The sequence below is a fragment of the Erpetoichthys calabaricus genome, chromosome 3 (assembly GCF_900747795.2).
Source record: "Erpetoichthys calabaricus chromosome 3, fErpCal1.3, whole genome shotgun sequence".
NCBI lineage: Eukaryota > Metazoa > Chordata > Cladistia > Polypteriformes > Polypteridae > Erpetoichthys > Erpetoichthys calabaricus.
This window is the reverse complement of record NC_041396.2, coordinates 27,589,298-27,733,476: the sequence shown is the minus strand read 5'-3', so window position 1 is coordinate 27,733,476 and position 144,179 is coordinate 27,589,298. Positions and strand designations below refer to the sequence as shown.

At 40.4% G+C, this 144,179-nt stretch overlaps 2 protein-coding genes across 4 annotated transcripts; one reads left to right on the top strand and one right to left on the bottom strand.

Annotated features, from left to right (window-relative positions):
• Positions 1-50,225: 50,225 nt before the first annotated feature.
• Positions 50,226-66,398, bottom strand: LOC114647851 (uncharacterized methyltransferase YdaC-like). Of its 2 annotated transcripts, none has more exons than XM_028796513.2 (3): positions 66,232-66,398; positions 53,917-54,354; positions 50,226-51,388 (listed from the first exon to the last, which is right to left on the bottom strand). In XM_028796513.2, exons 2-3 carry the CDS (start codon positions 54,350-54,352, stop codon positions 51,192-51,194), a joined length of 633 nt encoding a protein of 210 aa, XP_028652346.1. In that variant the 5' UTR covers positions 54,353-54,354; positions 66,232-66,398; the 3' UTR covers positions 50,226-51,191. The 2 variants fall into 2 exon arrangements, with proteins under 2 accessions (XP_028652346.1, XP_028652345.1); XM_028796512.2 differs by lacking the exon at positions 66,232-66,398 and adding an exon at positions 65,509-65,675.
• A 12,450-nt stretch (positions 66,399-78,848) lies between these two features.
• On the top strand, positions 78,849-119,415 carry LOC114647850 (uncharacterized methyltransferase YdaC-like). 2 transcript variants are annotated; one of them, XM_028796511.2, is made up of 3 exons: positions 78,849-79,002; positions 114,883-115,098; positions 118,968-119,415. In XM_028796511.2, the coding sequence occupies exons 1-3, from the start codon at positions 78,981-78,983 to the stop codon at positions 119,162-119,164; spliced, it is 435 nt and encodes a 144-aa protein (XP_028652344.2). In that variant the 5' UTR covers positions 78,849-78,980; the 3' UTR covers positions 119,165-119,415. The 2 variants fall into 2 exon arrangements, with proteins under 2 accessions (XP_028652344.2, XP_028652343.2); XM_028796510.2 differs by having other exon boundaries at positions 114,883-115,320.
• Positions 119,416-144,179: the final 24,764 nt, after the last annotated feature.

The window sequence follows — 144,179 nt, the reverse complement described above, 5'->3', positions numbered from 1 at the left end:
GACTACACTTCCTGAGGTGGCTGAATTGAGCAAGTCACCCCCTTCCGTCCTCACCATGTTCTATAGAGGCACGCACCATTGAGAGAGTGTTCTGACCAGCTGCATCACTGTCTGGTATGGCAACTGCAACATATCTGACCACAAGTGCCTGCAATGGATAGTGAAGACAGCAGAGAACATTATTGGGGCGCCTCTCCCTTCACTGCTGGACATATTTTACAAACGTAGAGTCCGCAAGGTCTCCAGGATTGTGCAGGACCCTTTACACCCCTCACATGGACTTTTCACACTTCTGCATTCCAAGAGAAGATACTGCAGCATCAAAGCCAGATCTGCCAGGCTGCAGGATAGTTTTTACCCCCAAGTTGTCAGACTCCTTAACACCAGGCGGCCTCCTGGGATCTTCCGCACGGCCTCAAACACCTCTATAAACAGAACTTTTATACATGCGAGCCACTGTCCTGCAAAGACGAGTGTGCAGGTAGAGAAGAACTGAAAATCTCATACTGACCTTTAAGTACTTTGACATTCTTTGATATCCTTCTGCTGTGAAACATTCTGACCTGTCACTGTTTATGAATGTCTCAAAAAACTATTATCATACACTTATAATTTCTGTATTATCTATATTATTTATTTATTATATTACATATCTATTGACTATATATATGTATCTAGATTGCAAATACCATACATTGCATCAATGTTCATATTGCTAACAACAAGTCAGTATTGCTGCTACTTCTTGGTCTTGTCTTTGCACAATGTCTCATCTTGTTTGTGTTTTAATTTTAATTCTATTTTTTATTTATTATTTGCACTTCATGTTGTTACACTGTGGACCCTGAGCTTCTCAATTTCGTCTGACTAGGGAAAGACGGGGCAAGTTGTCTCAAGTTTGACTTAGTCAACTGTGGATGGGTCAAATATAAAGTTATTGTCAAGCAAAGGCCTACATTGATTAGGTAAATTACCATTAAACAGATACAAAATAACAAGCATTATTAACAGAGATACTTAGTATGTAATAAACTAATTTAAACCGGGACACTTGAGATGGGGGTGTGTTGTACCAGGATGGGGTATGTTGTTTCACAAGCAGGGGCATGTTGTCATGAATAGTTAAAGCTGTCATCAAGTAGGCCTTTAGAACATACCAACTACTACAGACTAACTCATCTGCAACAGTGTCATGTTCCTGTAACAAAACACAATTTTACAGTCATAGGCTGCTCACTGTTACTGGTCAAGTCCAGGCCTATGTCAGCACCATAGTTGCACAGCAATCCATAACGAAACTTAAACTGCTTGCTGCTTTCTTTCAGTTCCACCATTGCGAATGGGGGCAGGAAACTTCATGATAATATCAGTGGCGTCATGCTCCCATATTTCATCCTTTTCCGGGAAGATGAAAATGAAGTCTTGTTTTGACGGAATTTGATGCATGTGACAACATGCCCCAATACAGGTCAGTACATTTCAGTTTTCAGCAGCACTTTTCACTTTACCTTTTTTTTTTTTTAAGCACTTTTCAGTTAACGTACACAACTAGCACATTGCACAATAAATTCAGGATTCAAAGATCTTCAAATCAGTGCTTGAAAAAGTTACCTGTGTTGAAATACTCTCCAGAAATGTGAAACTCTCTGATACATGAAGAGATGCTTTTTCATTGACAAAAATACGAGTTTTAATCCGTGATGTAACTAACAATCCTACTGCTTCCCCGACTGTCTGCTACTCTTCACTGTATTGCTTACACACCATCCAGTGACGTCAGCACACCATAGATATAATAACTTTTGCTAGATGACCCCTGAGACAACCTGCCCCATCTTCCCCTATACTTGTATATGGTTGAGATGACAATAAAGTTCACTTTGACTTTGACTCCTTTAAGAACCTTTTAATTCTGTTGAGGATTCTTTGTATATTGGGAAGTTTTTCAAAGCACCAAATTAATATGTAGAGCAAAAAAAAAAAAGTATAGTAGGCTACCTAGCTGGACACTTACAGATCAAGTATACCTAAACTTTGTCCATGTTATTGTATGCAGCAAGAGTCCTTTTAAAATAACGACCCATTGGTATTTCACAGATTTTTTACTTTTGTACCTGTACATGGATAATTACCATATGGATCCTAAAATGAAGGTTCTTTTGGAAACCTTCATGTGGAGGAGTCTTTTCGGAACCAAAAATGGTTCCCCTGTGGCATCTCTCTGAAGGACCGCTTTGGCACCTTTATTTTTAAGAGTGTACAGTGAATTTCACAGCATTGAACGTGATCCATCCGTGGAGCTCGTAAACATTTTGACAAGGCAAAGCATTACACTTACAGTAACTTCATAAATGTGTGTGAAATTCAACCATTTAAACACTTCCTGTTAATAGAATATAGTTCTTTAGAGGTGCAAATTAATAGACAGAGGGCCATGTAGGTGACCTGGTAGCCACTTTGCATTTGAATTGCATCATCAGCACTGGCAAGGAATCGAATCACCAGACTAATGATTACAATTTTGCAACTAAATCAATTTAGAGCCTTTGAAAAACGTTTATAGATAGTTTCAGCCCACTACATCAGGTAAAGAACAGACACAATGACTCTTGTGATCAGAAGTCTTGTGGTGCAGAACACGGTCCTGATTTTCTATCACCAACCTGTTGTCAGAAATAAAACAGTTAAGGTATGGATGAGTGGAGATACATGTCAGGGAAAAATCAAATCAAATGAACCAGGCATGTTGTCCTGATGTTCTTCAAAACTAAATATTCTGAGAGTTGATGCACTCAAAAGCCTAATGATAAAAACCACACACACATACACACAACTGAAAAAGCCAAAGCTCTGCAAGCACCTTAATGTGCAATGAGATACAGTAGATCCAATCTAGGGACTTTTGGCTTTCATTAGAGATAAAGGAGTTGCTGAGATCACGTCAATTTACTAGGCATAAAGTGAAATGATAGCTTCTTGGGTCTTGCCACAGATACATGACTAGGAATGCAACTCCTTCCAACCACTGCTGTCTAGCTTCTCAGCAAGCACAACCTTCTGTAAAAGTTGTGAGTCTGTGTGTGCGTCTTTGTGTGAAAATATAAAACATAAGCCATTTAAAAATTAATTAAAAAAAAACACTCTACAATCCATCTAAGTGATGTGAACAACAGACAAACAAAACTTATTTAATTACTGTGGTGATTAAAGTGTGAATGAGGCTTTAGGGAGATGTGTTCCTTTATACCCAAAAACTCCAAGCATTTCAGTTGTGAAATTGACTCCAAAATTAAATTTTACTACCCGTTTGGAGATACTGCATGAACACCACTAGAACCCATGCATATACAATAAAATGGGCTTTCGCTCATTCAAACATTGAACAGGAAAAAGGCAGCTTAGAAAAAAAATGAATGATAAAAGCACTGGCATGGCAGATGCACTTGATCATTGTCAAGAAAAGTTCAGACAGCGTACCTGGTTTCATCACTCTGTGTAGTTCAGCAGAACCTTTCTTGAGGTCTGGCCAGTAGTGAAAACAATTGCAATGAAACACTCTGTCCACAATGGAGTCTGGTAGTGGAATCTTCTCCACACTGCCCAGAAAAAGCTGTGCCTTTCCAGAGGTAATCTGCTCCTGAAGTCGCTTATTGGCCACCTTGTGCATGTATTCAGAACAGTCAATTCCATACAGCTTACCCTTAGAGTCTGTTAGGTACCGAACAGCTTCCTGGAGCCCCAAACCGGGTCCGAAGCCCACTTCCAAGACTGTGCTGTCTGGCTGGATCTGTGCTAATTTTGCTATATTTATCTCTTCAGTTTTATGTACATTCTCCAGAATTTTTTTTACCATCCAGCCAGTCAATGACAGTGTTGGGTGCCCAAACTTCTCAGTCACCTTGTCAAGCAGCATGGCTAAAAGGGAGAAGAAATGTTATTGTAATCAATGAAATTTAAAAGAAATCATACACTCATCCAGGTTTAGACACATTTACTTAGAACATCAATCACGCAGTGGCTGCAGGTTTTTATTTCAAATAGTTTCTTAATTAGAAAGCAGTCCTTGCCGATAATGAAACTTGGTATTGAACTTTTTGGCTTGTTAATGCTTGCATTCATCCAAGAGAAATTTTACTTGCACTGTAGAGTTTCCTTCTGCGAGAACATTATCTAAGTGTTTTGTGGACCAGAATAGATTTAAACTGAATGGTCCTATCAATTCCCCTCTCATTCATTTCTAAACATTTTTATCACAGATACTTCATGGTGAGCACATTAGCTGGAGAGCTGCTGGTTTATTGGTTATCTGCATCTCATTTTTAACTAGTGTCTGATTAACAAAACAGGCAACAATTAAAACTTAAATGCAGCTGCTAAAATCTAAAATAGGCAATTAAGTGTTCGGAATGGTAAGAGGCAAGAGAACTAAAATTAAGCCCAAAAAATGTATTGCTTTAGTAGTAAATAAAAGGGTTCTAATTAAGAAATTGGTTAAAGTGAAAACATGCACCCATAGCAGATATCCAGGACTGTAATTGAGGATCTCAACTAAAATTTGTATTTGACGAATGAAAGCACTAACAAGGCATAGAGTTAAACACCAGCTATCATTATCAGCAAGGACCGAGTTCTAATTAGGACACTGGCCAAAATGAAAACCCGTAGCCACTGCGGCCCTCCTGGACCATGATTGAGGCCCACTGACTTAGAAGATGTGTTCATCTAAAACAGTGGTTCCCAAACTTTAAGGTACAACCCACTTTTGGGTGAGAATTTTGTTTGCGGCCCCCCACTACCATACTGAACCATTTTGTAAACAAACAGCAGCTGGAGCAGCTGTAAAACAGTTAATAGAAATACTGGTGCCATCTATTACCCAATAGCGTAAAAAACAAAGACAAACAAACTGCATTACCTTGACTTTTCACCATATTTGAAAAAGCGTATGCTAATTATTTTTAATCATTGCATTGTCACTCAATGGCACTGGAGACTTCTGGAAATTTAAGTTCAGCATTATTTATAAAAGCAGCGAAGCACGATAATATATCATTACTGAGCTATGTTGTTAAGTGACAAGTACGATATCAAATATTCAACGATAAGTACGAGATATACCCCTTTTTATTTTAAAGATGTATACATTTTTTCAAAAGATAGATTCTGGCAATAACAAGAATAAAAAGCAAAACAGATTGTATAGCAATGAATATCTCAAATATGGTTTTACCATTAGTTCCAATTAACCCCAGTGTGTAGTTTGTCAAAAGAAAGTATGATGTTTTCAAAGAGACACATTAACATTTGAATACCAAAAATCCAGACAAAAAAAAAACAAAAAAAAAAAAAACACAATTACCACTACTAATGTAAAAGTATTACCAGCAAGTTATTGTGTTGCATTTCATTTAGCAAACCCCACAAGGCCACATACAATTGCTAAAAATGTGATTTTACCTTCATCTGTTGATATGGTGTAACTAATATCAAGTCAAGTCAGGTGAGATGATGTTGGGAACCCCCCCCCCCCCCCCCCCCCCCCCCTTCCCATATGACAAAACAACTCGGTATCCCGATTGTCAATCTAGGGGCAGACACACAGTCCTGTGTCATCCTCCAGAAATGACCATCTATCTGCTGCAGCCAGGTGTTACATAGGCATCCCCTTGGCCTGGTCCAGCCTGTGGGGTCCTCAGCAATGGGGATCCCATGAACCAGATCATGCACAGGATATCGTACCACATGGCCACAGTGCCATAACTGATGCACTCTCAAAATGCAGGTACTGTGCGTCATTCGGGACTCCGTAAGCAAATGCTCATTCGAAAAACAAAGTCAAACCAGTGGTACCCAAGGATTCTTTGAAGAGACACAGAACTGAAGGGGGTCCAGTCTTCATTTCAGGTCACTGGATAGCATCTATGTCTTGCATCCATACAGCAAAACGGGAAGCACCCACCCCCCTCTAATCCCAATCTATCTACTGACCTCATAGGAAGAGTCACGAGAGACATGAATCTTGCTGCTGAGGTAAGTAAACCTCTCAACATGGTCGACACTTTCTCCTCAAATAGTTCCACTGCTGATGGCAATTCCCAAGGTGTCGTAATAGGCCTGGATCTCTCTAACCACCCCCCACCCCCAGGACACTTGCATGCTTAGACACTCCGACTTCTCACTCAGTCTCTCGCAAAGATCACAGAATTGTTTGCAAAGTCAAGATCAGTGAATCTTCACCAACAGATGCTCCATCGCAGCTTGACCCCACAACCCTGCCCAACACCCAGTCTGTGCAAGCAATGAACAGGGTAGGAGTAAGAACACACCCCTGACGAACCCCAGAATGAACTGGGAAAAACGCAGAGGTTCTGCCTCCACTCTGCACAGCACTCACAGTACCAGTGTACAGGCTGGCCATGATATCCAGCAATTTCAGGGGGATCCGGCAAAGTCTGAGGATGTCCCACAGGGCAGCTCAATCAACTGAGTCAAACGCTTTATGAAAAAATCGACAAAAGCTGCAAAGAAATTCTGCCGATAGAAGCATTTGTGCTCCATGATAACTTTCAGTGCCAGGATGCAGTTGATGGTAGACTTCTCAGGCTAAAAACAAGAATGCTCCAGTCGCTAGTAGGTGAACAAGTGATCACGGATCCCATTGAGTAGTGCTATCCCCCTGTAGTTGCCATAATCCAGGCAATCACCCTTCCCTTTCCAGATAGGGATGGCATGTCCCGTTTTCCTGTCAGTTAGGAAGATGCCCGTCTCCCAAATGCAAGCAAAGATCTAAAGAAACTTACAACCCTCCATTCTTTGATATTTATACAACTGGTTAGGTGACTTTCTCATGTCACAAACAGAGTCAGTGATGAGAATGTTAGTCTTACAGTCCACCTACTTGGTTTCATTTACTGATAAAGTTTATCCACTGTGACTAACAAATCAAAACTGAATGGACTTTCATACAGAACATAAGAAATTTCATAAACGAGAAGAGACCATTCAGTCCATTGACCTCATTTGTTTAGCTAATAGCTAAGATGTCCCACTATCTCATCCAGATACAAACACCTCAAAGCTGTCAAAGTTTCTGCTTCAATTTTATGTCTCAGTAGATTATTCAAGAGTCCCATAACTCTTTGTGTAAACAGGCGCTTCCTGGCTTCAGTCTTAAATGCACTTCCCCCTAATTTCCACTGATGTTCTCAAGTACATGGTTTACCCTAAGTCAGTGTTTCCCAAACTCGGTCCAGGGGAACCCCTGTGGCTTCAGGTTTTTGTTCCAACCAGATTCCTAATCAGTGACAACACCTGATAGCACTGATCTCATTTAATTAGCTGATTTTTTTTTTCTTTTATTCGACATTCAGAAAAGCATTGCAGCAAGATTTTTTCATTTATAAGACATTTAGAAACATTTCTGCTTTTGCTATAGATTTAAATGCTTAACTCTCTTTTGTTGATTTCATTATACTTTGCCCTTTCTCTGTGCAGTTTTTCCCCTTCGTTGGATCTTATTAATGACAATTAAAAACGAGCAGAGCAGACACCCAGGCAAACAACACTGAAGAATCCATCCATCCATCCATTTTCCAACCCGCTGAATCCGAACATAGGGTCACGGGAGTCTGCTGGAGCCAATCCCAGCCAACACAGGGCACAAGGCAGGAACCAATCCCGGGCAGGGTGCCAACCCACCGCAGGACACACACAAACACACCCACACACCAAGCACACACCAAGGACAATTTAGAATCGCCAATCCACCTAACCAGCATGTCTTTGGACTGTGGGAGGAAACCGGAGTGCCCGGAGGAAACCCACGCAGACACGGGGAGAACATGCAAACTCCACGCAGGGAGGACCCGGGAAGCAAACCCGGGTCCCCAGGTCTCCCAACTGCGAGGCAGCAGCGCTACCCACTGCGCCACCGTGCCACCCAATGAAAATATACAAGTTCGAAATCTTTTTGAATGTCCCTTGTATAATTGTTGCTCCATTTTGTATCACTAAACATTTTTGCATTGAACTTTACTTTCCAAATGTTTGCACAATTCTGAAGCTTGTCAAAAACCTTCTTCAACTGAAATGTTTTGTTGCCTCCTTTGTGCCTGCCATTCCTCCAGTTTAGTATCATAATTTTGTAATGTTTTCACAAAATTACTGTTGTCAAGATGGAAACTTGGTGAGTCTAACCTAAATGATTATTTTTAAACTAAAAACTAATAGGGGATTGAGCTCAAATACAAACAACAGAAATTGAGAATTAAAGTCGAAAACAAAACGAAAAACTCAATATCCAAAAATGCAATCATTTCCCTCTCCATACTCGTAAATTCAATATTTTATTTAGCACATACAAAGCTTGGGCAGCAGTTTATGTCAGCTGCCATCTTTTATATTTTAGCCTTCATGGGTGCTTAAGTTATCATTTACTGTAAGTTAAGCTTATTACAATGCAGAATATTCGCACTTAAATTCAGAACACCATATTAAAAAAATGAAATAGTAGGGAATTGCATGAAACACACAATACCACAATGTTAACTACAGAAACAAGCAACATTAAAAAGAAAAAAAAAAAAGTATGTGAAGCAGTATTTCTTTTAAATTAGATTCTTGCTACACCTACATAATATACAGTAAGTGATATATTCAGCTTAGAAAGTTGGCAAAAGGGAAGAAAAAAGAAAATTCCAATCCAATGTTGGAGAATGCAGGTGAAAAATCTAAGGAGGAGGTCTATGAAAAATTGGAGACAAAAGGGGGACAGAGAGAGAATTATTTATTAATAGCAAAGGGAAGGATTTTAGTCAGATAAAGCAGATGAAAGATAAGTAAGATATGGTTTTGAGTCAGCATAATATGATGAAGAATAGATAGAAGAGGTACTTCAAAAGGCTGTTGAATGAACAAAATCCATGAATAGTGTTTGGGGATGGAGTCCTAAACCAGTGTTTCTCAACTTTTAAGTATTTGTGATGCACGTTTTCATAACAGTTTTAATCTCACCCCCCTAACGTTTTTTTGAAATCCTAATAAAATTTATTCCTATATTTTTTCCTACTGATACACTGCTACAAGTTTAAAATTTCCCTACGAATAGCGAAATTACACCACATATGGCAACATTCGCACCCCACAGTTTGAGAACTGCTGTCCTAAACGAAGGGCTAGTGCCAAGAATAAGAAGGGAGCTGTGCAGTTGCTTGTAGAACAATTTCATGCCAAGGGACCGTTTCATTTTAAGAAAAGATCTTTGCATATGAAATTGTTTTTGGTATGGCCACTGGTGTTTCACGAATCTGTTATCATATATTCATGGTGATTTATGGAGCCTATTATAGATCAAAAAAAAAAAATGAAAGAAAATAAAAGTTCCGCTGTGTGGATACCTCTTTTATACACAATTTACATAACATTTCTATTATTAAGTTATTAAGCAGTTCGCATACGTTTACAGCCCGAGATTTTTCTTCTTTTTTTGCATATAAGGACATGTGCTTTGCATTTGCCATTCCAACAGATTGCACATCACAAACATTAACACTGCTATCGTTTTTTTCGTGTCTGCCGTTTCTATAGGAGGGTGACAATGAGTTAAATTCCAATTGATGTTTTTCAAATGTTGACAAGCAATAAGCAAAAGGTATCACTGAAAACCACAGAAAACAAAAACAGCAAAAAAAAAAAAAAAAAAAAAAACAGTACGAGGAAAGTTCGAAGAAAGAATTTTTTTTTACAATGTTTCTGTTTGTGGATCGTTGTGCAAACGTGCACATCTGAGCTGTGACCACAGATCTAACTGCTCTGTGGATGATTCATTCAGGCATTTCCAGGTCACTTCGTTGTAATGAAAGCATCTGCTGAATGTACTTCGTAGTAACGCGATTTCTATAGACTCGTGTCATATTGGGAAACTGTCGTGACCATAAAAATACTTTGTTGTAATACTCTCTCCTCTCTCTGCGCCGCTGCAAAGCCCCGCCCGCCAAGCGTTCTGAAAAGTCTGAGTGAGTCTCCGTTGCCGGCAGTTCTCTCGCGGCCCGGCTGTCAGACGGCTGCGGCCCGGTAGTGGGTCGCGGACCGGTGGTTGGGGACCCCTGCGCTAGACCATCAATTATGTTGTCTGTTAGGCTTTTTCTCTGAATTTACCGTCTTAATCTTCTTTAATTTATTTATCTGGTTTGTACAATGCTTTATACTGTATACCCTGCCGTTCTGTCCTAAACTCTGTGAAGTGCCTTGAGCATGGGAAAGGCGCTATATAAATAAAATGTATTATTATTATTTGTCTTAGCGCCCATGTTCTTCAGTAGTCTTGTAAATCAAGGTGGTTCTTCAGAGCAATGCCATACGGGAATCATTTTTGTTCCTAGAAGACCTATCTACATGAAGGTACCACAAAGAACCTTTTTTGGATCCTTAACATGGCTCCATACAGTAAATAAATGGTAACATATTTGTGAATTACCACTAAAAGTCGTGATTTGAAACTCTCGTTGTATACAATAACACAGGCGAAGTCCAGGTTTCCTTAATTGATTAGTGTCCTGGTAGCTGGCCTACTATATACATTATAGATTTTTTCCTACATATACAAGTGTTTCAAAGCACAAAGAATCAACTTTATATGCAGAGAATCCATCCCAGAATGAAATGGTACATCGACGAGCAATAATTCTACGAAGAACCATAAAATGTCATAAAAAAAAATACCCCACACAGGATTTTCAAGAGCGTAATTAGGCTGGGAAGTATCTGTATCGTATTTTGTAATATACCAATTGCCGAACTTGGCTAAACTCAGCCGGTAATGAATTTAAAATTTCCTGAGAATTCGGATTTTTCAGAATACATTAGAATTTAAGAGAAAAGCGTGCAATAACAGCATTTTGTTTAGACACAATTAAAAGACACCAAAAATTATATACCTACTGAGGCAGTTATACTATTACAGCACCTATTCTTTTAACTAATACCACAGCGCTCAACCACCCTGTACAAAATAAATAAATCACATTACAAAACAAACCTTAAATTGAATGAGACATTTACAGCCCATGACAAGGCGGGTGACGGGTTGAGCCTTGTCCACAGCATCACTATTTTACCCAGCTAAAACAGAACCTCAAGTTTATTTAAGACAACCCAAATAAAAACTGTGAAATGAACTTGAATGTCTGTGCTTCAACCGCTAAACCAAAGAGAGCACGGATCTGAAACAATTACTTGCAAGAGCGACAGTCTTTCCAGCCCTCTGAGAAGCCAAAGTTACAACCACGTGCCACTTTGTCCAGCAGTGGACCATAGGCGCAATCAAGTGGCTCTTCAGGCACGGTTAAAACCGACAGCCCTAACTTAGTCCCTCGCCACATACAGTCGAAACCGAAGGCTCCTCGGGCACGGTTGAAGCCATAAGACCCAACCCAGTCCTTAGACATGCACTCCGCACTGGAAGCTCTTCAGTCGTTATTGAAACCGTAAACCTCGCCCCAGTCCTAGCTGCCCATAATCTGCTAAATTAACTGTCAAGAGCGCTTCACATACCGGCTCGCTCTTCACTCTTTTCTTCTGATCCAGCTTCGTGCTTTTTGAGTCCAACTGTCCTCTTATATCCCACTAATCAGACCCAATCACACGAGGCCAGTGGGGACACACCCCCTTCTAGTGCAGACAGTCGCCTCAAGCGTCGTTGAGTTAGTGGGAGTAATGCTGTGGGCTTACCAACTGCCATAAAAAGACAAAAGAAGAAAAGGTACTGTCTTCCAATTACTGATTCATAAACACCGTTCATTTCAGAAGCAAACGAGTTCAAGCTAATTAAACAAAGAAAATTATATAGTATATATTTTTTCCCAATCAGTAATGCTACTTTTACTGTAACATTTAAAATTCCGAGATCCTCTTAATCCGATTCAAAATCGCAGGTGGCTGAGCCCATCCCGACTTGATTCACATGTTTGGGATGTGTGTGTGTGTGTGTGTGTGTGTGTGTGTGTGGCGTGGTGGGTTGTAGATTAGTCTTTAAAGCGACGCGGGATAAAATCACCCACGTAAACAAAGAGAGAACGTGCAAACTCCTCGTCGACTAAGGAGTCAAGGAAGCTCTCCGAATACATTTTTTCTACCCATCTGATAATACTACATTTCTGTTCTTTCGTTTGATCGATGAGGAGAAGAGCTTCCGCACAACCGGTTTTTGTCTTTTATGTTTAGGATCATTTTCTGATAGTGGATTTAAAAAAAGAAAAAAAAGTTGCCTTGTGCAGTTAATTCCGCGGACCATCTACGACCAATAGCTACAGTACTGTAGTTCCTCTTAACAAATACCGTATTTGTTTTGCTACGCGAAAATACTAAGAATCAAATCCTATGAAGAAATACCGAGATTTAGGGCATCCACTAATACTAATCCCTCTGCCATGAAAATTTGAATAAGAAGTGTGACAAAACTGATGCAGAGAATGTGATGTGTACACTCTTAAAAATAAAGCTGCCAGAGTGGTTCTTCACAGCAATGCCATACAGGAACAATTTTTCGTTTCCAAAACACGCATCCAAATCAAGATTAAAGAAAGTGCCTTTATTTATTTAGATCTTTACAGTAAATAACCTTGAAAAAGTGGTAACAGATTTGCGTAATATCAGTGGGTCCTGATTTTAAAGGGGCCTTTGCATGCACACAATAACACAGGCTGTGTCCCGGTTTTCTTAATCTGTTAGTGTTCTTCTAGCCTAACCGTACATGAAAGATTTGTTTCCCCACATACTGGTAAGTTTTTCAAATCACAAAGAACCAACTTCACATGCAAAAAACCCTTCCTATAGATTTACATGGCGCTTCATCAAGCAATGTCTCTAATGAACCACACAACCCAGTACCATTAAAGCACTGTTATTTTTCAGACTGTTGAACAGGCTGAGTATGATTACACTGTTGCCTTTATCAGGATGGGGCTGTCCAGGTGAACATTTAGGTTAATAAAAGATACCCGAGCTGGTGAAAATAGAGGAAGCCAGAGAATGAAAAAGTCTCGAAAGAGAAAGAAGGGATACGATCGCTTTAAACAAAAAAGTCCAAATTAGCGTATAAGCCGATCAAAGGGTGTTCATAATAAATGAGATGATTTTCTTCATGTAGAAGAATTACATAATAAACAAGAATAGATGAATTAAGTAAAATGTGTGCTTCAATTTAAATGTTTAAAATGTAAACATTTTTGATTGTAATAGAAAAATAACCATTTTTACACAATGATAGAGGTACACTAGAGGTTTACTATAGATAGATCAATAGTAAAGGATCACAAAAATCAAAAATCCCCCTTAATAATAGGATAAGTGTTTGTGTTTCTGTCTGCATGTCCATCCGGTTTCTATATCTCTGTAATTAGAAAAGATGACATGCCACATACCTTCTCTGTAATAAAATGCACAGCATTTGTCATTCCAACAGATAACGCATCAAAACATTTGTAGTAATGTATTTTATTACTAGAAATGATTGTCATGCACCATCTGTTGGAATGACAAAATGCAATGTATTTTAGTACTACATGCATTACAAAATACATTCCAATAGATGGTACATGGAAAACATTTTCATGTTTGTGTTTCTGTCTGCATATCCATCCGGTTTCTATGTCTCTGTTATTAGAAAAGATGGGCACACCACATACCTTCTCTGTAATAAAATGCATTGCATTTGTCATTCCAACAGATGACGCATCAAAACATTTGTAGTACTGTATTTTATTACTAGAACCGATTGTGATGCACCATCTGTTGTAATGATAAAATGCAATGTATTTTAGTACTCTATGCATTACAAAATACATTCCAACAGATGGTGTATGGAAAACATTAACAATGAGGTGTACATTGATTACTTAAATTTCAAACCATCTTAGATGGGTAGCACAGCTAATAACATCATATTTATAGTCACTGACCTTGAAATAGTTTCAAATTATACCCCACATACTTGTTTTTTTAATTTTTCATTTGTAACCTTCTGTGAGTGAATGTTAGAGGGCTAGGACACTGAGTTGACCACATTTCAGTAAAACATTCAGAAAACCAATATGGACGTATCCAGGAAAACCTTTGTTCTTCTTGCTCCATTGGAATAAATGGCAGTTGATAACAATGCATTACACTGTATTTTGCACATCCAAACACTACAGCAACATACTCACGGACAGAAATTAGATGGTACTGTGTGTATGACTGATTTATTGAGACACAAATAGACTGAAGTCATAAAAAACAGTGTAATATTACAGTTTTCACTGAAGTTTGTGGTGTACACTGCAATTTTGGATTGATGTAATAATCAAGTAAAGTTAAATTAAACAGAAAGGACTTCTAGCAGTTTACAGAAAGAGAGTCAGGAGAGTTCCAATGAGAGGGTATACGTTTAGAAGATATGGTACCTAGACAGACTAAAGTCTGCTGAATAAAAGGCAAAGTAAGAGAAGAGAGGTCCAGGAAAATAAATATATATTAGGCGAAAGGGGAATGTTAACAGAGAAAGTATTCATTAGGCAAATGGAAACATTTGTCTAAAAAGAAAAAAGTGGAGGGCAGTACCAGAACATACAGAAAAAAGTGCTAGAGACATTTAAAGGACATAAGTGACAAGATAGGATCAGCAGCCCAATGCACAAAAGTTTATGAGGGGAGTAGTACTGCTGATGTACAAATGTATATTGTTCATGATGATAACTGGGGTTTTTGGAGGATGCACAGATATTGTTAAGAATAGCTTTTCATAAGATGGGAGAAAAGAAGAAGGTCATGCTGCCAGACTGAAAAGCGTAGAGATTGTGAGGGATTGCCGGCCATATATTCTGGCCAACACCTCCAGGCCGCCAGGTGGAGCTCTCCCAACAGCATGGAGGTTCCCCGAATTCCAGCAAGGCCTTATGGACCTTGTAGTTTGTAGGCGCAGCCCTGCTGGATACCATGGGGGCCACCGGGAGCTGCTGTGGGGAGGCTTTCAGACTGCTATGTGCCCTATAACCTGGAAGTATGTCCTGGCCACATGACCAGAAGGAACGACGTGCTTCTGGGTTGAAGAAAGGAGCTTTTTATCCGACCTAGAAGTGTTCACAGTCACATGGACAGAAGAGAGAAACACTTCCGGGTCATGGACTATATAAAGGACTCTGGGAGACCAGAACAATGAGCTGAGCTCGGTGGAAAGGTGGCAACACGTCTGGGAGAGGAGGATTGGTTATTGTATTGATTATTGATTATATGAGTAGTGTGGAGTGGAGGGTGCTTTGTGCATATTATTATTATAAAATAAATAATAATTGGAGTTTTACCTGGTGTTTGGAGTGGTATCTGAGGGTTCAAGGGAGCTCTAGCGCCCCCTACTGTTACAAGATCTATCAACTGCCTTACATAAACGTGCATATGGAGATGATACTGGCTTGAAGGTTGGATTTAGTAAGTAAGCAGTAAAATTTATAAAGGGGTGAGAAGCCAGTGCAGATGATATTGAGATCCCGATAGCCTGAAAGAGTGACCTGATTTGAATATAGAAAAAGAAGGAAGAAGGAGGAACAGAAAACCTGGACCTAAGTAATTGGAAATTCAAAGTCCAAAGTCATTATAAATATCACCAAGTGTCCTATGCCCCAAGCAGCATATGTCTGAAAAGAGATGGGCCTGTCATCACTACAAAGGGCTGGGCTCTGGGAGATGGGGGTATGGTTGTGCCAAACTGGAGTTGTACCAAGATTTTTCTCTATTTTTTGCCAAATCTGAAGAGCATATATATCTAAGGGACTTAAAATAGTGAGATGTGACTTCAATTTCAGAGCAGTAATGGGAAGAATAGAAAGAGATCTAGTGGTCACCATGCTGGTTTCAAGTCCAGATCAGATAGGGCATTACCAAGAAACAGCAAAAATAAGATTGGCATATCAAGAGATTTTTGGGTAAGAGCCATGAGCCGCAATAGGGGTGATCAACTCAAGACTGTAAGCAGCAACAGTAAAGGGCTCAAGTTAAGGAGATAATGAACAAGTCATCTTCATGAAGGAGTGATATGATGTCTTGATCAAACTGATGTAGCTCGTACTAAAATTCATTGTTTGTAGTACTTTCCACAGAAAACCCCTAGTCATGAAGTCAAAAGTCTTCTCCACATCGAGAGCCAGCGAAGCTATAGGTTGGAATAGTATGCAAGCTTCGTCTCGAATATGTAGAAGCAGATCTTATCTGCTGCCTGATAGGAGCAGATAAAGCCAATTGGAGCAGGGTGAATTAATTTCTGAAAAATGCCTTCCAAATTCAGTGTAAAGAGATTTGATAACAACTCCGAATTCATCAGGGAGATAGGGTGATAGTTACGGCCGTCCAATGGTTCAATACCCTGTTTTAAAATAAGTGTAATTAATGCTAAAATAATCGAGGGGTTCGGATTGGAGGAAGAGATGGCAAAGATCAGTTGCAGTAGGTGTGTTTTTGGGGGTGCTAGCTGATTCCAGAAAATGGAAAGAACCTCTGGAGGAAACCCATCAGGCACTGAACTCAAGGAATCCAGAAACTCCTTAAGTTCTAATAATATTAGAACGTTAGAACAATCTGCATCACAAGACTGTGTGTCTCCCCAGTTCTTGCAAATTTGTAGTAATATGGTTACTATTTTTATTTATTTTTCCTCAATACAGTCGTGCAAATACATCGTATAGTCAACTAGAACATTTGAATGTTGGTTCCCTTTTTAAAAACGCAGCACTGGGCAATATTCAACAACCACCGGAAATAGCCATAAGACCACCATCTAGCAAATCAGCTCTGCTGACAGCAAGAGCCAAGCAGTGTCGTCGAGAACATGAACAAAGGAAAGAGAAGTGTGGAGGTATTTGGGCTAGGCTACAGCTAACCCCCCACTATCTACGTTTGCCAAGTATTTTCATTGCCAATGTTTGATCTCTGGTGAACAAACTAGACAAATTATGGATTACTTCGTACACACGAATTACGAACTGCAACATTATGATTTTCGCAGAAATATGGTTAAATACAGTAACTGTATCCCAGACAATACTATTGAGCTAGAGGAGCTCACCGTCTTCAAGGCCAACATAACAATCACGAACACCAGTAAGACCAGAGGTGGAGGTGTGTACATTTATGTGAACAATGCTTGGTGTGCAGACACTGTTGTTACAGAAAGACATTACTCTGCTGATCTGGAATATCTGATAATAAAATGTAGACCTTTTAACTTACCCTGGGAAATAACGTCTATTATTATCACTGCTGTGTACGTACCACTAGATGCCAATGTTAAACTTGTAATGAAAGAACTGCATGCTGCTGTTAACAGACAACAAACAGCACATCCAGATGGGCCTTCCATTACTTTAGGGAATTTCAATCATTGCAGATTTAGATTTGCATTCCCCATATTTCATCAAAACATCTCTTGACCCCCCAAGGAAAAAGAATCTTGGATCACATGTATAGAAATATTGCTGAAGCCTACAGAGCCTTTCAGCTCCCCCAGCTTGGACAATCGGATCACCTCTCCCTGCTCCTCCTCCCCACATACACACCACTCATCAGATATGTTTGACCTTCAATGAGAAGGTCAGCTGAAGTTTCAGTATACAGACTGGAGCTTGTTTGCTACATATACCACTCGGTACTCGGAAATGGACATTGAAAAGTATACCACTTCTGTCCTAAATTACATCAATACAAGCATTAATAAAATCACTACACTCATACAGATTAAGACTTCCCTAACCAGAAGCCTTGGATGAACAGAGAGGTTAGACTCCTGCTGAAAGTACGTCAACGCCGCTTTCTGATCTGGCAATGCTGAGAGCTACAGCACATACAGGTCCATCTTGAAGAAGGTCATTAGCAGAGCCAAACAGAAATATAAGCAACAAATTGAGGATAATTTCAAAAACCTAGACCCCAGATGTATAGTATGTGGCAAGACATCCAGACCACCACAGAAAACAAGAAGGTGAATACAACCTTAACAACAAGTCGTGTCTCCCTTCCAGATGAACTAAACAACTGTTATGCTTGCTTTGATCGAGGCAATAAAACTCTTACAACTAAAACCAACCCTCCCCCAGATGAAAAGCCTTTCAGACTTACCACCTCCATTGTACAATCTAAACTGAGCAAAGTGAATGCACGCAGGAATTTTGGTCCATATTGACATGATAACATCATGCAGTTGCTGCATATTTGCCAGCTGCACATCCATGATGGAAATCTTCCACTCCACCACATCCTAAAGGTGCTCTGTTTGATTGAGATTTGGTGACTGTGGATGCAATTTGAGTACAGTGAATTCATTGCCATGTTCAAGAAACCAATCTGAGATGATTTGAGGTTTATGACATGACGCGTTACCATTCTGGAAATAGCCATCAGAAGATGGGCACACTGTGGTCATAAAGGAACAGACATGGTCAACAGCAATACTCATGTAGGCTGTGGCATTTAAGCAATGCTCAATTGGTACTTAAGGGCCCAAAGTGTGCCATGAAAATATCCCCTATACCATTACACCACCAGCAGCAGCCCGAACCGTTGATACAAGGCAAGATGGATCCGTGCTTCCATGTTATTGACACCAAATTCTGACCCTACCGTCTGAATGTTGCAGCAAAAATCAAGACTCATCAGACCAGGCAACGTTTTTCCAATCTTCTACTGTCCAATTTTGGCGAGCCTTTGTGAATGAATGGTAGGCTCAGTTGCATGTTCTTAGCTGACAGAAGTTGCACCCGGTGTGGTCTCCTGCTTGCTGTAGCCCATCTGCTTCAAGGTTTGATGTGTTGTGCATTCAGAGATGCTCTCCTTCTTACCTCGGTTGTAACAAGAGGTTATTTGAGTTGCTGTTGCCTTTCTATCAGTTCAAACCAGTCTGGTCATTCTCCTTCGACCTCTGGCATCAACAAGGCATTTTTGCCCAATAAACTGTTGCTCATTTGATATTTTCTCCTTGTGTGTGAAAATCTCAGTAAATCAGCAGTTTCTGAAATTCTAAGACCAGCCCATCTGGCACCAACAACCATGGGGCTCTGGATGATAAAAATGGGAGGTCAAATTCCTTCATCGAACAAACAGTGATCTTAGAGACTGACTGTTTCAAGAAATGCTTAAACAGAAAGAGAGCAAGTGATTTAGTCATAAAAAAAATTCATCTAGTCATGAGTAGGTATAGTGACTGGATAAAAAAAAATGTAAACATTTTAGCAGAGGGATTTAAGTGCCAAAAACAATCAGCTATGTTCATATCTGGGGGAAATGTGCACAGTGAGCAAGTTCTCAAAGGTAGGCATTGAGGGAGAGGTGCTGGCATTTTTTCTGCGAGAGGTCATCCACCTGAAGTTAAGCATGTTTGGGCCCAGCCAGTAATTGGATTGGAGACCAACCGGGAAAAGCTAGGGTTGCTGCTGGAATAGGTGTTGATGACGACAGATGGGGCGCCAACCCTGTGGTCCCCCAGTGCCCAGTGACAGGGACACTGTGTTGTAAAAATGGCACCGTCCTTCGGGTTGAGATGTAACATTGAGGCCCTGAATCTCCCTTGGAAACCTACAGTGCCCTCCACTATTATTGACACCCCTTGTAAAAGTTAATAAGAAGGGTTAGTAAAAAATCACTGTTTGCTGAAGAACCGTCATCTTGCACTGAAAAAAATGAGAAACATCTGACTTTTAATCGAAACAAGTTCATTCAAACAAAAATGAAGTCTTCATCAAGAAATAAATATGTGCCACAATTGTTGGTACCCCTGTATTTAATACATTTCCAGTATAACAGCAAGGAGTCTTCTCTTCTAACCTTTTATAAGGTTGGAGAATACAGAGGTTGGCATCTGAGACCATTTAGAGGAAAAACTGCCCCACAACATCACAGAACCTCCACTATATTTCACAGTTGGGACAAGGTTCTTTTCACTATAGCCATCCTTCTTTTTACACCAAACCCACTTTGCGTGTTTATTGACAAAAAGTTCAATTTTTGTTTCATCAGACCATAGAACACTGTTCCAGTCAAATTTGTAGTAACGTTTTGCATACTCCAGGTGCTTATGTTTGTGGATAACTGTCAGAAAAGGCTTCTTTCTGGCACACCTTTGCCAACCATCATCATGAGCAATGCACAGTCCTTGCGAAATAAACTGGACGAGCTGAAAGCATCTGCGCGATACCTCCACGAGTACCGTGAAAGCTGTCTGATGTGCTTTACGGAGACCTGGTTTAAGAATACAGACTCGGATACAGCAGATGGATTTGTTTGCATACGGCAAGACAGAAATCCAGCTTCTGGTAGCAGACGGGTGGTGGGGTCTGCCTTTACATTAACAAAAGGTAGTGCAGGAATATCACTGAAAAAGAGCGCATCTGCACGCCAAATATTGAATTACTCACCGTCGGACTTCGCCCATACTATCTACCACGGGAGTTTAATCAGTTATTTGTGACAGTCGTTTACATTCCACCGAATGCTGATGTGGGAGCTGCAGCTGAATCAATTCTTGAAACTGCTCATAAACTAGAAACCAAATCACCTGGTTCTTTTAAGCTTGTGATGGGTGATTTTAATTTAAGCAGTCTGGAGTCAGTATTACCAAATTATCATCAATATGTGAATATTAACACTAGAGGGGACAAAACTCTGGACAAGTGCTATGGAAATGTCCCTAATGCCTACATATCGCATCACAGAGCAGCCCTGGGTGCGTTTGACCATGTCGTTGTTCATCTTCTCCCGAAGTACAAACAGAAACTGAAACAAGAAAAACCAGCCATACGAACAACACAAAACTGGTGCAAGGAAAGTGTAGAGGAAGTGTAGAAATGCTTCTCCAGTACAAATTGAGATCTGCTGACATCCTCACGGTCACTGACTGAGGCCACCTATACTGTCAAGTCAACTTTATTTATAAAGCACTTTACATACAACAGCCGCTGACCAAAGTGCTGAACATAGGCTAAAATAAATTTTAAACAAAAACAAAATAATAAATAAGTAAAATAAAATACAATAAATGAAACTAATTAAAACATAGTAAACACAACTAAACAGAGTTAAAACAGAGTAAAATCAACTGCTCACACAGGATCAAACGCCAAACCAAAGAGGTAAGTCTTAAGAGCAGACTTAAAAATGGGCAGTGAGAAGGCCTGTCTAATGTGGATCGGCAGTGAATTCCAGAGCCTTGGAGCCACAACGGAAAAAGCCCTATCCCCCCTGAGCTTTCGCTGAGTCCTCGGCACATCCAGAAGCAGCTGACCAGCTGATCTGAGTGAGCGGGAAGGAGAGTGCATATGCAGCAGCTCAGCGAGGTAAGGCGGAGCAAGCCCATTTAAGGACTTAAAAACAAATAAAAGAATCTTAAAATGAACTCTAAACTGAACAGGCAGCCAGTGCAGTGAGGATAACACAGGTGTAATGTGCTCATTTTTTCGCGTGCCAGTTAAAAGGTGTGCAGCAGCATTTTGCACCAGCTGGAGCCGAGACAGGGTGGACTGGCTAACACCAACATACAATGAATTACAATAGTCCAACCGGGTTGTAATGAAAGCGTGGATTACTGTTGTAAATTGATCTTTGGAAAGAATGTTTTTTATCTTCGCCAAACGTCTCAGCTGAAAAAAACAAGATTTCACCACCGCGCTGATCTGACCGTCCAGTCTAAAATCCTCATCTATCCTAAAACCCAGATTTGTAATGACAGGTGTACCATATTGTGCAAGGGGACCCAAATCCACAGGAGCAGAAGTAGAAATAGACCCACTGGTGCCCCCAGGACCAAAAACTATAACCTCTGTCTTATTTTCATTAAAATTTAAGAAGTTTACTGCCATCCAAGCTTTCACCTCTTCTAGGCACATAACCAAAGTTTGTATGGAGTAAGCATCCTTGCGTTTGAGGGGTACATAAACCTGAGTATCGTCTGCATAACAATGGAAAGCAATTTTATGCTTTCTAAGAATAGAGCCAAGAGGCAGGAGATACAAAGAAAATAGCAGAGGACCAAGTATGGAGCCTTGCGGAACCCCACATGATAGTGAAGCAGAGGAGGATCTAAATTCATCTAGCCTCACTGAAAAAGTTCTTTGAGTCAAGTATGATTTAAACCACGCCAAGGCAGTACCACGAATGCCCACACAATGCTCCAGACGAGATAATAAAATACTATGATCTATAGTATCAAAAGCAGCTGTTAAATCAAGCAGAACTAAAATCACATAATCCCCTGAGTCTGTTGCCAAAAGGATGTCATTAAAAACCTTCAGTAATGCGGTTTTAGTACTGTGAAGCGGCTTAAAACCAGATTGAAACACTTCGAGCACATCACTTTTATCTAAAAAGGCTTTCAATTGAATATACACACTTCTCTCCAAAATTTTGGACAGAAATGGAAGCTTGGAAATCAGTCTAAAATTGGATAGAACAGTGGGATCTAGGCTTGGTTTTTTGATCAATGGTTGCACTATAGCATGTTTAAACAAATTAGTAACTACGCCTGAGGAAATGCTGCTATTGATAATAGCAAGAACAGATGGCCCTAAAACAGAAATAATCTCTTTAAAAAGAGAAGGTGGGACAACATCAAAAGGAGAACCTGAGGGCTTCGATTGACCAACAATCTCATGTAAACAAGATAGAGTCACCGGCTCAAACTGATAAAAAACAGCAGAGCAGGGGAGAACAGCTAAGGGGTCATAAACAGTGAGAGGTATATGAGCCCTAACATTGTTCACCTTATCTACAAAGAAGTGCAAAAATTTCTCACACGTCTCAAAAGAAGGTTCCGTGCAGGCATTCTGTGGAGCATTTAAAACCCTATCTATAATTTCAAATAACACACGAGGTTTGTGATAGTTTGACAGAATAATATTTGACATGTACGCTCTTTTGGCATCTTTCACAATAAACTGATAACGACGCCAGCAGTCTTTCAATACTTGAAACGATACATGCAACATTTGTGAGGGGCCAAACAGGCCATAAATCATATATTTCTGTGTGTAATCTATTGGTTTACGTATCAACACTATTGGTTTATGAATGTTTACTATCGGTTTGCGTGCATACTTAATTGGTTTGCGTGCGTATAATACTGGTTTCATTCATATGAACTATATTGGTTCGTGTCCGTATATTATCGGTTTGTGCGTGAACTATATCCGTTTGTATATGCATAGCACTGGTTTGCATATGAACTATATTGATTCGCGTGTGTATATCAGTGGTTCCAGTACGTTTGTTATTGGTTTTCGGTTGTATGTTATCGGTTTGCATATGAACTATATTGGCTTGCGTTCTGTGCCGGTCTAACGATGGATTTGTGTTTGCACTATATTGGTTTCATGCACGTCTTATACTGGTTTCATGTGGGTAACATATCGGTTTTGCGCTTGAACTCTATTGGTTGTATGTGTGTTCCATGTCGGTTTCTCGTACGAAACATACTGGTTTGCGAACGAACACTATTGCAACTCTGTGTATGAACTATATCGGTTCTGCGTACGAACTATATTGGTTGTTCACGTGATCTTCAGTGAAAATGGGCGGGACAAGAAATAGGAACTCAGGGGCCGGTAGTGTCATGGAGCGTGTAGAGAAGCTGACAGGAGACGGATCTGGGTTTACTTTAAACAGTGCAGTATTTTTTTCCACACAATAGGTTTGGGAAAGGAATTGGTGGTAATTATTACTATTTAATAGAATCTGCCATTGAGTGTGTAATGAACACAAAGCTGAAGTTAAGTACGTATTTGGTCGTCTTTTTATTCGCTTCCAGCTACATGCTCGCTTGCAACCCGCGACTGTACTTTTTCACACAGCTTTTGCAAGCTAGTTACTTATTCTAAAGGCAAAATATTCTACATTTACGACTGACGCCTTTATCCAGTATAACATTTAGTTACTACTGGTTACATTTCTTATGCCCAGCGATCCCGCACCGTGCCGCCTATTCAGGGGAAGTGACATGCTCATGGTCACACATCACTGGTGTCACTATCAGGACTTTAACCGAGAAATGTAGGATTTAGAGGGAAAAGCCCTTACCACAATGCCCTAATGCTTGCACATCTGCAATGTGTATATTATTTGACATAATATAATCTTGTCCAGGACAGATTCCTTTGTTAAACTTGAGTGTAACATTTTCAACCCGTTCAAGAGCTAAATCTGGGATATTTATTCTTTCAAATAATGTATCAGTTTGCAGATTAATGTACACGCTGTATAATATTTTACCATGCACTTAACATTGAAGAAGAAACTGGTTTGTGAATAAGTAGCTGACTACAAGCATATGTGTAGCTAGGAGTGAATAAAAAGCCACCTGAATGTGTACCTAACTTAAGTCCCGTGATCATTTCAGATGTTAAACGTTAATCATCACCAAGCCCTTTCACAAACATTAAGTGGCATACAAAAGTATTCAATCCCCTTGAAAGTCATAATTTTCTGCAAGACAAAAGATTTATACACATTTATTCATTCAGTATTTTTCTTATGCTGTGACAAAACATTTCCAAAGACAAAATAAACCATTTTCTGTAGACGTTTAACTGAAGAAGAAAAACTCCAAAGTTAATGTTTGCATAGGTATTTAAACCTCTGTGCTTTGGAAGCTCCATCATTACACCAATGACAAATTAATTACAAAGGTGACAGTCGTTTAACAGTCATAATTAAACATGATGAGGTGCTACTTGTGAGTCCTTTCTGTCTCTCTGGATATAAACAGCCCCCTTTGTAAGGGCCGTAATCTTTGGTGGACAGTCACTGCAAAAATGAAAACAAAGGAGCATTCTACTGATGTGAGAAACAAAGTTATTGAAATGCACAAGACTGGGAATGACTATAAAAATATCAAAAGAGTTTGAATGTCCCATTGCACGCTGTTGCATTCATCACCAGAAAGTGGAAGGTTCATCAAAGTACACAGACTCTGACTAGAACAGGCTGTCCCTCAAAACTCAACATCAGAGTGAGACATCAACTGATGGGAGAGGCGACTAGAAATCCAACTGTCACTCTCAGACGTCTGCAATGATCTTTAGCTGGAGTAAAGGTGCTGGGGTCCACAATTTCAAGAGTTCTCCATAAAACAGGCTTCTATGGGAGGGTAGCATGAAAGAAGCCATTCCTTAAGAAGGTCCACATAAAACAATGTATGGCGTTTGCCACAAAGCATGAGAAAGACCCAGTTAAAATGTGGGAGAAGGTTTTATGGTCATATGAGACCAAAATAGAAGTTTTTGGACAGACGTAAGAGGTATGTGAAGTGTAACACTAACATTGCCCAGGCCTCAAGAAACAACATTCCTACAGTGGAATATGGTGGTGGCAGTCTCATGCTATGGGGATGTTTTTCATGTGCTGGGTCTGAGAATCTTGTCAGAGTTGAAGGGACAATGGATGGACATATATACTGCACAATTTTGCAAGAGAACTTGTTCCAGTCTGCTATGAAAGCTCAGGAGAAGATTCATCTTTCAACATGATAATGACCTTAAGCATTAGGACAATGTGACACTGGGATAGCTCAAAAACAGAAAGGTGAATGTTTTGGAGTGGCCAAGTCAAAGCCCTAAGCTTAACCCTGTTGAGAATCTGTGGCACTGTTTGAAAACTGCTGTTCAGAGGTGCCATCTCACCGACATAGAGGGTCTCTAGAAATCCTGCCAAGAAGAAAGGGGCAGAATCACTCCTGAGCAGTGTGCAGAACTGGGGCCTACTTACAAAAGAACAAAGGCTGTTACGGCAGCAAAAGGGTTCTTGACCAAGTATGAATGTGCTGGGCTTGAATACTTAATGCAAACATCAACTTTGGAGTTTTTCTTCTTCAGTTAAATATCTACAGAAAATGGTTTATTTAGAAATGTATTGTTACAGCACAGGAGTTCACATTAAAAAGAATGAATAAATAAACGTGGAAAAATCTTTTGTCATACAGAAAATTAGGATGACTTTTAAAGTGATTGAATACTTTTGCATGTCACTGTTTGTTTCTGAAAGGGCTTGGTGGTTATTATTTTTAACAGTATTTTCCCGTAATTCTGAAATATTCACGGGGCTGACGTGAGATGCACATTCTGCTGGCTTTTTATTCAATCCTAGCTTCATCCAGTATGTGCTTGCAGTCAGCTACTTATTCATACAGCTTTTGCACACCAGCTTCTTATTCTAACAGCATGGCAAAATATTCTACAGCATGTACATTAATCAGAATCATTACAAACTGATCAATTATTTGAAAAAATAAATATTCCACATTTTGGTTCTGCACAGGTCAAAAATGTTAAACACAACTTTAATTTAACAAAGGAATCTGTCTTGTCAGAAAACTGTGAAAATTAAGGTGGCTGAACGTGATTTAACACTTTACAGTGCCCATGATAGCACAGTAAATCCTATTTATCAGATATTGGAGTGGAAATACGCAGGTACTCGTACCTGGCAGGGCAAAAATTGGCTGCATCTTAAAAAACGCATATGCCTTGTCACAAAACTGTGAAAGGTAAGGTGGCCCAATATGATGTAACTCACATATACTGGTCCTAAATATGGAACACTTAGCTTTTCAAAGAATGGACACGATCATATCATGTCAAATAATATGCACGTTGCAGATGTGCAAGCAGTGGGGCATTGTGGTTAGGGCTTTGTCCTCTAAACCCTACATTTGTCAGTTCAAGTCCTGATAGTGACACTGTGTGACCATGAGCATGTCACTTCACCTGTCTAGGCGGCACGGTGCGGGATCGCTGGGCATCAGAAATGTAACCAGTAGTAACTAAATGTTATACTGGATAAAGGCGTCTGTCGTAAATGTAGAATATTTTGCCTTTAGAATAAGTAACTAGTTTGCAAAAGCTGTGTGAAAAAGTACAGTCGCGGGTTGCAAGCGTGCATGTAGCTGGAAGTGAATAAAAAGACGACCAAATACGTACTTAACTTCAGCTTTTTGTTCATTACACACTCAATGGCTGATTCTATTAAATAGTAATAATTACCACCAAGTCCTTTCCCAAACCTATCGTGTGGAAAAAAATACGGCGCTGTTTAAAGTAAACCCAGATCCGTCTCCTGTCAGCTTCTCTACACGCTCCATGACACTACCGGCCCCTGAGTTCCTGTTTCTTGCCCCGCCAATTTCCACTGAAGATCACGTGAACAACCAATATAGTTCGCACGCAGAACCGATATAGTTCATACACAACATTCCAATAGTGTGCGTTCGCAAACCAGTATGTTTCATACGCAAAACCGATATAGTGCACACATAAATCCAGCATGTTACTTTCACAAAGCCGGCATAGTACGCACACATAAAACCGGTAGAAGACTGACAAGGACTCAATGTAGTGCATACACAAAACCAATAGCGTTCATATGCGAAACCGATATATTACCCACGTGAAACCAGTATAGTGCATATGAAAAACCAGTGCTATACGTAAGCAAACCAGTAGTATACGAACACAAACCAATATAGTTGATACGCAAACCGATTGCATACGCACGCAAACCAATGCCATTCCCTCACAAACCGATAGCAAACGCACGTGAACCAGTAATAAAGTTCAATTCAATATAGTTCATATGCAAACCAGTGCTATGCATATACAAACGGATATAGTTCACGCACAAACCGATAATATACGGACACGAACCAATATGGTTCATATGAATGAAACCAGTATTGTTCGCACGCAAACCAATTAAGTATGCACGCAAACCGATAGTAATCATCCATAAACCAATAATGTTCATGCGTAAACCAATACTTTACGTACAAAAATATATGATTTTTGGCCTGTTTGGCCCCTCATACTAATTGTCCTTTCTCCACTTGCGCTCGGCTTTCCGGCACTCGCGTCTGACAGCGCGAGTTGTGTCATTCAGCCAGGGCTCAGATTTCATTTTAGGCTGCCTGGTTTTTAATGGAGCCACAGCATCTAAAACAGTTTGGCAGGTGGAATAAAACCAGGAACAGAGCTCCTCCTTATCGGAGGACGCAGATTCAGGAAGATCACATTGACTAAACAAAGCAGAAAAATGTACAGCAGTGGATGGATTAATGACATGACAGCGCCGCACAGAAGCACGGGGTTTATCAGCTTTACAGGGCAAGGTGATGTCAAATATTACAGGCTTATGATCTGAAAACATTGCGTCCAAAATTGTCAAATTTGCCACAGAAAAGCCGAGCGATAGGACAAGATCCACCGTGTGCCCAAGATCATGCGTCGGTCCACACACCCACTGCATAAAACTAAAAGAGTCAATTAGACTTAGAAAGTCCTTCACCATCGGTTTATCAGGACAGCATACATGTATATTAAAATCTCCAAGAATAAGGACTCGATCATATTTAGGCACAATTTCAGCCAGTAAATCGGAGAAGTCACTGAGAAAGTCCTTATTATACTTAGGAGGCCGATAAATCACAGCAAACAACACTGGGAGCGAGCAACCTGGCACAAATAAGCTCAGTTCAAAGCTAGAAGGAAGAAATGATAAAGAAAGCTGAAATACTGTCAGCGAATATATTCAATTTTGTGAGTCTATGATCATTAACAAAAAATCTGTCAAGGTGTACCCAAACAGTAAGCCATGGATCACTAAAGAGGTTAAAGCATTACTATTGCAAAAGCAACATGCACATCAAGAAAATAAGTTAGAAGATAAGCGAATTTTACAGCAAAGGATTAACAGGTTAATTAAACAAAATAAAAAGATGTATGGGGAAAAAATCAAGAGGTGGTTCAATGATAACAATCCAAAGCAGGTCTGGAAGGGACTAAAAAGAATTACAGGACTGGGCCCTAAAATGAATGTGGATTTTCCAGCTGACAAAGACCACAAGCTTTTAGCTAATGAACTGAATAACTTTTATGCCAGATTTGAAACAAGTGATTTCAGCACCCAAAATACAGAAATAAAGGAGATGCTTTATAAAAACAGCAGGTATTCTGCTGTGATTGGGTTCAGTTTAACTGAAGTGGAAAAAGGCTTGCGGAAGGCCAAAACAAACAGTGCAGTGGGACCAGATGGCATATCAGGTCGGCTCTTAAAGTCTTGCTCTAAGCAGCTCTCCCCAGTTTTTCATTTGCTTTTTAACTGGTCTCTGACCTGTGGTATTGTACCAAATCTGTGGAAACAATCAATCATCACCCCTGTATCTAAGGTTTCTAGGCCAAGCTGTTTAAATGATTACAGACCAGTGGCACTTACATCTATTCCAATGAAATGCTTTGAACACTTGGTGAAAAACATTTTAATGACAGAGACAAAGTCTTTTCAAGACAACAATCAATTTGCTTATTGTGCAAACAGAAGTGTGGAAGATGCTCTGCTTGTTATCTTACATCAGATCTATACCTTTCTTGATCAGCCTGGTTCATATGTCAGAGCACTATTTTTGGATTTTTCTTCAGCGTTCAATACTATACAGCCTCATATACTGATTGGGAAATTAAACAGTATGAATGTAAACCCATTTATCACACTATGGATTCAGAACTTTCTTTTAAATCGTTCACAGACAGTTAAAGTTCAGGACACTTTTTCAAAAGCTCTTCATTCAAACACAGGAAGTCCACAGGGGTGTGTCTTATCACCATTACTGTTTACTCTGTACACCAGTGACCTGAGACAGAACAATGACCACTGCTCCATTATTAAGTATGCGGATGACACCATGATCATAGGATGCATATCTGGGGAGGATGAAAGCCACTATCTAAATCAAGTGGACTGTATGGTAAACTGGTGTAATAAAAACTCTCTCACTCTGAATGTAAAAAAGACCAAAGAAATGATATTTGATTTTAAGAGACAGAAATTTGTATGTTCACCTATTGTAGTTCTGGGAGAGGAGGTAGAAATAGTGAATGAATATAAATACTTAGGAACTTACCTAGATAACAATCTTAACTGGAATACAAATACAAAAAAATTATTTTCTAAATGCAACCAGCACTTATTTCTCCTCCATAAACTCAAATTATTTAAAGTAGACAAGGACCTCATGTTGTCCTTCTATCGTAGTATGATCCAGTCCGTGATCACTTTCAGTTTCATTGCCTGGTTTAATAGTCTGACAAACCAAAACTCAAAAAAGCTCCAGCAGATTACGAAGTATGCAGCTAAAGTTATTGGGGCTGATGTAGATGATTTGACTAGTGTGTGTCAGAGGGCAATGCTAAAGAAACTGGAAATCATCTCAACTGATGACAGACATCCATTACATGTAGAACTAAACTTCAGTAAATCAGGAAGGATAGTTGCTTTGAAAACCCACACAAATCGCTCCAGAAACTCCTTTCTTCCTAGTGCCATACGACTTTTCAATAAGAAATATCAGAGATAATGTTTAAGGTTTTGATATATATCCTGTTACCTTTTTTTTTTTTTGGTATAAATATGTTTTATCTAACTGCCTTACCTTAACCTTTCTTATTTCTATTTGTCTGTATTATTTCATTTTGTCTGTTACCTGTTATTAGATGCAACTGAGAAGGCAAATTTCATGTTTTCCTGTGTAAACATGACTAAATAAAGAAACCTAACCTAACCTAACCTAACCTACCTTCCAAATAATAATAATAGCATGGAGATGCCATCTGATGGTGGTTCTGGAGACTTGATAACCCCAGGATTTTACTTTTTCTCGGAATTCCCCAACAGTGACCCTTGAGGATATTATTGCCTCTCTTACCATCCTTCTCACTGTTTGTGGGGGTAAAATAAGCGTGGGCCCTTTCCCAGGTAAGTTTATCACAGTTCCAGTTTAATTTTTGCTTAGAAGTGGCCATTTTCAAGTGAGTAGCTATTTTTTTATAACCATTCCCTGAGTTATGAAGGGCAACACACTTCTTCCTCATTTGGATTGAGTGTTCTGTTTTCTTTGCCATGATGATGGTTGGCTAAGGAAATTTGGTTCTGTGTCTCCTCACATTTGTATCCCAGTTAATCAGAAAGTCATTGATTTCAGCTGGGCTGTTCCTATACACTTCAATCAACTTAATAATGTCCAATTTACGTGGGGCACATGCTTCAGTTACATTGTTTCACATTAATTTCCAATGGTGCCAACAATTGTGGCACATGTGTTTTTATTAAAATATGTATTTCTTGATGGAGGCTTTGGTTTTCTTTGAATGAACTTGTTTCAATTAAAAGTCAGATGTTTCTAATTTTTTCAGTGCAAGATGATGGTTCTTTAGCAAACAGTAATTTTTTCTAACCTTTCTTACTAATTATTATAAGGGCTGCCAATAATAGTGCAGGACACTGTATGTAAAGAGTAGGGTGCATCCCAATATCCTGGTTAAATTGTCCACCACGGCCTGATCATTCTGGCCCCCTAATCATCCACTGTCTCTGATTGGCTAACTATCTCTCACCCCTTCACCACCAAATAGCTAATGTGTGGTGCAAAATGGCTGCTGTTGCATCATCCTGGTTGATGCTGCACATTAGTAGTGGATGAAGTGGCTCCCCTCTCACTGTGTAAAGAGCTTTGAGTACCTTGAAATGCACTATACAAATATAATTAACTACTTAATCCACGGCATAGCATATACCGCATAATCACGCCGCTTTTTTAATGATTTTTAAGCACAGGGAAAAAAAATTAACATTTGAAAAATCCGTAATTTAATAAACCACCAAGAAAAGTAACATTGCAACAATGCACACTATGAACCAACATACAATCATCGTTCAGTATGCACTGCCTGCTCATGTGCCTGCCCCTAACTCCTCACCTGAGTCGCTTTCGTCTGTGTACAGTTCACATGCACCTTTGGGCCATGTTGTCTTTTCATTGTTCTTTGCGGTTCCGGCTGCTTTTCTATATATAATCCACCAAGTCACCCGACCATGGTAGTAGCAGGGTTGGGGGGGCGTGTACAAAGGGCAGGGACATAATCAGTGCGAGCGTATGACCCGCACTTACTGGGAATTCCTTGTTTGTGTGGAACAATTGCAAGCCCCAGTCTCCAGCACGAATGAGGTTCAACGGCTTACCCACGTCTCTCGGCGCCGCGTAGACACACGATGATCCATTCAGTGTAGCGCACATGCAGTACCGGACATCCAAGGGCATCACAGACCTGTTAATGCTCAATCTCACGTGGATGAAAGCCACTTGTCCCTCTAAGAAGTTGGACGCTGACCGCTGTTGGGTCACGTAACTATTTAGCAGGTGGGAGTCTCGTTCGTTTTCTGAATTAACCAGACAAATCGTGTTATTTTACCGCCTCAGGGCCTGGCCAGCCAACAGTCATTGAGTCAACTATGAATTCTGCATCATATCAAAGTCTGCTTGAAGAAAATGTGAGGCCATCTGTCTGAAAAGTAACATTGAATCAGTAATGTACCTTTCAACATGATAATGATTCGAAACACACTAGCAAACCCACCAGGGAAAGGCTCAAAAAGAAGAAATGCAGGGTGTGGCACGCAGCTTGCGTCCATGCCAAGTCGGGACTCCCCTGCACTGTATCATCGGGGGGAGCATCCCTGGATGATGCAATACCTCCTCCTGGACGCTAGATGGCTACCCCCCTTGGTTGGAGAGGTGCTTCGGGCTCCCGCAGGGCTCCATGGGAGTTGGAGTTGGATGCAGCCCTGTTGGGTCCCACAGGCACCGCCAGGGGTTGCTGTAGCTGGGACTCCTGCGCCCCTGTGTTCCACGTATGCACCACACCCGGAAGTGCAGCCGGAACAAGCCAATCAAGCACGTGGAGCACTTCCGGGTGAATTATAAAAGGGGCCAGCAGCCACCAGTCAGGGCCTGAGTCGGGATGTGGAGGACGAAGCTAGATGGGAGGAGTGGTGGTGCCAGAGGAGTGTTTGTCTTGTCTTGAGTGCTTTTGGGACTGTGTATTGCCTGTGGGGTTCACGGGGAAGACGTGCATGGGGTCCGTCTTGGGTTTACTCCTGTTTCCTCCCAAAGTTCAAAGACATGCTGGTTAGTTGAATTAGCAATACTAAATCATCTCCTGATGAAAACTAATAGTATTAGTCAGAAGCAAGGACTGCAGTTTTGGAATCATAGTAAAGTGATTTATTACCACAGACAACTGTACATACATTTCACCATATATTACTGAGAACACAATACAAATATTTTCAAATTGAAAAAAATAAAGTATTAGTACACTACTTGGAAGATCTGAGCCCATTGTGTGACTTTGCTGAGATCTTTATTGAAGGTCAAGAGGAGACACTTGTGAGAATGCTGTTTTGTTTCCTCAGGAGAAAAATCTGAGATGCAGGAGACAAAAAAAAATGTATCCATTTTTTTTTTCTGATCTCTAGTAGAAACCAAAAAGATATTAAGCAGATCTATTTTTTGAAATTTTATTTCTATGGAAAGACAACAGCCAATGCATCCAAGTACACCTCAGTTAAAAATGAGGCAGAGAGAGCAAGAAAGGGCATCCTGGGCACCACTGTGCCAGTATTCATTTAGATAGATAGATAGATAGATAGATAGATAGATAGATAGATAGATAGATAGATAGATAGATAGATAGATAGATAGATAGATAGATAGATAGATAGATAGATAGATAGATACTTTATTAATCCCAATGGGAAATTCACATTCTTCAGCAGCAGCATACTGATACAATAAATAATATTAAATTAAAGAATGATAATAATACAGGTGAAAAAACAGACAATAACTATGTATAATGTTAAATATTAATGTTTACCCCCCCTGGTGGAATTAAAGAGTCGCATAGTTTGGGGGAGGAACGATCTCCTCAATCTGTCTGTGGAGCAGGACAGTGACAGCAGTCTGTCGCTGAAGCTGCTCTTCTGTCTGGAGATGACATTATTTAGTGGATGCAGTGGATTCTCCATAATTGATAGGAGCCTGCTGAGCACCCTTCGCTCTGCCACAGATGTTAAACTGTCCAGCTCCATGCCAACAATTTGCTTCTCTCTGCAGAGTCTATTAAAGTCCTGAAGGGTTCTTAACGACAAGATAAATATAAAAATATTTTTTGTATGAAGATTTATTTGTCTTGTGTTTTTGAGGAGACACTTTAAGTAGATTGGCTTTTTTATCAGGCATTTCTCAGAATTTGTGGAGCTAATACAACCTACTGGAAATCACTGTCCACTCAGATTTTGATAAGTTAAAGTATTGTACATTACTGTAATTGCATATGCAGGTGTGAATTTCCATCTCTTTAATACTTTTTGCTTAGAACAAAATTTAAAAGCAGTTTACTGGGCTTTAGAGGTTCAAGTTAATAGACACTGATCCATGTTGTTGACATGGTGGCACTTTGTAAACTGACAGCAAGGTGAGCCGCAGCATGGACCCAGTTGTGCTTCTCATGTTTTACATAGAACAGCAGAAGATGCCAGAGATACATTTTCCAAGGAAGCCGTTAACACCGTAGTCAATCATTTCTATGCAGATGACTGCTTAAAGTCAGTGGCAACAGAAGAACAAGCAATAAAGCTGGCAAAGGACCTTCAAGCTTTATGCCTCAGAGTGGGATTCCATCTGACTAAGTGGGTGAGTAACAGCAGAGCAGTTTTATTGTCTATCCCTGAAGAAGACAGAGCTCTTGAACAAAAGGACTTAGACTTGAGCCACAGTCTGCTTCTAAAAGAAAGTGCCCTGGGCTTCCAGTGGTGCACAGAAACAGACAGTTTCAAATTTCAGAAAAAGTTACAAAACAAGCCCTCTACAAGGTGTGGTATTCTGTCTGTTGTTAGCTCAGTTTATGACCCCCTTGGATTTCTAGCACCTGCCTTACTGCCAGCAAAGCTTATTTTAAGAGACTTATGCAAAGATAAATGTGGGTGGGATGAAGAAGTGGAAGTCAAACGCATTCCAAATCACCAGACTAATGATTACAATTTTGCAAGGTCTCAGTGAACTAAATCAAAAAATGTCTTGGAGATTAGATAAAAAAATGGAACAATGGCTTTGCTGGTTAGAAGTCTCCTGGGGGCAGAACACAATCCCCATTTCAAAGGTTTTTCTATCACATACCTGTTGTTAGCAATAAAACAGTTAAAGGACAAATAAATGGAGTTGCATGTGGACAAAGTCAAATCCCTGGAACCAATCGTGTTACCCTGAAGTTCCTGGAAATGAAATATTCAGAAAGTTTATGTGCTCAAAAACCTAATGTATTTATTACACAAGATTTTGCAGAAAGAATATGTTTGTTGTATCACACATGCACATCGGAGAAACACCTTTGATACTTATCTATGTAAGCAATACGCAGCTGGGCTGAGAGGGGACACTACTGCTAATGGTATCATGCCTTTTCTTTCCCAAGGCATTGAGAAGATGCCCCTTGAGGGCAACTGGCTTTGCCTCTTCTGGTCATAGACCAATAAAACCCCAGATGGTGACATCTCGGTTGAATGCAGGTTTTACAGAGGATGGAGCTCTGCAATCCAGACCTGCTTTTATAATTCCATAACTTTGAAGCCAAGAAGGCTGTTGCTTTGATCTGTTTGTTTGTGCTTTGTGTCCTGGTGTGCTTGTTTTGTTTAACGCTGCCTAAGGATTTAAAGGGGTGACCTGGCTGGCAACCCAATACTTCTCTGAATTAGCTCTGCATTCCTTCTATCCATCCACAGTTGAAAACTATCAAAAGGAAGCATCACAATAAGCAGTATGATAGATCCAAGCCAGAGATCTTTAACAAAGACAATTTGCCATTCATTATTTTAGTATTGTAGGAACTGCTTAGATTACTTCACTTCTTTAGACAGAAACAGAAATGGAAGGCCCTGGTGTCTTGTTACAGATAACTGACTAGGAATGCTGCCTTTTTATACTCCCACATTCTGGCATGAGCACATGGGAGATGCTCAGTCTCTATAAATACCTTCTTCTACAATTTAACAGCAAATGTGATTTTTTAAAACTTGTTGAGTGTTGTTCTCTAATTGTTTAATTCTCTTCTACAGCAATAAAAATTGCAGAATGTGTCCAGAACAATCCTCTGCTCATGCAGTGGTGTAGCTAGGGGCGGGAGGAGGGGGCGGTCCGCCCCGGGCAGCACAATTTTGGGGGCGGCATTATTGGCCAAAAGGCTCAGAACACTTCACGTGTAAGCAGCAGGGTTTGGAAAAATGTCACTCATGAATGAAAAAAGTCAAATTCTCTGATTTTCATCAACAAATGCTTCAAAAATCATTTTCAGACGGTCCTTCTGTGATGGCATCAGACACGGCAGTTGATATTTATGAGGCAAAAATAAACAGAAACATCACACCGATAATAAGTTCTAGGAAGATAAACAACTAATTCACAATTTATAATTTTGTTTCATTAACAATCCGAATGCGTTCTTGCTCATCCCCACCTATCTCTTGTACACCACACCAGTTTTGGTTTTCGCAGCGTAATTATATTAAACTAATAATCAGAACACGGCTTATCAGTGCGTTTGTACTATATTCTTGTCTAGTTGATGCTTATAAATAATTATATGTGAAAAAAATATTGCTGTTTCTCTATATATAAATAAATCTATGCAAAACGTATCTTAATTTTTCTCTATACGTCATTTTAATTTTCTATTTAAATAGGTTAACATATTCAGATACGTTGGAGGGCGGCAAATTGAAACCCCGCCCCGCCCCGAGTGGCACGAACTCGAGCTACGCCACTGTGCTCATGCAGACCTCAGTACTGCAGTCGCTGTACCCCACTAGGACTCAAGCATATCAATTTGATGAGCTTTGGCTCGTTCCAACTTTGAACTGGAATAAGATAACTTATAAAAGAATGACAGAAACACTTTTCTAGCTGACCCAATTTTGATCATAGCTAACAAATGTAAAGATAGCGTACCTGGTTTAATCACTCTGTGAAGTTCAGCAGAACCCTTCTTGAGATCTGGCCAGTAGTAGTGACAGTTGGAAAGAAACACTTTGTCCACAACTGAGTCTGGCAATGGTATCCTCTCCACACTGCCCAGAAAAAGTTGTGCCTTCCCAGAGGGAATTTGCTCCTGCAGTCGCTCACTGGGCACCCTGTACATACTGTAGATAAACTAGCTGTCCCCCGCAGCTCCGCCCACCTACTAGTGAAACAGGACACACTTTAAAAATCAATTAAACAAGTGTAATTCTGGCCAAGTGGAAGGCAGATACACTCGAACATCAAATGTTGTGACTGTATCTGATCGTGTTCAACTCTGACGGGAGAGCGTACCCCGCTTGAGGAGAAAGGCACATGGCTCTGATCTTTCTCTCAAAAACCTCAAACGTTACTCCTTAACAATCTGTAAATGATAATGTCTCTTGAACAAACAAGTATCGCTAGCTAAGCGGAGACAAGGTATGCTCCAGCATGTGGTGAGAGGTAGACCGACTCGAATGGAGGCTGGCGTGTGAATGAGGAGGGCCCCACCCCCCACAGCAGCATCTGTCTCAGATTTGCGCGAACCACTCGGTGCCGCAACGGAACTATGATACTTAGCGTAATATGAGAAGTCGTACAATCAACTGGAATGTTCAAGCAAATTATAGAAAAAAAAAAATCCTAAATCTAAATCCGTTAAGTAGTTCTCTTGTGAAAAGCTGACAGACATACATACAGACAGACACTGGATATAGTCACACACATGTAATTAGGGTGTGATTAGGGGACAACTTTAGGGCTTGGCTGACTGTTATTGCACTGCAAATCAGGGGTTGGCGCAGCCACTTAATAATTCTTCTTTTGCTCCCTCTACAGAAAAGATGATTGATAGACCTAGCACTGATGACATAATGTCTGGTTTCTGACCACCGAACCCATCTCTTCCTTTTCCCAACACTTAAAACTGGCTCCTCCGCCATCTTGATTCAGTCAAATCTCAACCCATGTCTTTTACTTTGCTTTGAGATCTTGCAATTGCATCACTTTGGTACCTCAGAACTTCATGAGTTTGCTTATTTTAGTAATTAGATAAGCTGTTAGTTATTTAGTTATTATATATTGTCACACACGTGCGCATGGGAGGCAGCTAAAGGGCTTGAGTGAAGGCAGTTCTGAGGCATGCCGGGATGTGGCAGAGTGCATTGACTCTTTTTCTCCCTTTCCTGTAGACCATTCCCGGGAGATTCCATCTGGCTCTCTTGACGTCACTTCCGGGACCGAGCCAATGGAAGGAGACCTTACCGGCTCCGGCCCCTGTGATGTCACGTCTGGGCTCGAACCAATGGCTGAAGAACATGGGCCCGATCCTTATGACCTCACTTCCTGTCTTCCCTTTTAAAAGCCTGCCCCTTTTCCCTATTTCCTCAGTCTTGTTTTGGACTCTGTTGTAAGCACATCAGTGCTATATTTAAAAGTACGCAATTTTGCAGCCAGGAGAACAAATTATACGGGTGGCTGCCCCAAACCTATATCGGATTATGTTTCGTTTTTGTGACATTGGTGTAGTCGCAGGATCGAGAAGTCCTGGAAGAGAAGGAAACAGGACCTGCAACACATCCAGGTGGAAGCATACCGGGGCTGAGTTTCCAGGTGGGGAGGGTGTCCCGTGTTTCGGAGTGGCCCGGTACAGGCTCTGCCCCCGGCATGATCCACTAGGCAACCTAGGCAGGCCAGGGAGTGTGCGGGAGGGGCTCACAGAATTGGGCTGCTTCGGGAAGAGGGAGGCAAAGAGGGCTGTTTATGCTCTCTCGGAGGAGAGTGCCCACCTCTCTGTGAAGCCAGAGCCCCGATTTCCACCTAGGGGTGCCCCAGACTGGCAGGTGAGTAGCCTGAAAAACTGGAGGTTCGACCCAGAGTGGCCGACCCCTCAACAAGCCTGGTCCTTATGGGCAAAGGTAGGGCAGTGGCTACGGCCACAGGAAAACAAGCCCTCACATATAATAGAGCAGGTGGCTTGCTATCTGCTTCTGGACACACTACCCCGGGGCTTCACCCAGATGGTCTGGGGTAAACAATTCAGAAACATGGCAGAGCTCGTAGAAACACAAAGGATGGCCTCACAATCTGGGGGAGCTGAACCGTCCCTTGGTCAAAATCAACCGGAATGCGTCCCAAAACCTGGCCCTAACCCCCATACAACCCAGAGCTTGTGCCGACGTCCCCGAAGTCATGGGCGCGCAAACTGCTTGGGAATGAGGTGGAATGCAGGTGGAGGGGGAAGAGGGGTTGGTGTGCTCTGACAAACCCATTGTCGGTCCCACACACAGGCACGGTGATCGTTAACGGGTATAAAACTTCTACTCTGTTCGATTCCGGCAGCAACCTTTCCATTGTTGCCCGCCGATTTTTGCTACCGCAACAGTGGTTGAAATTTAAGACCGGTATAACCTGTGTCCACGGAGAAACCCGCTGGTACAGGACCGCTGCTTGCATCATCAGTTACGGAGGATCAGTTCAGAAATCAACCGTGGTGATCCTCCCTGATCCTCCACACCCGGTGATACTAGGGTGGGACTGGTCTAATATCAAAAGCGGTGAGACACATACCACTCCTGGGGTTAACTTGGGCCTAGTTATGGACAGGGATGAGCCGTCTCAAGCTGCCTCCACGCTGTGTAATCAGCCGGCAGAGAGAGACGAAGTGGCCGCCCTGAGTGACGTGGCAACTCCCGGGCCGTTGCGTGCCGACACGTCATCCACTAGAGCCACAGCGGAGCAGGAGGAAACCACGCCCCTTGAGGTCGGTCCAGACCCTCTCTCCCTTTTACCGTTCCAATTTAGAGAGACGCCGGCTTCCTTTAAAAGGGAGCAGTGGAGTGACGATTCCATGAAATTTGCAAAAAAATGCAGTGGTCCTAGTCAACGGCCAGCGCACTAACCAGTCAATGCCACAGGGTCCTGAATTTGTGTTAGACAACGATCTTCTCTATCGCGTAGCAATGCATGATGGGCAGGAGAGAAGGCTACTGCTAATTCCGTAAACCTTCCAGTGGCAGGTCTGTGAGTTAGCACACGCCCACCTACCTAGGTGGCCACTTGGGCACCGAAAAAACCCTGGAGCGGATCAAGCTCCGTTTCTACTGGCCGGGAATCAATGAGGAGGTTCGCCACTTTTATACTTCCTGCCTGGAGTGTCAATTGCGACAAATTCCAAGAAAGGACCGTGCTCCTCTCGTTCCTATTCCCCTGATTGACATTCCCTTCCATCGAATTGGAGTCGATATATATATTGTGAATTTTCCCTTGGGATTAATAAAGTATCTATCTATCTATCTATCTATCTATCTATCTATCTATCTATCTATCTATCTATCTATCTATCTATCTATCTATCTATCTATCTATCTATCTATCTATCTATCTATCTATCTATCTATCTATCTATCTATCTATCTATCTATCTATCTGATATAGTCGGACCTCTAGAGCCCTCAGCCCGAGGACACAAGTATATCCTAGTCCTCGTGGATTATGCTACCAAATACCCCAAAGCTGTTCCGTTGCGCTCAGCGACTTCTAAAGCCATCGCACGGGATATACTAGGGGTCTTTGTGCGCGTGGGTATCCCCAAGGAAGTCTTGACGGACCAGGGGACACCTTTCACCTTGGAGACGTTCAAGGAGACTGCCAGGTTACTGAAAATAAAGCATTTAAAGACCACGGTGTATCATCCTCAAACTGACAGTTTAGTGGAGAGGTTCAATCAGACTCTCAAACAAATGCTGCGTAAGGTGGTCCGCGAGGATGGAAGGAACTGGGATCAGCTCCTCCCCCTCATCCTTTTTGCCTATCGGGAAGTCCCACAAGCCTCCACGGGATTCTCCCCTTTTGAATTACTCTATGGGCGACAACCCCGGGACATATTAGATATCTTAAAAGCAGGATGGGAAGAAGAGGCTCTTCCCTCTACAAACATACTAGAGTATATTGTGCAATTCCGCAATAGATTTGGAAAGATTCGGCCCCTCCTTAAAAGTCACATGGAAGAGGCCCAAGCAGCACAGGTCCGTTATTACAACCGTGGCACGTCTCTCTGGGAGCTCCGCCCGGGAGATCATGTCATGGTCCTAGTGCCTACCTCCCACTCTAAGTTGCTTGCCCATTGGCAAGGGCCCTACGAAGTTAAGGAGAGGAAGGGGCTCGTCGACTATTTGGTGAGTCAACCCAATCGTCGGCCGAGGGAGCGGGTTTATCATGTGAACCTGCTGAAACCGTAGAATGACAGGGATCCCAATCCCTCCTCCGGCCAGCCCCAATCACTCTTCGCTCACACGGCTAGCCTTAACTTCGGTGCGGATTTAAGTTCCAGACAATGGCAGGAGCTGGAAATAGTCATCCGGTCCGTTTGGGAGGTAGTCAGTGAGAACCCTGGAAGGACCTCTCTGGTTGAGCACAACATTGTGACAGAGCCTGGGGTTATGCTGGAACTAGGTGTGATTGAGGAAAGTTATAGTCCCTGGTCCAGTCCCATTGTGCTGGTCGGTAAGCCTGACGGGAGTTGGAGGTTTTGCAATGACTTCCGTTGGCTTAATCAAGTCTCCCAATTTGATGCCTATCCTATGCCACGAGTGGACGACCTCCTCGAGAGGCTTGGGCAGGCTCGATATTTGACCACACTGGACATGACAAAAGGGTACTGGCAGGTTCCTTTAACTGACTCCGCAAAGGTTAAAGCTGCGTTTAGTACCCCTAGCGGACACTGGCAGTATTGTGTCCTTCCATTTGGGTTACACGGGGCTCCAGCAACCTTCCAGCATCTGGTGGACAAAGTGCTCCAGCCTCGTAACTCATACAGTGCTGCCTACCTGGATGACGTGGTCATCTATTCCAGCACATGGAGGGAACACCTACAGCATGTCCAAGCGGTATTGCGGATACTTGGTGAGGCCGGGCTCCGGATTAATCCCAAGAAATGCTTCTTTGGATTGAGCAAGGCCAAATATTTAGGCTACCTGGTGGGTCGGGGTACCATAAGGCCACAGTGCTCCAAAGTAGACACCATTTTGAAATGGCCCCGTCCGTGAACCAAGCGACAGGTCCAAGCCTTTCTTGGGTTAGCGAGGTACTACCGCCGGTTTGTACCCCGGTTCTCGGAGAGAGCGGTGCCCTTGACTGATTTAACAAAGAAGAGGGCCCCGAACATTGTGGTATGGACTGAGAAGACAGGCGCTGCATTTGGTGACTTGAAGCAGGCCCTTACGTCCGCACCTATTTTGATGGCACCTAACTTTTCTTTGCCTTTCATCCTCCAGATGGACACTTCGGACACAGGCCTGGGGGCTGTGCTGAGCCAAAGTGTTGATGGTGTGGAACACCCCATCATGTTCCTGAGCCGGAAACTGTTGGACCGGGAGACCAGGTATGCAGCGGTGGAAAGGGAGGCTTTGGCGATTAAATGGGCAATTACTCAGCTTAGGTACTACCTGTTGGGCCGTTAATTCATCCTTGTCACGGACCATGCACCTCTACAGTGGATGGCCCTGCGCAAGGAGTCACCCAGTGGTTTCTTGACCTACAGCCATATAAGTTTTCGCTCGTTCATCGCCGAGGCACTCTCCATGCCAATGCTGATGCTCTTTCTCGGGTTCACGACCTCTCGGCTAGGGTCGCCCGACCCGACGGGTCTGGGCTAAGGGTGGGCCTTGTCACACACATGCGCATGGAAGGCAGCTAAAGGGCTTGAGTGAAGGCAGTTCTGAGGCATGCCGGGATGTGGCAGAGTGCACTGACTCTTTTTCTTCCTTTCCTGTAGACCATTCCTGGGAGATTCCATCTGGCTCTCTTGACATCACTTCCGGGACTGAGCCAATGGAAGGAGACCTTACCGGCTCCGGCCCCTGTGTTGTCACGTCCAGGCTCGAACCAATGGCTGAAGAACATGGGCCCAATCCTTATGACCTCACTTCCTGTCTTCCCCTTTAAAAGCCTGCCCCTTTTACCTATTTCCTCAGTCTTGTTTTGGACTCTGTTGTAAGCACATCAGTGCTATATTTAAAAGTACGCAATTTTGCAGCCAGGAGAACAAATTATATGGGTGGCTCCCCCAAACCTTTATCGGATTATGTCTCTTTTTGTGACTATATATATATATATATATCATTACAAACTCCACACAGAGCTATCGCAAGGTGTTTGGGGCAGCCACCCGTATAATTGGTAATCCTGGCTGCAATGTTGTAAAAATGAATACAGCACTGATGTGCACAAAACCGAGTCCAAAACAGAACTGAGGGAATAGGGAAAAGGTGGAGGCTTTTAAAGGGGAAGACAGGAAGTGAGGTCAAAGGGGTCAGGCTCATAAGGGTCTTCAACCATGGGCTCGAGCCCGGATGTGACATCACAGGGGCTGGAGCCGGCAAGGTCTTCTTCCATAGGCTTAGTCCCGGAAGTGACGTCAAGAGGACCAGGTGGAATCTCCCGTGAATGGTCTGCAGGAAAGGGAGAAAAAGAATCAGTGCACTCTGTCACATCCCAGTCTGAATCGGAATTGCCCTTACTCAAGCCCTTTAGCTGCCTCCCATGCGCATGTGTGTGACAATATATATATATATATTATATTATATATATTGTAATAGACAGCTCAGCCACAGACAGACACGACACCAGAATGTCCAAACACACACGTTTATTACACTATTTACAATAACTATTTACAGTTTGCTCTCAGTCCTTGGTCCTTGGCCTCCACTCCTGTCTCACAAGCTCCGTCCTCTTCCACCCGACTCTGACTCCTAGAATGGAGTGAGGCGGCCCCTTTTATAACACCCCGGATGTGCTCCAGGTGCCTGATGACGAACTTCCGGCAGCACTCCCCAGTGTGGCGGAAGTGCTGCCCTTTCACCCAGAAGCCCTCCAGGCGTACACCATCCCTGGTCCGTCAGCACTTCCTGGTGTACCGGAAGTGCTGTCCTCCCGGTCCCTCCTTCCTCCGGGTGACCCGGCGGGGCCAGGGTTCCTGGCCGTCTATCTGACTGACATCCAAGGTTCAATCCCCGAGAGGGGGTGCAGTGAGTGTGTACGCCTGATGAGCCCAGAATTAGGGTGAAACACGTGTCGCGTACTCTTTGCATTATTTGACAGTAAACTATGCAACATATACAGTATATATGATACTGTATATAGATTTATAATGGTATTTTAAACAGGCTGGCCACCTTAAAAACTTCCTTTTCCTGCTGCGTCAGTTTTTATGATGGCAATTTGCATATACTCCAGAATGTATGAAGAATGATCAGATGAATACCAATTAACTGCAAAGTCCCTTTTTGCCATGAAATTGAACTTAATCCCAAAAATCCCATTTCCACTGCCTTTCAGCCCTGCCAGAAAAGGACCTGCTGATGTCATTTCAGTGATCCTTTCATTAACACAGGTGAGAGTGTTGACGAGGACAAGGCCGAAGATCACTCTGTCATGCTGATGAGTCAGAATAGAGAGGTTCAATTGTTGTGAAGAAGACTTCAGGGTGCCCAAGAAAGTCCACAAAGTGCCAGGACCGTCTCCTAAAGTTGATTCAGCTTGCTCAGGAGTGGCAGCAGGCAGGTGTGAGTGCATCTACATGCACAGTGAGGTGATGGCTTTTGCAGGATGGCCTGGTGTCAAGACAAACATCAGGGACAGACTGATATTCTGCAAAAGGTATAGGGATTGCACTGCTGAGGACTGCTGGGGTCAAGTCATTTTCTCTGATGAATCCCCTTTACGATTGATTGGGACATCCGGAAAAGCTGTAGTTTGGGAGCAAGTTCTTTGTTCCCTTAACTAATGGGAAAATAATGCAGTAATTTTAATATTTTTCTTGCATTTAACTTTTGGTTAGAGTTAATTTGTTTTTCCTGTTTGCTAAGTTGCCTTTTCAAAAGCATGTCTGTTTCTCCCTCATCACCCATCACTGTTGAAAGGTAAATTGTTTCTTATTAAGATCGTTTACAGAGAGTGGTGACATGTTTCTAAGAAATGGTATAGACTAAAATTAAGTTAATTAGTATAATTAACTATAAAGAAATCTAGAAAGTTATTAAACTTTAATATGCCAAGAATGTCAGTCCTGAAGAGCCGCAGTGCCTGCAGATTTTTGTTCCAACCCAATTTCTGAATGACAAAGCAATAATTGATGTTGAAGAGCATATTGCTCAAGTGACCTTTTGATGCTTCATTTTCATTGTCTCGCTTGTTAGCATTTCCAACCCTTTTTTCTTTTTTCATTCTTAAAAGAGTTGTTTTCAATGTTTAATTGACAGTTATTAGCAATAAGATCCAAATAGCAAAGGAACCAGCAGTTCTCCATATGACTTGTTTCCATGTACGCCTGTGTGTATTCATTGTGAACTATCTGGTTTAATAAAATATTTGGAAGGAAACTGAAGAGAAATAAGTGAAGGACTGAAAATTACTGATCTGCTTTAGGCTTAAAATGATTTGGATGATACTCTTACAAAGAAACAACATCTACAGTGTAAGAATAATCAGACATGGCAGAATAAATACAATAAAAAGCCATGAAAATCAATAAGATCTGTTATTGGTAAGGATTGGTTTCTAATTGAAACAAAACCTGCATTCAGTGTGGCTCTCCAGGATGATACTGGTCACCCCTGCTTTACAATACTAAAATAATTTTCTGGTCATGGCTTTGCTTCAACCAACAAAGCTTATTAGTTCCATTCATTTAATATTCATCTAAGGCAAAACCTCTGGATACCAGACATTCAAGCATTATTGTTAATAAGTTTAATTGTGATTAGATTCTTCATGTGCATAATAAGTCATTGCACTGATCAAAATCCTAACGTGAACATCATCAGCCCTGAGCCATCATAATACAATTAGTCATCCTTGTCAAAATTATCAACAGAATGCAGCAGGATAAATATTTTGCTGCTTGAAATGAGAAGAACACGTCACCTATCAAATGAATAAAGAACTCTGGCTCCTTGCATGACAATATATTATCTTCAAAAATGTAGTCCTTCTTGTTAAGAATGGGCTTGTTCTTCACCTTGCCCCCTGGCTCTTTCTCTAAATGTTTGTTATTGTACAGAAGTTTCATAATGCAGGGCCAGAGAAGATAATCTGGAGGTGCTGACACAGTGATAATTCTAAAAATGTCAGTCAGTCATTATCCAACCCACTATATCCTAACACAGGGTCGCGGGGGTCTGCTGGAGCCAATCCCAGCCATCACAGGGCGTAAGGCAGGAACAAATTCATGTGCGGGGCACCAACCCACCGCAGAATTCTAACAATGTATTCATAGAAATAGTGGAAAACAAGAAAGTTCCAGATGGCATTTTAGGAAGCAGATTAATGAGGACTGTCCAAGAACAGCCAAATTGTGTCTGATTCATTCAATAGACGGGAGAAAGAAGTTGGGATCTGCAGCCAGAATCATATCATAATGCTTGGCAGGATTAAGTTATAAACAATGCCCATGTTGAAATGAGTTATGTTTTTAGAAGATAAGAAGATGCTTTTTAACAGATAGTGGCACTGAACGAAGGTCACACTGTCAAACAGAAAATATTGGTAAAAGCCTATAAGATGTCTTACATAGATCCACGTAAGAAGGTGCCATTGTCTTCAGAGTTGGAGAAAGAGATCAAGACAAATTAATGAGAGGTCTGGTAAGAAGGTGGTCGGGATACTGGAGCACCACTTACCTTAAACAAATCTGATCTGAAGATAGAAGGGGGTAAAAAGTGGACCTCAGTGATGAGAACATTCTAAGCCTACTATCGGAGGAACGACTGTCACAAGGTGAAATCTGAAGGAGCTTTTGAACAGAAGAAAGTTTACCACAGTGCTGGGTTCAAGTGTACTGCAACTGTCTGCTGCAATAGGTTAGTAAATACAGTATAAGAATAGGCAACCTAAAGTAGTGACAGAGGTTTGACATCACACTGTGGGTCCACATTAAAAAATAATCGGCACAGCTAATAGACTGTATAGAGTATGTTTTGAGGAGAGGTGTCCCAAAAGCTTTTCCACAATAAAGCAATAAGTAAAACTTCAGAAATGATTAAGGTAATGTAATGTGTTAGTACTGTGCACCCAGCTCCATCACCCACTCAGTGCGAGCTTGGGCTAAGGCCATTACAAGTTTAGGGTTAATCTATTACTCTCCATTGAAGTGACAGTGTGGGGCAGGAGTGTGCAGATATCGGGAACACTGCTACAGTCTAATACCCATTAAAGTGCACATAATTCTAAAGTGGTGCACAAAGTAAAGGGGAAAATAATCTGAAACTCAAATGTGGTTTGTCCTTCACTAAAGCAATGAACAAAGATTAACATGAAACCACAGGCTTAAGTAAAGACACATGAAAAAATGGAGAAATCAACAAGGCATCACAAGCCAGTCATATAAAATAATACAAAAATATAATAATAATACACTTTAAGGTATTGATATTTCATGGAAAATCTTACCTTGGTCAAGTATGATAAGTAGGTGTCAATTTTCTTTTTTCCTCCAAAAAATGCCTTAAATGTATTCACTGCCTTTGAAGAAGAAAACCTCAGGCCAGGCCAAAAGGGGGCGAAAGAAAAACCAATAACTTTTGGGATTGTGGAAAATGAGGGGTTTAGATTTGGAGGAGAAGGTCTTAAAACATCAGTAAACCAGGTTCTCTGTGCAAACCTCGCCAGTCCCTGTGCCTTTGCCTGAAGCTTCATTCTTGTTTTCTGTTCAAATTCCTCAAGTTTGTTGCAGTACTGGATTTTTTTACAGTGCTCATTCTACCTGAAGTGGAGAAAGCAAGTTCACACCAAGATAACATATTTTTATTATTATTAATACTTCATAAAAATATGACTATTGCAGTGGTGTATTTATTTCTAATGAGTTTTTTTAATGGCTGATATGAGTGAGTGTGCTTGGTATGCAAGCGTCATTCTGGTCTGGTTGATGCCATAAAGTCAATGCTGCCTGTCACACAATGTGACAGAGGAGAAGCATAAAACAATACACTGACTCCACTATAGTGGCCCTATACATGCAACAAAACAGAAAAGGGGAGGGGAGGGGGGGGGTCACAAAACAAACAAACAAGGATGGTCAGTGGAGCACTGGACACTTCTAGCATAGTTTCATAATACTGGTTGGTGCAGCCTCAAATACTCTCCACCTAGTATTACTCTTGCATATGTGGGACCTACAAATAAGCAGATAAATTCTATCCCAGTAAAACAGGAACATTACAATTAAAGTGTCAAACCAGACATTAGTGAATTTCTATATAGTATCACACACGTGCGCATGGGAGGCAGCTAAAGGGCTTGAGTAAGGGCAGTTCCGAGTCATACCAGGATGTGGCGGAGTGCACTGACTCTTTTTCTCCCTTTCCTGCAGACCATTCATGGGAGATTCCACCTGGTCCTCTTGACGTCACTTCCGTAAATAGATAGATAGATAGATAGATAGATAGATAGATAGATAGATAGATAGATAGATAGATAGATAGATAGATAGATAGATAGATAGATAGATAGATAGAATGGTCTGAACACACAGCAGAATGATTAAAAGAGAAGAAAATATAAAAAAAGAAAAGAATTGGTGTAAAGGAACCCCCATAGCATTTCTTGACGCACTTCTGCTGAATAATTTGTTGGCTGAAACTCCTCAGTGTTGGTGTGTCAGAGAGAGGATGTGCAGCATTGTTCATAAAGGCAGTCAATTTTGTTTCAATCCTTCCTTTTGCTATGACCTGCGTGTGGTCCAAAGTGCATCCTATAACTGAGTTTTTCTTGTTAATTAGCTTGTTGATTCAGTGGGCCTTTCTTAAAGTGGTGTTACCAACCCAGCACACCATAAAGTAGAAAAATGCACTGGCTATCACAGAATTGTAGAAGATGTGAAAGATGTCACTTCCCACATGAAAGGAGCACAATCTCCTAAGGAGAAAGAGCCTGTTCTGCCCTTTCTTCTATAGTTCCTTTGTGTTATGGGATCAGTCAAACCTGTCATCGATATGGACCCTCAAAAACTTGTAGGATAGGACCACCTCTACATCCATTCCTTGAATAGTGACCAGACATAAAAACTCTTTGGTGTGCCAAAGGTCAGTAACCAGCTCCTTGGTTTTGTTGATGTTAAGCTGTAGACCGGACTCCTATACTCTGTCTCATTCTCTCTTGTCAAAACACCCCTTTAGGCAGAATCATCTGAGAATTTATGCAGGTGACATGACCTGCTGTTATATTTATAGTCTGAGGTACATCTGTGATATTTACCTTGACCATTCCAGTTATTACAAATATATCAAATAAAAACTGGCAATTTTAAAGTGTTAAATGTGAATAAGTATCTGTGCACCTTGGTACCCAATAAAACTGGCCAGCTGAGAGTGAGTAAGACCTATGATGGCCTTTGTCTTTTTCAGTACTGCTTCAGTACTGGCTCCTGCCTAGCATCTGATAGTCCTGGGACAGGTTGGAATGAAATAATAATGGAAAACTGTAATAATCCGAAATAAAATAGGCTTTGGCTTCGCTTACACCTGACCACATTAATAATATGTTAGTACTTAGCCATCAAAAACATGGACTCCTGAGTCTATAAGTTGATTCACCTATTATAGAAGTTTAAGTAGTTTTCATTTAATTCCCCGCATTACACAATTTAGAGAATGCAAGAGTACAGATTCTGATACCTGTCACTTGAGTATAAACTTCATGAATTCAAACAAAACAATAAAAGGTGAGCCCCACTGTAATGATAAAGATCAAACTGTCATGCATGCATGCCTGGGGACCACCTTACAGGCTGTGAGACGGTAAGCTATACTTCCCTGAGACGAGAGGGGACACTAACCACTGTTTCTCTTTCCACCGCAGTTCCAAAAGGATGCCAGAGGATGTACGATAGCTCCGCCCACAATGCCCCACCTTTTCCGCATGTGATGCTATGAAAATGAGCAGTCCCAGGAAGGAGGTGTTCATTACGAAGCACTACTGGAGACAGAGCTCCCTCTGGAGTAGCTTCACATAGACTAAGAAAAGCCTCCATTAGCACATGCCAAGTGAACAGCTCCTTTTTTGTTTTGGTTCAAATCATTCCAGAGGGTGGCCTTATTGGCACCCCAATTTTTCTTCTGGCTTGTCACTCAGTCACAAAGTAATCATATGACTCTTTTTTATATATATTCCGCATTGTTTGTTTATTATGTTAAAATTAACAATTTCTGAATAACATAGAACATTGTACATTCAAGATTTTCAAATCAACAAGAGAAACACAAAAAGAATTTTAAACGTCACAACCCTGTCTCTTTCAGAAGTATCTATCTGTGGTCAGGACAGTTTTAGGCATCTGACAGATCCAAGCACTACAAACATTATGAGGCCCAGAACTTCTTGATATTTATGTAAGAAACATTATGATGTTTATTTTTACCTCTTCTATAAATGTACAATTAAATAATTTAATAATTGGATTGTTTCAGGGCTGTGGTGGTAGCACTAGCATTAAACATAAAACAAGAGACAATCAAATGTAGAATTGCCAGCAAATGTGACCCTTAATCTGCTTTCCAAGATAACATTTAAAATGATACAGTTGCTCCAATAAAGATTTCCTAGTAATGGCTCATATATTTTAAGACTCACCTATGTTCCAATATTGCAAACCTACAAAGAAGTTTTGGTTATTATTTTTTTTTTTTGGCATGATCTTTCTGTTAATTTTTCATCTAACCATTATTAAACCCACATAGATAAAGTGACACGGCTTAGATTTGAACCGAGTATCGTGAATCTGTAAGGAATAAGAATGATGTACTGTATGTACAGTGTGCTTCCTAGAGTCAATCAGCATTTGCTTTCGCATAGTTAAAAAAGAAAAAAAAAAGAAACAAAACATGAAATTTTGCAGATCTTGATTTACAAAAAACTAAATATTTTCATGACTGGGGTTTCCATTTTCCCTGACCCTGACCTGGATAATGTGGGCTCAGTAATGATTAATAAATTAAAATTTTCTGTAGATTTTCTTTTAAATACTTGTGTTAATTATCTCTTTGCTTATAACATTAGAGTTATTGTAATAAATGTTTCAATTCCCATTCTCAAGCAATAAAGTACTTGGTTTTAGATTAGAGAGTTACACAGAGAATAAATAAAATCTAGCAGGAAATGATTTTGAATTTGCAAGATTATTCAAAAAAGCAAGAAAAAAAAAACAAATCCTGAAGCACTTATGTTGGGTTCAATTTGCAATATCCGCCTTGAACTCTTATTTGAATGCAGTAGCGAAAATGGCCTTATACTTGAAGTTTCTATGTTCCATGTCCTTTATGTGAACATCTTTGAAGCCAGTGGCCAGTAAAGCATCCATGTAGAGTTCAGGTTGCCACATTTTTCCTTGCAGCAATCCTCTGGAGACATTCTTTTTGATAGAATCCAAGTTGATGGTAGCAACCATAAGTCCTTCTGTTAGTAAATGGGAAAAATGTCAAAATAAATAAATAAATAAATAAATAAAGCCTTCATCTACTTTGCAAAAGTCACTTCTCCTAATAAAAAGTCACAATGCAGTTGCACCTATCCCATTGCGTAACCAGGTGTAAGGCAGGAACAAATCTTGAATAAGACATCAGAGTACATCCACTCAGATGGTTCCAGTTGGTTTGAAATTACACCGTACTCTGTACACATGACAATAATGAGCCCACTATTAAATAATTATCCTAATGTGCACACTGTTGAGATGTATGAGGACGGAGCAGAACCTACAGAACCAGAGGTTAATCTTCAAACTTAGTAAAAAATGACCTAGGACTGTCTTTGGATCTATTAAGCAAAAATGCAGCACTCACTTTGTCTAAAGGCTCTCTCCCATTGCGGGACCTTTGTTCAGGAACCAGTGGAATTTTTAGAAACTCAGAAACTTTTGCCAAAATTAAGGCCATTTGTAGTTCCTGAAAGGTTGTTCCTGGTGTTTTTTTAGCTCCTACTCCAGCATAGGTTGTGTACTTTTCCTTTACATGGGAACTATCCTGGGTGGGACTCGGGTGATGAATTGTGTGGCATGGTTGACCAAAACCACTGGTGCCATCTTAAAAATATATTAGTAGTTTGGACTTTGGAAAGTTACTGTTGAAAATGGATTGTCGCATTTAGCACCACATTACTCTTCACAGATGTCTTCTTGTTGCAGTGTGCATTGCACCACATCGAAGTAATAATCTCCCCCCCTGAAGTCACGATTGCTTGAAAATAATAAGGTGGACTCCTAACTGCACCACACTTTACACTGCATCAATGCAATAATCTCCCCCATGAAATCGTGACTGGTTTTAAGCAATAAATTGAGGATGTCTCCTGAACGTGCCTCACTTCACACTGCATGACTCTTCTTCGCATGTCAAATCTTTTTCATGAAGGCTACAGTACCTGTTGTGTAGTGGGAACACAAAACATTAAAAACATCCAGGGACTACAAGTGGCCAAGGGCCTACACTATACAGGACTTCACTGGTCCCTGAAAATAAAATTCCTGCAGTGGGAAAACGCATGAACACTTTTTCCCTGCCTAATGTGGTTCCTCTACTGTGAAAATACAATATACAATAGACAAACCTCTTGACATATTCCAGATAATAGGTTTTGTGCATCCACCAAATTAATTTTCTTTTAACTTTATTTTTTTAATTTATAGAAGATTATTACAGGCACTCATATTTTTGTTTTTCATTGCATTATTTTGCAAAAGTATTGCATTATTTTGCAATAATTGTCTTCTGATGTCAAAGAGTAACAGGGAGATTCAGTACATGTGTAACGTGTAACCCACTTGTACACACACATCCACACTCACTTGACATGCACATGGTGAAACATTCAAACTCCACAGACAATGCCCATATACAATATTCAAAGTGAGGTCATCGGACCTGTGACACACCAGGATGGCACCAGAGTGGTACACCTGTGTGGCAACAGAGAGAAATTAAATCTTTGATGTCTACTATAGCACTCATGTCACCAACAAACATCAATTTCAATGAATATTTTATTTTTGGTAGAACCCGCACTCACCATCACAGGACATTTTACAATGATTATGATTCAGTATCAGACTAAAATTAATGAAGAGATGAAAGGTTTAAAAAGAAATAACAGCATAATATTGACAGATAGGAGAAGCTAGAGAAAGAAGCATCAGCAACAATGGAGTGTCATGAACACACTGATGAAACAGAAATAACTTGAAACTGGAGTTACAATGTCAGACCACAAAAGTAATGAGCACCATGGTCCACTTCAGATATTCAATACATAAAGAAAGAAATGTTGGTTTAAGTGTTTAATATTTTTGGAACCTGTTGGGAGTAAATGATATCCCATAACATTCTAAAAGATTTCTGAAATATACAGAGTACATCAGAGGTTTTGTGGACTGCTTCATGTCTGGAGCTGAGTGGCCGAGAGAATCTACAATAATAATAAGACGACACATACAAGAAACACAGGAGTATGAAAGGCTGCAAGCTCATCATGAACGGTCCCAGGGAGCTGCTCCATGTGGAATCTGATGAAGCTGAATTTATCGAGAAAGTCCTAGTTGATCCAGGCTTTCATTACTTACAAAAGTGCAAGTCCAACTTTTTTCTGTAATAGTCTGTTTTCCACTATACAACTGTTGTTGGCCAAAAGATCTGGATTTGTGGGCTTTTGTAAATTGACTGCTAAGATACCTGTCTCTGCAGATCTCACCCCAGAACTATAGAAAATTACAGCATTTCTCAGGGGTGGGGGGTGGGGGGAATTCTCTATTCATGTGGACCTCATTATTAAAGTCTTCAGATTTTCACTGAGACCCCAACACATTCACTGTGAGCTGGGATTGGATCTGGCTCCCTTCAATGTGAAACTGGTAAAAACTTGCAAAATCAATGACTAATAAGGGAACATACTTCTAATTATGGCTTACATAAGTAAAAACTGGTACAGCTCACCTGGTTTCATCACTCTGTGCAGTTCTGCAGAACACTTCTTGAGGTCTGGCCAGAAGTAGTAACAATTGCAATGAAATACTCTGTCCACATTGGAGTCCGGGAGTGGGATGTCCTCCACGCTGCCCAGTATAAGCTGTACTTTTCCAGAAGTTATCTGCTCCTGGAGTCGCCTAGTGGCCGTTTTATGCATGTATTCAGAGTAGTCAAGTCCATACAGCTTACCATTAGAGTCAGTTAGGTAACGGAGAGCTTCCTGGAGCCCCAAACCGGGTCCAAAGCCCACTTCCAAGACTGTGTTATTGGGCTGGATCTGTGCCAGCTTCGCCGCATTCGCCTCTAAGACCCAATTTTTCTTCTCCAGAAATCTTTTTACCAGCCAGCCAATCAAAGACTGTGTGGGGTGTCCAAACTGCTGAGTCAGTTTATTGAGCAACATGGCTGAAGAAAAAAAAAAAAATTTTGGTGTTAATAAGATTAATTTACAGGAAAGCATATACTGTTCTAGGTTTAATTTAGTTCACTGAGGTATTCATCTAAAGAAATACATAAATGATACAATTTGGTAATGTGAGCTGCTTAGGGTTACACATTGAGTCAGTGATGGCAGATGGGACCAACATTTATTTTGCTTTACAGTCCATCGGCTTAACATTACTTATGACGTAATTATGAGTAGTAAATGTTTTTTTATTGTGGTTTCTGTTAGGGTTGCTTATTATTTTTTATCGTTGTACTGCATCTTTAAACATTCTGCCATTTCTTATAATTTGTGGGTTGAATCCCAGGACGTAAGGCCACCCTGAAGTAATTTTTTTGACGTTTTTGTGTCTTTTGTTCTACTTTTACTATTTTTTTACATTTTTTATCAATAAATTCCCTACTTATACAAATTCTTGGTTTGAATTGTCTCTGTAGAGGCTTGTGGTGAACCTCTTTCTTCTAAGGTATTTTGATATATTTTGTGATTTTCGTGACACTTTGAACTTTCAAGAGCAGCTTCTCATTTTGAGGCCTGGTTACACTGAGGCCTGTCATTAGTAGTTGGAGGCTTGTTGCTTGGTTTAGCTGTATCTGGGCACACTGGTGATGGTATTGACCTGATTTAGGACTCTTATTGGAGGCTTCATAAACTCCACCATGTTTGGGACTCCAATGTGCAACAGCAGCACCCAATCCACAAACTCGGGTCCATACCCCAAGGTGGACTGCAGAAAGCAACTGTCTTTGTGTTTGTGGGTTTTATTAATGTTCTCTTTTCAGCTATGCATCTTGCTGGTTTCTTCTTTAGTGTTTTGTATTAAAAGCCATTACGGAAGATTATTTTAAACAAAACTAAATAAATAAACAAATAAATTAAATCTTTTATGAAATGTGACAATACAAAAATTACACAACTATATATGTGATCATAAACAAATAAAAATGTTACACACTGTTTTTTTGCCTAATAATAATAATAATAATTCATTACATTTATATAGCGCTTTTCTCAGTACTCAAAGCGCTATCCACACAGGGAGGAACCGGTTTTACAAAAATAATTATTTCTTCATTTAAATTCCAAGTTCTAAAATTATTCTTTTTTTTTGCAGGTAATCGATGGGTACCTGCAGATACCAAACCCTATGGAGGACTAGCATTGAACCTGCCACAGAAGGTGCGTCATGCAATTCTGCTGTAGTTCCAGTATGTGCCACTAGGCTGCACCTTACTCTGTGCTGTCCATTGCAAGGACATTCAATGGTAAAGGAGATCAAAGTGCTTCATAAAGAAACTTAAAGATGCTGAGTACACATTAGTTCAGATGATGTTGTTTAGTGGGTTTCGTACATTAGCATGGACAAGAAAATAAAAAAGAACACCAAAAAGTGGTTTATTTGATGATCATGGGACCTTCAAGACACATTAACGAGTCGCTGGTATAGCGCAAAATTTGTGCATGTCCCTCCTCACCTTGCAATATCAGAAGTTGTGCCCCCATCCTGAAAAAAACATTTAGAGCAAAATCTCATTATAACATTTCCATATTTAGTGTTTTTCTACATTAAGAATGTTTTACTTCTGTTGTTGACATACATGTGAAAAGCTCTTTTTTCAACAAGTGTGAGTCCGTAAAGCTACATAAAGACCACAGCAACAGATTTTTTTCACACGTCTCGAAGCCACCATGGCAGATTTTCACCAGAGAATGATGATCGTGTGTATCGAGGTTGATAGACTAGTTCATAAAGAATTAGTTTTTCGTGGACAGACTATTAATCAGTAATATTACATTGAACTCCTGAGGCATCTTTGGGAAAGAAAATGGAGAAGTAGCGCACTGAAAACTCCATTTTGCACCATGATAATGCACCTGCACACACACAGTGTTGTCTGTTAAATAGTTTTTGACCAAAAACAATGTGGTTGTTGCTTCACATCCCCACATATTCATGAGATCTTACACTGTAGCTACTCCTGAAAGGTTTCTCCTGGTACAGATGAGACCACGGTCAGACTGATGTTTAAAGAGTATTTATTTGCTCTCTCTCTCTTTTTTACAGCTCTCAAATACAATGAAAAACTAAAATAAAATAAAGCTAGTAAATTAAACAATAAATGAGTTACACAGTTGTAGGGATAACAAAATTAAAACATACCGTGTGCGCCTTCTGTCTAGAAATTCAGGAGTCTTTATTACAGGCTCTCTGATACTGCACTCATGACTATCTTATTAAAACAAACACCTTTCTTTGGCTCAGCGTCCATTAAGTGTGTCACTATGTGCATTTCCACTCCACCAATGAACCTTATCACATGACCACAGCGCCTTTCCATTCAGACCAACTTTGCATACTTATGTACAAATGCATTGAGATCAAAAATAAATAAAATTACAATTAGAAAAGATTATCAACAATAAGATTGCACCACAACTGTTATGATATACAATATAATTTACAAAATATATTTTACAAAGTGATACATCAAATTTACATATATATATTGTAAGAAGACACTATATAGCGCCCGACCCGACACAGATTGGACACGGGAGACACGTGTAAAATAAAAGAAATACTTTTTTATTTTCTTCATCTGTGGGCTACTCCTTCCTCATACCCACAGACACAACACAGTTCCAAATAAAGCACACCAAGCACTCTTCTTCTTCTCTCTCACTGGCACCACCACTCCTCCCAGGCAACCTTGTCCTCCTCCACCTGACTCTGGCTACTGAGTGGTGGCTGCTGGCTCTTTTTATAGTTCACCCGGAAGTGCTCCAGGTGCTTGATCACCGAGTTCCGGGTGTGATGAATATGCTGCCCATACGGGCTCAGGAGTCCCAAACACAGCACCCCGTGGCGGTGCCAGCAGGACCCAATAGGGCTGCACCCAACTCCAATTCCCAGGGAGCCCTGCGGACCCCCGAGGCACTGCTCCACCCCAGGGGGGCGGCCATCTAGCATTCAAGGGGAGGTATTGCAGTGTCCAGGTCTGCTCCCCCTGAGTATAGAGTGCAGGGGCGTCCCGGCTGGGCTTGGACGCCGGCCACCTGCCACAATATATACACACATATTTTGTGACAGCTACATACACCTTATAACTTCTGTTCATTCCACAAATTCAAGTTGAGATTGAAGGGAAGATTTGCTACCATGGAAGAAATGCAGGAAAAAATCCAGGAAGCTGTAGACATTTTAACAAAAGATGAGTACAGGAAATGTTTCCAGGAATGGGAGAAACACAGAGATAAGTGTATTTGATCTTAGGGGAAGTGTTTTAATGGTGACTATAAGAGAATTGCTAGTTTTATAGTAAAGCTGTTTATAAACATTTTTGGGTCCCCCATCGTATACAAGATAACTTGTGCAGATTTCAAGTATTACTACAACTGCTTGTCTATTGCCTGTTACATCACATTTGTGGCCGGTTACAGAATGAGAGGAAAGGCAACTGTGAAAATTTGAGACACCAACTGGGTCATCCCGTTTAATTTGAATTGAATCAAAAAGGGAATTGATGCCAACAGGCAGAAGAGAAAAATAGCCTCTTGGGCAATACAAGAGATATAGGTGTTGGTTCTTAAGAAATTAGCGAGTTGTTCTTGAGGGAGCAGTTAGCTCTCATAAGTGAATGATGCCTCTGTCCATGAGGCTGGGATTCTTTGCAGCATGAGCACCAGAAAGGGCAAGGGATAAGAGGCCTCACTTGGCGGTCTCTTAGAACTGCAGGTGGAGAAGGAGACAACAAAGTTAGCAACAGCACCACCTCTTGCCCTGGTGGGTTATCACATACCTGGACTGAACCCGTGTGGAGTTCCTATAACTGCATGCACGAAACTTGTTTCAGTACACCAGTTCCTCACTGTTTTGTTTAGTCTAAAGATATACAAATATTCATTTTTGTTTTCTAAAACTAAATATATCTATACATTGCTTTGCCGTTGTTCGATGAAGGGGCCCTTTTGATTTAGAGGCCTTCCTGCCGGGCAGAAGGTTCAGAATTGTCCCCTATGTCAGAGATTATAGTGGTAACTTGATCGAGAATGGTCTGGAAAAGCTCAAAGCCCTCATCTCAGTGTGAAAGCTCTGTTGCAGTTATACAATAAAATGGTGATTTGCTCTCTTTTAAATTCTATTACCATTTCAAAATGTGGCAAATCTTCATCAAAATGTGGCATCTGGTAGCCCCAGCAAACAAAAATATGCTGACAACTGCTGAACTGATAAAAGTATAGAATGCATTTAGACTCTAAAGACACTTAAGAGAAATTGTGTAATTGTACCTAGTTGATCTGTCTTAAAAGATATAGTACTACTAGCATTTTTTTTTTATTTTAGGCAAAATATGACACTATAAACCTGTTGTAACAGCCAGTTGGCTACCTAAAGTGGTAGGCCGGTCCTGGGACAAGAATGACAGTTGTAAGCCAAGCAAGTAAAGCAAGCGCTCTTTGAAGAACCTTTGGGAAGACAAAGAAAAAGCAAAGCAAAGCAGAAGATAAGTGGGACCCAGCACGGGGAAGTAGTGGTCCCTTCTCAAGGTGTCTTGGTGTGAAGAAGTGCATGACTCAACAGTCACGACATTTGTTAAAGTGAATTAGTTAGGAATTTTCCTGTGGCGTAAACAACAGGAAGGTTAAGTAAGTATCTGAAGTCATTGTCTTGTCTATTTGAAATCAGGACACCATATTCAGGTTTAGGGCGGCACGGTGGCGCAGTGGGTAGCGCTGCTGCCTCGCAGTTGGGAGACCTGGGGACCTGGGTTCGCGTCCCAGGTCCTCCCTGTGTGGAGTTTGCATGTTCTCCCCGTGTCTGTGTGGGTTTCCTCCGGGTACTCCGGTTTCCTCCCACAGTCCAAAGACATGCAGGTTAGGTGGATTGGTTATTCTAAATTGTCCCTGGTGTGTGCTTGGTGTGAGGGTGTGTTTGTGTGTGTCCTGCGGTGGGTTGGCACCCTGCCCAGGATTGGTTCCTGCCTTGTGCCCTGTGTTGGCTGGGATTGGCTCCAGCAGACCCCCGTGACCCTGTGTTCGGATTCAGCGGGTTGGAAAATGGTTGGATGGATGGATGGGTTGGAAAATGGATGGATGGATATTCAGGTTTATCTAAGTTGGAATGTGTGTATTGTTACTGTCATGGGGTGGGAGACTGTATGGACAGATGACTGAAGACACAGAACTGGTATAAGTGAAGGTCAGGCATAAGGGCCTGTTAGCCAGTTGGCCAGACTCAAGGTAGAGACCACTGAATGAAATTTTATGTGGTCACACACTCCTGAGTCTTTCACTGGAGTTGCACACCACCGCATACTGGAATCCTGTGAGTGGTGGGGTTGTCAGCAGTAATGGATTCACGTGGCAATTATGTGATGACAGGGGAACCTAGTACACTACGGCATACCTTAACCTCGAGGAGAAGAGCTGAAGATGGGTTAAAGGTCCTGGAAGGTCTACTGAAAATGGTTCCAGGTAAATGCCTCGGCTAACAGGTGGGGACCAAGAGATCGGGCAATGCACTTAGTAGCAGTACTGGTTGGAGAGGTGTTTGTGGTGCATTGAAATTACTGTCTGCATTGGATGGTCTATAACACAGTCCTAAAAGAAGATCTCTTTATCTCATGCTTTCCAGTCGAAGCCACATGTCCTCACTAAGATTGGGCTCATCACCCAACTGAAGAAGTCCTGCAGTTACATGCTGTTTGACATAAACAAAAACCCCACCTCCTTTTCTGTTCTGTCTATCCTTCCTAAAAATGTATATCCCTCTATGTTACACTCATCTCCATCATTGCTATTCATCCAGGTTTCTGTTATTGCTATAATATCACAATTGTGCACTGCTACATACAACTCCAACTCACTTGCCTTATTTTTTGATACGTCTAGCATTAAGGCAAGCTATTTTAATGTGTTACTCCTTTTACATTTAACCGTTGGATTAGGATTTATATTATTACACATTTTTATTTTTACACAATTGTTTGTTCCTCTATGTATAGTTCTAAACCTGGCCTGTCCTAAATTTCCTGCCACACTAGTTTAAACAATCCTCAACTAACCTACTCATAGGCCTCCTCATTACATCGGTGCCCCTCAGTCTGAGATGGAACCCATCACAACAGATCAGGTCCCATCTGTTCCAAAAGGAGTTCCAATACCCCATAAACTTATACCCCTCTACTCTGCTCCAAGATTTGAGCCAAACGATAAGCTTTCTAATCTCTTCTATCTTACGTTTATATTATAGAAATTTAAAAAGATACAGATATTCAGGATGTCGAGTGCAACTTTAAGTATGTATGAATTTGATTGGAAAACAGTATGAAAATCCAACCCCTCCATGTCCCCGTCACTCAATCCTCGATTTCAAAAGTAGTTTCTGTTAGAAGGCAGCAATAATTAAGAGACACGACTCACATTGCAAGGTGCACTTCCCAGCTTGCACGAGAGCACATATTATGGGATGTTCAAAAAGCGAAAGAGATGCACGTGTACTACAGTGGTCATTTCCGAGTGACCAAGCGTCCTCTTTTGCCCGGACATGTCCACTTTTTACGTCCTGTCTGAGGCGTCCTGGCGGGTTTTATAAATTCACGAAAATGTCCGGTTTTTCATAGGACCATGAGCCGCAAGGCGAAGCTCTCAATTTACCAGTCGATCTATGTTCCTACCCTCACCTATGGTCATGAGCTGTGGGTAGTGACCGAAAGAACGAGATCGCGAATACAAGCGGCTGAAATGAGTTTCCTCCGCAGGGTGTCTGGGCTTTCCCTTAAAGATAGGGTGAGAAGCTCAGTCATCCGGGAGGGGCTCAGAGTAGAGTCGCTGCTCCTCCGCATCGAGAGGAGTCAGATGAGGTGGCTCGGGCATCTGATCAGGATGCCTCCTGGACGCCTCCCTGGTGAGGTGTTCCGGGCACGTCCAACCGGGAGGAGGCCCCGGGGAAGACCCAGGACACGCTGGAGGGACTATGTCTCTCGACTGGCCTGGGAACGCCTTGGGATTCTCCCGGAAGAGCTAGAAGAAGTGGCCGGGGAGAGGGAAGTCTGGGCATCTCTGCTCAAGCTGCTGCCCCCGCGACCCGACCTCGGATAAGCGGGAGACAATGGATGGATGGATGGATTACGCGTGTACGTAAATTGACTGGCGTTTTGCACACAATACTAGGGTACTACTTTTTTGCGCGACGTAATTACCGGGAAGCTGCCTTGTGGGCAGGTCTGCGCCGTGCGCGCAAACACACAGACACAGACAGGGATCAGAGCAGAGAGCGGAGCAGTATAGCAAGGAAAATGCCGAAGCGTAAGTGTAGCTTCACCGATGAACTGCAAAGAAAATTTCCCACATACCGTCCCGGTCGGGACAAGTGGGAGGCGGAGTGCACCGTGTGCAAAGCCGGTACATATGTCTCGGTATCCAATAAAGGTGCTGGGGATCTGAAAGCCCACATGGACACCGAGAAACATAAAAAAGCTGTGCGAGGTGAGACTAGTTCATCTGCAAAGTTGACAGTTTTTTGTCTGACCAGAAAAAAACAGAGGATGATGTAAATGCAGCAGAAGGTGCAATGGTTTTTCATACAGTGAAACATCACAACAGTTACAGGTCCATGGATTGCACCAGTACTGTGCTTAAAAAGGCATTTCCTGACTCTGACATTGCAAAAAAGTTTAGTAGTGCTCGCACCAAGACCGAAGCCATCGTCAATGGTGCTATAGCCCCCCACTCTGTTGAAATCACTCATGAAGCACTCAAAGAAATCCAGTACTGTGGTGTTTCCACAGACGGGAGTAACCACGGAGCAGTGAAAATATTCCCAGTCATAATCCAGTATTTTGACTGGTAGAAGGGTGGCGTGCAAACAAAATTGATTGAAGTTAAAGACACACCCAATGAGACAGCAGAAACCATTGCAAAATATCTCACAGAAACCCTGGCAAAAAACAATCTGTCGGAAAAATGCATTGCATTTACTGGAGACAATTGCAACACAAATTTTGGAGGAATCCGACGTGATGAAGCTGGAAAGAATGTGTTTGCAAATTTGAAGAGTTTGCTGAAAAACAAGACTCTGATCGGTGTGGGTTGCCCAGCACACATATTGAATAATTGTGCACACCATGGGGCATACACAATAGAAATTGAAATTGAGAATATCATATTCAAAATCTACCAGTACTTTCACATTTACACTGTGCGCACTGAGAGCCTGAAGGAGTATTGTGATTTTGTTGAGATTGATTACAGAAGGATGCTCTCTCACAGCACGACAAGGTGGCTGTCATTGTTCCCAAGCATTGAGAGGATGTTACAGATGTTTCCAGCTTTAAAGGCATATTTTCTGTCTCAGCAAAAGCCACCCATAGCACTCAAGAGTTTTTTTGAAAATGATTTTGCTGAAATCTACCTTGGGCGGCACGGTGGCGCAGTGGGTAGCGCTGCTGCCTCGCAGTTGGGAGACCTGGGGACCCGGGTTCACTTCCCGGGTCCTCCCTGTGTGGAGTTTGCATGTTCTCCCCGTGTCTGCGTGGGTTTCCTCCCACAGTCCAAAGACATGCAGGTTAGGTGGATTGGCGATTCTAAATTGGCCCTAGTGTGTGCTTGGTGTGTGGGTGTGTTTGTGTGTGTCCTGCGGTGGGTTGGCACCCTGCCCAGGATTGGTTCCCTGCCTTGTGCCCTGTGTTGGCTGGGATTGGCTCCAGCAGACCCCCGTGACCCTGTGTTTGGATTCAGCGGGATGGAAAATGGATGGATGGATGGATGAAATCTACCTTTGGCACATGCACACACTCATGTCTGTGTTCCACACCCACATTCAAGAAATGGAACAGGAGAACATGTGCATCATGGAAGTGAAGAAGATATTAAACAATATACATACCATTCTTCTTCAACGCAAGAGCAACAACTTCATGTCCCTTAAAGTTAAGGGACTACTGGCACAGAAGCGCAAAGATGGACTTGACAAAGGCTGTGACCAGTTCTGTGCAGATGTGCATGGCATGTACAGTGCATGTCTGGAGTATCTGGAGAAGTGGATGACTCCCATGGAAGAGTTCTCAACATTCATGTGGATGGATCTGATTGAGCCACCAAACTGGAATGATGTGGAGGCATGCATCAATTACCTTGGAGAGAAGGGGGTGGCAGTTGATGATGTTAAGTGTTTTGACCAGGTCACCAATCTGAGGAAATTCACAGAAACGTGCAACCATGATGAGGAGTTCAGTGGCCTGCAGGTACACCAGAAGTGGACCAAATATTTTGAAAAGGCAAAAAGCATTGCATGTTACTCAGAGCTACTGACAATTGCACAGTTTGTCTTTGCACTTCCCTCTCACAATGCAAATGTTGAGAGGGTTTTTTCACTAATGCAAAGCCAGTGGACCAAGGAGAGGAACCAGGTCTCCGTAGAGTCACTAAAGGGGATTCTACTAGTTCAGTACAACTTCAAAGACATGTCTTGCAAAGACTTTCATGCTTATTTGTTAAGCTATCGAAAACTGCTAGGAAAGATCAGCTCTACAGCAAAATATGGATGGGCTGACAAGGAGGATGAAGAAGAGAAGCAGGATGAAGAAGAAGAAAACTAAAGATGAAAAGTCTAGATTCTTTTTGTTTAAGTTTTTTTGTCTTTGTGAGACTCTTCTGTTATTTATTTTATTACATTTAAGAGATATATTGTTGAAGCTGGAACAGAATAGTTCATATTTAGAACAATATTTAATTATTTATTTGAAGAGTCTAAGAGAGCTATTATTTTGTTATAAGTTTTTACAGACTTCATTTTATTTTATTACAGAGGTTAATTCTGCACCATTGAAGTATAATAAATAATGTTCATCAACCACCAAGAAGCTTGTCTGAATTCGTCTGGAGGCCATGCCGATCGTCCTCTTTTTTGGAAATCAAAATATGGTCACCCTAGAGTAGAGAAACATTTGTTTATAATAATTAAGAGTCAGTAGTGTCCTGAATTAATAAGAAGTGTACGTTAATGACCAGGGGTGGGGTCATTTGCGTTTTACATGTATGTTTTTATACGTTAAGATGCAAAGCTGTTTAAAGTGTACTGTTTAGCGTTTATATGTTGAGAATGTGCCTTTGTGTTATTTACATGCAGTAATATTATTTATTAATAGTTTATGGTATTACATCAATGTACTTTACTATAAGTTTAATACTATTTACTGATGCTTTATTGATTTGGATTTCATAGTGCCGATAAGCTAGTGCCTAATTTGAGTAATACTGCCATCTAGTGGACTTTGTGGAATTTGCCAATAAGTTTTATGTATTCTTTTTACTGTACTGTAGACCACACACTCACACATATATAGACCTATTCAAATACAGGTGTATATCTTTAAATAAATCCATTCAATTCAATTCAAATCAATTTCATTTTGAGCTGCTGTGTGGAATTCCCTGCATCATTCACCAATGTCCTGACCGACACTATAAGTCCTGAACACACTACACATACAGTAGTCCTTTGCTACAGTTTCTCAATATCAGCACGCTTTCTGAGCTCCAGCGAGACTCCCGTGGCCCGTCCCCTCTGAAGCAGCTTCAATAGTCATTAGCCAAATACCACAGGGAATGGCGACGCTTTTTTTTTTTTTTTTAACTTTAAACACTGCTTCCGAGTGAGGGACGTTGGAGTTCGGTCAGGTTCGGGTGCCGTCCTATTACGGGATCTAAAAGCACCCAACGCTGTTCAAGTACTAGTTGATTTCGTTACTCTAGGCCCCCATGTCCCGTGAACCGCCCAACCTTAAATGTACTTTGATCCCCACATGGCGTGCTTCTGCCGTCCGCGTTCTTACATAATGTAAACTGCAGGGCTGATCTGTGACAGGGACTGCATGTCTCGAGTGACACCTTTCAGTGTCGCTACATGATTATACAATATTGCATTTAATCTTAGTAAATTTTCAATGTTAAGCCAATAGCATAGATGTAAAGGGTGCTCCTTATTACCACACGGTATTTTACACACTAAACTCGCCTCCCAAGTAGCAAACAACTTTAAAGCCCACATGCAACCATTCCACTGTAATTGCATTACCTTTACCAACATGTCATTAAAAATACCTAAGCATTACCTGCATGTAAGTGACAATCTCGGGCCACTCGTTTTGTCAAAGCTTCCTCGCGATAACAACTTCTTGTTAACTTGGATTCCCGCTGGTCCTAGCGCCCAAAATTCGAAGAAAAATTAGCCTGAAGCTCGACATTCGTTTAAGATTGAAAATGTCGACTGCAGCTTTAAGTGTGCGCAAATCTGACTGCGCAACCCCGTGATAAGCTGTCATCCTGTGCCAGTTGTACCACAGACTCCCCCTACAGTGCTGTCTAGCTGTGGAAATATTTAGTCACAACAAAATCTCAATAAAATAACTTTTAAAGAAAACACAAAAATGCATTAAATGTCAAAACGACACATTTACTTCAGTATTTTTGTTTATGTTTAATTGGTTGACTGCATGTCTCGAGTGACACCTTTCAGTGTCGCTACATGATTATAAAATATTGCATTGCGCCTGTGTCAAATTTCAATGTTAAACCAATAGCATAGAAGTAACGGGTGCTCCTTATTACCAAAGGGTATTTTACACACTAAACTCGCCTCCCAAGTATAGCAAGCAACTTTAAAGCCCACCAGCAACCATTCCACATTGCATTACCTTTACCAATATCTATCTATCTATCTATCTATCTATCTATCTATCTATCTATCTATCTATCTATCTATCTATCTATCTATCTATCTATCTATCTATCTATCTATCTATCTATCTATGTCATTAAAAACACCTAAGCATTACCTGCATGTAAGTGACCACTCGTTTTGTCAAAGTTTCCTCGTGATAACAACTTCTTGTTAACTTGGATTCCCGCTGGTCCTATACTGCCCAAAACCCGAGAGAGTTAGGTTGAAACTCAACATTCGTTTATACAAATGTCGACTGCAACTTTAATTGTGCGTGAATTTGACTGCGCAACCCCGTGATAAACTGTCATCCTGTGCCAGTTGTACCACAGGCTCCCCCTACAATACTGTCTATAGCTGTGGCAATATTTACAAAATCTCACTAAAATTACTTTTAAAGAACTCATTATAATGGATTAAATGTCAAAACGACACATTTACTTCAGTATTTTCGTTTATGTTTAATGTGTTGTCATGGAGAACTGCATACAGTGTCAGTACGTTTTCTCTTTCATTTCTTACATTCTATCTAAAAAGTGACAAACACATTTTGTGAAAAGCAACTTACCTGCATGTTTTAATAATGATGAATATCTTTTTGTTATGAATAGCTTCAGTGTGATGGATGCACACAGCGGTTTCATTCCAACAGCAGCTGAGACTGAATCAATGACAGGGGAAACTGTGAAAACTGAAAATGTGACATTGTTCTAAGTGACTCGATCACCAAGACAGGCTGAAATCTAAATAATCAGCATTAACAATTACAGTGTACCATGCAGTGCATATATTTGTTATATGCTATTTAGTATACCATTTGTAAAAGCAATGTTAATGTTTGTGATGCGCCATCGGTTGGAATGACAAATGAAAAGCATTTTATTACTAAAAATCTTTGTGATGTGAATCTTTTGGAATGACGGAGACACAGCAACTGGATTAATACAAACACACTTATACTTTAATTAAGGTTGATAATATTGAATCAGAGTACATTCAGTTTGGCTTTTTTGACTTTGACTAGCAGAAAAAGACTCTTTAAGGTCAAAGTGAAAACAGTTCTCTACAAAGTGATCTAAATTAATTACAAATATAAAACACTGAATAATTGATCTTGTAAGTGTTCACTTTCTACAACTCAGTATTTGGTTGATTCACCTTTGGCAGCCATGGCTACTTTGAGTCTGTGTGCGCAGGTCTCCCTCTGTCAGCTCCACATGTCTACACACTGACATTTTCCTTACTCTTTTCTAACAAAACTGCTCACTTTCTGTCAGGTTGCATGGTGATTGTGAGTTAACAGCCATTTTCAACCTGAGGCACAAGTTCTCAACTGGATTGAGATCTGGACTCTGACTTAGAATTCCAAGAGCAAAACTTAAAAGAAGTGGTGAGGCGGCCTTCTGCTGTTATGCACCTAAAATCTGGAATAGCCTGCCAATAGGAATTCGCCAGGCTAATACAGTGGAGCACTATAAAAAACTGCTGAAAACACATTATTTTAACATGGCCTTCACATAACATCACTGTAATTTAATCCTGATACTCTGTATATCCAATTCATTATAATAACTATTCATGGCAGCTCTAAAATCTGTACTAACCCCTATTCTCTCTTCTGTTTCCTTTTCTGGTGTCCTTTTGGTGGTGGCACATCTACTCAAAGCACCGTGATGTTCCAACAGTGATGGATTAAAAGCCAGAAGTCTGTATGACCATCATCATCAAGTCCTTCTGTGAGAACCCTAAATACAAAGAGGACTATTTCATTTATGCTAGGTAGAATGCCCAGAGGGGTCTGGGTGGTCTTGTGGTCTGGAACCCCTGCAGATTTTATTTTTTTCTCCAGCCGTCTGGAGTTTTTTTTGTTTGTTTTTTCTGGCCCCCTTGGCCATCGGACCTCTTTTTCTATGTTAACTAATGTTTTCTTATTTTAATTTCTTATTTTGTCTTTTTTTTTTTCTTTTCTTCATTATGTAAAGCACTTTGAGCTACTTTTTTGTATGAAAATGTTCTATATAAATAAATGTTGTTGTTGACTCTGCCACTTGACCACATTCACAATGTTATTTTGAAGCCATTCCTGTGTGGCTTTGGCTTTATGCTTGGGCTTATTGCCTTGCTGGAAAACAAATCTTCTCCCAGGATGCAGGTTTCTAGCAGACTGTAGCAGGTTTTCCTTCAGGATTCCCTGATATTTTGCTACATTCATTTCACTATCATAAGCCTTTCAGGGCCTGCTGCACATAAGCATTCCTACAGCATGATGATACCACCACCATGTTTCACAGATGGGATGGTGTGTTTTAGATAATGTGCAGTGTAAAATGGCAATTAGTCTGACTGGTCAAAAAGCTCAACCTGGTTTTATTAAACCATAGAATCTGCTTCTACCTGACTTCAGACCCTACCGTGTTCCTTCCAACAAATTCCAGCTGAGATATCATATTTACTTTTTATTTTTTTAACAAGTGGTTTCTTTTATCCACACTCCCATAAAGTTGCAACTGGTGAAGCACCTGGGCAACACTCATTGGTTCCACAGTCTCACTGGTCTCAGGCACCGTCGCTTGTAACCTATTCAAATGTCTAATTCCACTTTGTGGATAGTCTGGTCAAGGCAGAGAAACAGCTCTTCCATACTCTTTCCATTTTTTAATGGTTGATTTAACTGGAGTCCAAGGAATATTTCATTATCTATATCTCCTGACTTGTGCTTTTCAATCACCTTTTCATGGAGGTGCTTGGAGTGCTCTTTTGTCTTCATTGTGTATGTTAGACCACCATACTGACTCAACACAAGATAGGACTTTCAAATATCTACAGGTGCATCTATATTACAATCAAATTAATCCATGGACTACAGACAGGTGATCTCCTTTGCAATATTTCTGTAACTTCTAGCGAGTTGTTCTGTACCACTCATGATTTACGGGAGACATACTAAATGAGGTGAATAAAGTTATGTGATGAATTATTTTGTGATCTATGTTAGTAATTAATTTAGACAATTTTACATAAATTATCAGAGATGAATTGATAAGAGGCATCCTTAGGATATTATTTATGTTGACGTACAAAGGGCTTTGCTAAGGCACCACAAGCCAGGCTAGTGATAAAGCCTAACAAAAATGTGCATTCAAGTTGCACTCTACAGATAGATTAACATTGGCCGATGGCTGGGATTGGCTCCAGCAGACCCCCGTGACCCTGTGTTCGGATTCAGCGGGCTGGAAAATGGATGGATGGATGGAAACACAAGACCTTTATTGTAATGAGCACTGGCTCCAGCAATGATCTCTGAGGGTCACCTAATTATGGACCAGCAATATATATATATATATATATACTGTATATATATATATATATATATATATATATATATATATATATATATATAGGGAGAGGGAAGTCTGGGCATCTGTGCTCAAGCTGCTGCCCCCGCGCCCCGACCTCGGATAAGCGGGAGACAATGGATGGATGGATGGATGTATATATATATATATATATATATATATATATATATATATATATATATATATATATATATATATGGTTGAAATAGTTTTACTGTCAAATAAATGCAAAGAGTACATGACACGTGTTTCGCCCTCATTCTGGGCTCATCAGGCGTACACACTCCACTGCACTCCCTCTCGGGAATCGAACCTCGGACGTCAGCGCCAGAGGCGATGCCCCTAATGTTGCGCCACGGCATGTGGTTCGTTTATTTGACAGCAGGTAGATCGGGGTAATTACATTCACGGCATTCGAAGTCTGTGTCACAATCTGATTGTATGGGTGGTTACCTTCCAGGTAATGCTTGTGGTTGGCCAGCAATCTGCTAACATCTGTCACGGTGCCCTCAGTTTGTGAGGAGCAGATCATAGAATGGTTGAAATAGTTTTGAGGTTCGATTCCCGAGAGGGAGTGCAGTGGAGTGTGTATATATATATAGGGGCGGCACGGTGGCGCAGTGGGTAGCGCTGCTGCCTCGCAGTTGGAAGTCTAAGCATTATCCTCTGATGAAGACCCCTGATAGGGGTTGAAAGCTCAGGAATAAAACTATTTTATGATACGTGATTCGTTTTTTCTCCCTTCGTGGATCTCCAACTGCAAATATGCAAACCGTATCACAGACCTTCTCTTCCATATATACAGTGCATCCAGAAAGTATTCACAGCGCATCACTTTTTCCACATTTTGTTATGTTACAGCCTTATTCCAAAATGGATTAAGGTCATTTTTTTTCCTCAGAATTCTACACACAACACCCCATAATGACAATGTGAAAAAAGTTTACTTGAGGTTTTTGCAAATTTATTAAAAATAAAAAAACTGAGAAATCCCATGTACATAAGTATTCACAGCCTTTGCTCAATACTTTGTCGATGCATCTTTGGCAGCAATTACAGCCTCAAGTCTTGTTGAATATGATGCCACAAGCTTGGCACACCTATCCTTGGCCAGTTTCACACATTCCTCTTTGCAGCGCCTCTCAAGCTCCATCAGGTTGGATGGGAAGCGTCGGTGCACAGCCATTTTAAGATCTCTCAGAGATGTTCAATCGGATTCAAGTCTGGGCTCTGGCTGGGCCACTCAAGGACATTCACAGAGTTGTCCTGAAGCCACTCCTTTGATATCTTGGCTGTGTGCTTAGGGTCGTTGTCCTGCTGAAAGATGAAACGTCGCCCCAGTCTGAGGTCAAGAGCGCTCTGGAGCAGGTTTTCATCCAGGATGTCTCTGTACATTGCTGCAGTCATCTTTCCTTTTATCCTGACTAGTCTCCCAGTTCCTGCCGCTGAAAAACATCCCCACAACATGATGCTGCCACCACCATGCTTCACTGTGGGGATGGTATTGGCATGGTGATGAGCGGTGCCTGGTTTCCTCCAAACGTGACGCCTGGCATTCACACCAAAGAGTTCAATCTTTGTCTCATCAGACCAGAGAATTTTCTTTCTCATGGTCTGAGAGTCCTTCAGGTGCCTTTTGGCAAACTCCAGGCGGGCTGCCATGTGCCTTTTACTAAGGAGTGGCTTCCGTCTGGCCACTCTACCATACAGGCCTGATTGGTGGATTGCTGCAGAGATGGTTGTCCTTCTGGAAGGTTCTTCTCTCTCCACAGAGGACCTCTGGAGCTCTGACAGAGTGACCATCGGATTCTTGGTCACCTCCCTGACTAAGGCCCTTCTCCCCCGATCGCTCAGTTTAGATGGCCGGCCAGCTCTAGGAAGAGTCCTGGTGGTTTTGAACTTCTTCCACTTACGGATGATGGAGACCACTGTGCTCATTGGAACTTCAAAGCAGCAGAAATGTTTCTGTAACCTTCCCCAGATATGTGCCTTGAGACAATCCTGTCTCGGAGGTCTACAGAAAATTCCTTTGACTTCATGCTTGGTTTGTGCTCTGACATGAACTGTCAACTGTGGGACCTTATATAGACAGGTGTGTGCATTTCCAAATCATGTCCAGTCAACTGAATTTACCACAGGTGGACTCCAATTAAGTTGCAGAAACATCTCAAGGATGATCAGGGGAAACAGGACGCACCTGAGCTCAATTTTGAGCTTCATGGCAAAGGCTGTGAATACTTACGTACATGTGCTTTCTCATTTTTTTTATTTTTAATAAATTTGCAAAAACCTCAAGTAAACTTTTTTCACATTGTCATTATGGGGTTTTGTGTGTAGAATTCTGAGGAAAAAAAATGAATTTAATCCATTTTGGAATAAGGCTGTAACATAACAAAATGTGGAAAAAGTGATGTGCTGTGAATACTTTCCGGATGCACTGTATATATATATATACACATTGTGACACAGACTTCGAATGCCGTGAATGTAATTACCCCAATCTACATGCTGTCAAATAAACGAACCACACGCCGTGGCGCAACGTTAGGGGCATCGCCTCTGGCGCCGAGGTTCGATTCCCGAGAGGGAGTGCAGTGGAGTTTGTACGCCTGATGAGCCCAGAATGAGGGCGAAACACGTGTCGCGTACTCTTTGCATTTATTTGATAGTAAACTATTTCAACCATATATATATATATATATATATTTATATATACATACACATACACACATACATGCACTTTCAATAACATAGAAATCAATATAAACAACATTAACATCATTATCATATGAGAATATGAAGTAATATATAAGAAGCACATTTCATATAAATATAAATTATTAAACAGTAAAATGTTCTTCTATAATTTGCTACCGTGGCTATTCGTTTGTCTGTCCAGGATTTTAAATCACCTGTAGCTCGCAAACCGTTTCAGCTATTGACTTGAAATCTGGTACACATATAGTAAGTCACGTCTACTATCCGCTTTATGGGTGATGATTGTATTACTCTTTTTATCTTTATTTTATTTTATTGTGGAATCAACTCCTATCTGCGCACACCAGGGCGGCCGTGGGCGGATGCGTATGGTGTATTCACTCCACGTTATCGTGCATTGCACTGTCACTGGTATTTTGATAAAAGAATTTGAACAACATATAAGAAGCGTATAAATTATTAAACAGTAAAACATTAACATTTAAGAAGTAAAGTTACATTGAGTACTACTGCAGTGCCTTCGGGTATACCTTATTTTTTGTTTGCACATTAGATGCTTAGATGTATACATTTATTGTTGTACCTACCCGAGAACACGCGACATATAACCGACCGTGGGAGAAGCATGGATTTTAAACACGCGTTGAGTTCATCTGCTGGTCTCCCTCGTGGAATAACTGGTAATGTTTGACTAAAATCTACAGCGAGTAAAACGACATTACCTCCTATTTTTTTTTTACGATCTCTGAGATCTTGCTTTTTTCAGTTCAAGGCTTCATAAGCTCTTTTATGTTCCATGGTGTACTTATCCCAAAACATCATCTTTGAATGTTGCAAGACTTTCGCCTTGTATGTAGATCGGGGTAATTACATTCATTGCATTCCTAGTCTGAATCACAATCTGATTGTATGGGTGGTTACCTGGCAGGTAACGCTTATGCTTGGTCATCAAGTCGTCTAACATCCACCACGTGCCCTCTTTTAATTGTGAGAAGCAGATCTATATAGCCAAATTCTCGCGGTTCATTGCGGCGAAGTACTGCTTTTAATTTTTTATTAAGAAGAAAAGAAAACCTTTTTAAACAGATCGAAAATATACCAATAGCAATTTGTTAAGGATCTGTTTTTTTGTGAACTTCCATTTTCACAGCTATCACGCTACGGCGTATGTTTCGTTTATTTGACAGTATGTAGATCGTGGTAATTACATTCATGGCATTCGTTTTCTGAATCACAATCTGATTGTATGGGTGGTTACCTGCCAGATTACGCTTGTGGTTGGTCAGCAAGTCGCTTTACGTCCGCCATGTGCCCTCTTTCTGTTCCCAGAAGCAGATCATAGAATGGTTTTAATAGTTTACTTTCAAATAATGCAAAGAGTATGCGACACGTGTTTCTCCCTAATTCTGGGCTCATCAGGTGTACACACTCACTGCATCCCCTCTCGGGAATCGAATCTCTATCGTCAGCGCCAGAGTTGAAGCCCCTAACGTTGCGGTCAGCAAGTCGGCTAACATCCGCCATGTGCCATCTTTCAATTGCGAGAAGCAGATCATAGAATGGTTGAAATTGTTTACTTTCAAATTATGCAAAGAGTACGCGACACGTGTTTCGCCCTAATTCTGTGCTCTTCATGCGTGCACGCATTGCATCCCCTCTCGGAATCGAATCTCGAACGTCTTGCAATCCGCAGCGGGAGTGTTTCTATAAACTTAATTTAAACTTACTTTTTACACCGTGCTTTGTTTCCCTTATGAAGATGCTTGTATGCTTCACTCGCTCGCTTCTTATTGTTTCGCTCCCTTCTCAATTGTTTAATGAATTTTTTGTTCTTCGCTGTTTGCGGCTCTTCCTTCATTTCTCCCTACTGCGTTCACAGTCTTTTCACGTGATTACGTGGGAGGCGTGATGACGTGACACTCAACTCCGCCTCCCACGGCCATCGAGCTGCCGTCCATTACAGTACATTGTCAAAAAAGAGGTTCCAGTTATGACCATTACGCGTTGAATTTCGAAATGAAACCTGCCTAACTTTTGTAAGTAAGCTGTAAGGAATCAGCCTGCCAAATTTCAGCCTTCCACCTACGCGGGAAGTTGGAGAATTAGTGATGAGTTAGTCAGTCAGTCAGTCAGTCAGTCAGTGAGTCAGTGAGGGCTTTGCCTTTTATTAATTAGTATAAATATATATATATATATATATATACAGTGCATCCGGAAAGTATTCACAGCGCATCACTTTTTCCACATTTTCTTATGTTACAGCCTTATTCCAAAATGGATTAAATTCATTTTTTTCCCCCAGAATTCTACACACAACACCCCATAATGACAACATGAAAAAAGTTTACTTGAGGTTTTTGCAAATTTATTAAAAATAAAAAAAAATTGAGAAAGCACATGTACATAAGTATTCACAGCCTTTGCCGTGAAGATCGAAATTGAGCTCAGATGCATCCTGTTTCCCCTGATCATCCTTGAGATGTTTCTGCAGCTTAACTGGAGTCCACCTGTGGTAAATTCAGTTGATTGGACATGATTTGGAAAGGCACACACCTGTCTATATAAGGTCCCACAGTTGACAGTTCATGTCAGAGCACAAACCAAGCATGAAGTCAAAGGAATTGTCTGTAGACCTCCGAGACAGGATTGTCTCAAGGCACAAATCTGGGGAAGGTTACAAAAAAATTTCTGCTGCTTTGAAGGTCCCAGTGAGCACAGTGGCCTCCATCATCCGTAAGTGGAAGAAGTTCGAAACCACCAGGACTCTTCCTAGAGCTGGCCGGCCATCTAAACTGAGCGATCGGGGAAGAAGGGCCTTAGTCAGGGAGGTGACCGAGAACCCGATGGTCACTCTGTCAGAGCTCCAGAGGTCCTCTGTGGAGAGAGAAGAACCTTCCAGAAGGACAACCATCTCTGCAGCAATCCACCAATCAGGCCTGTATGGTAGAGTGGCCAGACGGAAGCCACTCCTTAGTAAAAGGCACATGGCAGCCCGCCTGGAGTTTGCCAAAAGGCACCTGAAGGACTCTCAGACCATGAGAAAGAAAATTCTCTGGTCTGATGAGACAAAGATTGAACTCTTTGGTGTGAATGGCAGGCTTCATGTTTGGAGGAAACCTGGCACCATCCCTACAGTGAAGCATGGTGGTGGCAGCATCATGCTGTGGGGATGTTTTTCAGCGGCAGGAACTGGGAGACTAGTCAGGATAAAGGGAAAGATGACTGCAGCAATGTACAGAGACATCCTGGATGAAAACCTGCTCCAGAGCACTCTTGACCTCAGACTGGGGCGACGGTTCATCTTTCAGCAGGACAACGACCCTAAGCACACAGCCAAGATATCAAAGGAGTGGCTTCAGGACAACTCTGTGAATGTCCTTGAGTGGCCCAGCCAGAGCCCAGACTTGAATCCGATTGTACATCTCTGGAGAGATCTTTAAATGGCTGTGCACCGACGCTTCCCAACCAACGTGATGGAGCTTGAGAGGTGCTGCAAAGAGGAATGGGCGAAACTGGCCAAGGATAGGTGTGCCAAGCTTGTGGCATCATATTCAACAAGAGTTGAGGCTGTAATTGCTGCCAAAGGTGCATTAACAAAGTATTGAGCAAAGGCTGTGAATACTTATGTACATGGGATTTCTCAGTTTTTTTATTTTTAATAAATTTGCAAAAACCTCAACTAAACTTTTTTCACATTGTCATTATGGGGTGTTGTGCGTAGAATTCTGAGGAAAAAAAATGAATTTAATCCATTTTGGAATAAGGCTGTAACATAACAAAATGTGGAAAAAGTGATGCACTGTGAATACTTTTCGGATGCACTGTATATATATATATATATATATATATATATATATATATATAATATATATATATATATATAAGTATATGCAGCTGGAGATCCACAAAGGGAGAAAAAATGAATCACGTATCATAAAGTAGTTTTTATTCCTGAGCTTTCAACCCCTACCAGGGGTCTTCATCAGAGGATAATGCTTAGACTTACAAGAATCAAAGGCAATATATAGCAACACATTAAGTGGGATTGTGGAAGGGGACTAAGTCAGTATGATCAAGGGGGGGGGGGGGGGGGGGGGGGTTGTATAGTTTTTTTATTATGTACATGTTCTTCTTAAGTTAGCATATGCTGGATTTATGTCCAAGTGTCTGTTGATGGTGATGGCGTTTTCATTTGATAGCCAAGACTCGGCCAACTCTCTGGCACTTTTAGTACTGGCCTTAAATTTTACTTTTACATTGTCCCAGTTGAATGTGTGTCCTGTTGACACATAAAAGTAAAATTTAAGGCCAATTAAGGTGCATAACAAGACATGCATAACATGTCCTGTGGATTGGTGATTCTAAATTGGCCCTAGTGTGTGCTTGGTGTGTGTGTGTGTTTGTGTGTGTCCTGCGGTGGGTTGGCACCCTGCCCAGGATTGGTTCCTGCCTTGTGCCCTGTGTTGGCTGGGATTGGATCCAGCAGACCCCTGTGACCCTGTGTTCAGATTCAGCGGGTTGGAAAATGGATGGATGGATGGATGGATAAATTTAATCTTTTATGAAATGTGACAATACAAAAATTACACAATTATATGTGATCATAAACAAATACAAATGTTAGAAACTGTTTTATTCTCTATTTTTTTATTACAAAATGAATTACAGTATTTCTTCATTTAAATTCCAAGTTCTAATTTTTTTTTTTTTTTGTTTTGCAGGTAATCGATGGGTACCTGCAGATACCAAACCCTATGGAGGACTAGCATTGAACCTGCCACAGAAGGTGCGTCATGCAGTTCTGCTGTAGTTCTAGTATGTACCACTAGGCTGCGCCTTGTTCTGTGATGTCCATTGCAAGGACATTTGATGGTAAAGGAGATCAAAGTGCTTCATAAAGAAACCTAAAGATGCTGAGTACACATTAGTTCAGGTGATGTTGTTTAGTGGGCTTTATACATTACTATGGACAAGAAAATAAAAAAGATCAGCAAAAAGTGGTTTATTTGATGATCATGGGGCCTTCAAGATACATTAATGAGTCACTGGTATAGCACAAAATTTGTGCATGTCCCTTCTCACCTTGCAATATCAGAGGTTGTGCCCCCCAACTTGAAAAAGAGCATTTACAACAGAATTTCCGTATTTGTTGTTTTTCTACATTAAGATCTTTTTAATTCTGTTGTTGACATACATGTAAAAAGCTCTTTTTTCAACAAGTGTGAGTTCATAAAGCTATGTAAAGACCACAGCGACAGATTTGTATACATGTCTCTAAGCCACCCTGGCAGATTTTCACAAGAGAATGATGACCATGTGTGTCGACATTGATAGACTAGTTCATAAAGACTTTGTTTTTCTTTGACAGACTATTAATCTAGATTGCAAATTCCATACATTGCATCAATGTTCATATTGCTTACTACACGTCAATATTGCTGCTACTTCTTTGTCTTGTCTTTGCACAATGTCTTGTCTTATTTGTGTTTTAATTTTAAATTTTAATTTTAAATTTATTTTTAATTTATTACTTTTCACTTCATGTTGTTATACTGTGGACCCTGAGCTTCGTAATTTTGTCTATCTGTATAATTGTATATTGTTGAGATGACAATAAAGTTCACTTTGACTTAATTAGTGATATTACACTCCTGAGGCGTCTATGGGAAAGCATTAGGAAAAAAACAAAATGGAGAAGTTGCGCACTGAAAACTCCATTTTGCACCATGGGAATGCACCTGCACACACAGTGTTGTCAGTTAAATAGTTTTTGACCAAAAACAATGTGATTGTTGCTTCACTCCCCCACATATTCATGAGATCTCACACCTTATAATTTCTGTTTGTTCCACAAATTAAAATTGAGATTGAAGGAAAGATTTGCTACCATGGATGAAATGCAGGAAAAAATCTAGGAAGCTGTAGATATGGTAACAAAAGATGAGTACTGGAAATGTTAACAGGAATGGGAGAAGCACAGGAGCAAGTGAAACAATATGAAAATCCAACACCCATAAGACCCCCGTCACTCAAACCACGATTCCAAAAGGCTCCCCCTACAGTCATTCCAACAGATGGTACATCACAAACATTTAACACTGCTTTTACAAATGCTATACTAAATAGCATAAAACAAATATATGTATTGCATGGTGCACTGTAACTGTTAATGCTGATTATTTAGATTTCAGCCTGTCTTGGTGATCGAGTCATTTAGAACAATGTCACATTTTCAGTTTTCACAGTTTCCCCTGTCATTGATTCAATCTCAGCTGCTGTTGGAATGAAACCACTGTGTGCATCCATCACACTGCACCTTTTCATAACAAAAAGATATCCATCGCTATTAAAACATGCAGGTGAGTTGCTTTTCACAAAATGTGTTTGTCATTTTTTAGATAGAATGTAAGAAATAAAAGAGAAAACGTACTGCCTCCGTATGCAGTTCTCCATGACAACACATTAAACATAAACGAAAATGCTGAAGTAAATGTGTCGTTTTGACATTTAATCCATTATAATGAGTCCTTTAAAAGTAATTTTAGTGAGATTTTGTAAATATTGCCACAGCTATAGACAGTATTGTAGGGGGAGCCTGTGGTACAACTGGCACAGGATGACAGTTTATCACGGGGTTGCGCAGTCAAATTCACGCACAATTAAAGTTGCAGTCGACATTTGTATAAACGAATGTTGAGTTTCAACCTAACTCTCTCGGGTTTTGGGCAGTATAGGACCAGCGGGAATCCAAGTTAACAAGAAGTTGTTATCACGAGGAAACTTTGACAAAATGAGTGGTCACTTACATGCAGGTAATGCTTAGGTGTTTTTAATGACATAGATAGATAGATAGATAGATAGATAGATAGATAGATAGATAGATAGATAGATAGATAGATAGATAGATAGATAGATATTGATAAAGGTAATGCAATGTGGAATGGTTGCTGGTGGGCTTTAAAGTTGCTTGCTATACTTGGGAGGCGAGTTTAGTGTGTAAAATACCCTTTGGTAATAAGGAGCACCCGTTACTTCTATGCTATTGGTTTAACATTGAAATTTTACTCAGGCGCAATGCAATATTTTATAATCATGTAGCGACACTGAAAGGTGTCACTCGAGACATGCAGTCTCTGCCACAGATCAGCCCTGCAGTTTACATTATGTAAGAACACGGACGGCAGAAGCACGCCATGTGGGGATCAAAGTACATTTAAGGTTGATCGGTTCATGGGACATGGGGGCCTAGAGTAGAGAAATCAACTAGTACTTGAACAGCGCTGGGTGCTCTTAGATCCCGTTAAAGGACGGCACCCGAACCCGACCGAACTCCAACGCCCCTCACTCGGAAGCAGTGTTTAAAGTAAAAAAAAAAAAACAAAAAAAAAACCCTGTGGTATTTGGCTAATGACTATTGAAGCTGCTTCAGAGGGGACGTGCCACGGGAGTCTCGCTGGAGGACAGAAAGCGTGAGAAACTGTAGCAAAGGACTACTGTATGTGTAGTGTCGGTCAGGACATTGGTAAATGATGCAGAGAATTCCACACAGCAGCTCAGAATGAAATTGATTTGAACTGAATTGAATGAATGTATTTAAAGATATTTACCTGTATTTGAATAGGTATATATCTGTAGCGCTGCTGCCTCGCATTTAGGAGACCCGGGTTCGCTTCCCTGCGTGGAGTTTGCATGTTCTCCCCGTGTATGCGTGTGTTACCTCCAGGTACTCCGGTTTTCTCACACAGTCCAAAGACATGCAGGTTAGGTGGACTGGCAATCCTAAATTGTCCTTAGTGTGTGCTTGGTGTGTGGGTGTGTGTGTGCGTCCTACGGTGGGCTGGCGCTCTGCCGGGGTTTGTTTCCTGCCTTGCGCCCTGTTTTGGGTGGGATTGGCTCCAACGGACCCCCGTGACCCTGTAGTTAGGATATAGCGGGTTATATAATGGATGGATGGATATATGTGTGTGTGTGGTCTACAATAAAAAGAATACACAAAACTGGTAAATTACACAAAGTCCACTAGATGGCAGTATTACTCAAATTAGGCACTAGCTTATCGGCACTATGAAATCCAAATCAATAAAGTATCAGTAAATAGTATTAAACTTATAGTAAAGTACATTGATATAATACCATAAACTATTAATAAATAATATTGCTACATGTAAATAACGCGATGGCACATTCTCAACATATAAACGGTAAACAGTACACTTTAAACAGCTTTGCATCTTAACGTATAAAAGCATACATGTAAAACGCAAATGACCCCAACCCTGGTCATTAACGTACACTTCTTATTAATTCAGGACACTACTGACTCTTAGTTATTACAAACAAATGTTTCTCTACTCGGAAATGACTACTGTAGTACACGTGCATCTCTTTCGCAAATCAAATTTATCAAATTAAACGGATTCAATGTTAAAACGGCTTGCCATAGTAACTTCTTTAAATTTCACCTAGGTCTCTTGGTGGTATCCTTCACTTGTCTTCTTTTTATTTGATCACTTGTTTTTTTGTGGATAGTCTACTCCAGGCAGACTTACAGCTCTACCATACTCTTTCCATTTCTTAATAGTTGATTTAACTGGTCTCCAACGAATATTAAGAGACTTGGATATTTCATTGTCTAAATCTCCTGACTTGTGCTTTTCAATCACCTTTTCATGGAGGTGCTTAGAGTGCTCTTTTGTCTTTATTGTGTATGTTACACCACCATACTGACTCACCGCAATTTGGGACTTCCAGAAATCTATAGGTGCATCTATACTAAAATCAAACGAAATCCATGAACTATAGACAGATGATCTCCTTTGGAATATTTCTCTAACTTCTAAAGCGAGTTGGCTGTACCATTCATGATTTAGGGGTGTCATATTAAAGAAGGGGGTGGCACGGTGGCGCAGTGGGTAGCGCTGCTGCCTCGCAGTTGGGAGACCTGGGGACCCGGGTTCGCTTCCCGGGTCCTCCCTGTGTGGAGTTTGCATGTTCTCCCCGTGTCTGCGTGGGTTTCCTCCCACGGTCCAAAGACATGCAGGTTAGGTGGATTGGCGATTCTAAATTGGCCCTAGTGTGTGCTTGGTGTGTGGGTGTGTTTGTGTGTGTCCTGCGATGGGTTGGCACCCTGCCCAGGATTGGTTCCCTGCCTTGTGCCCTGTGTTGGCTGGGATTGGCTCCGGCAGACCCCCGTGACCCTGTGTTCGGATTCAGTGGGTTGGATAATGGATGGATGGATATTAAAGAAGGTGATTAATTATTTTGTGATCTTTATTAGTAATTAACTTAGACCATTTTACATTGATTTTCAGAGAATAATTGATAACAGGCATTCTTAGGAGATTATTTATGTTAACTTACAAAATGCTTTGCTAAGGCGCCACAAGCTAGGCTAGTAATAAAGCCTAACAAACGTGTGCATTCAAGGTGCACTCTACAGATGGGTTAACATTGGCCAAAACACAAAACCTCTGGGGTTGGCCCAGAATTAGGTGACCCTCAGAGATCATTGCTGGGGTCAGTGCTCATTTTAATTATATAAATGATTAAAGAAATAAAACACACACACACACACACACACATATATATAAATCTTTGAAAACACATTAGATCTCAATGGGAAAAAAAATCCAGCTGGATATTTCAACTTATACAGACTGATATGGTAATGTGTTAGGATGCCACATCGTTTTATGGAAATGAAAATTATCAATCTGCAGAGGGCTGAATTGAAAGACCCCGAAAATCGAAGTATATATATATATATATATATATATATATATATATATATATATATATATATATATATATATTCACGGGATTCGTAGTCTGTGTCACAATCATATATATTGTCACGCTGGGGACACAGATTTGCACAGAAACACAGGAGGTTGTAGAAAAAACAGGAACTTTATTCAAACACTGCAAACAAACATTTGTCTCTTTTTCAGAAGTTTAAACATGCTCCATGACAAGTCAGAGAAGAATGTCAGAGCAAGAGAGAGTGATAGAAAAACAAACAATCAATTCCAAATCTGATAGGTGCCCATACAAGCTTTTAAGTAAGCAGAGACTTATCATGCGACAAAACCCCGGGCTCCTAGAAGCTATTGAAATCGTCAGAAAAAAAATTGAAATGCTGTTTTGTTTTGCGGCTAAGTGAGTCTCTCTTCTCGGAGGCTTTTTTTTTGACGATGTGCTCGCCTTGTTTGTGTATTAGCAGCTAAATCAGTTTGTTTTTCGTCGGTAGTTTCACTTTGGTTATGGAGTCACTTTCTTTCATCTTCATGCTGTAGCTTTGTACAACCCCAAATCAGAAAAAGTTGGGACAGTGTGGAAAATGTGAATAAAAAAAGAAAAAAGCAAGTTATAAATTCTCCTCAAATTTTATTTCATTGCAGACAGTATGAACACAAAATAATTAATGTTTTTTTTTGTCAACATCATTTGATTTGTAAATAAATATCCATTCTTGCCATTCAGGCTTGACATTTCAAAAAAAGTTGGGACAGTACAGCATTTACCACTTTGTACAGTTCCCCTGTCTTTTAACAACACTTAAAAGACGTTTAGGCATTGAAGAAATCAAGTGACTAAGTGTTGCAGGTGTTAGTTTGTCTCATTCTTCCTGCAAACAATGTTTTAGGTGCGCAACAGTACGGGTCTTCGTTGACGCATTTTTCGTTTCAAAATGCGCCAAATATTCTCTATAGGAGACAAATCAGGGCTGCAGGCAGGCCAGTCAGGCATCCGCACCCTCTTCTTACGCAGCCATGCCTTTGTTATGCGCGCAGTATGTGGTTTGGCATTGTCTTGCTGAAATAAGCATGGGCATCCCTGGAAAAGATGTTGTCTTGAAGGCAGCATTTGTTCCTCCAAAACTGAGATATACTTCTCAGCATTGATGGTGCCATCGCAGAAGTGCAAGTTACCTTTGCCGAAGGCACTGACACAACCCCATACCATGACAGATCCTGGCTTTTGGACTTGTATCTGGTAACAGTCTGGATGGTCCTTTTCCTCTTTGGTCCACAGCACACGGCGTCCATTTCTTCCAAAAAAGATGTGAAAAACCGATTCATCTGACCACAATACACATTTCCACTGCACAATGGACCATCCCAGATGCCTCTGAGCCCAGAGAAGTCGACGGCGCTTCTGGACACTATTTATGTAGGGCTTCCTTTTGGCACAGTACAGTTTTAGCTGGCATTTCCTAATGTAACTACGTACTGTAGTGCTTGAGGGTGACTTCCTGAAGTAGTCCTGAGCCCACGCAGTTTATCATTTATTGATGAATGACAGTTTTTAATGCAGTGCTGTCTGAGGGCTCGGAGATCACGGCCATTCAGTTTAGGCTTGCGCCCTTGGCCTTTGCGCACGGTAATTTCTCCAGATTCCCTGATTCTTTTCACTGTTATGCACTGTAGAGGGAGAAATGCCCAAATCTCTTCCTATCTGTCTTTGAGAAACGTTTTTCTTCATCATTTCAAAGATTTTTGCCCGCACTTGGTGGCAAACTGGCGATCCTCTGCCCATCTTTGCTCCTAAAGGAGCAGGCCTTTCCTCCATGCTGCTTTTGTACCGAATCATGATTGCAATCACCTGTTAACATCACCAGTTTCAAATCACATTATTATTTAGTTATTATACCTCATTACTACCCCTTAATTGCCCCCATCCTAACTTTTTTTGGAATGTGTTGCAAGCCTGAATGGCAAGAATGGATATTTATTTACAAATCAAATGATGTTGACAAAACAAAACATGAATTATTTTGTGTTCATACTGTCTGCAATGAAATAAAATTTGAGGAGAATTTATAACTTGCTTTTTTCTTTTTTTATTCACATTTTCCATACAGTCCCAACTTTTTCTGATTTGGGGTTGTACTTCCAGGCCGAACAGACAGACACACACTTCCACCCGTAGACGTTTATATGTAAGATATATACAAACCCAAATCAGAAAAAGTTGGGACTGTATGGAAAATATAAATAAATGTTGTGAGAAGGAACAGAGATATTACAAAATGGTGAATGCTTTACAGTCCCAACTTTTTTTGGAATGTGTTGCAGGCCTGAAATGCAAGAATGGTTGTATATTAACAAATGAAATTAAGTTAAAATGACAAAGCATGAAATACCTTGGGTTCATACTGTCTGCAAAGAAATTAAAGTAAAAAGTATATTTAAGAATCACTGTCTTTTTTATTTGCATTTACCATACTACTTCAACTTTTTCTGATTTGGGGGTTATATATATAGTATACCTGATACTGTATGCTGATTACCCTGAACTCACTGGATGAAAGGATTGCTTTATGTCAACAAAATCATAATCAGAGGGTACGAAAGAAAATCAGATGTGAGGTGAGATGTTATAAATAAAGTTTACCTTAATTATAAAAAGTAACAAAAAATATTACAAATGTTTATTCTGTGGGATGAGACCTGAACCTTGAAAGCATGAAAAAGCCTTAGCATTCATTGTGGACTTATCACTGTCTACGTGCAGACACCCTGCATAAGAGAATAAGTAGCCCGATATTAGGTGGGGTCTCCATTTGGAATAGTACATGCTATCTGTTCCTAAACCTAAGATGTAGGAAAGAGGGTGGACCACACTATTGAACAGACAATATAGCCAATTGTGAAGGCTTGCCTGGGGTCCCAGAAGAGTTTAGGTTTGTCTTTCATTCATTCATTTATCTACTTTGTTGATCTACTGAATATTTCCGATATGTTCGGGTTATTTTTTGAACACATACAGTAGCTTCTGACACACCAACAATCCAGAGGTTCCAAGGTAAGGTCCATGTTTGACTAGTAATATTTTCTGATCATGACACCATAAAGTTGTCATGTTTAATTTTTTTGTTCAAACATGCAAGAAAGAATTTTATTGACTACTGTGCCAATAAAATTTTAGTTAAACTTAAACTTTGTATCGTTTCCTGGGTGATGTTTATTTCTAAGTTTTAAAGGAAAGTATACAATGTACCTTTTTAAAAAATCTGACATCCTTTTAGACAAAAGCAAATGACTGTGTACAAATGAAATCTTATTCATGAACATGCATCATTTCATCCTTGGTCACAAATTCCAAATGAGCATGCTGAAGAATATATTTAAACTCTGAATAAGCTGTCATGTATACTATATGGGGAAAATTATTTGGACTTTGCTCCAGATTATCGAGTGCAGGAATTTTAGTTGCACCCATTATTAGCAGGGGCATAAATTCAAGCACATCTCCTTTGGGAAACACTGGTGGTAGAACTGGTCACACTGAAGAACTCAGTGACTTTAAATATGACACAGACACTAACTTCGACACTGCCATAGACACTAAGAGACACTAATATACAGTAGATACTGCCATAGACACTAACTACCATATGTCATGTTTCTGCTCTGCTAGATCTGCCCCAGTCAACTGCAAATGCTGTTATTGTTAAGTAGAAGTGTTGAGGAGCAATAACAGCTCAGCCACAAGGTTCTAGATCACATACAAAATTGGGATGTTTAGATCATTAGATAATTATACCTATAATTTAATGGCTAAGCAGGTGTACACATGTTCCTAATGATTTACTTAATGTATGTACATAAGTAGCTGCCATAATGAATATTCTCCCAAACCTCACCAATTACCATGGCTTCTCTCTTCCTAATGCAGCAGGAAATTTGTGGCACCTGCCTCTTAAAAGTCATTTTACATTTTATATATAAATATTTTTCTGATTGGTTCTTATCAGGCATCACTGGCATCCCAGAGATCATACAGGGTGAGATGTTCAAGCTCTTGAGACTTCAGAAAGGAACAGTTATCTTTATGGCCAACATATTAGTCTATAGTGACACAACAGAAATCCATGACCAAAGACTTCATAAATTTGTAAAGACACAAGTAGGGGCAGACCTAAAGACAAACAAAAAGGAATGCCTCCTGCGATGAACACAACTGGGCTAGTCACAACCCCTTATTCACAAAGATGGTATCCATTTAGATTACCCAAATCTGAGTTAATTACATTCAAAGCTACTAACATCCCAGACCTTGAATGATGCTAGGTAGGCAGGCTTGTCCCTCATTATTCTTATGCGATGAGACCACTTAAGGACAGCTATAAAGTAAAAGCACTGAGGTCTAGGGTGCTGCACAAACTGAAACCTTCAGAAAGGTAAAGTACATCATCAGAGAAGCACCTTTAATATTTTATGTAACAAAGCTCATAAACATAGTGCAGATGCCAGAAGCTACAACCTAAGTGGAATTGTGTTATAAATTCATGGTGGACAGCTGAAGTCAGTCACCTGCATCTCACTGTCATGGGGTTTTGCTGCTGGCTTTATCGTTTTTTCCTTTTTTCTTCCGTTCCTTACCTTTCTTCTACTTGTTAATTGTTTCCAGTTAAAGCCTAAGGGGACATGTCCTACAGTTAAAGATGATTCCTGATTTCTTCTATGAATTATGGCTGCCACCTGAGATCTTATAGAGGGTTTGTTATCACTGATCAGCAAATTGTTTCCCCCTTGAGTTCTTTATATTCTTGTTTTGCTCTTCTCCCTTTTGAATTTCTAAATTTGTTCTTGCACTTTTATTAAGTAGATAGATGAATTTTGTCTGTGGTGGGCTGGCGCCCTGCCCGGGGTTTGTTTCCTGCCTTGTGCCCTGTGTTGGCTGGGATTGGCTCCAGCAGACCCCCGTGACCCTGTAGTTAGGATGTAGCGGGTTGGATAATGGATGGCTGGATGGATGAATTTTGTTTCATATAGTCATCACAAAAAGTAGGTTTTGCCACCTTGTGCCTTGATTTAGCATTTATTTTCTTTAGTTCTACATTTACAGTTATTTAGATTTCTGGCTATATTAATGGATATTTTTCAATTTTTGCATTGTCATTTATTGATTGCATATTGATTATTTGTGCCTTGTTAATCATTTATTTTGGTTAGTAAATGTAATTTTTATTATTTTGTTGTTTTATTAGTAAAGAGTTTTTTTTGAGGATTATCCCTTCTGAGAAATTCTAGTTTTTGTAGGATTGTCCTTAGAAGGCAGGTCCTGACACTCATAACAACTCACAGATTCACATTTGACACAAACACAAGAAAACAAGTTTTTGATACGAGGGTGGAGTGAGAGAATGTTGTATGGCCTGGAGGGCATCATCTTGCATAAGATCCACATACCTTTACCTCCTCTTGGTAAAATTAGCATACCAGACATTTCTCATGAATATGATTTCACGCATGTACACCTGAGGATCACCTTCTTGGCTCTGCTTAGGTAAGAAATTCCTCTCCAGCTTCCAACTGTATCCTCTCTTTCACTCCCAGTGCCAGGAGGATTCCCATGAAGGACACCTAGATCTGCCTAAAGCATCCAGAGCAGATTCCACCAACACAAAAACAGGGCCCCAGGAACGTGGCAGCTCAGTTTGGACCCTGAATCCAATCTTGACAGAGCTCTCGTCTAATACCAGTTATTCCCTGATTCTATGAAATGTTGATTGTGTGGGCTATTACAGCCATCTTTTCAGTTGTGCCATTGCTCACAGTTTGGTTGGTATTTGTTTATGAAAAGGGATAAATCAGTTGGTATCCCAACATTTGAAGCTGTGTCTCCTGTTCTGGCAAACCCTGTCATAATGATAAGATACAAACCCGTTGATGAATATGAGCCTTGCAAGCACCTGGTTACTGCAAACACTCTGTAAAGAAAATCATAGCCAGCCATTAGCCTGGAAATGTCAATTTATGAAATGTGAAGGAAGCAGTTCACACTGAGTGGTCCAGTACACACTCTTGAGTGGTCAGTGACTGTTTTTTTAACACAGTATTTTAAAGCACTAACAAGAGGGAGACCTTTCTACATTTAACATTCTGTAATAACTGGGATAGGATTCACGGCATAGGTATGACTGAACTGTTAGGACCGAGTGATAATAATATAATACATTTCACAGTACTCTAGTGGAGTGCATATTGCAAAACTAAAACAGTGGTATTTCATTTCAGTAGGGCAAATTGTGACCATGTGCAGCAAAGCCTAACTAAGAAAATCTGGGATAAGCTTTAAAGTGTGGAAACAGTTAAGGAGGTGTTAGGGAGTTTCAGTAGCATTTTATCTGTAATGCAGAAGAAGTTGATCCCAGGAAAAGTCCAGCGTAAGTTCGACTAGGCTGATTCTGGAACTGAGAGGTATGTGCTATGTGGAGAGATTGAAGGAATGGGACTTTTTCAATTTGAGTAAAGGGGTGGGGGGGTGGGGGTAAGAGGTGTTAAAGTTTTTAAAATTATGAAAGGGATTAGCACATTGGATTCCAACTGTTACTTTAAAAGGAGTTCAACAAGAACAGAGGGATTGTGAAGGTCTAGGTTGACTTGAGCAGCCTGTCGTAACTTGCACCCAGCACCATTGATAACATGACCAAGATGAGCCAGGGAAATGAGGATATAAATCAGAGCAAATACTTTTATTTTCAAAATCCAAACAAAATTTCATATCCCCAAAGTGCAGAAGTGGAGTGAATTAAATAAATAAAGTCAATAAATAATCCATAAGAATAGGTGATATGTGGAGGGTAAAAGTCATCAATAAATAATTCATAAATAATCCTTACAAACAAGGTTAAAACACAGAGAATCTTTCATTCTCTAAATCCTTATCTTGCCTCAGTGCACTGTCACCCAATATCTCCACTGCTGACCGCAAGGTCTCCTCAAACTGAAGAAATGTCCGCCAACAGGTGCAGTCATCCTTCTCATGGGCCTGCTCCTCAGCTACGTCTCTTGGTCACTGCTGTGGTGCCCCAAAACCAACTTGTGTTATTTGCTGCCGTTTGCTCCTTTTTCTGTCTGTTGTCACCACACAGCCTTAAGGCAGGAGCCCACTCAGACTGGTCGCTCCTACTTCCTGGTCACTCAGCAGTTGGGCATTTGTAGCCAAACCTGAACATCTGTCTCCACTGCACAGGGCTGCAAGATATGCAGTTTTTATGCCAAATTGGACTATGTTTGAAATCTTTGAGCAAGGAAAGATATTATTTTAGCTGTATGCAGGTTTTTATGCTATTTTGTAAAGGCTCATCTGGCCACCAAAAGACCCAAATTCCCATTGGCATAGACAACATCAATTAGGTGGTCTTTCAGCTGTCACTGGACAGGAAATGTTTGGATGACCTGCCAACCTATAGCACTGACTCTGCTGTAACTGTCTCTTTACTTTACTTATTGTTTCTTTCCATTTAACCTCCGTGCTTCTCTTTTCTCCCTATCCATTCCCTTGTTTCCTGCCCAGGCTCCTTTTATTCCTCCTTTGGGCACAGTTGCTGCGGTCAGAGTGCCCAGACATGAATGCTTGGCTGGTCAATTGCTCATTAACACCCTGGAGCCACTCTGCCATGCTAATGCTCACATCCACACTCCTCTGCCTGAGTGCTCCATTTATGTATTTAAAAGAGCTCATTGTCATGGCCCTAAATGTATCTTATCACAGTAATGTGGTTGGAAACTTTTTAGGAGCAGATTTTGCAGAAATGTTAGAAAGTTTTTCTTCTTACAAAGAACCATAGACATATAGCATACATTGGGAAGTAGAGAACTTCGAATCTCAGCTTATGATTATTTTGGACAATATAGGACATGGGTGTCGAACTCTGGTCCTGGAGGGCCGCAGTGGCTACAGGTTTTCATTCTAACCATCTTCTTCATTAGTGAGCTGTTATTAGTACTAATTCACTTCTTTTTACCTTTGTTTTAATTAACGTGACTCAGGCCCCTTAGTTGTTTCTTATTCCTTAATTAGCAACCTAACAATAATGATACACAAAATGAGTCGCCACATGACCGGCTCACCTGTGGCCATCACACAATACCTGAAAATAAAGAAAGGTGAAGGTCTCGGTCATATTGGTCTGCTCAGGTCACCAAAACTTCTTGACGGTATTCTTAGGAAAAACAGACAATCAACAGTTTTGGAAATGTCTGCTGTGGCAGAATGAGAGCAACAACAGGCCATGGAATAAAATAACGGAGTTAATTAACAGCAAGAATCGACTTCTGATTAAGAGATTGGTTGGAGTTTGAAATTCCTGTTTAGGTGGTCATCTGTTGGCTCGCTTCACATCTCATTTCTGTTTGGCTGTTGTTAAATGAAGAAACGAATCAACTCTGAGGACGTAATCCTTAAAAACAGGGCTAATTAAAATGAAGGGAAAAGAAGTTAAATAGCAGTGAAAACTGATCACTAATTAGGAAAAGGGTGATAATGAAAACCTGCAGCCACTGCGGCCCACCAGGCCTGGAGTTTGACACCCCTGATTTGGGAGAATAGGATGGATGAGCTTGTTGGGTGGAATGGCCTGATTTTGTCAGATTTATTCTAATTTGCTAAAATGCAAATATTCAAACACTTTAATATATTTGTATTTAAGGATTAGTTGAATATTGTGAGTTCACGCTAGTGATTTTGCTTTGTATGTGGAAACCAAGAATGGTCTATAGAGACAATAACATGCGGAAAGACATTCAAGCCAAAATTTCTGATCTCTAACAAAACAGTGTAAAACCTGCAGTGCCAATGTAATGACATAAGGTAAATTAATAATTGCTTTGATTACACACTCTCTGGTCACTTTATTAGGTACACCTTGCTAGTACCGGGTTGGACCCCTTTTTACCTTCAGAACTGCCTTTATTCTTTGTGGCATGGCTTCAGTAAGATTGTGGAAACAATCTTCAGAGGTTTCTGTCCATATTGACCTGATAGCATCATGCTGTTGCTTCAGATTTGTCGGCTGCACAACCATGATGCAAAACTCGCGTTCCTCCACATTCCAAAGGTGCTTTGTTGGATTGTGATCTGGTGACTATGGAGGTCATTTCAGTACAGTGAACTCATTGTCACATTCAAGAAACCAGTTTGAGGTGATCTGAGCTTTGTGACATGATATGTTATCCTGTTGGAAGTAGCTATCAGAAGATGGGTACTCTGCGATCATAAAGGGAAGGACATGGTCAGCAACAATATTCAAGTAGGCTGTGGCATTTAAATGGCATTAAGTTGGTACTAAGGGGCAAAAAGTGTGCTAAGAAAATATCCTCCACACCATTTTACCACCACCACCTGCCTAAACCATTGATACAAGGCAGGATGGGTCCATGCTTTCATGTTGTTAATGTCATATTCTGCAGCAGAAATTGTGACTCATCAGGCAATATATCTCCAATCTCCTATTGTCCAATTTTGGTGAGCCCGTGTGAATTGTAGACTCAGTTTCCTGTTCTTAGCTGCCAGGAGTGGCATCCAGTGTGGTCTCCTGCTACTGTAGCTCATCTGCTTCAAGGTTTGATGTGTTTTGCGTTCAGAGATGCTTTTCTGCATACCTCAGTTGTAATGAGTGGTTATTTGAGTTACTGTTGCCTTTCTATCAGCTCAAACTGGTCTGACCATTCTCCTCTGACCTCTAGCATCAACAAGGCATTTCCGTCCAGAGAACTGTTGCTCACTGGATATTTTCCCATTTTTGGACCATTCTCTGTAAACCCTAGAGATGACTATATGTGAAAATACCAACAGATCAATAGTTTTGTAATTTTCAGAACAGCCTGTCTGGCACCAACAACCATGCCATATTCAATGTAATTTAAACCACCTTTCTTTCTCATTCTGATACTTAGTTTTTACTTCAGAAGGTCATCTTGACAATGTCTATATGCCTAAATGCATTGAGTTGCTCGCTGATTAAATATCTGCGTTATCAAGCAGTTGAACAGGTGTAATAAAGTGGCTGGAGAGTGTATATTTTACTAGGTGTCCATAATTATGACTGATGGCTGATTAAAGACATGCCCTGTGTCAGTCATTACTTTTTCCCTAACGTTGCAAACATAGAATTTAGCTCCTTGAAACCCTGCAACGGACTTATGTGATTCTGGAAAACAGATGAATGCTTCAGTGCAAAATACCTCGATATTGTGGGATGTGGATGAATTATAGTGTTGTTTGCTAACTGTAACAGTATGTTCTTCATACTTGGACTTGACATTTTCTGTACTGGTGTTACTCCTTGCTCCTTGTACTAAAGTACTAAACAAGTTACCTTTTCTTTTACCTTGTTTCTCTCTTTTGTTTAACTCGGTCTTAATTAACTGGATTTATCTGTGAATTACCCGGCAAATCTAAAGGTCCAGAGCAGGGGTCCTCAATCACGATCCTGGAGGGCCGCAGCGGCTGCAGGTTTTTGCCCCAACCCAATTGCTTAATAAGAAGCACTTATTGCTCAAGTAGCACTTCTGTTTCACTTTAATCGTTAAGATTTCAAACCCTTATTGCTTATTTCAGTCTTAAACAGCCATATTCTTGGTTTTTAATTGCAACTAATTAGCAATAACATGAACATGACAAAAGAGACCAGCATTTCTCCATTTAGCTTGTTACCATTTCCACCTGCGTGTAATCATGCTCTATTGAGTTAAATTAAATACTTGGAAGGAAATTGAAGAGGAAAAAGTGAAGGACTGAGAATTATTCATCCATTTTAGCTTTCAAATCATTTGGATGATATCCTTAGAAAGGGAAAGAAAATCCAGGATATAAGAATTACCTGACATAGCATAACATGACTAAAAAGCCATGAAATTAAATTATTGGCAAGAATTGCTTTCTAATTAAGTAACCAGGTTTGAACAAAAACCTGCAGGCACTGCGGCCCTCCAGGACTGTGATTGAGGACCCCTGGTCCAGAGGTTGGGTTAAAATTCTGCTTGGAGTTTGTACATATTTTTGATGTTTTCTTCTGTTTACTTTATGTAACCAGGGTAGATTTTAAGAGATGAGGAAATAAATATATACTGTAATACAGTAAGTGTGATTGCGAATCGCAACCCAAAACAGAGCAGGGGCATAAAGCCAAGCCGAACACCTGATAGTGGTCCCTCATTGGTCCACCCTTAGGGTGTGTCAAGGAGATACAAGTACAGGATTGGAGGAAATAGGGATGACTTGGAGATACACGGAAGTAAACAGAGGACATGTGGAGTAGAGCGGAATGCTGTAAGACCAAGAAAAAGAATAGCTTTAGCAGAACGCTGAAGTGAGACACAGCTACAAGAAGGCAGCTTTAGTAAAACATTAAACTAATAGAAGAGAAATGGCAGCATAACGCTGACGAGGACGAGAAAACTATAATATATTGAAACGTAGTAAAAAAAAAATTGTGAAAAAAAAAGGTATGGGAGAGTGGGGTAAGTTGAGCCAGAGGGTAAGTTGACCCACCCCTGTATCTAGGCAATAGTGCAGATTTGTTGTCATGTGACCATAAATTTTTAAAGCACCCTCCATTTTGCTGCCCCTGTGATTGAAAGAAGCTTGTGGTAGTGTGGTAAGTATGCTCTATTCACAAAAACCTGTTTTTGCCTTGTCAAAGTAAATTTTTTGCATTTCAGTTATTTTGACTGTAACATTAAAGCTAATTTATCCAGGCCTAAAAATTAATACCATACATGTTGATGATTTACTAGCATATTAAACCATGTGAACCATTTAGCTAAAGGTTAGCTTGAATTGCTCAGCTAGGTAACTTTTTCCAAAGTGGTGGGTGTGGGGTAAAGTGAGCCAGATGCCTTGGGGTAAGTTGAACCACTGGCTCAACTTACCCCACCTTGAAGCTCAAGTAATATTATGTTTAAAATGTCAAAAAATATTTTATTGTGGTATTACATAGCTGTTTTCCCCCTAATGTTTTACTTGTAGAAAAGTAAGCATGCCAAGAAAATACAGCAGAAAGACAGACTGGGGTTCAACACCCCTTGAAGAGATGGAGAGGGCAGCCGCTGAAGTCAAGGCTGGAAAATCCATAAGAGCAGCAGCAAAAGAGAGAAAGATTGACAGGTCAACACTACGCAAAAGTGTTTTTGCGAAAGTGAACGCTAATCCCAAACAGGTCCTATAGGATAGAAAGTGTTGAGGAGGCAAAGATAGTCGGGAGAGGAGGAGAACTGGAGCAGGGGTGAACGGAGCGTGCTGGAAATAAACGAGGAGAAAGTCGGTAGGACACGGTTACAGGCAGCATAACGTTCTGCACAGCTTCTCCGAGGGCTGGTCGATAGTGATGTTTCGACACCGTCTCGAACTTTCGAAGAGCCACTTCCCAAGTAGATACAATATTGGTTTTGAGGCGTGCTAGCGTCATGACGTCATTGCCATCCACGCAGTCAGCTGCCGATTTGGTCAGCCCCTCACCTGCTGATCCTCAATGGCTCAAAGCTTAAAAGCAGTTGGCTCTGCTGCATCTGTAAGGTGTGCTGGCACGAGTTCAAATTCTAGTTGGGGCTCGCATAAGCTCCTTGCCCAAAGTTTTAAAAAAATGACTTAAAAAAAAACAGTTATTGTCTGTAAGTTTACACATAAGTTTAGGAGTCATTATGAACGATTCACACGGGGCACCTCGTTCTTGGTGTGGATTTGTGTCCACCTAGAATCTGTAAGAATTGATGAGCATATTTTGAGTGTAAGGCAGCACGCATTATATCAATCCAGCGTCTATTCTACTCCATGTCGATCATATCAGAGAGACGTGGTCATTACACCAGGGACGTGGCAATCCTCCGAATACCGGTCCCAAATTATTTAACAACTGTTTTCCCATGCGAGACAAGAACGAGTGGCTTCAGTGGCTAGCCAGACACCGCTTGATCAAGAACAACGTCGATTGCGGTGTCTGTAGACGTCCAATGGCTTTGGTTAGTCGTGCTGAGTGCAGTGATGGCTATTCGTGGCGTTGTCGTCAGTGCTCCACTAGAAGTAGCGTTCGCACAGGATCTTTCTTTGCCAACTGTGAACTGACATCTGACAAGATAATAATGATGATGTACTTCTGGCTGTATGACGTGAAGTCGAAGCATGTCATGTTGTTTGAGGGTCTGACCAGCTGGGACACCATAGTGAATTATAATAACTACTTTCGCCAAGAATGCTTCACCTGGTTGCTGAACAGCAATCCACAGCTCGGAGGGCTCGACATCAATGGACAGTCCATTTTCGTTGAAGTGGACGAAAGTTATTTCTTTCACAGAAAATACCATCGTGGCCAGCGTCGTCATGGTAAATGGGTCGTCGGACTGGTCGAACGGGGTAGCGGTCGTTGTTGGCTGGAGGTCGTGCAGAGACGTGATGCTCCAACATTGGAACGCATCATCAGTGCTCATGTTTTACCGGGGACAACAGTCGTTACCGACGCATGGAGAGGGTATCAGAATGTTGGGCTGATGAATAACGGCATTTACCAACATGCTGTCATTGTTCATGCCGAAAAGTTTGTAGATCCAGTACACGAGGAAATTCATACGGAGACTATAGAAGGGTTGTGGATGCTGGCGAAGCGGAAGCTGCGCTACCAAAGCGGTACAAGCCGTGGACTGTTCGCCAGTTACTTGTCGACCTTTCAGTGGCGCAACTGCCACAAACGCAATCTTTTCGGCAATTATATGCATTTGCTCAGCGATAACTACAACATTTAGTTGCTCCGTGTTGAACCGTTACCACTAAGAGACGTTGCAGCCGTTGTGCTGGAATTAATACAAAATATTGGAAATACATCTTATTGTCTTGCAATAAATGTTTTTTCGCGGCTTTCAGTGTAGTATTGTCCACTCGATAGGAAAACACTTGTTAAATAATTTGGGACCGGTATTCGGAGGATTGCCGACGTTTTTAGTATTCAGTGATTCCCAGATCTGTAGCTGATATGTATTATTGATTTCCAAAAAAGCAATATGAGTAAAAGCGTGTGCTGTATCACTAATAAGGAGTCTTCCAAACTTCAGCACAACAGAGTAAATCATTTATATAAGAATTATTGAAAGACTAAGCTTTTGTCGTTTCTGTATTCTTAAACCATCTTCTAGTTACACAATCCCCTGCAGTCACTGACACGTTTAACATTCCCTGTTCCTTACCTGTCTTGTTACCCAAAGCATCAACACTCAGTTTCATTCAAAACAAATGATTTGAGTGACAATTTCAGCTGTTACTGTGGTTGTTGATGGCGGGTTTAGGGGTTTAAATTTTTAAATATTAAATGAATCAGGTGGAATGTGTTGTTACTTTGTGTATTTGGGGGTGGGGGTGTTGAGCTACACGGTAAATGTGTTAGTGACTGGGATTGCGCCTCTGTAACTGGAAGATTGCTTAGGAATGATACAGACTGGACAACTATCATATTTGTTTCAGGAAATATGTTTTATTATTGTACTGTGCTGTGACTATAAGACAACTTTTTACTGATCGCCTATCTGGACCTTGAACAATGTGTTCACGAGGGAGGGATGCTGTTGTTAAAGGCAGATGCTTTTTCGACAGCAGGTCCAGATGTGTTTATCCCACTTGTTTTTGTTGCCTCAACACTCAAGAGGATCTTTAATGCCGACCTCCGTAAAAATCGGAGGGTTCTGTTTTACCACAGAGGCGTCTACAGTGGCTGCTGTTTCTGTTTGAAAGACAATTGTAATTAGTTGTGCAGCACATACTTTTATTTACATTACACTTTACATATAAATTACTGTAGATTTCAACTACGGACTGTGGATCATTTGATACAGGCAATGCTCACTTGATACATACAATGCTCACCTTGGAGTGTCCAATGTGTGTCTGTGTGACAGTGTACCGATGAGTGATCTGCGCCGTGTTTCTCAGCCACTCTGATGTGCTCTGATGAGCAAATTCAGCCTTCACGTTATTCAATGACGGGATTCATGGAAGTCAAATGGCAATGAATAGAACATGGATTAATGTAAATACGTGAGCTGCCTTCCGCAATTAGTCATCACATTTTGATGGTGATTCTAAGTGAGGATGATTCCCGAACAGATCTCTTATGCGATCCTTTCACAGTATCTCTCGAAATTATTTAGTTCAAATTGGTTATAAAGATTTCACTCGTGATCGTTTCTTCATTATTGATTAATTTTAATGACTCTTTAATGCAGATCGAACTTGGGTTTGCACTCAGAATTTGAAAAGCAACCACCTTAGTCAGCTGAGCCACAATCAACTGTGACGGCGACTTTTCTTTGTAGCGAACTCATTATGTTTGTGCTCCACAAAATTTTGTAAAGTATTAATAAATGAAATATCTCAATACTTGATTGAATAATAACATCTGTGATTTAAGGATTTCATCTTTTCTTTCTCAAATGTGCTTACCTATATTATGGCACAGTACAGGGATAAACTTTTTTTCCCGTCTACTCCATTTTAATTAAATCAGAACAAAGGAAATATTTAAAGATAATTAACAAGGCTCGTTTTCAATTTATGTTTTATTAAGGGCCGTGGAACCCCAAACGTTGGGGTATTAAATGTGATCTCAAGAAAAGGTGAGGGATAATTATAATACTAATAACAGGAACAATAATAATGATACAGTGTAAAAGTGAATATTCATTGAAAGAGCCGGGGCTCCAAGAGTGAGGCGTGAGCCACCACCACCAAATCAAAGCACCGTGATGTCCCTACATTGATGGATTAAAGGCCAGAAGTCAACATGACCGTCATCATCAAGTTCTTCCATGAGAACCCTGAATACCATGAGGACTGATTGAGGTCATTGATGTTAGGTAATGCCTAGAGGGGGCTGACTGGGTGGTCTCGTGGCCTAAGAACCCCTGCAGATTTCATTTTTTTCTCCAGTCGTCTGGAGTTTTTTATTTTTTGTTTGTTTTTTCTGTCCTCCCTGGCCATCGGACCTTACTTTTATTTGATATTAATTAGTGCTCCCTTATTTTAATTCTTATTTATTTTGTCTTATTTTCTCTTTTTTTATCATGTAAAGCACTTTGAGCTATACATTATTTGTATGAAAATGTGCTATATAAATAAATGTTGTTGTTGTTGTTGGCTTATTTTGTTTAACTCTTACTATCGTACAGTACATTCTGCCTGTCGGCGTTAGTTTTTATATATCTATTTGACATCAGACTCTGGAGGCTGCTGACGAAACCTTCTCTTCCTTGCCAGTCTGTAGCTGCAAAAAAGTAAAAGCAATACAGTTTAAACAGATGGCATTGAAGTTGATCATGAGTTTGTGTAACGTTAATGAAAATTGCCAGAAGATGTCACTAGAGAGGTGAGTGTCAAATCCTTCGAAGCTTCCATACGATTTCTGACACAAATGATTCAAATGTTTCTATGCTTCGTGAGGCTTCACTCTGCCCATCTCTAGCTCAGGGTGAACCAGCTCTCATCTGTGAAAAGCACAGGGCGCCAGTGGTGGACCTGCCAATTCTGCTATTCTATGGCAAGTGCCAATCGAGCTCCATGGTACCGGGCGGTGAGCACAGGGCCCAGAGGACGTTGGGCCCTCAGGCCACCCTCATGAAGTTTGTTTCTGATTGTTTGCTCAGAGACATTCACACCAATGGCCTTCCTGCTGGAGGTCATTTTGTAGGCTCTGGTAGTGCTCATCCTGTTCCTCCTTGCCCAAAGCAGCAGATAGCAGTCCTGCTGATGGGTTAAGGACCTTCTATGAGGGGCCCTGTCCAGCTCTCCTAGAGTAACTGCATGTCTCTTGGAACCTCCTCCATGCCCTTGAGACTGTGCTTGGAGACACAGCAAAACTTCTGGCAATGACAGACACGTGTTAATGTGCCATCCTGGAGAAGTTGGACTGCCTGTGCTACCTCTGTAGGGTCCAGGAAAGGCCTCATGCTACCAGTAGTGACATTGACCATAGCCTAATGCAAAACGAGTGAAAAAACAGATGAGGAGGGAAAAATGTCAGTGACCTCCCTCCACCTGTTAAACCATTCATTCCTGTTTTGGGGGTCTTCTCATTTCTCATTGTAAGTAATTTGTGAATTTCCCCTTGGGATTAATAAAGTATCTATCTATCTATCTATCTATCTATCTATCTATCTATCTATCTATCTATCTATCTATCTATCTATCTATCTATCTATCTATCTATCTATCTATCTATCTATCTATCTATCTATCTATCTATCTATCTATCTATCTATCTATCTATTAACACCAAAGCAGCTGAAACTGATTAACAACCCCCTCTACTACCTAACTGACCAGATCAATAGCCCAGAAGTTTCATTGACTTGATGCTGTACTCTCATTAAAAGGTGCTCCTTTAATTTTTTTGAGCAGTATAGTTTTGTAAATAGCTTATCTTATTTTGTGCTCTACATAGGTATAACATGCAATGTTTGGTTGTCTGCTGTTAATTTCAAGTAAAGAGAAAGTTTTCTTATCTTTAAACAAAGTGTAAGTTGTGATTTGTTATGAGCTAAATGGTTAGAGGTGACTGATATTGAAAATGTAACTATTAGGTGGCGACACCATACCAAAGAACTCAGGGCCTTGTGCACTGCTTAAGAAGGAAAGGCCGTGTAATGGGGTTACATTTATAATGTGGAGGTTGATTACAACTAAAACTTAGAGTCTATACTGAAATGGCATCTGGGCTGAATGGGTGAATGGCATTCTGTCACAAGATGTTTTACTGATTTTTCTTAGTAGGACTTCTCACATTGTTGGATCTGATTTTTTTATTCTTTGAAAATGAACCATAATAGTCTGTCCATGCTTGTGTGATTGTCCAAGTAAGGTGACGAGGAAATCGGAATTCAAAATGAAACGTCACCTGTCATGGGCGTCATGACCTTTAACGTCTGAATCCCCTGTAGCTGCTTTTGGAAAACAAACAAACAAATAAATAAATAAGATCTACGTCAATGTTTATCTCAAATGCCAGAGGCATTTGCAAGGTGGTGTAGCCTGTCCTCTGTTAAGTTCCATACACACATCCCTCCAAGGTGAGCAGGTTTTGTTCGGTCCATAGCAGTCAAAGTACAAGCTCCTGTAAGGGTCTGTAAGCCCTCTTGTTTTTGATTTTGGAAGCTTCTCTGGTGCATCAATACTTGTGAGACCCAACAAAGCACTACATGGTTAAAGCAGTGCCCTCCAACTCAGTTCATAAAAGAACGTTAAGGCTACATGCTTTTTTCCTCACAGTTTTACTGAATAGATGCTTCGATAATACTTTTTTTTTTCTTAACCATTCTTCACTTGCTCTGATTTACAGCCTCTAATAACTTACTTCAAACACCCGAGTAATCTGCCCTGGGCTGCAAAACATCCCATTAACGTTCTTTAAAAAATATTTTTTTGATATTATCGGGTTTAACATTATTAACTGAAGCATGAAGAAGTCAAGCAATTATGTATAATTAACAGTAAGCATATGACTACATATTAGGGGCATGGCGGGAATGAAAATCTGCACTTATTTATTTATATACTAACTTTAAAAACTGTAAGAAATGTTTTATATTTAAGAGCTTTAAATTTCGCATTACATGGTTCGCACCGGCTCACCACACTGCGATTGTCTGAGATCATAATGGGAATGCACATTCTGAAGCCATCTCTCAGTACGTGGTAATGAGGTTCATTTTACTGAGTTTCACACTTGAGGAAGTCAGAAAAGCATTATTTAAATGTTATTAATTATTTACATGGAATGTTATATTCACTTATGGATTTTGTCTACTTGTTTCCTTGGTACTTTGTTTGTTTTGCCTAATTTATAAATGCTTGTTACTATTTAATTTGGGATAACTGCTTATATTTCATCTTTTTAATTAGTTTTTAAGTTATTTTAAGTGTTTTAATGAGATCACAGATTGGATAATTGCTTAAATCCATTTAGTATTCAGTTTTTTGAATGGAGTGAGACATTTGGCTTGCTTAATTAGGTTTTGATTTTAGAATTATTGGATAGCCTTGGTTACTTCTGTATTTTTGACCATTTGAATTTGGTTTTCTTTGTAAATTTGTATTTTTCCATTTTCTCCAGTGAACATGTGGCATGCAAATATACATAAATATTGGTGGTAACAAAAAAAATGGCTTAGAAAAATGATATATAAGTACACAAAAATAAACACATAACCATTAAAAAAGGAGGAAGTAAGGACACAGGAATGGGCAAAACATAAATTGATAAGTTATATATTTTTTTCTCATTTCCTATAGTTTCCTTCTGTTCTATTTTGAAAGAGACAGAGGAAAGTTTTTATGTCAAAGACTGTTTAAAAAAGACACAGTCAAACGTCTGGTCAGTACCAATCTGTCCTAAACTTTCAACATTTTCTGAAAAACAAAGTCTAGAAACAAGACTGAGAGTCAAAATAACAAGAAAAGCACCAAAGCAAAATTAATTGCACAGTTCAGTAGGTTTTTAAAATCAGTCTCAGAGTGGCATACATGGTGGCTTAAGTACCATTGTGGTGCTGATGTCAGAGGTTGAACGGCACTTCCAGAGTATTACAAAAACATGCCGAACCTCAAGAATTGTATACTGCGTGATAAATAAAGATGGCATTGTTTAATAACAGGAAAAGAAATATGAGAATAAAATGGCATTAAATGTTAAATTTGAAATGACATAAAAAAATGAATTCTCCATTGTACAAGAACTATAATTCTGAATTCAGACATCACCCAAAAATTAACAAAATCAGTTAATCATAACATTTTTGTTTTGAAATGAATGTTTTTGTAATTTTTCCTTTGCTTATATACTGTAGTATTAGTTTATATCTTGATTAAATATTTTCAATTTTGCTCTTTTTGTATTTCCATTTTTACATTTTGTTCAGAATGCACCAAATCATTTCTTTATTAAATGAACTATTTTAAGTGGCTAGGGTTGTTCCCCCCCCATGACTTCACACTTTTCTTCAACTTTTTTTTAAGTATTTCTGTGGCAAATCTCAAATGGGATCTTTTTGTGGAATTGTCTTTAATGACAATTAGGAACCATCCCTGGGAGGGCTGCTAGTCAACGATAGGGGTCATAATCCTTCTGGAATATAAATACAAGAATTCTGGGATATTATTATAAAAAAATGTTTTTTTTTTCCAGGCAACATCACTTTCTTAGACTGTGAACATGGGACAGGCCATAATGTTTTTGTCTGTGATGGTGGTTGCAAAAGCATTATGTGCAATATCATTACATATATTAGTGCAGTCTGCAAATGAACTTTCAAATATTTTGATAAAATATACTGAACTATATGCTTGTTTTTTCTTTTGACTTATTGATTTTTTGTTTTTTACTTTATTTTTGAAAGTCGTTTTGGCTTTCACATCAACTTTTGATCATTTTGACTTTTCAAGTAACCACCTTTGTTTGTTTTTGACCTCTTCTTTGTCTTATGGACCAGGCTCTCATCTCCTGGTTCATGATGAAATAGACACACCTGTCATTTTTCCAGTGTAGCACAATACAAGGGAACCCACATCTACACACTTACTAACATACTCATATAGGGTCCTAAGGAATCCGTTTTATTTTTTCACAAATTCTGTTTAATTTATTTAATTTTTCATTTTCGGTTTTCACCGTTTTATTTTTCCTTGATTTGGATTTTTGGGTTTTTACGTGCTGAGATTGTAGTGGGACAGTGAGTGCCCTCCAGAATTGTAAGAGCTGTTACTAGATGGATGCATCCTTCTGAGATGAAGGTTAAGTTCACTTTTAGAAAAAAGAAAGAGTGACCCGCTTTGGGCTCATTGCGTCTCAGGAGACGCCTGCTCTTCTGACCAGGTTTGTAGGTGCCAAGTTTTTAACGGAAGAGTCAAATGTGGACCTTGCGTGCCTCGTCACGGCGAAGCAAAACATTTATTAAATCCCGAAACATCGTTGTTAATTTTTAAAAGGGAACCCAGTAACAACCAGTGCCGTTCACTAATAACATTTTTCTACGGGAAAGACTGCTAATACTGGTTAAATACCTGTATGATTTATTCGGTTAAATGATTTACAGTAAATACATCATGTGCAATTAGAACTGCCTACATAAAAAGAATTACCATACAGCCAAATGTTTACTCACCTATCACTATGATGAGAACTATGTGGTCTCGGCTATAAGTGGCTACCTCAAATACAACGGGTATTTTCTTGCTAAGAATCTTTCAAAGAACGGCGTCCATATGTTGTTCAAAGACACGGGGCAAATGAGTTTGATGAAGACTGCTCTCATTTTCTGGCAGCACTCCTCCTTGCTTACAATGCTTAATAAAGAATGGACGCATCTTTGTCATTTTTTTCGAGTAGTATGTCTGACTCACATGACCACACACTGGTGTCTTGCATCTGACTATTTTGTTGTTTCCTCTGCTGTAACCTGAAGGGGAACACTTTTTGATCTTAATTTGTCCTTGAGTTTGAGATGGGTTTTAGATTTGATGTGGTCATTGCAAGTATCTTTTTGTGTCCAGTCTATGGTATTCTGGCAAAACTTGCAGAAAAGTTATCGTCCAGATTCGTAAGTCGCCGGGATATTGTTGTGCCCTCGATTTTGCAGTTAAAGTCGTGTTTCTTAGTTCTTTTGACGTAGTCAGGGTATCAGATATGGCTCGCTTGGACATTTCTGTCTTGTGCAGTGAGCTAATTTGCGTGCCTTTAACGAGAAAACATAAAGGAAACAAGCACACAGATAGAGGCACAACTGTATTTTTACAAAGAATTGCGTCGCTTCAAAAACAACAAACTAGAAAATAATATCTGAATGACAGAACTACAGATTATTCAATCATTTAATGTATTGGGAAGTCTTGTAACAGTCATCTCCATCCATCCATCCATTATCCGCCGCTTATCCGAGGTCGGGTCGTGGGGGCAGCAGCCTAAGCAGGGAAGCCAAGACCTCCCTCTCCCCGGTCACCTCCTCCAGCTCCTCTAGGAGGACCCAGAGGCGTTCCAAGGCCAGCCGGGAGATATAATCCCTCCAGCGTGTCCTGGGTCTGCCCCGTGGCCTTCTCCCAGTGGGGCATGCCCAGAACACCCCCCCCAATGGAGGTATCCAGGGGGCATCCTAACTAGATGCCCAAACCACCTCAACTGACTCCTCTCAATGCGGAGGAGCAGCGACTCTACTCAGAGTCTCTTCCGGATAACTGAACTCCTCACCCTATCTCTAAGGGAAAGTCCAGCCATCCTGTGGAGAAAACTCATTTCGGCCGCTTGTATCCGCGATCTTGCTCTTTTGGTCATTACCCAAAGCTCGTGGCCATAGGTGAGGGTAAGAACGTAGATCGACTGGTAAATCGACAGCCTCGTCTTTTGGCTCAGCTCTCTCTTCACCACGACGGACTGTTGCAGAGCCCACATTACTGCGGATGCCGCACCGATCTGTCTGTCAACCTCCCGCTCCATTCTTCCCTTACTCGTGAACAAGACCCCGAGATACTTGAATTTCTCCACTTGAGGCAGTAATGTGTTCCTAACCCGGAGAGAGTATTCCACTCTTCTCCAGCTGAGAACCATGGCCTCGGATTTGGAGGTGCTGACTCTCATCCCAGCTGCTTCACACTCGGCTGTGAACCGCTCCAGTGAGAGCTGGAGGTCACTGTCAGATGAAGCCAACAGAACCACGTCATCTGCAACTAGCAGAGACAAGATTCTAAGGTCACTGAACAAGACCCGCTCCGCTCCTTGGCTGCGCCTAGAAATTCTGTCCGTTTAAATTATGAATAGAATTGGTGACAAAGGGCAGCTCTGGTGGAGTCCAACCTCAACATGAAATGCAGACCAAGCTCCTGCTCCTCCTGTACTGGGACTGAATGGCTCGTAACAACGAGCCTTGTACCCCGTACTCTTGGAGCACACCCCACAGGATGCTTTGAGGGACACAGTTGAATGCCTTCTCCATATCCACAAAACACATGTGGACTGGTTGGGCAAATTCCCATGCCCCGTCCAGGATCCTGACCAGGGTGCTGAGCTGGTCCGGTGTTCCACGACCGGGACGGAATCCGCATTGTTCCTCTTGAATCCGAGATTTGACCATTGACTGAACTCTCTTCTCCAGCACCCCTGAATAGACCTTACTGGGGAGGCTGAGGAGTGTGATCCCCATATAGTTGGAGCACATCCTTTGGTCACCCTTCTTAAAAAGGGGGACCACCAGCCTGGTTTGCCAATCCAGAGGTACTGCCCCCGATGTCCATGCAATGTTGCAGAGACATGTCAACCAGGACAGCCCCACAACATCCAGAGCCTTGAGGAACCCACGGTGAGCTTCGTCCACCCCAGGGGACCTGCCACCTTGGAGCTTTTTAACTACCTCGGCAACCTCGGCCCCTGTTATGGACAGGCCCCCCCTCCCAGAGTCCTCCAGCTCTGCTTCCTCTAAGGAAGACATGCTGGTGGGATTGAAAAGATCCTCGAAGTATTCCTTCCATTGGTCAATAACGTCTGCAGTTGAAGTCAGCAGGGCCAAATCTCCACTGTAAACAGTATTGGTGGAGCACCACTTTACCCTCCTGAGGCGCCTGACAGTTTGCTAGAACCTTCTCGGTGCTGACTGAAAGTTGTTTTCCGTGGCTTCCCCAAACTCCTCCAATGCCCGAGTTTTTGCCTTTGCATTAGCCGATGCTGCCACACGCTTGGCCCGCCGGTACCCTCAGCTGCCTCTGTAGTCCCACTGGTCAACCAGACCTGATAGGACTCTTTCTTCAGCTTGACGGCCTCTCGAACTTTAGGTGTCCACCAATGGGTTCGTGGATTGCTGCCATGAGAGGCACTGACATCCTTGCAGCCACAGCTCCGTTCTGTTGCTTCTACAATGGAGGCTCGGAACATTGCCCATTCAGACTCAATGTCCTTCACCTCCCTCGGAATGAGGTTGAAGTTCTGCCGGAGGTGGCAGTTAAACATCTTTCTGACCTGTTCCTCCGACAGACGTTCCCAGCAGACCCTCATTATTCATTTGGGTCTGCCTGGTCTTTACGGCAGCCTCTCCTGCCATCTGAACCAACTAATCACCAGGTGGCGATCATTTGACAACTCAGCCCCTCTCTTCACCAGAGACCCCATATGGAGTTAAACCAAGGATCTGCATTTCCCTTACCCGGGAAAGGGTACCTGGACCCCACCCTAGAGCCAGGCCCAGGGGAGGGGCTCGCTGGTGAGCGCCTGGTGGCTGGACCTTTGACCACAGGGCCCAGCCAGTCTCAGCCCGAAGGAGCAACGTGGTTCCGCTCTCTTGTGGGCCCACCACCTGCAAGAGAGGCCATAGGGGTTGGGTGCAATGCAATATGGATGGTAGCTGAAGGCAGGAACTCTGGCATTCCGACCCTCGGTTGCCAAAACTGGCTCTTGGGACATGGAATGTTACCTCTCTGGTGGGAAAGGAGCCTGAACTGGTGCAAGAGGTTGAGAGGTACCGGCTAGATGTAGTCGGGCTCACCTCTATGCATAGTCTGGGCTCTGGAACCATTCCTCCTTTTGCATTGTATGATATGATAATATTATGTTATTTTTCCATTTGTTTTTAGAAAAAGCAATATTACTTTGCTGTCTTCCCCTTTCAGCTTATTTTATTCTGTCTGAGTTTGTTTCTTTACACTTACATTTATTTGTCTAGTAGACACTTTATCCAAAGTCACTTGTACAGTGTGATTTTATTACTTAACATTATTGTTCACAAGTATGCATTTCCAGCTTTTATATAATAACTTGGGCAATGCAAACCATTACTCACTCCTTGAGGGAAGCTTTAAATGAACCTGTTTTTAAGAAATGATTAGGGATCTGCCAGGGTAAGACAACAGCTATTTATTATTAATACCCTGTATTAATTTTATTTAGAAGATGCCGTTATCAAAGGTGACTTACAAAGCAAGTTATAATATATACAGAATGAAAGACCAAGCATCAAAGCACCAGAGAACAAAAGAAAAATGTGAGCACAAGGGAATAGAAGTACAACTAGACTAACACAAAAGGGATTAATAAAGTATCTATCTATCTATCTATCTATCTATCTATCTATCTATCTATCTATCTATCTATCTATCTATCTATCTATCTATCTATCTATCTATCTATCTATCTATCTATCTATCTATCTATCTATCTATCTATCTATCTATCTATCTATCTATCTATCTATCAAGTCAGTATCCTAGAATCTTTGTCAATATAAAAACAGCAATCCAATAGAAAAGATGCTAAGCAGATCAAAAGTATTTAATAAAAAAGGTACCTAAACACAAATAAATTGAGTGCAGTTCAAATGGAAAGATCATTCCACAGCTTTGAATCAAGAATGGAGAAACATTGTCCAGTCTTGGCACATCTGGCCATAGGGGGAACAGTACTTTGAACTGAATCCTTACAGCAACAGGTAGCCAAGGAGAGACCGGAGCAGGAGTAGTATAGTGAAATAAAGAACAGAGAACACAAGTCGAGCAGTTGCATTCTGAAGGAGCTGAAGAGGTTTGATAGCAGCTGAAGGAAGCCCTGCTAGGAGAAAATTGCAGTAGTCCTGCTGTGAGAGAACCAGTACTAGAACAAGGAGTTGTGTGGCATAATTGGTGAAGAAGAGCCAAATCATCTGACTATCATGAAGAAAGAAATGACAGGACTGAGGTGTTGAAAAAATATGTTCAATAAATGAAAGCAATGAGTCCAGAGTCTCACACCATGCTTCCTGACTATGACTGATGGAGGAAGGGTGACACCTTTAAGGGCAATACATAGAGACAAATGTAAGAGAAGAGAACCAGAGGGCAAGTACAAGAAATCGGACTTTGAACAGTTACGTTTAAGGTGATAATCTTTCATCCACGTATGCATCAGAATGCTGTTAGCACTTCACTTACTCACCTTGGGTCTCATTTTTAAAACTTTTTTTGGATTCAAGCATGAAAATAATGTGTACAGCACAAAACAGGAAAATGTGCATAACAAGAAGTAATCTGATTTATAAAATCTGGCTTACACACATTTCTAACACAATTTAAATCACAATGTTCTTGTAAATGTTTGTGTGTGAAAGTGCTTCACACACCACTGCATTGCAGAACTTTAAAAAATACATATGGACTAGCTGATATATGAAATCATGATACTGCAGACCTTCATTGGCTGGTAGAGCAGCCTTCCTCCTGATGCATTGACACCAATGATGTGCTCCACAACTGAGCATGAAAGAGCATACATGACATTGTAGCATCTCTCCACTGTATTCTGGGGAATGGGAAAAGGTATAAGGCTCTGGGATCTGAGCTGGTTCGCATTAATACTTGGCACATTAATTGACATGACTGCTGTTACAATGAATAGTACAGGTCATATGAAACACTGAGGGTTTGGCCACTTACTTTACCAACAAACCATCCATCATCTACAGTGCCATCAGCAAGTCACCAACCAAGGCTATTTTACCTCAAAATAAATATATCATCTGCTGTGGGCTGGCGCCCTGCCTGGGGTTTGTTTCTTGCCTTGCGCCCTGTGTTGGCTGGGATTGGCTGCAGCAGACCCCCGTGACCCTGTAGTTAGGATATAGCGGGTTGGATATTGGATGGATGGATGGATAAATATATCATGGGCTGAGCCACAACATTTGTCAGTCTTGTCTTGGTATCACAAATGACATGTGCATTAATAGAATTTCATTGCTTATGATTAACAAAAGCAGCCTCATTCTCACTTGGAGCTCTTATTACAATATGATTGCAGTAAATTTGAATGTACACCCACACCATACAAAAACTGATTGTAGTGCATCATCATTCAAGTAATGACTTCCAGCATGGATGACATGATGGAGATGGAGATATTCCTGATGTTCCCTGAGAAGTGACAACAAGTAGCCGAAATAATTAAATAACCAGAAAAGTTCTTTACTGCAACTATGAAGCATTAGCCCTTTTAAAGGAGAACTAAAAATGAGTCTGACCATCATATTCAACAATTCTGAGGTGTAATATGTTTGAGGAGTAACATAATAACATCTCAGTGATATGAATTGTCAGAAGTATGAGGTTTCATTTAGCTGGTTGGGCTTAGTTTTCCCACTTGATCCTGTCTGTTGTCATTTCCCACTTTCTTCAAAACGTTACACACAGATGGGTCAGAGTTGCCTTAATATACACAAGTTCTCCTTTCGATTTTCTTTTGTGTGGAAAGTTGCATAGTCACGTCTCAGGCCTCTTTTTGTGTATACACAAGTTTTAGAAATTTAACCCCTGGCAATTCATCTTCACACTCAGTGTTGAGATTTTTTTTGTAAGGAGTCCGATTCAAGACTGGTGATGAGCAAAATGACCTGTGTGAATTTAATTTGAAAATGTTTGCTGTACACATTGTGTTATGTGTTATAGTGAAAGATGTGCATTTGACTTAAGAAGAAAAGTTTTTTTTGTGGTCTGGAATGATGCATTAAGTTCAGCAAGCATCTGCAAATAAAGATCTCTACTAAAAAAAAAAAAAAATCAAATCACCTAAAGGGTACTTATCGTCAACTAGGATAAGATTGCTAAATAATGGCTGGGTCGCTGGCTGAGAGCCGTGAGTGTCCATTTACTAAATGTACTAAAATGTTACAGTATGTACAGATAACATAGTTAAGTGCCAAATGATACATTTTGATGTGTCTTTGAACACACCAATAAAACAGGCTGTGTCTCACTTTATTAAACGTGTACTCCTCTATGGTGATGTGAACGAAAGGCATACACTGAATTGATTCTACTGGTGTGATACGGATCACATTCATTACACAACTGCAGAAAAATACACAGTTTAAAAAAGTTAAAAAAGCTGATCCCGACACTTTCCTGAAATAAGACCGTGAGTCGCACCCTGTCATGGTATAGTGAAGAAGATATCACCGGCTGTCTGATCTGCTTGCAGTGACACTGGTACCATAATTATACATCCTTTTCCATTCTCGGTCACTATGTGTTTTTATTTTAATTATAATTATACACGTTTATGTATGTATTTGTGGAAGAAATTAAATTAGTAACCCTTTTCTTTCTTTTTTTTTTACTATTCTAAAGGAGACTGTTTAACACCATTCCCTGGGTTTACTATCTTAACATTTCAAGAATGTTGAAGATTTTCTTTTTTTTTTTTTTTTGTTATGCTTATAGTATTTAGATTGTAGATATCTCTATTTTAATTCACATACACCGCTGCTGGGGGCTTGTTTTGTTTTGGACGTGCTCTGTCTCTAGGTATTTTAGAGGACTGGGACTTTGTGAAGTGTGGTTCAGCCTCACGTGGGGAGGCAAAGCAAGGGGAGGGGGACTAGGGAGGGGGAGAAAGAGAGCAAGCTATCTCTGATCTATTCTTTTAATCCTTATAAGTATAATTGCCAACATAACAACAGACTGCATGGCAATAACCCCTGGGAAAATTTGAAATTAAGGTCAAAGCTGTCTCACTTTTGGTTAAGACTACAAAATGACATCAAAAATTCAGAACCAATGTCTCCAAGACAGGACAGTTAATTTTGTGAGCTGGAATGTTAAAGGCCTGAATCACAAATTAAAAAGAAAGAACGTATTCTCTCACCTAAAAGGTCTAAACGCTAAAATAGTATTTTTACAGGAGACCCACTTATTAAGTAAGGATCAGTTCCGGGTGCAAAAAGACTGGACTGGCCAAATGTTCTATTCCAGCTTTACAAAAAAAACTAGAGGTGTGGAAATTCTCATACATAGAAGAGTCTCATTTGTAGTATCAGATGTTGTATCTGATCCTGAAGGGAGATACATCATTGTTATGGGTAATTTATTTAATTGTAAAGTGATTTTGATAAATGTTTATGCACCCAATGTGCATGATAGGGAATTCATCCAAAAAGTATTTGCATCCACTCCCAATGTAATGTTATAAAATTATAATGGCTGGGGATTTTAATTGTGTTTTAATTCCAGACCTAGATAGGTCTCCTGCCACATGGGGCGATGACATCTAATACTGCAAAGACAATTACACAGTTTGTAACTGTCCACAACTTATCAGACCCCTTGAGATTTCTAAACCCAAATTCAAGAACATATTCCTTCTACTCACCAGTGCATCATTGCTACTCAAGAATTGATTATTTTTTTGTAGATAACCATTTTTTGCCTACAATTAAATCCTGCAAGTATGACGCTATTGTTACAGTATTTCCGATCATCACCCTCTGATCCTGGAGATAAAATTATTATGCCCCATATACTCATCTCGCAGATGGCGTTTTAACCCACTTTTATTAACAGACGAGAACTTTACAGAATTTATATCAAAACAAATCTTTTTTTTTTTATAGAGACAAATATATCCTCAGAGGTCTGTGCAGGAATACTCTGGGAAACCCTGAAGACCTTTTTAAGAGGACAGATTATCTCATATCTTTCCTACAGAAATAAATTGGAAACCAAGCAGGTATCAGAACTATCCAACGAAACTACTAGAATAGATCAAGAACATGCCAGGTATCCAAGTGAGGCTCTTCATAGGAAAAGGCAGGCTCTGCTTTCAGAGCTCAACCTCTTAACAACTAAAGAAACTGAACAACTCATTTTTAAATCAAGACATCATTACTATGAACATGGAGAGAAAGCTACTAAGCTTTTAGCTCAATAAATCCACAAGCAAGAAGTTCGAAATGCAATCCCAGCAATTACCAACACAAATGGAGACATAATCGTTGACCATAAAAAAATAATACACACATTTAGAGACTACTATAAATCCTTATATGCTACTAAGTTTAAAGAAGACAAGACACAATCTAATGCATTTCTGGATGCATTAGAGATACCACAAATAGATACTCTTGGTGCAGAGGAATTGGATAAACCTCTGGTGCTACCAGAATTACCAGATGCTATAAAGTCACTTCAGAGTGGGAAAGCAGCAGGCCCTGATGGCTACCCTGCTGAATTTTATAAGAAGTTCTCCACTCAGCTAGCTCCCTTCCTATTAACAACATTCACAGAAGCTACAGAAAATAAAATTCTACCTTAAACTTTTCATCAAGCATCAATCACCATCTTTCCTAAACAAAATAAGAATGTATTACAATGTGCATCATACAGACCAATTTCACTTCTGAATAATGATGTTAAGATACTCTCCAAAGTCCTAGATAAAAGGATGGAGAAAGTGCTGCCTTCAGTAATATCACAAGATCAAACTGGCTTTATTAAAGGCCGACATTTAGCATCCAATCTTCGATGCCTGTTTAATGTAATATACTCACCCGCAAAGTCAAACATCCCAGAGATTTTATTATCCTTGAATGCAGAAAAAGCATTTGATATGATTGAATGGAACTACCTTTTCACTACATTGGAGAAATTTCGGTTTGGCCCGAACATTTGTGCATGGATCAAACTACTGTATACCAATCCAGAAGCTTCAGTTTGTATTAACAACATTAATTCAGACTACTTTAAACTAGAATGTGGTACCAGACAAGGATGCCCCTTGTCACCACTACTTTTTGCAATCGCCATTGAGCCACTGGCAGTTCACTTTCGAAAGGCTTATGAGATAAGGGGAATTATCAGAGAAGGACTTGAACAGAAAATTTCTCTATATGCAAATGATATGGTACTGTATATATCAGACCCACAAAATACTGTGCCTGCAGTCCTAACAGCACTTACAGAGTTTCAAAAGATTGTTGGTCTCAGAATTAATTTGACTAAAAGTGTGATCTTTCCAGTGAATTCTCAAACACACAATATTAGATTGGACACCTTCCCTTTTATCATTGCAGATCAGTTCAAATATCTAGGGGTAAACATCACAAGTAAACATAAAGCTCTTTATCAACAAAATTTTGCAGTATGTATGGAAAAAATCAAGCAAGACTCACATAGATGGTCAACCCTTCATCTCACTTTAGCTGGAAGAATTAACATTGTTAAGATGAATATCCTCCCTAAGCTTCTCTTTTTATTTCGAAATATTCCAATATCCATCAATAAATTGTTCTTTAAGAAATTAAATTCAACCATAACCACATTTATTTGGAATTCAAACCATTCACATATCCAAAGAACGACCCTACAAAGGCCAAAGGCAGAAGGTGGCATGGCTCTACCTAACTTTCAGTTTTACTACTGGGCAGCAAATATACAACATATTAAAACCTGGACATTGACACAAAAAGACGAACACATGCAGGCTTGGTCTGCAATTGAAATAGAATCCTGCAGTTCATCTTTATATTCCTTGCTTTGTGCCCCAATAAATGCAAATTATCGCCAATATACTAATATCCCAACAGTGCTTCACTCACTCAGAACATGGAACCAATGTAGGAAGCATTTTAAGATAGAAAATCTTTTATCTGTGGCACCTCTGCACGAGAACCACCTTTTTCAACCCTCGCAAACATATGCAGTTTTTAATGTCTGGAAAACATTTGGGATTAAATCACTTAGAGATCTGTACATAGACAACGTCTTTTCATCCTATGAACAATTACATTCTAAATGTAACTTTACAGCAACACATTTCTTTCACTATCTTCAAATTAGAAACTTTGTTAAACAGAACCTGCCCAATTTTCCTCATCTCTCACCTCCCTCTATGCTGGAAAAAATATTCATCAGTTTCAAGGACGTAGACACCATCTCTGCAATATATAAAAAATGCAATATATAAAACCATTTTACAGTCCCTCCCTTTCAAAGATCCAAGAGGACAGTGGGAAAAGAATCTCTCCATCAACATATCAGAAAAGGAGTGGAAGGTAGCAATGCAGAGAATTCACTTGAGCTCCATATGTGCAAAGCATACAATTATTCAACTAAAAATTATATATCAAGCACATCTGTCTTGTTTAAAATTGTCCAAAATGTTTCCAGGGCAAGATCCAACTTGCGAACACTGCAATCAAGTTCCAGCCTCACTGGGTCACATGTTTTGGGCCTGCACCAAGTTAACATCATTTTGGACCAAGATTTTTAAATGCCTTTCAGACAGCCTTGGTGTCACAATCCCTCCTAACCCATTAACAGCTGTGTTTGGTGGGCTCACAGAGGGGTATAAAGTGGAGAAGGACAAACAAACTGTAATTGCCTTTACTACACTATTGGCACGTAGACTTATCTTGCTCAACTGGAAGAATCCTAACTCTCCCATTTTAAGTCAGTGGGTAACTGATGTTATATACTATTTGAAATTGGAAAAAATAAAATTCTCACTTAGAGGATCTGTGCAGAAACTTTTCCAAACCAGGATCTAATCAATAACATTTTAGAATAAGCTTTTAAAGCACCGAGGAAGCAGATTCTCACTCTATTCTCTTTTTTTTTTCTTTTTCTTCTCCATTTATCTATATTCACTTATTAATTTATCTATTTGCTTAATTTTTACTAGGTTTAAGTTTTATTCTGCTGCCAATGCTCTCTTTCTCAGGGGTGGGGATTCACTTGTTTTCAATCCCATTCATGTAAAATTGACCTATTTGTATGGAATGTTGTGTGGTTTCAATAAGATCAATAAAAAAAAAAAGAAAAGTACACAGGTGAACAAAGAAGTGTGACCAAGGTTTTAGGGAGCAATGTTCCTTGTTTTTCACCATAAAAGAAAACCCTTTTAGTAATTGTAAAAGCATCTGTGGAATAAATTTTGGTGTCTGTTTCACAATACTGTGTGTATTGAAACTTACCTGTCCCATTCATCACCACTCATGACACATGGTGTATAGCCTTGAGCAATTAAAAGAAGCAAATTGTAAAATCTAGAGAACAATGAAATTCATAAAGGCTATGCAAATTAATGTTAATGAAAAAGACTTGGTACTTTCCGATAAAAAGAACTAAATAAAGCATACCTTTTTTTTATTTAGCCATGATACTCCGGATGGTTTCAAGCCAGCTTGAATGCCCCATACAATCACTGACTGGCTGGATGGCAAAAAGATTTCTGGAGAAAAAAAATGAGATTCTAGAAGTAAATGCTGCAAAACTGGCACAAATCCAGCCAGGCAGCACAGTCTTAGAAGTGGGCTTTGGACCCGGTTTGGGGCTACAGGAAGCTCTTCGTTACCTAACCGACTCTGAAGGTAAGCTGTATGGACTTGACTACTCTGAATACATGCTCAAGGTGGCAACGAGGCGGGTACAGGAGCAGATATCTTCTGGAAAATTACAGCTTATACTGGGCAGTGTGGAGGCAATACCACTACCAGACTCCAGTCTGGACAGAGTGTTTCATTGCAATTGTTACTACTACTGGACAGACCTGAAGAAATGCTGTGCCGAATTGCACAGAGTGATGAAACCAGGTAAGATGTACCAATGTTTATCTTTGAAAGCCTCAATCAACAGCGCATCTGTCACAGAGGTGTTTTTATCATTCATTCACTCTCACCATAACATTTCTTTTCCTCCAGAAAGGACCAATCAGTTTCAGAATTTAAATCAAAGCCAAAGTCTCCTCATTTTACTATAATATTTTAAAAAAATCAACAATGAGACATGCAATTCTAGAACTGAATAAGCAATGAATGAGTTACACTATTTCTATAAGTAGGATATGCAATTTAATCATTAGTGTACATGAACATGATCAGATATCACATCCTCCGTTACATTCTTCATGAATTCCATCTTCTCTTTAGCAGTCCAGATATAACCTCACTACCACAATATACAATCGGAGCATAATGCCCATTCATTTCTATTCAGTAGATTTTAAAATATAAGTTAATATTCTATTTTATTTTCTTGTTGCTTCTGTACAAAAACCTAAATATTTTTCATCTGTTGCTCCCTGTAAAGCCACCATTGCCCATTTTATATTTATTTATTTATTTATTTATTTTGCCTATACATAGAACTTTGTATTTTTGATATTTTTCTCACCTATCCATTTCTACAGATCAGAAAACAGGTAGAAATTGTATAGCAGATGGGTAGAATATAACACACCTCTAAACATGTAAGTGGCTTTGATCACAAAAAAAGTGGTGAGCACTAGTTATGCCAGCATAAGTTTATTGGGTGCTACTAATCAATTGGACTTTTCCTACACAACACTGTCATTGGTGTTTGTCTAAAACCAAATGAATATCCAGCCAAAAGAGGTTTTGTGGTTGAACACAGACTACTACAGAAGCAATAAGGAGCTTTATATATAACCCCTAATAAATGCCACCCTGGGCTTTATCAGTTTACTGCCTCCAACACAGTGCAGAGTGCACAGCATATCCCTAGTGGCTATTGAAGAGCACACTGATGACATACCTGTGCGTATATTTTTAGTAAAATTCAGATATTGCATTAAATTTAGCAAATTTTTTAACCCAACACACATCAGCAAGTACCCTCTCTGGCATTCTTCCTATGCTAACTCTATTCTATGTTCTCTTGTATGTTTTTAGGTGTTTTGAAATTCTACATGTTTTATAAGCTTCCGTTTCATTTTGAAATTTTCCATAGTGTTCTTTACTCATTATTGATGATTTATGTTTTATATATTTTCCTAGATCCTATTGTGTCAGTCTTGTATAGGTATATCTATTTAAACCTTTGCTGTCTTCTAAGAATTTATTTCTTATAAAGTGCTATAATCTTCCTAGCACTATAAAGCACCTTGTGATGTAGTAAGATGTTACTAGAGCTATGTAAAATAAATATGTTTGGGATTATTTCATGCACTCCTGCGTGAATGGCAATATGAATATTAGAGGCCGTCATAACAGCTATTGAGGTTTACATTTTTCTTTGGGGATGCACAACACTTACTGTATTATCTACAGTATGTATATTTATAACGAGGGTTGACAATGGGATTTTAACCATTGATATGTAAAAGATATAAAGTCTTAAAAAAGATTAAAACAAGACTAGAAAGAGATCTCTCAAAATCTACCATGCTTTTCAAACCGTTTTCTCCGTTTTGACTTCTTTTATCTCAGTTTTATCTCATATTTCATTTTTGTCTAAAGCTATTTCTCCTAAGGAATTTGAGAAGTAACATCTGTGACAAAGTTGATTCTTAAATGAAACATAAACAAGAATCTCATTTAAGTCTCATGAGTCATCAAAGATAAACTTTTGAGCAGTAAACTTTTTCTATTGCTTTGACCATTCTCTTTTTGGAGTACAGCAGTTTTCTCACAGATCTCAAATGTGTGAACATTTGGTTAAAAAATACAGGTATATACAGTGGTACCTTGAGATACGAGTGCCCCAACGTACGAGTTTTTTGAGATACGAGCCATCACTAGGTCAATTTTTTGCCTTGAGTTATGAGCCAAAATTCGAAATACGAGCCATCAAAGAGCTTGTCGCCGCACATTCCGAGGAACTGACGGCGGAGGAGTTGACGGAACTACAGACACGGCAACATACGGAGGTTCTGCAGGAGACTGGTATTGCGGAGGAAGCAGAGGCGGAGGAGGTTACCTCATAAAGTGAGATAAAGGAAGTGTTTGCAATGTGGGATAAAGTTTCGAACTTTAAAGAAATGAAACACCCTGAAAAAGTTGCAACTGATCGTGCAGCGGCTCTATTTAATGACACTTGCCTAACGCTTGACTTTATTGAAAAGAAACCCTGAAAAAGTTACAACTGATCGTGCAGCGGCGCTATTTAATGACTAACTCATTTCAGAAACATTCTAAAGGGGAGGACTAAACAAAGCTCCTTGGACAAGTTTCTATTGAAATGCCTTGAGAATGAAAGTGAGGAAAGCGTGGCAAAAAAGAAAAAAAACTAGCGAAGAAGAAAATTAAGTTAAGCAAAAGTGAAAGAAATAAACATTACAATACGTTAATTGGCTTTGCCAACATCTGTTTATTTCTTGAGATTCTCTTTTATGTATTAGGTTTTATTTTGTTTGTATACAATATTTGTTCATTATAAATACACTTTTCTTATGTTGAAAACATTAAACAAAAAATTGGGGTGGTTTTTTTGGGGGCTGGCATGAATTAATCTCATTTCAATTAATTTCAATGAGGAAAATTGATTTGAAATACGAGCATTTTGACTTACAAGCTCAGTCATGGAACGAATTAAACTCTTATCTCAAGGTACAACTGTATATAAGAAAAATAGAACAATTGTGATGAGGACATGCAATTCAGACCATTAAGCTTGTCCATTTTATTCTTCTAGTAGAGATTGGAATGTGACTAAAGTTCAAATCTCCACTGCACTTCGTGGTAATTTATTCCATGTGCTTATTGTTCTATGCACAAAAAATAAATTCTAACCTTTGTGTGAAATCTGCCCTTAATAAGTTTCCAACTGTGTCACTCTGTTCCTTTTAAGGAATTTAAATTGAAGTAACAGTTGGGATCAAGTGTACTATTTCCTCCCTTAAATTTAAACACTCTGATCACGTCACCTCTTAATCTGTTTGCATCTTACCTCTCAGTCCCAGGAATCAGCCTATCAATCTCTTCTGGACTTTCTATAGTGGTAGTCAGACTTCTTTATAATATGGAAACCAGAACTGTACAACAGCACTCCAGGTGAGACCTCACTAGAGCATTATAAAACATAAACATAACCTCCTTCAACTTGTACTCCACATATTGTGATATATAACCTAACATCTTATTAGCCTTTCTGATCACTTCTGTAAACTGTCTTGATGTAGAGAGTGATGGGTCCACTATGACTCCCAGGTTCTACTTATGAGGGTTACTTTCAAGTTTCATGCATCCTGTTTGCATTCAGAGCTAATGTATCGATTTCCTACGTGGTATACCTGACATTTAACTTTCATTATTTACAGTAACCCATATGAGTGCTCACACCTTCCACTGGAATGTCAACCCATTCGGGATGGATGGTTGCCAGAATATGTTGAATGCACCATTAATTTAATTTCCATAACTTTGCTCATAAAATTGATGAATTAATTAAACGTATACATTTTTCTGGTTTCTGACAGTTTTTCACCATTTTTTAATAACAGAAGGACTGATGGTTGCAACTATCAACATGATCAGGATGAAAAAGGTGGTTTCTCAGGGATTGTTGCTGAGTAAGATATGGCAGCCTGAAATCTACATGGATGCACTTATGGCCACTGGATTTAAAGATGTGCACATTAAGGACAAGGAAGATAGAGGCCTTATGTTTAAAGCAATTTTTGCTACTGCATCCAAATAAGTCTCACAGTTGGGCATCTTTGAAGTCTGACATATCTGTTCTGGATTGGGCTCCTCTTTTTCTTAACTAACAAATTCAATATATTGGAACATTAGCTTTTCTGTCAGGGCAATTTTCCTGTATTATATTTGTATAATTATGTAATATAAATGTTAATACCTTTTCTTGGTAACACTTTATTACAAAAAATGTGAAACAGATAATAGGTGATACAAACTTATAAAAGCAAAAAAATAAAAAATTAAGGACAATTGTCTGTGTATCTCCCTGCCCATCCAATTGATATGTCTCCATTATGTGCTATTTGTTGTGGGATTTGTAAAAATAGTGCTTGAGATGCACCATCTGTTGGAATGAAAACTGTAATGCATTTCATTCCTACATGTATTACAAAATACATTCTAATACATGGTGCACTCAAAATGTTAATGCTGAATATGTCCAACAGGGAGTAACTACTGGACAGACTATTGAAATCAGGTTGTTAGACTACATCCAACCTGCTATATCCTAAGTACAGGGTCACGGGGGTCTGCTGGAGCCAATCCCAGCCAACACAGGGCGCAAGGCAAGAAACAAACCCCGGGCAGGGCGCCAGCCCACCGCAGGGCACACACACACACACCAAGTACACACTAGGACAATTTAGAATCGCCAATGCACCTAACCTGCATGTCTTTGGACTGTGGGAGGAAACCGGAGTACCTGGAGGAAACCCACGCAGACATGGGGAGAACATGCAAACTCCATGCAGGAAGGACCCGGGAAGTGAACCCAGGTCTCCTAACTGTGAGGTAGCAGCGCTACCCACTGCACCACCGTGCCGCCCTATATATCATCACATCTGGGCTGCTGAGTTGCACAAAAGACAGCCAGGAGAGAAATCAGCAAAAAGAACTTTTATTTTGACAGCTGCAAGAACAGTACTCAGCCTTCATTCAGCAATGGTGCCTTAATCCAAATTCACAGAAAAGCAGACAACTTCCTAGTTGTCTTTGTTTCAGCAACTCCAATGCTTGAGCTTTAAAGAACTCATAGGTGTCTTCCTCGAAAGGACTTGAATGGAGAGAAAGGGGTACAGCAGAGGCAGTGACGGGGTCAGAGGTTGTCTGCACAGGTCAAGATAGAACAGGACATCAGGTGAGTGATCTGGCTTTTACTGATTCGTAACAATATATGATAAGTGATTTCAGTGGTAAAGTAGCTGCTGAACCGACAATTGCCACCCTGACAGTGTGTTACTTTAGCATTGGCACAGTATTTAAAAAAAGCATTTGACAGTCTGAGAGTTTGTTTCTTTAGCATTGGCACCCTCTCTAACAGAGTTATATCCATGCAACTGAGTTACTGAAGCTGTGCTACAGTCACACGGTTGTGTGGATGGGGTTTAATATCCTTTATTGGTATTTTGACACAGCAGCCATTGAAATAGTTTTACTGCATTATATCTAGATTAGGGAATAACAATGAATGACATTTGGAAACTATGCTTTCTTGCTATGACGCTAAAGATTCAAAGTGTGTCAAATTTTTCCATCATAATTTTCTATGCAGGGCTTCAAGTCTATGATAAGAGTTCTGTTAACTGATGCAACAAAGTCAAATTCAGATCAAATACAGTGTTCACTTGATATTTGAGGCGGATGCGTTCCAGCATTCCAGCACTTACCATGAATTGTTGAAATCCACAAACAACTGATTCTTCATGAAAGAAAGAAAGAAAGAAAGAAAGAAAGAAAGAAAGAAAGAAAGAAAGAAAGAAAGAAAGAAAGAAAGAAAGAAAGACTCACAACTCATACAAGCAGGGCCGACAGGCGATAGAGTTGTATTTTCAAAATAATGGCTCTGTGTAGTGGCGAGAAACGTTAGTAGTCTTCATTCAGTCATTTTCCATGTTTAAAGGTAATTTTTGCTCATAGTTCAATTATTCTTGCTGTCATGCGCACTACTAGCAGGATACTGGAAATCACTGGTTGCTCATAATCTTCAAGTATGGATGCATGTTAAAAGCGCTTCATACCCGGACTTTGAGCAATGGGCTGTAAAGCAGCATCTGACCCGTTACAATGCTTTAGGATTCTATACATTTGCTCAATAAAGGTTTCCTGATGGATTCCTTTGTTATAGACCATTGCATACCCAGTGTGGGCAAAAAAGAGCAACAATACAAAATTGAGAATTAAGTATGAACCGTAATATCGGCATGAATATTCAATGACTTATTTATATACTGCCAGAAATACTGGTGAGAAAAACTTTCATTTTAAAAGTCTCAGTTTTCACAAAACGCAATTCCCTCCATGAATGATCATGAATTGAAAAAGCAAAAATCCACTGTGAAGTATAGGAGACAGTCTGGACTGAGAAGCAGCACAGTAATTGGCAGTAATCAGCAATGTCCAAAGACATGTAGGGCCAGTAAAAGGACTGTGTTGCTCTGTCCATTGTCTTGGCCAATCCATAATGACCAGCTGCTGGGTGTCTATGAACATAATAGAGTACTTGGTGATGTAGGAATAATAATTTCTTTAACTGTTCTGTGAGAAGGTTGGCACAGGTGCCGATATAACAGTCCATTATCTTTTACAAGGTATATATATATATTGTAAGAAGGACGCTATATAGCGCCCGACCCGACACAGATTGAACACGGGAGGCACGTGTAAAATTAAACAATTGTTTATTTTTCTTCAGCTGGAGGGCACGTCTTCCCCGTAATCCCTCCAGCCACAACACAGTCCCAAGCACAGTATACAGTTAACACCAAGCACTGATACTTCTCTCTCTGGCGCCACCACTCCTCCCTGGCAACCTCGTCCTCTTCCTCCCGATTCTGGCTCCTGAGTGGTGGTCACTGGCTCCCTTTTATTGGGTACCCGGAAGTGCTCCAGGTGCTTGATTGGCAACATCCGGCTAAGTCGAAACCAGTGCCCAAAAGGGTCCAGCAGCTCCTGCTGCAGCACCCCCTGGCAGCACCTGAGGAACCCCACATAGCTGCACAGAACTCCAACACCCATGAAGCCCTGGGGGAGTCCAAGGTACCACTGCAATCTAGCATCCAGGGGGAGATACTGGGCTTCCCACTCTTGTTCCCCTGGCAGATGTGGTGAAGGGGCGTCCCGGCCAGGCATGGACCCCGACCATCCATCACTATATATATATAAATATATATATATATTTAATTCCTTGTCAGTTCGTACAGCTTACAATGGGACTAATGGATACATGTGTCTATAAGTGAATGAAAAAGCCTCAAAACTTGTATGTCCACTTTGAAGAAGCAAACATTTTCCATTTAAGAAACTATGGCTTTCACATTAATATCATTATTGTGATAATGAAATGAAGCTGGAAATAATTATAAATTCTTGGGAATATTTTTCTTGAGGTAAGAATACATTTATCTTGTCACCGTCTCTGTCGTGGGTCGCATTGTGGCTCAAGTTATGACAACCCAACATGCACCCGGCATATTCTGCTTGTAATCCTACTTTTGGCTCTTTTATTATATTTTTTCAACAGTTATGTTCTGCCATGGTTAGTGATAAAAGACAGATGTGGACTAATATCATGTGACTATTTTTCTTGAATGGCGCTTACTTTTCACTCATCACATTCTGTGTTGTTAGCCTAAAGAGCAAGTGGCAGTGTAGTGAAAAGAGCACATATGAGATTCATTGTACTTCTTGAAAATAACAATCAATCCATTTAATACAACAGGAGGACATGCAAAACCAATGTAGACCCTGGCGCCGTGAGGCAGGAATGACAGCTTTGGGCTTCCTGCAGAAGCCGAAATAAAAGCAGATCCCTTGAGGCCTGGGGGGCGTAGGCGCAGACTGCAGACAAGACATTTTCTGAGGTTGTAACCTATCACCTTGTTTGGAGCCTCTGTTAGCCATACCTTGCATAGTAGATTACTGTACAGTTTGGATGTTTGGTAGAAAAATGCCTACTTGGACTGTGCTCCTGATGCATAGCCGCCGATAAAGAGCTCAGGAATATGAGTTGCCTTTTATCCAGGGTGAGCAGAGTGAGACAGGAGCGTGTGTTGTGCATGGTGGAAGCAGCAGCTTAAGTAATGAAATATACTTGTTTTAAACAGAGATTGCAATACACATCAGGGCATCAACATTCAGTGTCAATAGCAGCGTTTGCCGCTTGGAGATGACTTTCCAAGTTGAATACAATCCCCCGGCCTGGAAACATGCCATGGAAGAAGACAAGCAGCAGAGTAAAACACTGAAGTTACCTTAAGTTGTAAATACTGATAAGGAGCAGGTACTGTGGCATATCATATCATGTTCTAATGAGAGGGCACCTGCTATGTTACACATTAACTCTGAAATGAGCATTTGCTCTTTATAAACGGATTAATAAATAAAGCACTAGTTTCGCAGATGCCAAATGTACCACAGAGAGAGTTTCATTTAAAAGTGGGTGGGAACAATTAGATGTCTTATTAAGTGTCACATTTCTAAGCCAATCCAACGCCTCATGACGGCGGGGCTCAAAGCAGGGGCGGTGATTTTAAACTGTAAAGATCAGAGGTGCTGTCATTAGTCAACAAAAACAATTCTGTTTTTAGATGAACCATCTACAGTCGAAAGGTTCTTAAAAAAAAACTATTACACAAAATGTACGTCATGTCTGCAGAGAGCACATTGCACATTTCAAAAATAAACATAACTTGATTCAAGGGGAAAACCTTCCTGTAGCATCACATTATAAACTGCTCAAAAAAATTACAGGAGCACTGTTTAATCAGAGTATAGCATCAAGTCAATTAAACTTGTGGGCTATTGATCTGGTCAGTTAAGTAGCAGAGGGGCTTGTTAATCAGTTTCAGCTGCTTTGGTGTTTCTGAAATTAACAACAGGTGCACTAGAGGGGCAGCAATGAGATGACCCCCAAAACAGGAATGAATGGTTTAACAGGTGGAGGGAGGTCACTGACATTTTTCCCTCCTCATCTGTTTTTTCACTCGTTTTGCATTTGGCTACGGTCAGTGTCACTACTGGTAGCATGAGGCCATACCTGGACCCTACAGAGGTTGCACAGGTAGTTCATCTTCTCCAGGATGGCACATCAATACGTGCTATTACCAGAAGGTTTGCTGCATCTCCCAGCACAGTCTCAAGGGCATGGAGGAGATTTCAGGAGACAGGTAGTTACTCTAGGAGAACTGGACAGGGCCCCTCGTTGAAGGTCCTTAACCTGTCAGCAGGACCCACCATTATCTGCTCCTTTGGGCAAGGAGGAACAGGATGAGCACTACCAGAGCTGTACAAAATGACCTCCAGCAGGCAGGCCACTGGTGTGAATGTCTCTGACCAAACATTCAGATACAGACTTCATGAGGGTGGCCTGAGGGCCCGGCATCTTCTTGTGGGCCCTGTGCTCACTGCACGGCACTGTGGAGGTCGATTGGCATTTGCCATAGAATACCAGAATTGGCAGGTCCACCACTGGCACCCTGTGGTTTTCACAGATGAGAGCAGGTTCACCCTGATCACATGTGACAGACATGAAAGGGTCTGGAGGAGCTGTGTAGAACATTATGCTGCCTGTAACATCATTCAGCATGACCGGTTTGGTGGTGGGTCAGTGATGGTATATCTGGGGAGGCATATCCATGGGGACACACACAGACCTCTACAGGCTGTCATTAGGTATCGGGATGAAATCCTTGGACCCATTGTCAGACCCTATGCTAGTGAAGTGGGTCGTGGGTTCCTCCTGGTGCACGACAATGCCCAGTTCCATGTGGTTAGAGTATGTAGGCCGTTCCTGGAGGATGAAGGAATTAATAGTATTGACTGGCCCCCACGCTCACTCGCCTGACCTCAATCCAATAGAACACCTCTGGGTCATTATGTGTCAGTCCATCCGATGCCGCCAGGTTGCACCTCAGACTGTCCAGGAGCTCAGTGATGCCCTGGTCCAGATCTGGGAGAGGATCCCCCAGGACACCATCCGTCATCTCATTAGGAACATGCCCAACCCCCGACGTCATCAGACATGAATACAAGCATGTGAGGGCCATACAAACTACTGAGTACGATTTGGAGTTGCAGCAATGAAATTTCGGCAAAATGGACAAGCCTGCCACCTCATTTTTTCACTTTGATTTTCGGGGTGTCTTTGAATTCAACCCACTGTAGTGTGATAATTTTCATTTCCATCAAACGATGTGGCATCCTTTCATTCCTAACACATTACCTAGTCCATACCAGTAGAGATATCCCACTGAGATCTGATGTGTTTTCAAAGTGTTCCTTGAATTTTTTTGAACAGTATACAGGTACATTGGCATTCGATGGCATCAATGGATGAATAGTAAACGTGAAAGATAGAGTTCTCTGCTGTTCAGCGTTACGATGATACTGTAGGAGTCGATGTGCGCATGAAAGAACTGGCAGCTACATTCATGAAAATATGAACTGCAAAATACGCATTTGAATTAAACGGTTTATCACACTACATCAAAGGGACTGCCGTTAACGAAGTTCAGGCTAACTTTAACTCGGATTCTGAACGCTAGAACCGTGGGGAAATAGAAGTTAACAAGAAGTTGCTATCGCAAGGAAGCTTTGACAAAACGAATATCCTGAGACAGTGGCGTAGGAAGGCGGGTGCGGTCCGCACCGGGTACCAGCTCTGAGGGGGGTGACAAAAAATTGCCGGTTTTGTATTAATGCGCCTTTTTCTTACATAAAATAACATGTTAAATAATTTACATGGGCTTTAACAATCCCTAATTGCAGCAAATTGCGGGCGAACGATGTGATGCTGTAATGATTTAGTATTATTGTGTGGTGGAGGGGGGGGGGGGGGGGGGGGGGGTGTTCTGTCTCGTTTCTTTTGAACTGTGCTGGTGCTCAAGAAAACAAATAACCGGTCCTGTGACTCATTGTCTCATCCCTGCCACAAATATATCATCGCCCCAAGTCGTTCTGTGCAACAAGATGATATTTTTTAATCCGAACATCATAATAATATAGTCGGCGCGAAACGTTTTAGACAGTGGGGTGGGTAGGTATTGTCCGCGCTAGAACCGACCATAAAGTAGGCTAAACAAGTTTACTTTAGGATCGTTCTACGAGCGAACGGACAATATCTCCCTCCCCATCCCACTATCTTAAGGCCCCTATATATACGAGCCGGGACACACGACGAAATCATGTGTCACAATTCTGGTTAACTGGCGATTTGGCGTAATTTTTGGCGACAAATCGGAGGCCAAGAAGGGGCAGTATTGGGAAATTGTCATTGGCGTTCTCTTGATTTGGCTCGTTATTGCCTTTATTTTACGTCGCCAAGACGATATTTTTAAACGTATTTTTTTTTCTAATTTGGCGATGCTTCTTCGGTTTTTCCTTGAAATTCATGTCGGAAATCTATGGTAACTTAAACGTGTGCATAATTTATTGTTCCAATTTCGATGTATTTTTCGAGATGTACTGTTCATAAGACTTCATTAGTGATACCGTTTTTGGCGATTTATTCCTGTCTGGCTGCAAAGGGGGCTGACAAGTTTAAACTCTGCACCGGGTGCCACCAGACCTTGCTGCGCCACTGTCCTGAGATTGTCACTTACACGCAGGTAATGCATAGATATTTTTATCGACACGTTGCTACACGGAAGGCGAGTGTACTGTGTGAGTGAAATACCCAGTGGGAATAAGGAGTACCCGTTATTTCTATGCTATTGACATAACTTTTAAATCTTGGGTTGGTGCAATGCGATATTTTATAATAAATTAGCCATATTGAAAGGTAATCACTCGAGATATGCAGCCCCGAAGACACAAGATTAGCCCTGAAGTTATTTACAGTAAGAGCACGGAAGGCAGAAGCACGCCATGTGAGGATTAAAGTACATTTAATTTTTTGGGGGATGGCTACGGGACATTGGGACTTAAATTGAAGAAATGGACATTTGACAGCCCTAGCTGCTGTTAGTTCCCATTAAAGGACAGAGCCCAAACCCGGCCGAGTGACAACCCTCATTCGGAAGCAAAGGCTGAAGTGGAAAAAAGAAACTTCGGCACTCCCTTTGGTTTTAGCTGAACGACTATTGAGGCTGCTTCAGAGAGAACAGGTGTTCTAACGATCTGATATATAGAAAGTACTTTTGAAATTGAGATCTGGGTGACGTGTACTTGGTTGGGGCTGGGGTCAAAGGGGTTCATAATCAAATTCATGAACACTTAAAATGTTGCAGTTAACATTTTGAATATCAAACGAACGTCGAACTTCAAGCCTAACTCATTTTTTGGGAGCGAACACTGAAATCATATCCGGCTACAGTGTACTTTAAATTATCCGTATTGATAATTACTCGGGATATGCAGTTCTAGCCACAGACCAAAGCACTTGTAATTATGTAAGAGCAACAAAGGCAGAAGCACGCCTTTTCAAGATTACATTTACGATTGAGAAGGCGGGGTCGGTGGAAGGATAGGAGGGGCTTCTTAGGACACGCTCTCACACATCTTCTCTCTTGACACTTTCCACGTCTTAGTTCGCTACAGGTGGATTGGGGAAAAGATTCTACACAAGAGAAGGATCGATTAAAGCTTCACAGTTTATTTTTAAGCTTACGTTGCTATTCGTCGCAGTCACCTTCGGTTCTCCAAATTCTCCTTCAGTCTTTTGGTAAACCGACTCCCCCTACTGCTCACATAATCGCATAACTGGCTAACAGTTAACCAGCGTTTTATTTTAAATATTTTTATTTTATTAATTTTCATTGTAATCATTCCATACAAACAGATCAATTTATAACCCAACAAATTTGAAGACTAATCAAACCCCACCCCTGAGAAGGAGAGCTTAGCTAAAGGAAAATTGCTTAAGGCTTTTTAATAAGGCAACATTAAACAAAAGAAAGGGAGAAGTAAATATCTATGTAAATAAGAGATGGAGAAGGGAGTTAAATGCGGTAATACTTATTTCTCTTATTCTAAAATAATATTGATTAAATCCTGCTATGTTTTGAAAAAAATTTGTACAGATCCTCTAACTGAAAATTTGATTTTTTCCAATTTCAAATAATATAAAGCATCGGTTTCCCACTGACTTATAAGAGGAGAATTAGGATTCTTCCAATTTAACAAAATAAGTCTGCATGCCAAAAGTGTAGTGAATGCAATCACCGTTTGCTTGTCCTTCTCCAATTCAAGTCCATCTGGAAGAACACCGAACACAGCTGTTAATGGGTTAGGAGGGATTGTGATACCAAGGCTGTCTGAGAGGCACTTCAAAATTTTTGTCCAAAATGATGTTAGTTGGGTGCAGGCCCAAAACATGTGACCCAGTGAGGCAGGAGCTTGGTTGCAGCGTTCGCAGGTTGGATCCTGCCCTGGAAACATTTTGGACAGTTTTAAGCAAGACAGATGGGCTCGATATATAATTTTTAGTTGAATAATTCTATGCTTTGCGCATATAGAACTCGAGTGAATTCTCTGCTTTGCTACCTTCCACTCCTTTTCTGATATATTGATTAAGAGATCTTCTTCCCAATGTCCTCTTGGATCTTTGAAAGGTAGGGACTCTAATAAGATTTTATATATTGCGGAAATAGTATTTGTTTCCTCAAAATTGAGCAGTATTTTTTCCAGCATTGTGGAGGGTGCAAGGTGGGGGAAATCGGGCAATTTCTGTTTAACAAAATTTCTAATTTGAAGATAGTAAAAGAAATGTGTAGCTGGGAGGTTAAATTTTGAACGTAATTGTTCAAAAGATGTAAATATGTTGTCTATATAAAGATCTCTGAGCATTTTAATCCCAAAACTTTTCCAGGTATTAAAAACTGGATATACTTGCGAAGGTTGAAAGAGGTGGTTCCCTTGCAGAGGTGCCACTGATAAAAGATTTTCCATCTTAAAATGCTTCCTAATTTGGTTCCATATTCTGAGTGAGTAAAGCACAATTGGGTTATTAGTATATTTGCGATAACTTTCATTTATTGGAGAGCAGAGCAGGGAATATAAAGAAGTACTACAGGATTTTACTTCTATTGCGGACCAAGCCTGTGTATGTTCATTTATTTGTGTCCAGGTTTTTATGGCTTGTATGTTTGCTGCCCAGTAATAAAACTGAAAATTAGGTAAAGCCATGTCACCTTCTGCCTGTGGTCTTTGTAGGGTCGCTCTTCGGATATGTGGGTGTTTTGAGTTCCAAATGAATGAGGTTATTATTGAATCTAACTGTTTAAAAAACGATTTATTGATATATATTGGAATGTTTTGAAATAAAAAGAGAAGTTTAGGAAGGATATTCATCTTAACAATGTTAATTCTTCCGGCTAGAGTGAGATGAAGGGTTGACCATCTATGCAAGTCTTGCTTAATTTTTTCCATACAGACGCCAAAATTTTGTTGATAAAGAGCTTTATGTTTACTTGTGATATTTACCCCTAGGTATTTAAACTGATCTGCTATGGTAAAAGGTAGGGTGTCTAATCTAATATTATATGCTTGTGAATTCACTGGAAAGAGTATACTTTTATTCAGATTAATTCTAAGACCACATATCTTTTGAAATTCTGTTAGTGCTGTTAAAACAGCGGAGACAGTGTTTTCTGGGTCTGATATATATAAGACCATATCATCTGCATATAGAGAAATTTTCTGTTCCAGTCCTTCTCTGACAATCCCCTTTATCTGATAAGAATTTCAGCAGTGAACCGCCAGTGGTTCAATAGCGATTGCAAACAACAGTGGCGACAAGGGACATCCTTGTCTGGTACCACGTTCTAGCTTAAAGTAGTCTGAGCAAATGTTATTAATACAAACTGAAGCTTCTGGATTAGTATACAGTAGTTTGATCCAAGCACAAATATTCGGGCCAAACCCAAATTTCTCCAATGCAGTGAAAAGGTAATTCCATTCAATCATATCAAATGCTTTTTCCAGTTTGATCTTGTGATATTACCGAGGGCAGCACTTTCTCCATCCTTCTAGCTAGGATTTTTGAGAGTATCTTAACATCATTATTCAGGAGTGAAATTGGTCTGTATGATACACATTGTAAGAAGTCCTTATTTTGTTTAGGAAAGACGATGATTAATGCTTGTCAAAATGTTTGAGGTAGTATTTGGTTGTCTCTAGCTTCTGTAAATGTTGCCAATAAGAGGGGAGCTAGCTGAATGGAGAATTTCTTATAAAATTCTACGGGGTAACCATCAGGGCCTGATGATTTCCCGCTTTGTAGTGACTTTATAGCATCTAGTAATTCTGTTAGTGTTAGAGGTTTATCCAGTTCCTCAGCACTTAAAGCATCTATTTGTGGTATCTGTGAAGTATCCAGAAATGCATTAGATTGTGTGTTGTCTTCTTTGGGCTCAGTGGAATATAAAGACTTATAGTAATCTCTAAATGTGTGCATTATTTTATTATGGTCGATGATTTCTTCTCCATTCTTGTTGGTGATTACTGGTATTGCATTGTGGACTTCTTGTTTATGAATTTGTTGAGCTAAAAGCTTATTAGCTTTTTCTCCGTGTTCATAGTAATGCTGTCTAGACTTATAAATAAGTTGTTCAGTTTCTTTAGTTGTTAAGATGTTAAGTTCTGTATGTAGGGCCTGCTTTTTCCTGTGGAGAACTTCATTTGGACGCCTGGCTTGTTCTTAATCTATTCTAGTAATTTCATTTCTTAGCTCTGACACTTTCTTGGTTTCTAATTTATTTCTGTGGGAAAGATATGAAATAATCTGTCCTCTTAAGAAGGCCTTTAGAGTTTCCTAGAGTTTTCCTGCAGAAACCTCTGTGGACGTGTTTGTCTCTAGGAAGAAGCTGATTTGTTTGGATATAAATTCTGTGCAGTTCTCGTCTGCCAATAAAAGAGGGTTAAGACGCCATCTGCGAGGTGAGTGTGAGGGGCTTATTGATTTTAGCTCCAAGACTAGAGGGGCATGGTCAGAGATAACAATTGTGTCATATTTGCATGATTTAATTGTAGGCAAGAAATTATTATCTATAAAAAAATAATCAATTCTTGAGTAGCTATAATGCACTGGTGAGTAGAACGAATATGTTCTTGAGTTTGGGTTAAGAAACCTCCAGGGGTCTGATAAGTTGTGATCATTCAAAAACTGTTTAATTATCTTTGCAGTATTAGATGTCATCCCCCCTGTCACAGGAGTCCTATCTAAGAGTGGATTTAAAACACAATTAAAGTCCCCAGCCATTATAATTTTATGAGTGTTCACATTGGGAATGGATGCAAATAGATTTTGCATGAATTCCTTATCATCAACATTGGGTGCATAAACATTTATCAAAATCATTTTACTGTTATATAAGTTGCCCATGCACATCACATATCTCCCTTCAGGGTCCGACACTACATCTGATGCTACAAATGGAACTGTTCTATGTATGAGAATTCCCACCCCTCTAGTTTTCTTTATAAAGCTAGAATGGAACATTTGGCCAGTCCAGTCTTTTTGTAGTCTGAACTGATCCTTGGTTAGTAAGTGGGTCTCCTGTAAAAATACTATTTTAGCGTTTAAGCCTGTTAGGTAAGAGCATACTTTCTTTCTCTTTAATTCGTGATTCAGGCCTTTAACCCCTTCACCGCCCTCTGCCGGATATATCCGGCACCGCTGTTTTAATGCTAACGCCATACTGCCGGAATTATCCGGCACATTTGCCTGTTGTTATATGAATGCCTGGCAAGTAGTATAACTGACGGTTTGGCGTGGGTATTATTACTACGTTGTATTTCGACAAGTCTGTGGTTGTTTTTGGCCGGTCATGTGACGTGATTCGCATGTAACAGCTGTGAATATGGCGAAACGTAAACTGACTTCAAGTGAGGCTTTGCAGGCGATTTTGGACAGTTCTGATCATGATTGTAGCAGTTCTGAAGAAGATTTTAGTGACAGTGATGAGCAGCAACGTGCGCTGCATGATATTGTGAATGAAGACGCATCGGATGACGGCGCTGAGTGGGTGTATCCCCAGCATCTCAGCTGGGCTGCTGCCCGAGGTGAACTACCTTTTCTGCATTCGTTTGAGGGAACGTGTGGCTTTATTGTTGATGTAAACAATTACACTGCTGAGCAGTTTTATGAGCTGTTTGTGTCACCTGATTTGATTAGACATTTTGTTCATCAGACAAATCTGTATGCAGCACAGTTTATTGAGAAAAATCCCAATTTACCTCCACATTCCCGTGTTCGTGCTTGGTTTGACACTGATGAAAACGAAATGAAAATATTCATTGGGATTTTGATGTTGATGGGAATAATCAGAAAACCAGATATTGAGATGTACTGGTCTACAGATCCTATGTATGCAACACATATTTTTGCAGCTGTCATGACACGTAACTGATTCTCTTTGCTGCTGAAATTCTTTCATTTGAATGACAACAGAAACGAGCCAGATAAGAAAGATCCAAACCGCGACCGCTTGTTCAAGCTACGTCCTTTGATTGATCATTTATTTGAAGCATTTCAGTTGCCCTACATGCCAGGACCGTCAGTTGCAGTTGATGAAAGTTTATTGTCGTGGAAGGGCCGCTTACAGTTTCGACAGTATCTACCATTGAAAAGGGCACGGTTTGGTATCAAGATGTTTTGCTTAGCTGAGAATTCAGGTTACATTTATAGATTTTGTGTATACACTGGCAACTTGCACAACATTTAGTGGTCAATACTGCTTGAATAAATGTAAAAAATGTAAAAAAAATGTAAAAAAGTAAAAAAACAAAAATTGTTCAGATTTCGCCTGGCTTGGGGAATATTTAGGGAGTTGGCGGTTAAAGGGTTAACTTTCCAGCTCACAAAGTTAACTGTCCCATCATGGAGACATTGATTCTGAGTTTTTAATGTCATTTTATAGTTTTAATTGGTAATATGGAAGTTTTAATCTTAGTTTCAAGATTCCCCATGAGTTATTGCATTTTAGCCTATTGTTGCATTGATATTTATAATTATAAGGATTACAAGAATAGATTAGATATAACCTGCTCTCCTTCTCTCCCCCCTTTAATTTTGCCTCCCCACATGAGGCTAGATCCCACTTCGCGATGTCCCGGTCCTCTGACATACGAAGAGACAGAGCACGTCCAAAACAAAACAAACCCCACCCTGCAGCGGCGTTACAGAATTAAAACAGAGATATCTTTTGCAGTTAAATTCTTAATACTATCTGCCGAAAATGTTCTCATTAACAATATTTAAGCTTGAAATAATCTTCAGCGCTTTTAAGTTAAGATATTAAGATTAAAAAAAAAAAAAAAAAAAAAAGAAACAACCCTGGGAATGATTTTAAAAACTAGTCTAGGATAAACCTGGTAATTCCTACTGTAATAGTATAATGGCAATAGTATAAATAGTAGAAAAAGCAATAAACCAAGGGTATGAAGTTAAACAGTCTACTTTAAGTTATAGTAAAATAAAATAAAAAAAAAAACGAATCCTACTTTAATTATTTCCACATTTTCACACTCACATCTATAACTCTATAACTCTATAACTCTGATTAAAACATAAACATATGAAGTCCAGATAAAGAAAAGGAAAAAAAAAAGGGATGTATAATTATAATACCAGTCTCTTTAAACATGGATCCAGAGAGCAGATCATAGGTCCTTCCCGTGCCTTGATAGAATACGGCTCCTTATTAACTTTCAAAAAAGTGTCGGAAACAACTTCTTTAGTTCTTTTTCAGCTTCTTCTTTGCTTAGGAAAATATAATGTTGATCTTGAACTTCCACTTTCAGTTTGGCGGGATACAAGAGGCTGTATTTGATATCGGCTTTCCGTAGCAACTTTTTAATGTTGATTAGGGTCTGCGTTTTGCAGCTGTTGATGGTGAGAAGTCAGGAAAAATACGAATAAGATTATTTTCGAATATAATCTCTTGCTTGTGTCTGAGAAGTGCCATCACATCAAGCTTACATCGTAGTCGCTCGAAGCGGACAATAAAAGACCTAGGTTTAAAGGCACTTGGTATGTTTGTGCGATAAGCCGTGGCTATCTCAATGTCGAGTTTAAAGTCATCTCCAATTATTTTAGACAGTAATTCTACTGCAAATTTCACTTGGCTTGAGCTTTCTCGTTTCTCAGGTATACCCTCAATTCTTATATTATTTCTTCTGCACCTCCAAGTTTTTTGCATTCGGAGTTCGCAGCTGTGGCTTTTTCATCGGTGTTAGACGCCAGTTGTTCTGCTGTTTCAACTCGAGCCGTGAGTCCCTGCTTAACGTCTTCCAGCTGATTTGAAACATCATTAATATGGTCATCAAGCATTTTCAGTTTGGAATTAGTTTCCACTAATTTCTCCAACATGCCTTTAAAGTTCACGTCAAAACATTTAAATAGACGTGTTTCCTTATCTTTGTTATCCTTCTTGAGCTCAATGGTCACCTTCTTAAGATCAGTCATGTTATCTTTCTTAAGCTCATTCTTAAGCTCATTCATGGCCGTAACCATGGCAGTGGCCAGTGTAGCGATCATCTCTTTCAGTTCGGACAGTTCGCTTCGGCTTTCGTGCTCCACGAGTGGAAATGCAGCTCCTGTTACAGCAGGCGTTGCAGGCTCGCGATGAGTAGATGAGAGCACATCCTGCAGGGCTCTTTCTAGTCTCGAGTGATCCTCAGAAATCGGCGATCCATCGCGACCTGTATCACTTGCACCTTCGCTCCCATTTTCACTCTCGACTGGAGACGATACAATGGAGCAGGGTCCCAGGAAATCTGCGCATTCGTCTGCCTGTTCCAGGTCAGTGTCCGTGAGGCCATACCTTGCACTTGCACTCAGGCCGGAAGTCTGTCCAGACTTTTTATATAGCTTTAAGTTTCTTTTCCGGTTCTTTCTGACTTTTCTTCTTGTTACTCATGCTTTTATATTGTAGTGGAAGTTCCTTGGTCGGGTTAAATACAGGATACCTCTAAATAATATGAAATACGTGGGAAAATAAAGCCGCTGCTAGCGGAGCTCTGCTTCAGATGTCCATCTCCTATAAAAGGACGAAACCACCCAGCGTTTTTATAAGTATTCTTGTGCTCTTGGGTAGGGACCTGAGAGGGATATGTTCTTCAGGTGGCTGTAAACTGGCAGAAGAGGCACAGCACCTAAAGAGCACTTTCACGTGGCCCTTTCTTGCTAAACAGTGAGGGGCATTTCGATTCACTTTACCGATTTGATCTGTTTAAATGAATTGATTCATTTGATTCGCTTGATTCATTTACACTCTGGCATATATGGGAAGTCCTGGGGCCTGATCACATCACAAATATATAATTTAATAATATGTATTTTATTATGATTTATTATTGACGTGTATATAATAATATCATTGCTTTTTATTTATATATAATTAATTATAGTATATAATTATGTATAATTAATTATATCCGTCCATTATCCAACCCGTTATATCCTAACTACAAGGTCACGGGGGTCTACTGGAGCCAATCCCAGGCAACACAGTGCACAAGGCTGAAAACAAACCCAGGGGGCGCCACCGCAGGGCGCTCAGACACACACACACCAGGGACAATTTGGAATTGCCAATGCACCTAACCTGCATGTCTTTGAACTGTGGGAGGAAACCGGAGTACCCGGAGGAAACCCACGCAGACACGGGGAGAACATGCAAACTCCACGCATTTGAGGACTCGGGAAGCAAACCCGGGTCTCCTAACTGTGAAGCAGCAGCACTACCCACTGCACCACCGTGTCTCTAATTAATTATATCCATCCATCCATTATCCAACCCGCTATATCCTAACTACAGGGTCACGGGGATCTGCTAGAGCCAATCCCAGCCAACACAGGGCGCAAGGCAGGAAACAAACCCCGGGCAGGACGCCAGCCCACCGCAGGGTGTGCACACACACACACACACACAAAGCACACATTAGGGACAATTTAGAATCGCCAATGCATCTAACCTGCATGTCTTTGGACTGTGGGAGGAAACTGAAGTACCCGGAGGAAACCCATGCAGACATGGGGAGAACATGCAAACTCCATGCAGGGAGGACCCGGCAAGCGAACCCGGGTCTCCTAACTGTGAGGCAGCAGCGCTACCCACTGCGCCACTCTGCCGCTAATTAATTATATATAAATATATAATCATTTATATATTAAACATGATAATTCTAATGCTGTTGTCCTACATCCATACACAATGCATGATAACATATTTAGAACAATAACAATAGTTTAAGCTGAGTTTTAATTAAATAACTCTCTGACTAAAGGATCTAGATGGGTAACTCAAAGGTTGCCAGTTCAAATCCTGGCAGTGACAAAAATAATGTTATTCCGTTGGACCCTTGAGCAAGACCCTTAAACAGCAATTGGTCCTGAGACATTGTACAAATAGCTGACCCTATACGCTTTGACCCCAAATTATGTGTGTCTCTGGACAGTTAGTTGAGGTATGTGAAAAATGACAAATTTCTAATACAAGCGGATAAAATATATAATAGTTAAGAAAAAAAAAATCCTGGTTATTTCTTGTTTAGACCAAAATGACACAAGGAATGCCTTGTACAAGAGTTATTACGCTGGTTCTTGGGCAGTGACAAGTCAAATGAACTATACATAATCAGTACACTAATTTCCATCCATCCATTATCAACCCACTATATCCTAACTACAGGGTCACGGGGATCTGCTGGAGCCAATCCCAGCCAACACAGTGCACAAGGCAGGAAACAAACCCCGGGGGCGCCTCCACAGGGCACACACACACACCAAACAGGGACAATTTAGAATCGCCAATGCACCTAACCTGCATGTCTTTGGACTGTGGGAGGAAACCGGAATACGTGGAGGAAACCAACGCAGACACTGGGAGAACATGCAAACTCCATGCAGGTAGGACCCGGGAAGCGAACCCAGGTCTTCTAACTGCGAGGCAGCAGCGCTACCCACTGCGCTACCGTGCCGCCCCAATACACTAATTTTCGGGTAGTAATTTGTTCACAAATCAAATGTACAAGAATTGAAGATTATTTTCGGATAGTACTCATTCATGAATCAAATATGTCGAGATTCATGACTCAAGCAGTTCTTGAGCATGTGCTTTAATAATGACATTATTATGATGATAATACGCATTAAGGACACATGCACTTCAGCATTCCCATTGAGCTTCACTGAATCTTTGGTTGACTTACAGGGACAATGCCTTAGATCCCAGATGATTGGAGTCGGGTATAGCTTTGGGTATGTGTGAATAAAGGCACCAGGCAGCTTGGAGCCCTTGTTGCTACAGAAGATAGATAGATAGATAGATAGATAGATAGATAGATAGATAGATAGATAGATAGATAGATAGATAGATAGATAGATAGATAGATAGATAGATAGATAGATAGATAGATAGATAGATAGATAGATAGATAGATAGATAGATAGATAGATAGATAGATAGATAGATAGATAGATAGATAGATAGATACTTTATTAATCCCAAGGGGAAATTCACATACTCCAGCAGCACCTTACTGATACAAAAAACAATATTAAATTAAAGATTGATAATAATGCAGGTAAAAACAGACAATAACTTTATATAATGTTAACGTTTATATCCCCGGGTGGAATTGAAGAGTCGCATAGTTTGGATTGACGTCATGAAGTCCCTCCCCCTTCCTGTTTTCCCGGCCGGAAGTCTGACCTTCCTTGACCCCCGCCCATCCTGTTTTCCCGGCCGGAAGTCTGCCCCCTTCCGTTACCCCTGCCCCTTCCTGTTTTCCCCAGGAAACATCTGTCCTTTCCGTGACCCCCGCCCATCCTGTTTTTTACCCCAAGAAACTGTCAAGATCCATTTGGCGGATGGGTGTCCCTTCCTTGAACCCACCCCCACCTCTCCCGAGGACAAGTTCAGGCATGTTAAGGAAGAATCCTCGACATGTATGAGTGAGTCTCTAGCAGACCCAGTCAGCCACACCTCTTGGTGGTCCCAGGCATTCTGACTCAGTTTCCAGCCCACGGTCAGTTATCCCTGATGAATGTCCTTCTGCTTCTCCCCGAGGAGAGCGAGAAGGGTATTGCTGCAGACCAACGACATTATGGGCGGATCTGAAGACGGGATAACTGTAAATGCAAGTGGATAGTATTGGCTAATTCAGAATTTCAACGAATGATATTATTGTTACTCTATGACAATCAAAAACTCACCTGTCCAATTATCAACGTTTGAAGTTGTCTATCAAGTGTAACTTTAACCAAACGTTTCACAGTTCGTGACCCCTACCGCTTTGAGGTTCCGCCTTATAGAGTTATCTCTTAAATAACCTACTGTTTTACCAAGCAACGAAACTCCATTAAACGAAAAGAGACAAAAAAAAAAGAAGCTGCGGTGATGAAACTCCATTAGACAAAAGAAGAAGAAGCGACGAAACTAATTGCTCGTATTTTTGACAATGGAAGTAAGTGTGCTTCGAAATGAAAACATCTGAAAGTTGCAGTTTTTTTCGTATTATTAATAACTTTGTTTTGCATGGTTATGTTTGTACAGTGAACCTTTACGTTTGTATTAATAATCATTTTCGCTGTAGTAATTGATTTATAGTCAGTGCTTGAAGTGGACCGGCACTCAGCGGTACCGGCAACTCTTCAAATTCCACAAGGTAAGTTTCACGAGAACTCCTCGACTGAGCATGGAAGACCAAAAAAAAACTTATACAATCATCTAGGAAACGCTTGATCAGTTATTCTGTCGTGAAGTAGGCTTTTGATAAAGTTCAGATTGACTGCAGTGGTGCATGATATTACCTTTTTTCTTTTCAGTTTAGTTCCTTATGTTCGAGTAATGTGTCTAAATTGTAATACCAAATAATCTGCGATGTTTTTGTACCGTCAATTTTAATTTCATGGTAGTTTTGTGCAGATAATGCCTGCTATTTCTAAACTGTTAAAGACTTTCCTGCAATGGGCAGTGCGCCACTAAATTATACGTGAGTCAGACTGACAGTCGCGATGTGCACAGAGCCTTTTCAATTTATTTACAAGTGACATTTATAATTTTTTTCCTTTCAGCCAGCTTGCTACAAGAATATCTTCTGGAAATTGGATGCTCATGAAAAATAAAGTAAATTGTAAACACCCATTTCTTAAAATTGTTATTCTCTTGTAGTGTTTGACTTTCACGTGTGTCTTTATTTCTTTCCTTCTTTTCCTAGGACATCCCTGCTGGTTCAGTAGACTGAATGTTGATGGTATGTGAATATGAACAGTAAGTTTTATGTAACTTTACATTTGTGTTTAGATTGTGTATGATTTCAGTACTTTTTCTTTTATTCTCGCTCAGTATGCTCTTTATCTGACTATGGAGGAACCCTTTGATTTTACTGTCAGTCTTTTAAAGATGCTGATAAAATATTTTTTTTTTTTCTTCATGTGTGGCATACCTTTAATTGTCGCATTCATTTAACTTGCCCTCCACTATTAATGACACCCCTTATAAAAATGTTAATTTTAAAAATATTTATTTCTTGATGAGGGCTTTGTTTTTCTTTGAATGAAACTGTTTCAATTAAAAGTCTGATGTTTCTAATTTTTTCAGTACAAGGTGACATTTCTTCAGCAAACAGGGATTTTTTTGTAACCCTTCCTACTAATTTTTACAAGGGGTGCCAGTAATAATGGAGAGCACTGTATTTATCCTTTTATTTTAGGATGACGTGTCTGTGACTTGCATATTACTTTAGTTAGTGTCCAGATCGGGGTACACATAATACTCTGAAATAATGCATGTATTCTAAAAAACTATTGAGATAACCATGAACGAAAGCTTTTGTAGTGAACCATAGAGTAATTCTGAAAGTTTGAACTTTATTCCAAAGTGTCCACTTTTATGAGAAAACAGGAGTGTTCAGACCAAAACCAGATAGCTTGCACAAGACAAATACTTCATGTGACAGTCTGATATATTTATTTGTGTGTCTCCACAGTGGCTGTGTGGCTGCAGAAGGGCAGCTGACTCGAGAACAAGGGGCTCAGGTTTATGAGCCTGCAGAGATCAGCAGGGCCTCCAGGAGGACTCAACATAAAAACTGTTGGAGTTCATCATAAAAGGCCATGGAGCAGATGACCACTTGCTGGTAACTTAGTTCAGTTAACAAGTAAAAATTTGTTATTGCAATCTATCTAGTAGCAAAGAGCTATGATGACTTTATAGCACCAAACTCTTGTAATTGCTTGTCCAACAGGCTGTTGTATCTGAAAAGGTGTCATCAAAATTGTTTAAAAACGATGAAGATCCTAAAGGTCACCGGGTAATGACCTCTATACAGTAGAAGATGAGGAGCTCACAGATGGCCTCTACAACTAACTGATGAAGAGCTGTCAAGAGCTGTAGGTACTTTTGAAAAGAATGACAGAGTTCTCATTATTCTGGATGTGCTGATTTGGCTTTAGTGAGTCTCTAATATGTACAGAAAGAATCTCTATGAGTAACGTCCTCTCTGTTGCTTTTTTTATGATCGGCTCTTATTAAAGCTCGAGGAACAGTTGAGAGAATTTCTCTACCAAAGGCAGAAGGTCTGTTCATTGATGGACCAGCAGACAGTGAGTGGGACGTCATGTGGTGTTGGTTAGCAGACGGTCCTTTCTTTTTATTTTCAGCACCATTCTTCTGTTAATCAGAATACCATTTTACTTGTAGTGAATTTAGACAAGAATATAAACTAAATACATATAAATGTAAATATTTGTTTAAAGTGAAATTTAAGATACACATTAATATGCTTTTAGTATTGGTGAAAATAAATCTTTTTTTTTTTTTTAAGGTGAGCGAAGAGTTTGACAAACTTGTGCTTCAACTGTTGGAGTACAAAGACAGACAGCATCACTGAGGCATCTCAACTTGGGATTCCATCTCAGCCACTCCTCTAATAAACGCGTCACTGGCTTTATTTGTCTTTGGCCTTGTTTTATTTCTGAGTGTTAAACTGACTGTGCATAATAGAGTTGTGTAGATTTGATTTAACTATTGATGTAAATAATAAAGGACACTTTGTTGATTAAGTTCTGTATATTTGAAATTGTCTGTGTATCTGTTTTTAGGCAATTCATGCCATCTGCATTTTTTCTTTAACTTTTATAACTGCATTGTACAGTTTTATTACTTTTTTTGAACATTACAAGCAAACATGTCTATCCTCATTACATATTATTTATATATAATATATAGAAGTGGGCATGTTTTAGTATATTCCCCGATCAGTCTGTTTGCTAGAATGCACAAAGAAGATTAATTTTTCTTTCACTTCAACTGACCTATCATTATTGTTAATTGTAAATATTTCTTGAAATGGTTGTACAATTTATACTGAATAATTATTAATAACACTTTGTTATAATTTGTGCTGCCCCAATCAACTCGTGTATTAACACAACTAGAACTGAAAGATTTGAGCAGAGCCTCCACTTGTATCAACACCATTTACAAATGGCACTTTGCTGGACTCGCCGGTAATCCTACAGCTTGGAAACTGGGCATCCTGATCAAGACTTTCTTGTTCACTTACAAACATAATCTACAACAATAAGGGTCTTACTTATCTTTATTTAGGAGTCACATTTTCAATAAAACTTGCATTGTCTTTAACCGAAAATGCAGCTTGTATATATAGGAACAAAATTAAAGGAAAAGGATTGAATACTCCTGATAAATGGAGAGTCAAAACATTTGAAGCTCAGTATTCTAAAACCATAACTCACAACTAGAACCTCGTAATTGTAAGGTCTTGACATTAAGTGTGTGTCAGTGTTTATGTGTGTGTGTGTGTGCATATATATACTGTATATATATATATATATATATATATATATATATATATATATATATATATATATATATATAATATATATTAACAGTTGAGGCTTTTATCGACCTCTTGAACCCTCAGGTACCACGCCAAACACCAGGTAAAAGACCAATTATTATTTATTAAATAATAATACTGTGCACAAAGCACCCTCCACTCCACACTACTCATACAAGTATTTATAAACAATTCTCACTAACAATAACCAATCCACTCCCAGACACTTCGCCACCCTACCTCCCAGCTCAGCTCAGTATCTGGGCTTTCCCAGAGTCCTTTTATAGCCCCTGACCCGGAGGTGTTCCTGTCCCACAATCCAGAAGTCCTCATTACTTCCGGGTCAGGGTAAAAGTCCTTTTCTTCAACCCGGAAGCACGTTGTTTCTTTTTGTCATGTGATCATGCCGTATTTCCGGGTTATAGGGCACGTAACAGTCCGACAGCCTCCCTACAGCGACTCCTGGTGGTCCCCATGGTATCCAGCTGGGCTGTGCATACAAACTACAAAGTTCATGAGGCCCTGCTGGAATTCGGGGAACGACCATGCTGTCTGGAGAGCTCCACCTGGCAGCCTGGGGGTGAAGGCCGGAATATTTAGCTGGCCATCCGCCACAATATATATATATATATATATATATATATATATATATAAAATGAACTGCTCAAAAAAATTAAAGGAACACTTTGAAAACACATCAGATCTCAATGGGAAAAAAATCCTGCTGGCTATCTCTACTGCTTTGAACTGATATGGTGATGTGTTAGGAACGAAAGAATGGAAATGAAAATGATCAACCGACAGGGCTGAATTCAAAGACAACCTGAAAATCAAAGACAAAAAATGATGCAGAAGGCAGGCAGGCAACTCCATTTTGCCAAAATTTCATTGCAGCAACTCCAAATTGTACTCAGTAGTTTGTATGCTGCCATCACCAAGCCCCCCACCCCCGCCTGACAACATCCTAATGAGACAATGGATGGTGTCCTGGGGGATCTCCTCCAGATATGGACCAGAGCATCACTGTGCTCCTGGACGGGCATTGTCGTGCACCAGGAGGAACCAGCATAGGGTCTGACAATGGGTCCAAGGATTTTATCCCGATATGTAACAGCAGTCAAGGTGCCATTGTCTAGCTTGTAGAGGTCTGTGCATTCCTCCATGGATATGCTCCCCCAGATATACCATCACTGACCCACCACCAAACCAGTCATGCTGAACGATGTCACAGGCAGCATAACGTTCTCCAGACCCTTTCACGTCTGTCACATGTGCTCAGGGTGAACCTTTTCTCATTTGTGAAAAGCACAGGGCGCCAGTGGTGGATCTGCCAATTCTGGTACTCTATGATAAATGCCAATTGAGCTGCACGGTGCCCACTAGAGGACATTGGGCCCTCAGGCCACCCTCATGAAGTCTGTATCTAATTATTTGGTCAGAGACATTCACACCAGTGGCCTACCTGCTGGAGGTCATTTTGTAGGCTCCGGCAGTGCTCATCCTGGTCCTCCTTGCCCAAAGGAGCAGATACCAGTGGGTCCTGCTGATGGGCTAAGGACCTTCTACGAGGGGCCCTGTCCAGCTTTCCTAGAAGAACTGCCTGTCTCTCAGAATCTCTTCCATGCCCTTGAGACTGTGCTGGGAGACACAGCAAACCTTCTGACAATGGCACGTGGTACTGATGTGCCATCCTGGAGAAGTTGGACTACCTGTGCCAGCTCTGTAGGGTCCAGGTATGGCCTCATGCCACCAGTACTGACACTGATCGCAGCCAAATGCAAAATGAGTGACAAAACAGATGAGGATTGAAAAATGTCACTGTTAAACTATTCATTCCTGTTTTGGGGATCATCTCAGTGTTGCCCCTCTAGTGCACCAAAGCAGCTGAAACTGATTAACAAGCCCCTCTGCTACATAACTGACCAGATCAATAGCCCAGAACTTTCATTGATTTGATACTGTACTCTCATTAAAAAGGGTTAACTTTAATTTTATTGAGCAGTGTATATATATATATACTATATACTGATGCTGATGCCCATCAGTGCCTGCTGTACAGTTGGACCCCTGACCTCCTCCCGTCACAAAGACACTAAAGACAGGCTGATGTGTTCAGCACCCCACTAGGACCTGATTGAGTCAAGTGGAGGCTAAATGAGATATGAACTACAAACAAACATCTGCCTTGTTTTAATATCTAAATGTAA

Bases quoted from the DNA above. Each gene is read 5' to 3' on its own strand.
- LOC114647851 (XM_028796513.2), bottom strand. From the start codon at position 54,352: ATGTTGCTCAATAAACTGACTCAGCAGTTTGGACACCCCACACAGTCT. The intron at 51,389-53,916 runs GTGAGCTGTACC...ATTTACTAACAG, and splicing joins GCACAGAGTGATGAAACCAG to AAGGACTTATGGTTGCTACC.
- LOC114647850 (XM_028796510.2), top strand. From the start codon at position 78,981: ATGAGTGGTCACTTACATGCAG. The intron at 79,003-114,882 runs GTAATGCTTAGG...TTTTTTATTTAG, and splicing joins GAGTGGTCACTTACATGCAG to CCATGATACTCCGGATGGTT. The intron at 115,321-118,967 runs GTAAGATGTACC...TTTTAATAACAG, and splicing joins GCACAGAGTGATGAAACCAG to AAGGACTGATGGTTGCAACT.